The 144,179-nt window shown below is 40.0% G+C and overlaps 1 protein-coding gene across 1 annotated transcript; it reads left to right on the top strand.

Moving 5' to 3' along the window:
* The first annotated feature begins 44,592 nt into the window (after positions 1-44,592).
* Positions 44,593-129,728, top strand: vstm2a (V-set and transmembrane domain containing 2A). Its single transcript, XM_084340194.1, has 5 exons — positions 44,593-45,108; positions 46,335-46,501; positions 105,240-105,290; positions 109,428-109,764; positions 126,270-129,728. Exons 1-5 carry the CDS (start codon positions 45,030-45,032, stop codon positions 126,344-126,346), a joined length of 711 nt encoding a protein of 236 aa, XP_084196320.1. The 5' UTR covers positions 44,593-45,029; the 3' UTR covers positions 126,347-129,728.
* The last annotated feature ends 14,451 nt before the right edge of the window (positions 129,729-144,179 follow it).

Below are 144,179 nucleotides of genomic sequence, written 5' to 3'. Positions count from 1 at the left end.
ATTAACCTCATGCTGTATATGATGTCAACACTATAATGACCCACTCACACGCAAAAAGGACTTGACGTACTAATTCACTTTTAGGGGAGTATTTTTGCCTGATATACAGTAGGTGTTTGATGAAATGACATGTATGAGCACTGATTAGCCTGAAATTGACATACGTACCATACGTTGACTGATCACAAGAGAATAACTCCTTTTAAAAAGCACTCTTCTAGCTTTATCAACGCTCAGGAAATATTCACAGAAAAAGTGTCTCAAACATGTCAAATATTAGCAGCACTTTCGGTCAATGGGACAGAAACTAATTGTGTCACCACTTTTTCAGATTTCCCTGTCCTGCCCTTACATTCATTAGAATTACTAACTATTGCTAAAAACTTGTTTTCTCTGCCCCCAAGTGGCCAAAAATCAGTCAGTGCTGGTTTGAATTTACTTCACTACCTTTGCTTAAATCCCCCAAAAATACCAAGAACCTCTATGATCTCAAAGAGTCCAGCCGACAGAATAAAACGTTGGTATTTTATGTTTCTGCAAACCATCAATTTTGGATGTGGATGAATTTGTACATTTCATATGTATCATTTTCAAATTATATGTATTTGAGCTGACTTTCACGTTGAGAGAAGGTGGTGTGGTTCAGTATTTGTCAGCATGAGACCACTGGATTTGGACATCGTTTTTGTATTTTAGATACATGGGTCAGGAGGGTCTGGCACAGCGTAGGGCAGGTCCTCTTTTTGCATTCTACAGACAGTATATGATGGGAATAGTCTCGCCTGCTCGAAGGTGTAGAGCAGGATCCCTCAACAATCAGGAGGGGAGTCTCCTCCTCCTTCTTATGCTCAGACTTTGGGACAGTGTCATTATCCAGGTTTTGGTTTTATTGATGAATGAGATTTCTCAAACTTCACCAGGTTGTCCAACCATACATAGATCATACTCATCACGGCATCCATGTCCAGAAGAGTAACTGTGCATCGTACTGCTTAAAGCCATCATCACCGACTTCAATCTGAGCTTGGGGCTTGAAGAAGTCGTCCTGATATACCCAGCATGTTCTCACTCCCAACTTGTCAGATACAACAACTTGGTCAGTGGCCTTAAGCTTCAAACTATGATGGTTGACAGGTCACATAATACATTATAACTTTTGGATGGTTATAAACGTTGTCAGAAGGTTATGGTTTGGTTAGGTTAAGGCACAAAAACAACTTGGTGGGTTAAAAAATCTTCCTGCAGTCATGTAACCTCCGTACTACACAACTTACACAAGTTATGTACGTTAACTTACGTAAAGTAACGTAATGTTAAGTAACGTAACGTGACTTAAAACAAAATCACTCTTGACCTTTGGTCACAAACGGGATGTGAACCCCATCTACCCCCTAACTGAATTGGTCTTGCTGTTTATACTACTGCACTAAAGGAGCCACTTCAAGAAGTGACACTATTGGCATAACTGACCAGGCTGCTGTATTTGATGCTTTTGGAGAAACAACAGACTAGATGTACCACACAGCAGTTGGGCAGGTTCTTGATCAGTTTGTCAGTGAGACTGGTTTTCCATGCATTTTCCAGCTGTGTTAGTAGCAACGAAACCTGATATTTTTGACAAGATGTTGACACAATTTGCAGCCAAAAACAATGGGCATTTTTAATCCAATAATCAATATTTAATGATGTTAGGACAGCTTCCAGCTGTGTCTGAGGGACATAACCAGGCAGTTGGTTAAAATCTGATACTTTTCTGATCCTATGAAAGTGTTTTTGTGCCTAAACCTAACCAGACCATCAGCACAGCACTGTCGAAACTGTAATTGGAAATTGAATATAAAGAAATGTAAAGTTGCAAACTTTAGCGGTTGCTGTGGCCCTGTGTGTGTTTCTTAGAAACAACATGGATTCCTTTTACAAAAGTTATGAAATTTCTTTTTCAAATTTCGCAAAGAACTTTGCCAGTTATGCAATAATGCAATCACGATTTCAGCATTGGCAGTGAATAAAAGACCATTTTCTTCCTTGAAGTGTTTTGGTGAAATGTTGTCAAATTTCAGACTAATTAACAGCCTGTCATTTCCAGAGTTATCAAACTGTTTTCATCTTTTAGCTGCTGTTTGTAGCAGCTTTGTTCCTTCCAGTATGTGTCGGCGCCATCGATCATTAGAAGAACCAGTGCTGGACATTGCTATCACAGCTGGAGGGTCAGACCTGGGTTCATCCTTGTTAGAGGCTGAAAGATAAACTGGTGGGCGATTATTTTAGGAAGCTTTAAGTCAAATCGGGGAGGACTTGCACCGTTAACTTGAGTACATAACGGCACATTCATCTGCCACAGTATGAGGAACAGACACCTCAGGCCTACCTTATCTGAAAACGACTTTCATAGATCCAGCCTTTTAGCACCAATGGCACATGGCCATCAGGATAACAATGATCAATTCAGCAGCCTAACCCGATGCTGCTGGAGATGGCTTATTGATGTCTTCACATCGTGTGTAGCAGAGATGGTGCTGCTGGTGATTTAATGACAGATTGACTTGCAGGTTGAGGCTGGATCCTTCCAGAATGCTAAGTGGTGCAGTTAACCTTTTCACGGCTGAGTTTGACTTTTTTTTTCTCTTGCATGCACAAAGTTCTTAAAATAAATCTCAAAGTTCCAGCGGTAGAGATTCATCATTAATGAAACAAAGCACTTCCCAGGGAGCATGGCAAAAGGACAGAAGGGCCGCAAATGATTCAGAAGAGACAGTCACTTACAGTAATTGCAGCATGAAGAAATTAACAGACACTGGACAGGAATATCTCATGTAACTTACAGATGGGCAGGTTGTTATTTTCTTAACTGCAATATTCTGTCATTGTCTTCCGCTGTTTTAAGGTGAGTCACTGGCTGGTGTCATGAATCATCCCTGCGTGCCCACACAGAGCACACACACATATGCACTCATCAGCCTTGGATGTTGAAGTTCCAGGGCCAGTTGTTTTAAAGTCAGTGCTGTGCTCTGTGCGCTTATTATCATGCCATCTTAGCAGGCTGTCCTCCCTCTAGTTTTGCCAGCATTCAATCAGAAAGCAAGGTCCCAATCTGCAATCTTGCAGGGCATAATTACCATGGCCGCTGTAACAATCAGTTCCAGATACAGTGGCTGAGAGAATGTCGGACTGTGTCAGTGTGTGGAGGTGTGCGCTGATCAGTAACAAGCAGAGAATGCTGCTTCTTGACTTCACTCCATTTTTAACACACAGTGATTGGTTTATTTTAAAAGTAACGCCACAACTTTTAGAGAACCATACCAGCGTTTTTGCACTTTGTAGCCTATTTATTAATAAGTATTTACTTCACATATTACATACTGTATACTGCTATTATTCACAGTATGTTTTACATTAATAATTGTTTTCCATTACTTTCCAAACAATGCCAATTAACTGGCACAATCTTAGTTTATTTTCTCATGTCGTTCTGTATATTTAATCAGTCACTTGCCTTTTAACGAACCAACTGGAGTAAACAGAAGTCATATGGGCTGACAGATTACTCGTTGACTGGACAGTTGACAGCTATGGACCAATCTGTGGAAATCACAGTAAGTCCTCAGAATTATAAATAAAATGTATTAAAATCAACTTGGTTGGGCTTAGGGATTGATCATAGTTTGTGTTCAAATCAAGTCCCCAATAACAGAGATAAAGGGATCCCTTTCTTGACTACACATGATCAACAGATGGATTACGTAGTTTTGAAGCTTTTGAATTATTTCTAAAATCACATAATCTCAAATCCTGTTAGTCTGTTTGGCTTGCACATGAACGACCTGCTCACACCCACAGAAAAAGTCCACAGTGAAAGAGTGAGATCAGATTTCAAACGATCAATTTGATATTCAGTCTAAATCAAATTTCTAGAGCTGTTTCAGTGTGTTCACTCAGATCGGATGTCAGACTGTCCTGCTGGTTGTGTTTGTGTGAGTACAACAGCGCAGGAAAAGTGACTTCTTGGAGGCCAAATGCTTTTGTTTAGACAGTGTAAATGTGTAAACAGCGCTATGTAAAAGTTTAACGCTACAGGATGTAAAGAAGAACATTTTTTTTTCACAGACGAAGAATAAAGATGAATAATGTGATGAATAAAATGTAGAGCCTAAATGTCTTTGTTTTTCATTTGATCAGAGATAAGCATTATACTGAAGGGCAAATCAACTCAGACGCAATATTTAATATTTCAAGCCTTGTATGAATGGTTTTCAATTATTAAATGTTTCATAAAATGAATTGTATGTTTTTTTGTTAATTTACAGGTTATCCCTGTATTTTTTAAATACAGGACTGCAAAAAATTGAATTTATATGTAAGTTGTTTTTTTAAAAAAAAATAAAGAAAGAAAAACCTGTAACTGTGATAACTGTAAAATGTCCAGTTTTGCTAAGAATATTTTTATTCCACATGATAATACTGTTTTATTTGATTGAAAATGATTAATTCAAGGTTAATACTGTAATTGCATTCCGTATGTAGCGCCCTCTAGACGTCAGATCTATTTTAACGAGGTGCGCTCCCCAAGTTCGTTATGTTATCTTACAACCTCTTTATTAGTTAGCTAATTAATGCAATAGGGAAAGTACACTGTAACACCTTGTTTATTATCAACTGTTATTTATAAGGTTTTAACTGATCAAAATGTTTTTTACCACAGGTTATGTTTCACTTCTATGAATGGTTTTTAATCACTATGGTTCACAAATGAAATTAACCGACTTAACTTACTTCCTAATGTACCCTTTAACTTGTACTTCTCCTTCTGAACACTCTTAAGTCAAAAAACCAGTATAAGCAACAATATGGACACTATGCAAGATGAAAGAAGTAACCACATGTAAGTGTGAACAATTTACTTAGGTTAATATTTCAGCACACACTATTTAAAACATGGAAAAATAAACAAACAATAATTAACTTTCAAGTCCTCCTGTTTAAGGTAAGTTTCAGTCAATAACACAAAACAACAAATAGATCTGACAGTTCAAGGAAACACAAATGTCTCTTCAGTGTCCAAAACTAACAATTCAATATCACAACACAAACACCAGAAATATTACAACTAAAGCCGGCACTCTTACTAATTAAATGAAAATAAAATGGGTACCCTTTAAAGCAGAGGATCGATGCAGGCCTGAGGCGTCGCCTGAGTTCAGGAAAGGCTCACTCCAACATGGCTGCTCCGCGCCTTGCGCAGAAAGAAGACAAAAGGAAAATCCAACGTTGACAATGACCTCACTGAAATGGAGTCGATCTGGTCCGTATGGCCCGACAGCGGGTTGCAGGGACGTGGGCCGTAGACGAATTCCTCCAGCTCCAAATGATGTCTGTGGTCAACAGTCACACACAGTCTCTCCAGCAGGTGTGTTCACATAGCAGGCAAATGTCGGCTTCACTTATGGGATTGCTGCGGTAGCGCCTCGTTCGTGAAGTCAGGCAAGCTAGCATGAGCAATGCTAACTGTAGCTGTAATCTTCGCGGACCTTTATGTCCGAAGTCCGCCTCGTTTCAACTCGACAAGAGGTTAAGTCCAATGAACAGTCACAACGAGACTCTCAGTACGATTATCTCGTGACCTTCCCTAAACCAACGTCTTTCAATGTCTTTTCGGGCCGTAGCTCCGCTCCGCCATGCAACTCCTCGCATTCGTCTCTCCTGCGTCTCTCCTTCCGCATACAGGTGACCTCTCACACCCCCGCGATCTCGCGGGATTACCTCAGATAAATAAAACTTAAACCAATATATTATTTCACATTAAACTATTATTCTTACACTCTTCTTAAACCAAAATATGCACAAAATATACAGAAAATAAGAAACCAAACAATAAATTAAAAAAATACATAAAATGAGTGCTTTTTATTCTATTGTCTATTTATTTACAGGGTTACACGTACATTAACCACACCAGTGTGTCAATTCATACAGCACGCCGGCGCTGCAGAACCAAAAGAGGCGCAACATGATGACGTTGAGATCCGTGTGTTTTTTTCAACACCTGTTAATCTAAACATGTACCCTCTGACTGTTTATAATCATATGGATGCAGTTATAATGTGTTGTGATTGAGATCCTAACCCACCAAACATCATGGAGAGTGACAAAGTTATGTTTTTTGCTCTAAATGACATAATACATAATCACCATCAGTAAACAGCGGTCTGGCTCTCACTCTCTGGGAGGGATGCTGTTTTCTGGGGTAAAGTTCAGGAGGGCTGACAGTCGAATTGATTTTTCTCAATACGAGTTGCCAGAGACAGTAACTACAACAACACAATAGTGATCACCGCCATTCCGTTGCGGGAGCCGTCTGGCTCTGCTGCCGGGGACAGAGGCTGTTTTTCAGGCAGAAATGTGACGAAGAGTTGTAGGACAGACATATGACACATCCACATTACTGTTGTTTGGTCCTGTAACGTTGCTTTGTGGGTTGAAGTGTGGGACATTTCTCTTTTATTGAAGTGAAGGATCTGTTTAGCTGTCAGACTGTGAACACCATCAGACCTACACACTCCTGTTCCACGCTGCCGGCTTTTCAATTCACACAGACGCTGTCTCGCCTCTGCAGCTCTGATACTACCTACACTGGAGGATCAGAGCCAGAGCAAAACTGTCCCCCCATTCAGCTCTGTAACTTTCACACAGGCTGCTAGGTGGAGAATCGGCGCATGAATCCCACATTGAAAGGGCAGTGTGAATGGGGCTAAAGATGTAGTTAGTCTTAATGTGCCAGTTCAAAATGACTTGCAACTGCTCATAAAACAGTCCTCCTCAAACTAAATCTCTCAAATCAAGGTCGCAAAATGGTTTTCAATCACTGTACATTTAATAGTTCACTATTATGTAAAAGGGAATTTACTGAAGTTATGAAAAACCTTATTGGACTGTACCAATATGAAAGATAGATAGATAGAGAGAGAGAGAGAGAGAGAGAGAAAGGCACTTTAAAATGGATTGAAGAGGGTGAGAAAAATTATCAGATTATAGAAAAACAAACAGGAATTTGATATCAAAATTAAAGATAGAAAACTGTGTAACAGAGGATTACACTGTGATTTCAAAGTCAATTATTTTCTACTGTTTCATTCTGTGATATATATATATATATATATTTTTACAGCAGTTTTAAAAAATAGAAAACTACCTTTAACATGTACAGTTTTTTTAGATGTGGAATTAATTGTATTAAGCGAAAACAAAAATAACTTTATATATTATTCAATATATTTTTCTTCAAGACCATGATGATCCTGGCACAGATACAGATACATACATACATACATACAGAAAGGAAACACATTTGCTGCCAGTGTTTTGCATAAACATTTGCTTGGAGGTTAGAATGATTTTTGAACAGGCACACTTGCAGTAGCCTACTCTGACTGAAAAGACTGCATGTGCAGAACGGATCTGGCAGCCGTCACGCATCTGGTACTGGTACATGCCCCTTCTGTAGAAGAGAACATGTTAATTGGGAGCCTGTAATGGGACATTAACTGGTCTTTTACTTCTACAGTCCACCACCTCCACACCCACTTTCCACCTCACTACACAAGGAATAAGCCCTTCTATGTGATACAGCGTATGGTGCAGTTTTTGAAAAGGGGCCAGTCATGTAGTCATGGAGGATCTGGTACTTGGTTTATGGTGTTTTGCTGTATTGTATAACTGTTTTTATTGCTGGGTCTACATTTTCTTGTGTGCTTGTATTGTCTCTTGTGTATTTGTTGTTGAGTTTTGTGGATTTTAAAGGCTCATCTAGGGACGGGCATAGCAAATTAGTTTAGGCTATAAATGCTGTGTTGTGTGGCATCAGTTTATGCAACATACTTGTCCCTACACAAATAACATTTAATAAAAGCATGTAATTAATGTGTTTAAAAATGTGCTACTTTGGCTATGATGCACCATCCTCTCTCTGTCTGTCATGAGCACTCTGTGGTCTTCCTCAATGTCTCGCCCACAACACTCTGATTGGTTTGATGTCACGAGTAATAGACTATCAACTCTTAACAATGTGAGTCTGCAAGGTAATGAATAACTGAAGTTATCAAATAAATGTAGATTAGTAGAAATATTACATAGCAGAAAATGGTAATGCTCAACTTAAGTACCTCATAATTGTACTTAAGTACAATACTTTAGTAAATTGTACTTAAGATACATTCCATCTCTGATTATTCCTTTTTTTTTTTTTTACCACTAACATGTTCATTTACAAATTGGTCTCCTTGATTACTAATAATCCTTATCATATCGATATCAGTCCAGAAAAGAACGTTGTACGTTTATATGTATATGTGATTGTCATGTAAATAGAAATGTTCATGATCAAGGATGAAGTCCTTTAAGTCCTGACTCGAAGAATTCCTCCTACTGACATTCTCAGACCAGAGCTTGCTGTGAGAAAAAGTGTGAATTTCTGATATCTGAGTTAGTAATGATGGGGAGTGTCCTTTCTACTGACTGTGAAGGCTTTTACATTAAAAGGAATCTCGCCTGCAGTGCATCTTTAACTTTTTTGCCTGAGCCACTGAATCCTTAGCTTTAATGGACAGCAGGGGAGACACTGAGCCCAGCCTGTACTGCCGACAGTCCTTCATCTGTTTATCTGAAGCTGTGATAGATGGGCTGTGGAAATTTCCTCCCCCTTGTGTAGCTGCAATCAGTCTACCCATCACTACTGATAACGCAGTGTGCCAAAAACACAGCCTCACAATGGCAGCAGGTCCTCACAACAAACTGGGTTAATGATGCAGGAGGACTGCCTGTCACCCTCTGGACTCACACAGGTCCAGCCTTGTGCTTGTCTGTCTATCACTTGATTTCGGTTCTCTGCCCTGCTACTCTGCAGCTGGCCTGATAGAATCAAACATTCAAGCCTGGTTACAATAGAGGAACTCTGCTAACTCGTTCCAGGGGCATGGACACATCTGCTTTTTTGGGTTTAAAGTTACAAACCAGTACTCGAAATAGTATAAAGGACTTGAAGAGCAGAACTTCCATACAGGCTGCTGATTGGTTTTGATATACGATATATACCATAGTTTTCACAGTCACTAGATGTAAACTTAACTTAACACCCATGAGAGACTTTGGAGCAACATGTTAGACAGTGCACTCCACCACAGTCATCAAAACACTAAATGAAGGAATCTTTTGACAGGACGGTGTTGGACAGGTCCATCCACATGTGCAATTATGTAAGTTGTAAGTGATTCTTAAAAAACATTTACTAAGACTTTATGAATCTGTTATAAGCACTTAATGAGACAAGGCTATGAAAAATCCCTCTGTCTGGTGTTTATTCTCCTCCAGCAGGACATGTGCGTTTTCTTTTGTTCATCAGGACGTTGCCTTCATTTGACATATTTGACCTCAGACCTTCAGTAAGAGAGCTGTAGGGCATGTGGACCAAAATGAATTTAGTCAGAACTTATTAACATTTACAACTGCAGACTTAATGAATATTTATAAGAACTCTTTATTGATGACAGTTTCTGTTGGCCTTTAGATGTGAGAAACCTGAAAGCATTCAGGAATGACTTCCTACTCTTTACAACTGCAGACTTTAAGTTCCCATGAGGTCAGAATCAATGTTTAAATGTCTTATCACACAGTATTTTTCATTAATGTTAAAAGTGTTTAATTACATATGTCTTGCTCTTTGTATATCTCACCTATATGCCACTATCAGGCCCAACAGTGTTGCTGTTTGTTTGTTTGTTTGTTTTGGGGTTGTTTTTTTACCTCTATTTAGCATTTTCAAATAACAATCAACCATTTTCATTGTTAAATATGCCCCATAGTGTTTATAAGTAACATTCGTAAACAAGAAAATACAACTATGTAACAAAAAAAAAAAAAAAAACAACAGTAAAAAAGTTGATTATGTTAAATGTATTTAAAGAAGGGACAATGCACATTAATTAACATGAGCACCAGAGTGGTGTAAATGTGCCAGATTTAGCCATACAGGCTTATTTTCAACTGCAGTCCCTAGCAGGTTTATGGCATTAAGAAAAACAAATAAAAACACAACACATAAGCACAAACAAGTAAAATTACACAACCACCAGTACAGACCATGACAGCAATCCCTGGCAGGTTGATTACATATGATAACACAACACATCGAGAACAATTTATCAAATAGCATGTAAGCACAAACAAAGCACATGAGCACATTAAAACAAAAACATTTGAATACAGACAAGAGCACCAGGAGCATGCCAAGAAAAATCTTATACATAAGAAAAATATCTGAATTTGATCATGTTTTCCCAATTTAAAAGTCATATTTAGTTAAAATTTTACGAATTTGACTTTCTATCCAATGTTTTCCGGGTTTTGTTTAAAAGTGCAATACTGATCTTAATGTGGTCCTACCTGTCTGTGTCCAGCTGGTAAAGAGAATAGTTCATGTGTGAAAGAATCATGGCTTTGATGTACAACTTTGAGGCCTCTGTAATTAAGTTATTCCTGATGTGTCTGAAATTTGCCAAATCGAATTTGATTCTGTTCACAACTTTTCTTAATTTGTGTTTTGAATGTGAATTGTGCATCTATTATTATTCCCAAATATTTAAACTTGTGCACCACTGAGAGTCTTCTCCCTTCTACTTTAACATCTGGGTCTGGATTTCTATTTGTAGACCTGGAGAAAAAACATACATACTGTTTTATTAACACTGAGGTGCAGACACGAGTTTGTTAACTAATTTGAGATACTGACCATTGAAGCTGATAGCTCTTCTACGACTTGCCTCTTGTTTTTCATGTGTAGATATATGACAGTGTCATCAGCATACATCTGACAGGTAACAATAGACGGGCAGACTTCAGGTATGTCATCACTATACAAACTAAATAACAGGACCCACAAGTTAACCTTGAAGTACTATCTGTTAGGTATCCATTTAATAACATCAAAAAAATTAAACTTTGATGAAGTGGTAATTAAAGCCTCATGATTAACCAAATCAGAAGCTTTCTTTAAATCAAGAAAAACTGCCCCAACCACTCCTCCCTTATCCAATTTAGCCTTAATATTTTCCAAATGAAAACAATTAGCAATTTCCGTGGAATGATGTTTTCAAAACCCGAATTGCATAGGATGCAATGAGAAGGACGTGGCATTCAAATGAGCTGTTATCTATTCAGAGATCCGTTTTTCTGCTATTTTTGATACTGCTGGAAGAATACTGATGGGTCTATAGTTACTAATGGCCGTGTGGTAACCCGATTTGAACACTGGTGTGATTATAGTTGTTCTGGCCTGAGGAAAGAAGGGTTTTCAGTTCATTTTTGCAGCCACTAGGTGGTGCTATTTCTGTTTCTTTATTATGACCTCATTGTTTACCTTTAGTGTCCTGTAGGCGGCCATCTTGTTTTTCCCTGACACTGATAGAGAGCACATTGTGGAGTCAGGTAGCAGAAGGATCTACATCCATCCTCTGTGTGGAATTACTTTAAGAAGCATCGTCTGTGAGTACAGTATGATTAGGATGCCTACGTTGCTCTGTTTCTTGCATTATGTTTGTGTTATGTGTAGATGACTCTGTTAGGCCACATTTTGTTCATGTGGTTTCATTGCCAAGCTAACTTGATACACTAACGGCTTCTAGCTAGCTGAATTGTTAGCCATGTATGTAGAGACAGATTTATGAAGCGTATTGTGCTCATCATTGTTTTTATTTTCTTTCATCATTTTCAGTTTTACCCCATTCAAATGCTGTCAATAAGCAGTGGTGCTCAATAAACCAATTGAACATTGACCACAGTGTGAGAAAGGAGTTATCCGTCTGTCTAGCCAGGAAGGGGACTCTTGACGAGGGCAGATCAGTAAAAAGACGATCTCAACAGTGATTTCATCTTCGGTGGATATATATCAAGCCTGCTCAGCTTCTCCATCCACGTCAACCAAGATGTCAGCTGCAGAGGGGGACGGTCATGAGTATAGATCAGTGCACTCAGGCTCGTCGAAATCGTCAAAGTCGTCAAAACGCTCCAGTATGTCAGCTGCTAGTTTGGCTGCAGTAGAAGCTCGCGCCAAGGCGGAAGCGGCACGTGCCAGAGCCCCCTACGCACAAAAGGAGATCGACGTCAAAGTAAAACAGGCTCAGCTTAAGGTAGAAGAGACGTTTCTTGAAGCGACACTAGAGGCCATACAGCAGGAGAAAGAGGCGGATGCTGCTTTAGCTGAAGCTACTGTCCTTGAAGCAGCCATGGAGACAGGAGACATCGTGAGGCTCCCCGGGGTTTGTGACGCCGACCAAAACTCAGCTCGTGCATCCGTTGAGAGAACTGAAAGGTATGTTCAAGATCAGTATACCTATATGAATGCTAATCAGCCAGTAGCATACAGCGACAACCTACAGACTGAGACTGAGGCCACACCACCCCAAGCTGAGGTCAAAGTTGACCCAGCAGCCATTAACACTAAGCCACGTGATGACTCTGCCCCAGAGCACAAACCTGATCATCAAGGTGACACGCAGCAGTTATTTCCACACGGCCCAACTCGTACTGAAGCAACTTCTAGCCAGAGACACCCGCCTGTCCGTTTCACACCTAGAAAAGAAAGCGGACAGAAACCCCCACAGTTTAAGAGCTCATGGTCACCCAGAGACAATACAAGAGATAAGGACCAGCCACTTAGAGGTGGATACCATGTGTCTGGTGGATCCCGTTCTGATGCCTCAGATTTGGGAAGGTTCTTGGCTCGCCGCGACCTACTTTCAGCTGGACTCACGAAATTCAATGACAGGCCAGAAGATTACTGGGCCTGGAGGTCCACATTCTCCAACGCCATTGAAGATCTCGATTTGAAACCCAGTGAGGAACTCGACCTGCTAATTAAGTGGCTCGGACCAGAATCCGTTGAGCATGTGAGAAGAGTGAGGTCAGTTCACATCAGACATCCTGCTGAGGCTCTCAGTATGGTCTGGGGTAGGCTAGAGGAGTGCTACGGGTCTGCAGAGGCAATGGAGACCGCTCTCTTTACAAAGCTTGATCGTTTCCCCAAGGTCTCATATAGAGAACCTCAACGTTTGCGGGAGTTAGGTGACCTTCTCCTTGAACTGGAGTGTGCCCAAGAGGAAGGTTACTTACCAGGCCTTTCTTACCTGGACACCGCACGTGGTATTAACCCTATTTTGGAGAAATTGCCCTTCAGTCTTCAGGAGAAATGGATGGTGAGTGGGACAAAATACAAACAACAAAACAATGTCAGCTTCCCACCCTTCTCCGTCTTCTCCAGTTTCATTCGTGAGGAGGCAAGGATGAGGAACGACCCGAGCTTTGTTGCTGCAACCTCCAACATTGCGCCACCTAAGGGAGAGAGATTTTCAATTAAATCACCAAGAACCCCCATAACAGTGCACAGAACGGAGGTGGACAGTACTCAACAGAAGTATGAGGCCCGGGGTTTGGACAGCCCTAAGAAGCAGTGTCCTATTCACAAAAAACCGCACCCACTCCATAGATGTAGAGCCTTCAGGGAGAAGTCCCTGGAGGAACGAAAGACCTTCCTTAGAGAAAACGGTATATGTTTCCGTTGCTGTTCTGCTACCTCACACCAAGCGAAGGACTGCAAGGCTGTCATTGAGTGCTCTGAGTGCAACAGCGATAGGCACATTGCAGCCCTTCACGCTGGGCCAGCACCTTGGTCAGCAAAACCAGCTATCAGCCCCTCTGAAAAGGATGGCGGGGAGGAAAAGGAATTTTCCTCTTCTCCCATCACCACCTCAACGTGCACAGAGGTCTGCGGGAACAGCGCCACAGGGAAATCGTGTGCAAAAATCTGCCTCGTCTATGTGTATCCTGAAGGTCAGCCAGAGAAGAAAGCGAGGGCGTATGCCATTTTAGATGACCAAAGTAACAGGTCATTGGCCAGGTCAACTTTCTTTGAGATGTTTGATATCGCCGATGACACCTCCCCTTACACACTCAGGACATGTGCAGGTGTGTCAGAGATGGCAGGCCGGAGAGCAAGGGGGTTTGTTGTAGAATCGGCTGACGAGAAGACCTGTCTAGCCCTCCCTACACTTATTGAGTGTGACCAGCTACCTGATAATAGGGCGGAGATCCCTACGCCAGCAGCTGCGATGTACCATCCACACCTCAAGTTTCTAGCCACAAAGATACCACCACTTGACCCCAAGGCTAAGATCTTGCTTCTTTTAGGAAGAGACATCATCCAGGCACACAAGGTCTTAGAGCAGCGCAATGGACCCCTGCGAGCTCCCTTCGCGCAACGACTAACCCTCGGCTGGGTGATAGTGGGAGAGGTCTGCCTCGAAGGCGCACACAAATCCTTACCTGTGAACACCTTCAGAACCAACATACTCGACAATGGACGCCCCAGCCTCCTGAGTCCTTGCCCCAACAAGTTCGATATTAAGGAGAGCTTCAGCCACACCTACCAGCCACAAAATTCTCCTGCCTCGAATCAACAACAGCGAGCCACGCCAAATGACAAAACAAGTCTCATGGGAGAGTATGTTTTTAGCTACACAAAGGACGACGACAAAACAGCTCCTTCAATGGAAGATCTCGCCTTCCTGAGGATCATGGAAAGGGAATTCCATCAGGATGATTCGAATAGCTGGGTTGCTCCGCTCCCTTTCCGTAGCCCACGACAACGCCTTCCCAATAACTACGAACAGGCAAGGAGTCGTCTCACCGCACTCACCCGTACGCTCAAGAAACACCCAGAGAAGAGGGACCATTTCGTTGAGTTCATGAACAAGATCTTTGAGAATGGACATGCTGAGGTAGCCCCACCCTTACAACCGGATGAGGAATGCTGGTACTTACCTCACTTCGGGGTGTATCATCCTCAAAAACCGGGACAAATAAGGGTGGTATTCGACTCCAGTGCCCAACATCATGGAGTGTCCCTCATGATGTCCTCCTCACTGGCCCTAACATGAACAACAGCCTGCTCGGGGTATTGCTGCGGTTTAGGAAGGAGCCGGTGGCTGTGACGACCGACATACAGCAAATGTTCCACTGCTTTGTGGTACGTGAGGACCATCGGAACTTCCTGCGTTTCCTCTGGTACCGCAACAATGACCTCGATGACGTTGTCGTGGAGTATCGGATGCGGGTTCACACCTTTGGGAATAGTCCGTCACCATCTGTGGCCATTTTCGGGCTCAGGAGAGCTGCCATAGAAGGAGAGGGAGAGTATGGAGCAGAGGCAAAGCAGTTTGTTGAGAGGAACTTTTATGTCGATGACGGGCTGGTGTCACTCCCAACAGAGGAGGAAGCTATCACTCTTCTTCAGAACACTCAAGTCATGTTAGCCCTCTCAAACCTGCGGCTTCATAAAATATTGTCCAATAGGGCAGCCGTTATGAAAGCCTTCTCCCCAGAAGACCTAGCAAAGGGGCTGAAAGACTTAGATCTCAACACTGAGCTCCCTCCCATACAGAGAAGTCTAGGAGTGAGCTGGGACGTCTTAGAAGATGTGTTCACCTTCCAAGTGTCAATGGCAGAGAAGCCCTACACAAGGCGCGGAGTGCTATCTACTATCAATAGCCTGTTTGACCCACTGGGATTTGCTGCCCCTGTAAGCATTCAGGGAAGGTTTTTACTCAGGGAGTTCACCACAGAGGCCGGTGACTGGGATGCCCCTCTCCCAGAAGAGAAGTACAAAGAATGGAAACTGTGGAGAGATGCATTGAAAGAGCTTGAACAGGTCAAGATACCACGCCAATACACCTACATTTCATTCTGCCATGCGCAAACAAAGGAGCTGTGTGTTTTCTGCGATGCATCCACAATCGCCATTGCGGCCGTTGCCTATGTGCGGACAACCGATGTGAGTGGTAACACAGATGTTGGCTTCATATTTGGCAAGGCCAAGCTTGCTCCACGCCCTGAAACAACTGTTCCACGGCTTGAACTGTGCGCTGCCGTTTTGGCTGTAGAAATAGCAGAAGCAATCCAGGATGAGATGGACACGACATTTGACGCTGTGACATTCTATTCTGATAGTAGAGTGGTCCTAGGTTACATTCACAATGAATATAGATGATTTTATGTGTATGTAAACAACAGAGTGCAACGCATAAGGAGGTCAACCAGCCCAGAACAGTGGAGGTACGTCCCTACCAAGGTGAACCCAGCCGACCTTGGCTCAAGATCAGTTCCAGCAGGCAGCCTGACCCACACCATATGGTTGTCAGGACCAGCATTCCTGTTGAAGTCGGCCGAGTATGAAACTTCTCCCACTCCCTGTGACTTGGTTGATCCAAGTTCTGATGTTGACATCCGGCCGCAGGTTACTTGTCATGCCACCAGTGTCACTAGCGACAGATTAGACCCCAGGCGATTTGAGAGATTCTCAAGCTGGCGATCACTCACTCGTGCAGTTGCAAGGCTTGTGCACGTTGCCCGAGCCTTCAAAGGAGGTAGGGGCTGCAAGGGATGGCACGTCCATGAAAACCCCAGTCCCAAGGAAGATTTGGACCAAGCAAGGAACATCATAATCCATAGTTTGCAACAAGATGCTTTCGCGGAGGAATTAGAATGCATCAGGAAAGGGACAGCTATTCCAAAACAAGGCCCACTCTACAGACTGTGCCCTTACATTGATACTTCTGGCCTTCTCAGGACTGGAGGACGCCTGTCCCAAGCAAATCTGGGCAGAGATGAGATCAATCCTCTAATCCTCCCTGGGAAAAGTCACATCACTACTCTACTCATCCGACATTATCATGAGCAGGTCCAGCATCAGGGGCGTCATATCACAGAGGGCGCCTTGAGAGTAGCAGGTCTGTGGATCGTTGGTGGGAAACGACGAGTTAGCAGCACTCTTCATCACTGCGTCAAATGCCGAAGACTGCGCAGGGGAATGGAGACTCAGAAGATGTCTGACCTACCTGTCGACCGCCTCAGTACCGACCCACCTTTCTCCTTTGTAGGGTTGGATGTCTTCGGGCCTTGGATGGTCACGGCACGGCGTACTAGAGGAGGGTTAGCAAGCAGCAAACGGTGGGCAGTGCTTTTTACATGTATGAGTACCAGGGCCATACATATCGAAGTCATCGAGTCGATGGACTCCTCAAGCTTCATAAATGCTCTGCGGCGGTTCTTCGCTATCAGAGGACCAGCCAAACAGATACGGTCTGATTGTGGCACAAATTTTGTGGGGGCCTGTAGAGAGCTGCAGATAGAATCTCTGAGCAGCGATAAAGCAGTACAGGGATATCTGAGCGGCAGTGGATGTAAATGGATCTTCAACCCACCGCACTCATCACATATGGGAGGCAGTTGGGAGCGTCTGATAGGACTGACGAGGCGCATCCTTGATTCCATGCTGATGAAGGTTGGGCCAACAAAGCTTACCCATGAAGTCTTGACCACATTCATGGCGGAAATCTCAGCGATATTGAATGCTCGCCCACTGGTTCCTGTGTCGACAGATGCAGACTTCCCGCTTATCCTAACACCGGCAACACTCCTGACACAGAAGATCGGTGCACTTCCTCCTCCTCAAGGTGAATTTGATGAGAAGGATCTCTACGGCAAGCAGTGGAGGCAGGTACAGAGTCTCGCAGACACCTTTTGGCATCGCTGGAGGACGGAATACCTTCCTACTCTGCAGAGGCGCAGAAAATGGCTTAAGGAAGAACGGAATCTTCGCGAGGGGGACATTGTCATTCTGAAAGACAGCCAGGTTGAAAGAAACAAATGGCCTATGGGCATCATAGTCAAGACATTCCCTGGCACAGAAGGGAGAGTTAGGAAGGTGGAGATCAAGACAGCAAGGGATGGTCCATGCAAGACCTTTCTACGGCCCGTCTCAGAGACTGTCCTACTTCTCTCCCCAGAAACTGGTTAAAGTTTAGGCCCTTCCTACAGTGTATTATTTGTGGTGGCATCCTTTCAGATGCCAGGCGGGGAGTGTTCTGGCCTGAGGAAAGAAGGGTTTTCAGTTCATTTTTGCAGCCACTAGGTGGTGCTATTTCTGTTTCTTTATTATGACCTCATTGTTTACCTTTAGTGTCCTGTAGGCGGCCATCTTGTTTTTCCCTGACACTGATAGAGAGCACATTGTGGAGTCAGGTAGCAGAAGGATCTACATCCATCCTCTGTGTGGAATTACTTTAAGAAGCATCGTCTGTGAGTACAGTATGATTAGGATGCCTACGTTGCTCTGTTTCTTGCATTATGTTTGTGTTATGTGTAGATGACTCTGTTAGGCCACATTTTGTTCATGTGGTTTCATTGCCAAGCTAACTTGATACGCTAACGGCTTCTAGCTAGCTGAATTGTTAGCCATGTATGTAGAGACAGATTTATGAAGCGTATTGTGCTCATCATTGTTTTTATTTTCTTTCATCATTTTCAGTTTTACCCCATTCAAATGCTGTCAATAAGCAGTGGTGCTCAATAAACCAATTGAACATTGACCACAGTGTGAGAAAGGAGTTATCCGTCTGTCTAGCCAGGAAGGGGACTCTTGACGAGGGCAGATCAATAGTATAGTTTATAGTTACATAGTTTTCCAGGAACTTCGCAACTTTCGCAAGAATTCAGCCTCTTTGTTTGTCACAAAAACACTAAACTTTAACATATGATATACAAAAACTCTAAGGTATTTTAGAGTTTGTGACTTCCTGGAAAAGTATCAAACAATGTTATTGTCTCATCCTGCACTCTGGGACATGTAATAAAATTGTTTCTTAGTTTTTATGATGCCGCTGTTGATGATTAAGAAAAGAATGTTGTCAGAGTTTATGGATAACATGCATCACAGATTACTGTACAAAAACATTTTATGGAGAAAATAAAATATAAGCAGTACTACACAGCCTCCAATAATGATATAGGCCAGTTCCAGCACCGAGGTGATTTATGTGGGTTCCTGATGGACATACCCTTAGCTTTGTTGCTAAAGTGATCGCTTACTGCTGCTAAATGTAGCTGTTGCTAACTAGTAAGCTTGATTAGCAGTCCTATTGCTGACTCAGCCATGGGTACCAGGAGCCAAACTCTACAAGAAAACCACCTCGGTACTCACTCGAATATTCAGTGCTATTGGCTACTGTAATCCCCATTTAGTATCCACAGCAAGTCTCTCCCCAGCTTCCAGTTTTAACAGGTAACTATGCCGAAACAAATAGCACTCAGTGTGACAGGGGATAGAGCGGGTCGTCCAGTAATCGAAAGATCGCTGGTTCGATTCCCCGGCTGCATGTCGAAGTATCCTTGAGCAAGATACTGAACCCCATTTTGCATGCCAGCCTCTGCCATCAGTGTATGAATGTATGTGTGTGTGTGAATGGGTGATTGTGATAGTTGCTGTAAAACGCTTTGAGCTGTCAGTAGAAAAGAGAAGTCCATTTCCTAGCCGTTTCAATGGAACGTTAATGGTTTGTTAGGAAATTAAAAAACTCATGGGCCTTTAATGACTTTAATGACCATCACCAGCCTGACAGAATTATTCTGTAATCCAAAAGTTGTTTTCGTTAATGGATTATGATCTATAAAACATTAGTAAATGATTTATTAATCATGAATAAAGTCATGAGTTACACTTTATATAGCAAACCATTTATAACAGGCACCTTATTAAAGATGCATAAAGATGTGTAAGAAGTGGCCACCTGTGAAATTTTATTTGCAAACCAAATATGGGGGCAGCATATCACTAGTGTAATTGCTAAATGCTGCTAATTGTGGCTGCCGTTAGCAAGTTAGCTCAGCTCCATATTATTTCATTGAACACACAGAGTGCTGCCGTGTGCCACAGGCTTTGGGTTTACAGCATGAAATTGTCAAAAATACAGTGGGCCTGCTGAATCAACCATGGTGAGGAAGGTAATTAGCATTAACGAAGAAATTGTGTCATGATTTTCATGCTGCTATTAATTACCTCATCACATGCGTTGGCTGGGAGAAACATAATGCTCGAACGTGTCCCCCGAACTTTGCTGAAGAGATTATTTGTCATCATGGGTTGTAATTATACCTGGGGCTCAGCACATTCAAATGGATTTGCTGCGGAGCTGATAGCATAAATGTTTGATGAGATGTTTTCATTGATGTGTGACTGGCTTTGCATTATAGTCAGAGAGAGGCTTCCAGGTCTCACTCATCACTGATAGTGTTTGCCTCAATCATTGTTGATAAGATAAAGGACTGGGGGAAAAGGCTTTTCACAATATACTGATTCCACACGAATATCTCATTTGTCAAAGGTCAGCTGTGTGAGAGGAGCTGAGAGCAATTACCGTCTAAAACCCTGCATTCAATCAAACGGGCCTCATTAATGTGCAGCCCTATGACAGAAAACAGTGTGTCCCTCTGTGTCCTCAGATTTGTCTCAAGTCAGTGTCATTCATACAGGACTGATCACAAATTTCCTTTTGTGCGACACACAACACTCTTTATACTTAGGGTCTTTATTTGGATAAGACCAAGTCAAAGTATTTTAATATTAATATATAGTGAAAACTCAGGAAGCAGAACAGAGAACCAATCCCTCTTCAAGAATAAAGAGACATGAAGTGTGGTATATCCAGAGTCAACAGCAGAAGTTAATCTACAATATAGGACGTTGGGACAAATGTAAGAACCACTCGTGTAGATTTTTGAGTTGCTCATACATACGGCCTTCACTGATTTTCTTGTATTTATTCTCTTATTAATTCTCTCATAGACACGAGTGAAAGTCATGAGTGGTCGAGTAGTCTGAGCAAAACACTTCAGTTTAACCCTTGTGTTTTGTGATGAGGTCAAAGTCATAATATAATAAGCTGATTAAACAATGTTAAGTCTGTTGTTATGCCACAAGTCCTCATACCTAATTAGCTGAATGAGTTGATTGCCAGTGACTCCCAAAATGACCATTGCAGCGAATCAGTGACAGGCGCACTAGACCTTCATTGTACACTTGTTGTTTGGTAAGGTTTAGGGTAGTATCATGGTTTGGCTAAAAATAACTACCTGACTTCTGTAACTGAAGTCACTAACATACCTGGGTTACCTACGTAATTTCAGCTATGATATTTATGCATCGATAATTACTGTAACTACGTTAGTGCATAAAAATTACTCACTGTTGACTTTCGCTCTCACACTAGACATGAACAGTTGTCTTCTTGGTAAAACTCCTGTCCTTTACCCAAGTGTCCATCCCTGATGTCCTCCCTATGCAGACTTTGCACTCTTCATACTACTTTGCCTGACTTCCTCCTTTGCAGCCATAATTATTACTACAGCCACTAGCGGTCGCCACCCAACAAGAAACAGAAATAAATAGATGAATGGGTTAATAATCTGCTAATAAGCACAACCTCTATGGTAATTTTTCTGATGAGGACCAAACCAGAGAATAAGGGTTCAGAATTAAAATAGCTCACCCTGAGTGAATTTGGATTAAAAGAAATGTACCAAAATCAACTAAAATAAACATAAAAGTACATTTTAAAAACAAAACTATATTTAAAATTCATATTCTGATCACCAAATCTGTGTGATGTGCACCATAGCTTGCCAATATACTGTTTAACAATTTATTTGATTTTCTTCTAATTATTATTATTATTATTAAGTGATGCAAGACAAAACAAATGAAAGACCTGAGAGACATACCAAAGACAGTATGTGGAACCAAAAACACAGGACATGACAAATAAACAAACAAGCAGATACTAATAGCACATTGCATTGTATGTTGAGTGTGTTGAAGGGCAGCCGTGTGTGTGTGTGTGTGTGTGTGTGTGTGTGTGTGTGTAACGCAAGACAGAGAACAACAAGCACATTAAAGCACAAAAGACAAATATACAAAGAAAAAATGCAGAGGAGTGTGTTCACAGCATTGATCACGGAACAAACACTAGTGAATACGGTGAGACACGGGCGCAATGAAGCGTCCTTTAAAGTAAAGTACAGGTCTTGATTGTTGTGTCCTCAGAGAAATTGAGAGAGGGAGAAAGAAGAGATAAGTAGACTGTTTGTTTGTGTGTGTGTGTGTGTGTGTGTGTGTGTGTGTGTGCATCTGATGTGATGACAGAGGGAGAGAGAGAGAACAAGAGTGCATTTAGAGAGAGGGAAGGGGAGAGGGAGTTGAGAAGAGCCAGGGGTTACGTCCTTGTTTCTGTTCAACTGTCCATCTATGCATTATTTGTCCACAGAGATTACTGCTTTTATTCCTTCTTGCGTCATTTGTTTCCCGATTGGGTGAAGCTGTCTAAGTCTTTGCATAATTTCTTTTGGGTATTGATCACTGAGTCCAACATCCATTCTTCTAAGCTGCCTGCCTCGTCGTTGAACCTCGTCTTTCTGTTTGAAAAGCCTGAACTTGGTGATGATTGGATGTTGACGGGTGTTGTTGTTTCAGTGCCAAACGGTGTGCATGGTGGAAAGTGATGATGTTCGTGGTTGTGTCCAAAGAGCTTGTTTTCGATGGAAATGAGGATATCACTTACCTCTGTACAACATGGTGGTTTCGGAGATGTGGATAGTGAAGGGATTCCCGAACTGGAGAGCAAATCCGGTCGGGGTGTCTTGTTGCTCGGAGTGAAGTTGGTTTTGCCCGTTTAAGTCCTAGTTCATGATGCAGTGTCTGTTGAAGCACTCGTTGATATATTGTTCCAGATGGTCCAGGTAGCTTTGTATTGTTGTCCAGTTTCGGAGTGAGAGGGGGAAATCAACATCACTTATAATGGAACAAATTCTCTCATTTATCTCTGTGACTATTCTCTTGACCATCTATGTCATGGACCAGCTGTAGTAACATCGGGTCCCTTCATACCACTACTGACTGCTAGATTTGCTCAGTCAAAGTCCAGCAGGACTGAAAGCTCTGCAAGGTCAAGTTGTTCTGGTTACTCATTGGTGACCCTCCTCCAAATGCAAATAGAAAGCTTTTAAAGCAAGCAGGAGTTATTGAGCCGATGATCACGTTTTCTTGCCTAAAGCCCATTATGAGGTAAAGAAAGTGGAAACATACATGAAGAATGCGGATCAGAGCAAAGGTCAAGCAACTTCTAGGGGTCAAAACCTCCCCTGTAGAATGAAATCCTGGAAGAACATGCACATCATAGAGAATCGACTCACATATACTCTTAACACAGAGGGAGCAGTTGGAGCAAACAGAGAGTCTTCCATTTATATTTGCTATTATAACATCGCGCTCAACAAGGTCACTGTTGAGAGATGGGAAAATATTGACAATGGAACAAAAGGGAAAAGACATACAGGAGGTAAATAAGAGAAAACAACAGTCTAGCCGTATTATCTCAACCACTTTACTTGGAGGTTAAAGGTTAAGTTCACCTGAAAATGAAAAACATTATTATGATTTTCATTATCTCCTCTCTCCATGCTGATGGAAAGTCAGGTAAAGTTTCGTAGTCCACAAAACATTTCTGGAGCTTCACAGCAAAACAACGTTGCAGCATTCTCCTAAACAACTGAAGTAGCTGGGAAGTTATTGAGTTCAACACTTGGTTGCACCTCCAAGTTGCTTTACCTCTTCTCTGTTCCTGATTCTTTATGTGTGTTTCCACTTTGTTAACAAAATAATGGGTGCTAATGCAAAACCAACCTGTTCTCACTCCCAGCCTGTCAAATACAGCAACCTGTCAGTGGTCCTGTACTTCTAAATCTGACGCTGTGGGTACCCATCTAGCATCATTACTTAAAGGATAACTACCGTTTTTTACAACCTGGACCTTATTTCTAGCAAACTATATGGTCATTTACTCACCCAGATAACTTTGGTGTCATTTGAAGTCGTTCGGACGAAATAAGATCCAGCGTAGCGCCGATATATCCATATAATGCGAGTAACGGGGCATCAACACACAGCCTCTATAACGCATTATCTGCCACGAAACTAGTTCATTTCACCAATATTTTGTTACGATATGCTAGTGCTATTCCCCTCTGAGTCCGGGCCCGTCCGTTATCAACATCCGGGGTCAAACTAGCAGTAGCAGCTACAGGTAAACAAGCTGGGCTGTCGCGGGTGCGCGCGCAGCTCAGAGACGACATCTTCCAGGTCAGAGGTAGTAGGGCAACCTACAGACCCCGGATGTTGACAACAGACGAGCCCGGACTCAGAGGGGAATAGCACTAGCATATCGTAACAAAATATTGGTGAAATGAACTAGTTTCGTGGTAGATAATGCGTTATATAGAGGCTGTGTGTCGATGCCCCGTTACTCGCATTATATGGATATATCGGCGCTACACTGGATCTAATTTCGTCCGAACGACGCCGAATGACACCAAAGTTATCTGGGTGAGTACATGACCATATATTTTGCTGGAAATAAGGTCCAGATTGTAAAAAACGGTAGTTATCCTTTAAAGCACCATTCTAGTGCAATAGTATAAAGACCAAGAAAAGTCTGTGGTGGGGGTGGATGAAGGTCGGGTGGGGTCATTAGAAGGACTTTCCCTCTGGAGACCAGAGTTTGAGTTCTGTCTGTTTTGACCAATAGTCAAGAGAAATTTGTTTTTGATTTATGCAACATAAGTAAGTTAACGTATGTAACTGATGTTAGTTATGTTACGTGAGTGAAGTCACGTTACTTACATTATGAGACTGAATGTAGAATGTTATTTTAAAAAACAAAACAGATCAGTTCCTAAACCTAACTAAGTAATTTTGGTGCCTAAACCTAACCTAAGTAAGAATTTTTTTCATTGTTATGGATGTTTCCAATCAACAAGTCAGGTAATACATTTACTGTTAGTCTTTGCTAGTCTGACAGAAAAACAGAGTTTTTGACTCAGTTTTTTGGTCAGTCTGACTTGGTACTGGTAGGAATGAGTGTCCAAACTACAAAAGAACAGAAAAATAAGCTAGAATTATCCATTTTCACTCATAATCATCCTTTGAAACTTTGAGCAGCAAGAGGAATGGAACCCGCAGTGAGAGGAGAAGTAGGGTTTTAGCAGTTCTTTGGGACATTATCACCGAAAGCCAAAATATTAAACGGAGTGAGACATGATATTTCAGGATTACAGAACACGTCTTAGTAGGCCTATGAATTTTTCATGAAATGTTCTGGGGTCCTTCTTTACCTAAACACATTGCTCAGAGCGCACATGTCTTCTTCCCTTAATAATGATGATGACCCCCATGATCATTTGTCAGTGACTGCTGTGCAGCAGAGCCATAGATCTGAGGACACATTCTACATGTAATAAAAACCTCATGCTGCTAAGGTCGTCCCACTCTGCTACCATACTGATTGCTTGAGTGATCTGAGTTGTTATGCAAAGCCATGCGAACATGCTGAGGAGGGATGCACTTGGCAGGAAAGATATGTGTGAGCATTTCTTATTTAAATTTAGACAAAAGTGTTTCTGGCACTACAGCCTTCAACTTTTTAATCCGTCTTAGTATGAAAGCAACTGTGAGTCAGTGCCCTTGTTGTATGAAATGACAGGTGTGGAGTCGCTCAGTTAATATATGGGTGAGCTAATCCAGGATTCTATCCATGAATGTAGAAATTGTGGCGCTGTGGTTGAATTTAAATCAAAACTGAGCTTTACAATTTTGATTCCATTTATTTTCCTCTTCGTTGACAGAGTGCACCAGTTACCATTTCAACCATGAATTTTGATGCTGTCTTTTTTATTAATATCTCCAAAATGCTGTGCGAGCATTCCATTGTAATTTTGCCAAACAAATCTCTGTCAGTGCTTTTTAACATTGCTTGCTGAGGTATAAAGTGGTATTACAAGCAGGGCCACTTCTACCGTTTCTAAGGGTTAGAGGGCACTTTTGGGCTCTCTCATGATCCAGGCCCTGAGACATCTTACTTGGGGTCCCCCTCGTCGTTGGCCTCTATTATGAGACAGAACAGGTCAGGGCTGGCTGGTTAGCATGCTAACTTCAGTAGACAACTCTGCAACACAGTACATAGACACCTCTGATTATCAGATCTGGTATCTGCATTTTCTTTATTATAGAAATCATTTTCTTGAATCTTTTTTTTTTTCTTATCAGATAGCCGAGAATACATTCTTATTTTGAGAATACACTACTTTGGCTCTGATGCAGCATGCAATCTGCAAAGTAACTTGTAGCTTAAGGTATCAAATAAATGTAGTGGAGTAAAAAGTACAATGTTAGCTTCCAAAATCTAGTGGAGTGGTAGTATAAAGTAGCAGAAAGTGGAATTGGAAAGTAAAAGTACCTCAACATTGTACTTAAAGCTCTGGTCTACGATCTGAGAAAGGTTTGAAAAAAGCACCCCCCCCACACACAAACCCATCCCCTCTGTGCTCCTTAATCTTTCCCCTCCAGCTCGTATCGCTCTCACCTCGGAGCCTCCCGCGACACGCCCCCTCCGCAACGATGTAACGGAGTAACGATGTCGGATTCACAGGTAAAGTTATTACAATGCACGTTGAAACTCACGTAGATCTTGTAAGTCATTACAATGTCCACAGCTAAGCTCCACAGCCAAGCTAGCGTAACGTCATTAGCATGTTACAGCTATGTTACGTTACAGCTACGTAATAAGTTACTATTTATCAACAGCTAAGTTAGCCACTTCTAAAAGTTATTGAGGGCCAAGAGACTAACAGATGCTGCCGTCAGCTTTCATCACAACGATCGCTTCCACATTGTGGCTGAAAAATAAACCTTCAGCTGTGTCCCAGCTGTTGTCTGAGTAGCACCAGACCGCGACACAAACGTGCCCGTAAACCGTAATCTCTTGTTTATGACAGATAAGACACACAAATACACACATCGTAACGCCTATATGATAATCCATCATATTGACTTCGTTGAAAACAAACGGACCAGGAGGAGGGTTAGCAAAACAGTTGAGTAGTGACCGGGCGAGAGGTTGTTATGGAGAAATAAATCCGGACAAATAAAACAAAAATCCGGAAATAAATCCGAAACCCCATCCATTCATTCATCTTACTTGCATTACTTGCTGCTTCATTTAGCTGCCACGGGCAAATAAATAGGCTGATTTGGTGTAAGCATGATAGCAATGTTAGCTTGTTGTTAGCTCACAATGCTAGCATAGAGGCTAACGTCTCCGTTGAACAAGTAAACAAGTGTTGACAATACTGCAGAGACAGAAATTGTCTGGAAACCGTCTAATAACAGAAACAAACTAACGGCAACTTTCACAGTCATAAGCGGGCCGGATGGCTGCTATTGGTCAATTTCTTTGCAGTTTTGCAGGCGCTAGAGAGAATGGATTTATTTGGTTCCTTTTACTCTTCACATTGTGTAGGTCGTACTATTGGACCATAACCACCATCTAAATGATGTTAATAATAATGATAAATCTTTCACATCGTAGACCGTAGCTTTAAGTACAGTAGACCTACTTAATTAAATGACCTTAGTTACATTCCATCACTGGGAATGTATTTATTCCTTCTCACCACTCGGGCAGCAGCAGTAGCTGTTTTCACTGAAAAAGCTCTTATAAACTTACTGTACACTACCTGCTCAGCACCAAACAGCAGGCAAACTCAGTCAGAGACCATCAGGTAAAAACGCGTAACATCTTAGCTGTTAAAAAGACAGATATTTTTCTCAGGAATTGGTGGAGACCAAAACAGAACTAAGTTGATCAGCACTGAACTTCATCAGGTGGACACAAACCTGGCTTCAAATGAATGAGTGTTGTTCTTTGTCTGCTGGATGTGTAAATAACAAATTATAAATTATTATATATAAGCTGATAATGATCTATCAACATTTTTATTTTCCTTATTATGATAATGTGATTTCAGCTTTTTCTGCTGCCCCCAAGTGGCCAAAAAACAAAACTGGTTATATGCTGCTTTAATTATTGCTCCAGCCTGAGTTGCTACTTTCTGCAAATGCTTTGCAAAGAGTGTATCATTTATTAATTATAGACACAGCAGTTTAAAATATTCATGTTCTCAGATCTGATCAGACTTTGGCTTGTTTTTAGCAGCTAACTTTGTTTTTCTACTACTTTACCATCATGCCACCTGATGTGAAGATACCCACTGAGGGCAGCAGGGTTGTGTAGTGAGTAGAGCAATTGAAGTGGTGGAGTCATATGGTGCCCGCAAGCACTGACTGTGTCCAAAGGAACCCTACCAACATGCAGTTTGCACGAGAGACCGGCACTGACTAGTCAAGCAAGTTAAGATTTGTTATCACTGGAGCCCCACAGTTTTGAGATCAATAGTCATACAGTAAGCACCAGCAGACAGATAGTGCTGGTTTTGGACTAAAAAGTACAATATTAGCTTCCAAAATCTAGTGGAGTGGTAGTATAAAGCAGCAGAAAATAGAAATGCTCAAGTAAAGTAAAAGTACCTCAACATTGTACCTAAGTACAGTACTTAATTAAATGACCTTAGTTATATTCCATCACTGGATAAGAGCTCACACATTTAATGTATGTATTCATTCTCAGCAGCAGCAGCTGTTTTCAATGAAAAAGCTCTTATTAGAGCTTATTATTCTTGTTAGAGAATTTTCTTCTATCTTGAGTATCAAACACACTAGTCATCCCTAAAGGCATGAAAGGTGGTTCTAAAAATCTTGTATCACTGTTTATTGCCATGAATCTACCAGCATGTCAGAGTATGTTTAGGTCAAAAAGCAACTAAAAGCACTGCCTGAGAGTGATAAAAGAAATCTGTGTCTCCTATTATGTGCAGAAGGTTTAAACCCGAGTGATGTCAGGGACTGGTTTACACCCTTGTACTGCAGAAATGATCAAAGTAACTTTGAGCATAGGTTGTAATGGTCTGTTTTAGGCAGGTAGAGCAGCAGGACTGTAGGAACACAAAAGGTAAATCCCTTTTCCAATATTTATGCATAGCCCTCGTTTTCCAGTGCCCTCTTGCCCCTCAGAACAGAGTCACAAGGTGTAGTGGTTGAAATACTTAAAAATGCAGGACTGTCATGCACAAATCAGCAATAACAGTGTAACTTTAGCTAGCTAGTTAGTTAGCATCTTAAAATGAGTAGTCATTTGTTTGTGCTTGTTATAAAGAAAAGGACAAAAATACACTGAAAAAACAGAGTTTGCATAACCCTGAGTTTGAAGTGTGCCACTGAAAAACCTCAGTTTCGAGGGTCATCTAGCCCGAACACTTCACCATACCCCTCTTTCTGTTCTTCTTTTTTTAAAATCCCATTAAAAGATTCAAATCAGCAATACATGTACTGTTTAAACAAGTCTTAGTGTCATTATGGATAGAATGAAAGATGAAGTTGACCAACAACTAGAGACCAACAAGTCGGATTTAGGAGAGATCGAGCTTGTGTCGACCAGATTGCCACCCTTCATATTATCATACAGCAATTCTCATTGTATGTCAACTTTGTCGACCTAAAAAGCCTTTGACTGCGTGGACGGAGAGACCCTCCGGAAGCTGTTGATACATTATGGAGTGCCCACTAAGCTGGTGAAACTCATTGAGAATAGCTACTCTGCTATGACCTGTCCTTCACGTGCTACGACCAACCAGTTCGAGATAAAGACCGGGGTCAGACAGGGTTGTCTGTCATCTCCATTCTTGTTTCTACTGGCTATTGCCTGGGTCAGGAGAACAACTACCAAACACAATTAAGTACAGACTCCAGTGGAATTTGTTCAAACAGTTAGATGATCTAGACTGATCAGACAACCTGGCATTACTGTCTAGATTCAGAACAAAACAACGAACACTTGCAGATACTGACTGAAGATTCATAAACAGAAGGCAAAAATCAATGTGATTGGTTAAATTCAGGATGAATATAACCAATCACAGGATAAATATAACCAATCACATTTGAGAACTTCACCTATTCATTGACCATCAGGGAGGTACGGATGGAGCGGTCAAAGCAAGAAAAGACAAGGACAGCCTTATTTTACAGCTCATTAACATCTGATGTTCCGGAGGGGTACAGTAACAAACAATTATAAGAATCTTCTACTCCAACGTAAAATCAGTGGTGCTTAATGGCACCGCGACCTGTAGAATGACAAAGACCACAATCAATAAAGTGCAAGCCATCATCAACAACTGACCCAGAAGAATATTTAATATCCACTGGACAGACAGACTCAGCAATAACGTCACCATCACCAGCAGCAAGAGAAATTTGGAAGAAGAAGATGCCAGTGGATCAGACAAACACTACAAAAACCAGTGTCAAACACAACTAGATGAATGTTGACATGGAACCCTCAAGGGAAGAAGAAAAGAGGTCGGCCAAAGGACACATTGTGGCGGGATCTCCAGGCAGACATCAAAAGGCTGGGTTACAACTGGCATCACATACAGTATCTTCTATCTGATATATCTTATTCTTCTGTGCTTCAGTGCTCCAGTCTTGTCCAACAGCTATTAAAAACACATTGATTAGCCACAAAGTTGAACCAGATGACATTTTCTTTCACACTCATAAACACACGCAATGAAGTTCATTTTTCATTTAATCCCACATTTACCATCCCGCTAACCCAAACACTCTGCTGAAAATAGTCCCCAACAAATGCATCATCTCCCGTTTGAGTGGCGTTTGTTGAAAATTGCAATAACCAGCTGTTTTATGAAATTACTGAAAAAAAAACAACTAACAAACAATATATTTGTGAGATGTTTTTAAAGATTTCATCTTCAGAATATTTTCTTCTGTGCTGTGTTGTTTGATTGACAGGTGTCAGCCTATTACTGTCAGCATCCCACTCAGACTTCCTGCCTTTGCAAACCTGTGGGTGACATCCTGTGAAACCATAGACATAGTTTTTTACAGTCTAAGGTTGCACATATGTTGACTGAAGCCAACCACAAGTCGAATCCCGTGGGCCTCAACGGTGGCATTTTGCATCTGACCCTGACCTCTGACCTACCTGTAACACTGATCAAGAAAAACAACAGTCAGTCTCCAAAGACACCACATACAACATTCCATTAGCAGTTCATTGGCTCTTATCTTTCATTGTGCACACAGAAACTCAGCTCAAGTATTTCTTTCATAAATGACATTCTCCCAGCATCAAAGGTAAAAAGACACTACAGGCTCATCTCATACACCTCTCACACTGCTCAAACACCAAAGCTGCATCACCCTGACATCAGGCTGCTTTAGGAATGATGTGACACTGCGCTGGGAGGTTGATGATGATAAGAAGAACTGAAAACCATCCACCTTTAAAAGAAATCATAGAGCAGTGTAGCACAAAATAAGCAGTTTAGGTGAATTCAGATGAACTACATATACATTTTTACATTTTAAAGAAATACCTTCCTTACATTAGTACTGTAGATATTGCTCACTGTACACTACTAGGCTGGCTACTTGGGGCTTTGGCTCTTATTGATATGCTAGCTGTTCTGCACAACCAGATATTATAAGCATGAAACCTTGGGAAGCTAGATAACGAGAGATGAGACAGTTTAGTAGAAAGTATTATTATTGTGGCAGTTACATTAATGAGTATTACTGAATGCAAAGGCAATTAATTACTGCTTGCATCATCACCCTGGAAAAAGTGTTTAATTATTTTTTGATGCACTCTGTTGCACTCTGCGAGCCTGGTGGAGTGTGCTCAGGCTGACAAAATGGATGCTGGCAGGGAACCAGCTAAACTGTGGTTTCACTGCCTAATGGCTATTGTACTGGCAGGGCAGATGGTATTTCTTGACAGTGGAGATGCACTGAGGTCTGCTGCAGCAGAGGTGACACGGCTGCGTTTAAAAGGTTTTTCTTTGTGTCCTAGTGATCAATGTCTGCAGCAGCTGAGCACCAACACAGCAACATATAGCATACTACTATATGGATGGTCTTAAACGTATTACAGGCTGATGCAAAAACAAACAAACGAAAGAGTTCAGTAGATACGATTTTAGAAATACTGAGGTCCGCTGTCCAAGTCCCCTCTGTTTCCTGGAAGACACAAAAATTTAGGCCTGCAAAATGCTTTATTTATTCATCTAATCAGTCACTTATATTGTCTGTAACAATCACCATCAAGGTCGACAAGGTCAAGGCCTTCTATACACTGACAGGAAAAAAGAAATCTGGTGGCCTAAAAATAGCCAAAATTCAATATATTCAATTCCAAACTAGATCAAAATATGTCATTTATTTCACTTCACATCCGAATCTCCAATCTGGTCAAATTACATTGGGGGTCATGTAGGGAGGGAGGTTTTGACAATCAAGAATAATGTAAAGAAGACAGCATTAATTTAGGTCTTTTTTGTTTTGTATTGTTTGGTTGTTAAACTGACCATCATGAGTCCAATGATGCTAATTTGCTAGAGTACTCTTTTTTATGGGTGTGGATTACCAACCCTCAGGGGCAATGAACAGGTTTGCTTTTTGGCAGATTGTAGTTAATTTGATGAAATGCTAATATGATTAGAAATACTGATAGAAAAAAAAAGTTTCAGAAGTACCTGCATTATAACCTAGTCTACAGGCATCACAGTTTAGAGGTGCCACAAGATAAAACCTAGTTTTATGGCCTTTATTATTCCATTTCATATTGTGCATATTCCTAACTCTTTGATGCATGAATTATTAAATCTCAAAGAAATATTTTTTTCATGTTTGTTTTTACATTTAAACAAGTGAAAAAAAATGCCAATAACTTGGATAAAAAGCCATTCTTGAATAACTGTTTTGCTTTTTACTGTGACTGAAAATCTATTTATTCACTACAGTTGACGTCAAGCACGGAGGGGTATATTCTGCCTAATGGGCCTATATTTGGGGAAAAAAAAAAACATCTGAAAACTATTTAATATTGATGTTTAATTAAGCTATTCAAGTGGAAATTACATCACAATTATGAATAAAACATACAAAATAAGGCGGAATCTCATTAGGCAGAATATACCCTTTGGCGCATAACGTCCACTGGAGTGGACAGATACATTTTTAGTCACAACAAAAAAAAAACATTTACAGGATAAATGTTATTGAAAATCCAATAAAATTATTTCTATCATATTGTTTAGTTGATTTTTTTTCTTTTTTTACCTGTCTGCTTTTTCTCAAAATAAGAGGGACTAAGAAATATCCAAGAGGTACTTGGTTGGTCTATCCTTTTCCCATTTTGGATTTATGATGTCATGTCATCAAGAGACACAAATATAATACTCAAATGGAATTATAAACAGAGCCTTGAAGAACCACCACCTGGTGGTTGGGACATGGTACTCCAGCTCAAATGGTTAAAAATGGCTTCCAAACATCTGTCCACTGTTGTGGACACAATGCATGGAAGAGCTTGATACATTTGTGCTTACAATAAAATACTGTCATTAGTATTCAACATACAGCAGTGTTTCCCACAGTTGTTTGTAGCAGAGGTGGGCTGGCTTTAGGCAGGGTAGAGTACCACCTGTGGTCAGCCAAACAAGCCTTGCGGTCCCGTTTGGTGCTGTTTCTGTACCACGTCTCTCGATGGTGCAGGAGCAGAGATTCTCAGTATTTTAGGGGATAGTCTGCGTTTCCTTGAATGTCTGAGGTGTCTGGCCTCTCTCCCCACTGAGTCAGTATGCATCCCGCAGGCCAGGCCCTTAGTGATGTAGGCACAAGGTACTTGAAGCTGTCCATCCTCTCCACTGATGTCTTGCTGCAGTTCAGGTGTAGGTTGTTGTCCTGACACTAGAGGGTCACTTCCTCTCCATCTTTCACGTAGTCCTCTTTATTGTTTGCTGTAATCAGTGATTGTGTTGGAGTTGAAAGTTGTGTATGTACAGGGAGTACAGCAGAGGGCCCAAAATGTAGCTCTAAGGTGCTCCGGTGTTGCGGTGCGTCTACCCACTCTCACCACCCAGGCTCTGGAAGTCAAGGATTCACATGTACAGCAGGGTGTTTAATCGCAGGTCCTTGAGCTTTGTGATGAGCCTGGAGGGAAATATGGTGTGAAACACTGAGCTGTAGACAAAGGACAGCCATCTCACATAGCTCCCTTTTTTGTCTTTGGTTCAAGGTTATCTATTTGTCACATACACAGAGCACACAACACAATGTACAGTGAAAAGTGCTTTAGGCTCTCCAGAAATGAGATAGCGTGGTGTGTTATGGTGTCTTCTGCTGATCAGTTTGGACTTAAGGCAAACTGTAGTGGGTCCAATGTGCTGGATAGGGAGGAGCGGATGTAATTCTTGACCAGCTGTTCAAATCACTTCATCACTACAGAGGTGAATGCCACTGGATAGTTGTCCTTTAGGCAGGCTGGTCTTGTTTTCTCAGACTCAGGAATGATGATGGGCTTCTTGAAGCATGTGGATATGACAAACTGAGCCAGGGGCATGCTAAATGTGTTATCTTGACCACGGTGGCTCTGGTGTGATGGTTTGTTTGCTCATAACCCAACACTGAGTCAATCCTTTAATCAAACGTCATGCTGTGTTAGAGTACTGGAATACAAATTCTGATTTCATGTGACGTCTAGGAGAGGCTCTCTTGTTTTCACAGCGGGGCTCACAGATTCTTATCTGTCAAGCAATTCTTAGATCGTTGTTAGATCGTGACATGTTTTTATTTTGTATCATAGTCAGTGATTTTCCTAGAGGAGACTGACAGCTAAAAAAAGTCACACTGTGTACCAAGGGGTGCAAAGACTGATATAAAAACTTTTAAATGGATTTTAATATGTAAGAATTTCAAAAACATTATGCAAAAAATCAACAAAATATTGCAGCTACTTATTACAATACAACACTTTTTGCAATGCACACCTTTTTTGGTGTAAAATGTGATATCAGTGTTAACAAACCTTCAAATATTACATGCCACTCTCTTTAAAGTTTTTTTTTTTTATATTTTGTGTCTGAACTTTTCAAACTTTTTCTCATCCCCATTACAACAAAGCAAATTCCATTTACTGATTAGTGTCTTGACATCAGCTTTCTCTCATTATATGAAGAAGAATGTATTATTTGGTGTAGGACTACTGCAACAGTCTGACACAAACTGATTAATTGCACACTTTAAGAATCAAACATTCAGTTTTATGTTGAATTTGTTATGTGATCCACATTTCCCAAAATCTTTGTTGAATCTACTGTGAGTCACTAAATTCATAATATTTATTGACATGAACAGCAGAGCTATAACTCGTCTCCAAGCACAATTCTTTAAAGACAAATAAATCTGTTGAAACTCTGTTACTTTTCTTTTCGAAATAGCTGTTAAAAGAAAAATGTGTGAAAAACAAAATCAGCTACATTATCGATGAGTCACATAATTATAGGGAAGTGCATGAATATTATGTGCTATGCTGTTTCTTTGTTGCAAATTTTAGATGTTCATTACAGACTTCATCTTGGACATGTACAGTGCATTTTCTGCCTGTAAAATGAGTGGTCACCTGATTCCAAGGTGACTCTCAAAGTGCCTTCATGACATTGTAATATACCAGGCCTCTGAGCAGGAGGAACCACTGGCTGTCAGACGTCAACATCTGGTTTCACTGCTCAGATCACTTTGACATGACAAGAAGCACAAGCTGACCACAGCGTGGCTTCACTTACACAAACAGCTCATGACCTGACTGAGATTTTCAGGGGAAAATAAACTGAAAAACTCACGTTGTGATATATTGTTATGTTTTGTTTTAATGGATGATCTGCTGGGTTTAAGAGGTTTTCTACATGTAAAAAACTGAGCATATACAAATAATTTATTCCTTTAAAGGGTTTAACATTTTCAGTGAAGGTGAACATTTAGAAACTGATACTGTGTAATGGCATTTGGCCTAATCCCTTCATGACATCTTTAAATTATAATTAATTTATTACCAATTATATTTGTAACTAATGTGTATTAATGTGTAATGAGTACCAGTATATTCTTCTCTGGTTCAATGCTCTGATAGAAAATAACAGTCACTGTGGAATATGTTCATTTGCAATTAGAAGATTCCATTGCAGGACTTTCTCTTTTAGATTGTTGAATTCTAAAATTGAATCTGAACCAAATTGGAAATAACACTCATTGTCTTCATTTGGAATAGGATCTATATATATGCTATCCTATTTCCATGTTGTAGGAAGAAGTAATTTGAGATAGATTACTCCATTCTGAGTTAGAAAGGTCTATTGGATAACAAATTATTTTGATTGGAGTGTTGCATGTTGTCTGAGGACAAATGTTTTTTGTTTTTTTGTTCCACAGTGAAAATGCTATTTTTAAAAGGTTGAACACCAACAAGCAGAATATTTAATTAGGTAAAAACATGTTGTGGATTTTGGATTTTATTACATTGATCCTTTTTCAATATAATTTGACTTTTGGACTTTTCAAGTGCTCTGAAATTATTAGAAATGTTCGGATTACACGAGTCAAAAGGAATCCTACCCAAAACAAAACAAAGACAAAAATATTTGCTAATTTTTTCCATATTTTGGCAAATGTTGAAGGCACATTAGAGCACACATTTGGTGAAGTGATGATGATATCTAGTCCCTGTTGAGTCCAGCTTGAATGCTCCAGAGATCGTGGGATTTCCCAAACTGAATAAATACTGCACATATAAACACACTAGCTAGCTCGAGGTTATTATAACTAAAATACCTGCTGAAGAATGCTATTTTCCACAGACAGATTTAGGTAGGCCACTATATATCTGCAAACTTCATGTGAAGTAACTTCATAGTGTTAAAAATTCAAAGCTGAAATGTATGGAAAAAATATTGATGCAATCATTTCCAAAATCCACAACATGTTTTTAACTACCATGCCCAGCCACTGCAGGAGACTCAGACACACAGCCAAACATATACAGAAAATAACATGGATTCCATAACCATGACAGACCTCATGGCATGGTAGATAATCTTTAAGTATGTTCGGTCCGTGATCATATTTGTATTTTAAGTATTTGGTTTGAATATTTCACTGGGTGTGGGTGGTTACAAGCACATGAACTATTATGCTCAGGTGAAACATTGAAATTGAAATTCCTCACGCAGTGGCGATGATAAAAGACATGTAATATGTTTATAAAAGTGTGTTCACAAACATCCTCTGCGTATCTTGAGAGGTGACAGAGCCAAACACATCATTAGCATTACATTGCATCTCTTTGTTATCATTCAATGGACATCCCAACAGGTCAAAATAGACAATTTTGTCCCGCATTTTGTCAGCGTGCATCCACAGACACAAATAGCACAAACAGATACCGAGAGCGAGAACCGCTGCTCGCTCTCTAAACTCCGATCAAACTGTATAAACCTGGCTGTGTGGATAACACGTAAAGCAAGAATGTGTTACTACATTGCCTATTCATCCCTTTACATGCTATAAAGGAACATTTTCCATGTAGTATTCAGCTAAAATAGAGAAAGCTCATGAACCGGAAGCCCCCGCCATTTTGTTTATGTACTATGAAAACGAAGGCTACAAAATTCTGATGAAACTGTAAAACAAATCGGTGGAGAGAAATGTTTCACTGCTCTTCGTGGAGCAGCTTGGGAGAGGATGGGAGGCAGGGTGATGACACACAGCAAGAGACCACGGGTTAGGCTCGAACCCCGGGCCTCTGTAGAGTGTCTGTTTATGGGTCACACACTCTACCAACTGAGTTACTGAAGTGTGTCAGAAAACGACATTTTAATCAGAAGAGAAAGATCTTTATTGACTGAATTCATGTGCTTAAACACACTAAATGACTGAATTAACAAGTGGTCCAATTCAGAATAATCTACGTATAGCATATTGATGTAATGGGGTAGAAGAATATGGTTTAGGTTTAAAGGGTATCTATGCTGTATTTTTTGGTGACACCCTGCAATTGAATGAATGTGCGTGTTTACAGTGGAATCTAGGCAAACCCCCAGGAGGAGGGGGGACTCTGTCCGAAAGGCAGTCCGGTGGGAGGGGAAAATCGAGACGACTGTAACTGTAGCCGCTCCGGATAAGAGTTCTGGAGCTTCCCGCAACCAGGGCTTAAAAGCCAGCTTCATCTCAAATCTAGCAATGGCCTTTTGCTAGATCTGCAACACAGAGACACCAGGAACAAAACAGACAAAACAGACACCTACGATACAGCACTTAGACATTTTATATCAACAAAGTAAGAAATATTCATAACATTAAAAAAATTCAATATTTGTGATTAAAATAGTCGGTTGTTGGTAATGTATTAGTGACCCGCACAGATGTGTGATTTTACTACTTTCATGGGAGCTCAAACCCTATCTTATAAGAGCTCAGCTCCCATTGGCTCCCATGTAACTCGAACCTTGTTGTATTTTGTATTAGAATCTACATATTCATTGTTATTTAGAAATTCTAAAATTGATTTTCCATTAGAAACAGAATGCCTCATTGCTATCAAACATGTCAACACTGCAAACGTCGTATGACTGAATCAATGAATAGACACATAAATGAGCTTAAACAACAAAATCGTGTCTATTTTCATCACTGAGTGTTAACATAAAGTGCAATAGGAATAAAGAATATCATGATTACATTGTTCACAAGGCACAAATTTAAATTCAAGTTAGCTATATTCAAGCTTTTTCAGGACTTTTTGTAAACTCTCTATGTCTTCAACACATTTGTTTTTGTTTATTAAAATAAAAAACAGCACTTAGTGCAGCACATTCCAGAAAAGTGGGTCAGACGACGTTATCTGAAGCACCGCTTCTAGCCCCTGATCTTCTACCACTGAGAGTGGCCAACAGTCCACTGCAATCCACTTTGCCAGTGCGTTTGTTTATTTGTCAGTCGTGGACTTGCTCATTTTGGCTCTGAACCCTGTCATCTTGTCGAGTGTGGATTGGCGACACTGCCTGCTCAAACTAGGAGCGTTTTTCTGTGCTAGATGCAATATGTTTGGCATTGAGGCGGTAGCGGAGGCTGGAAGTGCTCCAGTGATAGGCAAATTCTTTCTTGCACAGTTTGCACACAACTGTGCTTTTATCCAGGTTTCCACCCGGGAGTTTTTTAAAACAAAAATTTCCACCCACCGAACCCAGCAACGACTTCTCATTGGTTTCCATTTCTCGTGTTCTGTCCTGTGCATCAGTATTACGGGTTTGCCGTGAACTCGTGCAACGAGCAACGTTCCGCACTGTTTGGAGTGGAAAAAATAATTGCGATTAAATGTGTTATTTTTTTCTGTAATTAATTAATCGTAATTAACGTGATAAAGTCCCAGCCCTAATAGAAATTAATCTTGATTTCCCCCCTAAAAAAACATTCTGCTCTAGAATGTTGTATTTTGGAATACTGTTTGGAATACTGTGCAATAAACTGTCATGAGCATTTTTAATGGACTTTGGAATTCATGTATTTTTAAGGGATTATTAATACCCCTCATATGAGTTTTTTTTAAAATAATTCATAATAATATATTCCAAGTTGATGTGTAAATGAAGGGAAAAGTCACATTCTTTACTGCTTACAGCATTCTTAAAAGCACCTATTTGTAAGAGAAAATTATTTATGAGTCTCCCTCCCAATTCGTCACAAACCAATGTTTTGAGATGGTGGCCGACCCATCATACAATCCAAAAGCTTCAGTTTTTGTTGAGTTGGGATACCCAGAGCATCATTATTTGACGAGTAGGGAATGAGACTCAAATCAACATTTCTTAGCAACAGAACCTCTAAGGTGTTTCCAGTTATTCCTTTTTAACTTTTCAATTCAGTTGCCATGTTAACTGTGATCTATTGCTTTTTTGTGTTTTCAGGGATAAGTAATGGAATAATTGATTCATGAAAATGCTGAATAAAATGAATATATTATCCTGTTCTATAAAAATAGTTGTTGAGGGGTTTTCACATTTCCTTTGGTTACAGTAAACAATCAGTGCCTATGGTAAACATGGTTTATGGTTTTGGATGTTTATTGTCTCACACCTGTGCACCAAATGTAGAGCAATGTTTGGAAAAGCCTCAGTGTTTGTGTCACTGCTTCTGGAGGTGACAACTCCAACACCCCCACAAAACAGGTCTGCTGCAACACAGATGGGAGGAAACACTGTTCAGCCAAACACGTGCGGCAAACCTACATACAGCCTCCAGGTGTGGTTGGCAAAGGGAGCTCGCTAATCAAGTGTTCCATATCAAAGGTGTGCTGTTGTGATGATTTATTTTTTAGAGGCTACCATGGAAATTCCTTCATCACATGGTCCTACTACGTATATTTCCTCCAAATTTGTGCATCATGGTCAGGATATTTGTTTATTTGAAGGATCCCCTTAGCTGGTGCCATGGCAATCAGCCAATCATACCGGGGACACTCATACATATCACATACAGTACATGATGAACATTAGTTCAATAAATATACATACAATTTCATTAATACAGGTACATTAATATAAAAAATCAAAACTTACATCAATGTGAAAAATAATACAGCCATATACAATTCAAAGCCGGTAAATGAAAAATCAGCGTATTGATGATGTTTTAAAGGAAACAGAATTTTACATTTAATATGAAGTGACACACAATTATTGAAAACTAGCACAATTATACATCCTACTACTCTTTAGTCTGTTATCCAAATGCCAATGAATACCTTTTTAATTAGACTGCTGTTAAAGGGTTATCATCAATTTTACACACTAAAGTATGTCTTGAGGAGTACTACTGCATATGTGAAAAAAAGGTAGTACGAGTCCTTTAGTGGCTCCAGAGGAAGCTGCATGTAATCTCATAAACTGCCTCCTGTGATGTCACTCAGTGGCTAAGTTGCCTTCTGGGTAATGTAGGCAGCAGGTTTTGAAAAGTAAGAAAAATTTGTGGAATAAAAAAGGTGATATCTCAGGTTCTACTGTATTTACTTAATAACTAATTACTATAACTACTAAGTGACTTCACTGGAGACAATTGATGAGATTACATGCAGCTTCCTCATGGAGCCACAAAAGGCATGACTATATTTTTAATTTAATGCACTGGTACTCCCCATTCTGCAAGACACATTTTAATGTCTAAAATTGTTGTTTGAAAATTGAGTTACTGTTTAGGTGGTAAATTATTCCAGTTTGTTGTGGCTCTGTAAACAAGAGTTTTCAATTTTAACAAATTAATAAATATGTTTAAGTTAATTAAAAAGGTGTGTGTACGTTGATGTTGAAATGTGTTATTGGTACAGTTGGCAACAGCTTAGAAAGTAAAGAATGTATCAGTATTAACAATATATGATATATATTTATATGATATTTATCTTTGTATTTATATGATCATAATTCTCAGGTTGAGCTTAGTATTCTGAAGTGTTAGACACTAGTTACATCAATTTCTTGTCTATTAAGTGTTGGAAGGGTGTGACATCAAGTTTCCTGATTTTCAAAGCATTTAAACCCTTGATAAATAACACCAAGGGACGTTTTCTCCCCAAACTTTAACAGTGATTGTTGTGCATATAGCTGTAAATTATGTTATTGAAAAACATTATTTCAAACCACATTTTCAGGGGCTTTTCAAAAGTCAGTCAAAGTTGGACATCAGAATTCCGATGCCAGAAGTAAAACGAAAATCCTCCTCGCACATGTAAACACAAAAGAGCAAGAGAAACAACACATGACACAGGTAACAGGCTCCATTAAACATTTTATTTTACAGCACCTTTATACTTTGAAACATTTCTGAATATTCCACTTATTAGCCTAATACAAATACTGCATTCTACATCCTATGTCCTTCTCATCAGCGCTGCCGTTGTTGTGGGGCATCAGACAACTGCTCCCTCATGAGGGCAGGGATGGATCTGCCCTGATTTTACAAGTAGGAATTATGACTTTGAGTGGTGTTCCAGTGTACTCCAGGTCTCCAGCAGACTTAGGCTGCGATCAGTAGTCGTTAGTCTTTGTTGCCTCAGAAGGTTCCTAACTGAGTGAAATGACCCGGAAGTATCTAAGTGGCAGCCATGATGAGAGCTGTTTGGATTCTCTAAATGCTAAGAGAATGTGCCTCAATGCTTCCTTTCTTATTGCCTTTAAGATACACAGGACCATCCTTTATGAAAGGAGCATAAATAATTCCTTGCAGCCTTAGTTTAAGTGCAATCAGATAGCACTGCAGCTGTGTTTCTTCACTCCTTTTGAATTCTCCTTCACATCTCTCCTCTGCCTCAAAACGTTTTCCATCGAGGTCAAGCAAAAGTGTTTAGGGAAAGGCCACAGCCGAACACTTAATTACTGAATCAGCTTTGTTTTTCTGCCATATAGCTGGAAGGTCAAACTACTGATTGACGAAAATTAAAGGATAGATTTACATTTTGTCAAGTGCATCTTACAATAATATTGACATGCACATAAATACATTTTTAGGGTTATTGGTTGCTGTAATTGATCTTCCTGTCCACACTGGCCACAATGACAGCCCTTCCTATCATGATTGAAATATTAATGAGCCACAAAATACACATTCCCTCATATTTCAGGTAAACAATACATGGTTGTGGTGAAGCTAATGCGGTGCCTCTTTGTGACTAATCCTCCATGTCAGGCCGGCAAGAAAACACTTTCAAAGGAAGCACAAAGAGCGAATTTCATACTAACAAGACCATAACTTGATGTGTCTAACTCAAACTGTGGAAGCATCATGTGATCTTCAGCTGAACTTCAGAGTAAAAGTGTTGATGTTTTATGTCAGCAGCATCATGACTATACTGCAAACAAAAGTGGTAAATCAAATACTTTAATACGGACACTGTTACAGTATGTCTGTAAATATGAACACACATGTCGTATAATTTTAAGCCTGTCACTTGGATGGATCAACTTTAAAGAGTTTGATTGCTATCAAACTATCTTCCGCTAACATGTTAATGGAAATTCCTATAATGTGTTAGCATTGAGCTAATGGACTAAGTGCTACACTGTAAAAAAAAAAAAAAATACAAAAAATAATAAACAGTTATATTCTGGCAGCAGGGGGGCGCCAAAAATACTGTAAAATAACATAACTTTTTTTGTAAAAAACAAGCAATTGTCTGTATAGAATACAGCTTTTTACTTTAATTTGACATGATGATCTTGTTTTGTTTCTTTTAATGTTTAAATAAGGGTATGTGTGTATATATACAATGGAAATACTTTTGAATACAATCAAACACTGACATATTCCAAATAACCACACTTACAATGACAGAACAGTGCTGATTTTAATTGGATTTTAATAAATAATTTAATATGAATAAGCATATCATTTAATCAAAATAAAATCTACTAATTAAAATGATTTATCTGTTATTTGGAACTGCATTAATGCTTGACTAACTTCGCAGTCATCTGTATTATCCAGCAGAGCACACTGGCACTATAAGTAGCAGTATAAGTGTGTCAATTGGAGAAGAACTTATCACTTTGAATTTAACCTATGTAATAAAAAAGCCCTACAAAAGCATTTTAGTGAGTACATTTTCTGTAAAATCTTGGAAATGTTATGGTTATTCACAATTACAGATTTGTCCTGTTATTTTACACTCAGAATGTAAATTCACAGTCTATTTTATTGAGATCTTGTGTGTTTCAAAAATACAGGGGAAATCTGCCTCTGTATCCGAAACAATTCAAGAAGTAAATAATCAATTCAGGAATTTTAATAATTATGTGATGTACCCCACCTCTAATCAGCCTGTTAGTACAGGTTTTGGCAGCACATTATAGATAAATGATACATTTATAGTTAATTAAACTTTACTTGATAGTCTTTTGACTGTTAAAAATGATGAACTGCTTTATAAACCATTTATAAAGAAATTGTAAAGCTTTATAAACATTGGTTGCTACATTATCCAAATAATGTAATTATGTAATTATTTAACAATTTACAAATTATTATAACGCTCTGTTACAACTTGTGATGGTGAAATAACAATGAACTTAGGTTTGATGAACTATAAATGTATTAATGATGTTTTTTTTTATAAAATGTTACTCGAGTATTACGTGGTGAGTGTGCTGTGAACCAGCAGACAGCAGGGACCAGTGATTATCCAGATGACTTTGGACCAGTCCCCTTAATGCCTCTGCCCACAGACACTTGAGTTGATGGAAGAGAAAAGTGCTCATCCCAAAAGGCTGATCCCTGATCGGCCTCTGAATCAATTAAGAGCAAATATTAGGAGTGGCACAATTTGTGCCCATTGCAACAAAGGGCAAAGTGTTCTCAGTCCGCCCAGGAGACTAATAATATTCCAGCAGGATCTCTTCTATCTTAATGACTCGGGACATGCTGTGCTCGCCCTGCACTTGCCGGGTCGCTGGTCCACCCGCACCACACCACACCACACCACACCACACCCCCACCCCCATCTCCATCTCTGTTTGCTCCATCTGATGCTACAGTATTGTTTAATAGCCTCTGAGACGGGCTGTCAGAGTGTCTCCTGACTGCATTAGTATCAAGATGTTGGACACACCCACACTAAATACGCACACTTATTCATTACTGTAAAACATAATGGCTCTGAGGTGGCAACTTTCCTATCCTTCTTTAAACAGCTCTGGTGGGAGGCCTTTAAAACATCTGTCATAAAAAAGTACGGCATCAGAAACAAACTCCACATCATCTGGCGCTCAGTATACACACATTTCAGAATAAAGATCTCCCACAAAACATGCGCTTATTTGCTTTGGACGCAGAAATGCGCGGCGCATTTTCAAATCAAGCGGTCAAGGTGACAGTAAGGGACCGGATGAGGACTAGATTTGCAGAGGTGTGGAGTGTGTGGATGCCACAGTGATCCACTAGACTGACGTCTCTCCGGTAGCGCACACACGAAGACCGCAGCCCGGTTATTCTACAGACTTCAGTACAGCCAAGCAGTCGACAGTGTCTCCTGCAGAGAGACGGAGAAGGGGAATAAAAGAACTTCAGCAGCGACAAGCTGTAGTTTTTTTTTTTTTTCGCAGCATGTTACACCTTCGGCAATCTCCGTTTCAACACACTCGCCCAGCAACTGTTTGATTTTGCTGGTGTGTAGGCTCTTCTCTCTTTGTGGACAGATTCGTCTTTTTCCCCCCTTCGGCTGATGTAAAAAAATCGACCTCTCTATATTGGAATGATGTGGACCTCTCATGATACTGTTGGATTTGTTTTCTTAGCCGGATTTTGTGTGCAATTGGGATTCTCCTTCGAAGGTAAGAATCGCATTTTATTTATTTTTTTTGTCTTAACAAAGAGTCGTTCTCAGTGCATCGTGTCGGGCTCAGTGCCCTGCGCGGCGGAGGCTGCTCGGTCGGAGAAAGTGTTAAAAGTGCGCAGCCTTTTTCTGGAAAAGAGAAGGAGGCTGTTGGAAGGGGAAAGACGAGGTGTTTAAGTGTAACGAAGCAATGAAGGGGGACACGCAGGCAGGCGATGAGGATGAAGAAGGTTGTGTTTTTAACCCCGTGATGACACAATAAAAATGCAACTGGTGATTGTTTGGTGTGCGGAGGAGAGCGGGCGCTTTTTTTTCCCTCCTCCAGTTTGATTTCATGCCAGAAAATGTAGAAATGTGTCTGTGAAGGAGATGTAACTTCTTTTGAAAAGTGACCGAGCAGCTGCAGGTTTTCAGCACCGCGGACAGCTGCTGCTGCTGCATGCGGCTGTCCGCGGTGCTGAAACGCTGTGCCTGCCCTGCTCCGTCCTCCATCCAGCCTGAGCTCAACACTTTCAAACTGCCTCTGTGCTCCTCGTCCTCCCCCCTCACGGATGCGTCCCCCCCCCCAAATTACGGAGGAACGAGCCCCGACAATCAGTGTGGACACGGCTGTAGTTTCTTATCCGGATTGGAAAATGATCAAAGTTTGAATATTCTCACTCTAGTTCCTTCTACCGCCGTCGCCACTCTCCTCCAGGCTGCGTTCCCTTTTTAGCCTCTCTTTCAAACCAAACTCATTTATTATTGCGTGTGCTTTCTCTGCGCTTGCCCTCGTTCTGGCGCAGTCAAGTTTATTTAGTATTTAATCGCGGTCACAAAGAGTCCGACGAGGGGCCACAGAACGGCACACACAATGGGATGAGAGAAAGAAAAAACCTGCGATTAAAGATAAAATAAGTGACTAATGCAGCCCTGGTGCGTTATGTAAATTCCCAATGAAGACGCGTCAGGATCTGTGACGGGGAGAGAGACGGGGGGTTGGTGGTGGTGTGGGGGGGTGGGGGGTGGGGGGGGCTTCTCCTTCAATTAAAACAAGAACGCACCTTTATCAAGCGCATGCTTTCACCAACACAGCTGCCGTCCCCACAAGCACACACCGTGCGGAGTGATTAATTCACGGGCATTTCTTTGCGTGCAGAAATCACATAACTGTCTCCATCATATCCCCCCCCCCCCCTCCTCCCTCCTCCTCCTCCTCCACTTCCTCCCATCTCTCATCTGCAGGTCGCTTCACGGATCTGCCCTCCAACATGACGGTTAAAGAGGGACAAAACATAGAAATGGCGTGCGCGTTCCAGAGCGGAACCGCGTCCGTCTACTTGGAGATCCAGTGGTGGTTCGTGAAAGCGCCGGAACCCACTGACAGCGAGGAGGACGTCGATGCCGAAGAGGTACAAGGGACCCCTTTTTTCTCCCTTTCTTTCTTTTTTTTCCCCTTCTCCCCCATTAAAAAAGCTGTGGGAGTTATGTTCTAAGCACACCCACTCCAACAAGTACCCGCGTTATTACGCACAAGCTCCTTTGTGCCAATGAGCGTCGTGCCTGTGTGGCAGCTCTGGAGACATTACGGGCTCTCACGGTAGAACTTTACACTGACCCTGTTTCCTTTCAAGGTGCGATGACCTTCAAAATCTCCAGCTGCTGCCTCGAAGTGATCCAAAACTCGACGCGCTGTTAGCTGCGTTAAACTAAAGAATCCCCTCATTCATCAGGACCCACCGTCAGATTTCCATCCGCAGTGAGGGAGACTCATTTTAGTGACAAAATATTATTGAAAAATGTTTTTAATAAATATTTGAGACACTTTATAATAACCATCATTAATAAATGATACATTTATAGTCAATCAAACTTTATTAATAGTTATTTGGCTGTTAACAAACGAGGTACTTCTTTATGAATCATTCATTTAACAATTGTTTATAGTGAAGTTGCAACTGATGTTTATAGCACTTGTAAATGGTTAATCGGTTGTGTGTAGTTCAGCAGTATAACCATTATTAGGATGGAAATTAGGAAAAAACTTCTCAAAGACCTTGAAGAAAATTATCCTTTTTTTAATTTTTTTACTGTGAACTCATTAAAGCTCAGTAAATGTAGTTTTTTTTTTATTATCAAAAAATATATTCTTGGATGTTTTAGACCTCCGTACGAATTATTGTCTCCATCTGACCTTTCCTAAGCAAGATGCAGCCATTGTTATGACGTGTTTTGCAGTGAACAACAGGTGCAATCCTTTATTGTGTGAGAGTAAATAGAAAGGGTATTCAGTCATAACAGAGGAGACTGAAGCAAAAGGAATGTTAAGCAGAGAAATATATTCTCCATTGAACATGCACAACAAAAGTAGTTTGGCTACGACCATCGCCTGTCGGCCCAGAGAAAAAAACTCTTTCTTGATGAATCACATGATGGCATAATCGTGTTCACTACGGAGCAACTGAATGCCCAATAATGTGTGTGACCATTGAAAAGCTGAGATACTCAAACTCAATTGGTTCACAGGTTCATAAAGCTTTTCATAGTTTGTTAACGACAAAATAACTTCTAACTAAAGTTTAAAGGTGCACTGTGTAGTTTTGAGAAAGAAATCAATAGAAACTTCAAGGTCCCCAGGACGTTTGACGCATGAAAGATGGCCACAGTACTTAGATGGTCCAGTAAGTGAGACGGTGGGACATTGTGCACTCCTCTGAGGACGGTTTGTTCTTTTAGTTCATTCAATTATAAAAAATCAGTCAGTGAAGATTTTTCTTTTCTTCCCCCAAACTACATACTGCCCCTTTAATTAACCATACATTTCCCTTGAATTATCGGTGGTTTTAACTTTTCATCCACACGGACAGGCAGCATCCTTTTTGATAAGAATCTTTCAATATCCATCACATCTCTCTGGTGTTGTTTTCATGGTTGACTTGATAATTGTCACTCCGATGTCCCTTCTGCCCCTCGAACAGTTAAAACAATCCATCCACACTCTGAGCAGAGAGCAGGCCCATCAAGACAAAACACAAACATTAATCAGGGCCCACTGTTGGAAAAAAAAGAGCGAGCTCGTTCTGGATATTAATTGCATAATAAATGAGGTAAATGAGCCTGACTATTCATGAAAGGATAAAATGTGGCTGAATCAATACAGCCATATTCTTGTATAGTGCCTAATTAAACAGTGCATTGGAAGCGCTGTGGCATTTTGTTATGTATTGCTGTTGCATTACCGCCGGCTATGACAGCTTCCCTCGCCCGAATAATGACTGGCTTCTTAGTGGAGGAGAGCGTCTGGATGTATTTATCGCGTTCAAATGGCATAAAATGACTTGCTTACATATTGTATGGCAGGTAGCTGCTTGTCAAGATGTGGAAGGGTTGGTGTATTGTCATGACAGACATCAAACGGTGCTCTTTCTATTTCTGTGACAAAGAGGAAGAGATATGAATGTGTGTGTGTGTGTGTGTGTGTGTGTGTGTGTGTGTGTGTGAGTGACAGGGGGTGGCTGGATATCCATGTGGCTTTAATTATTGTTCCATTGTTGCCCGGCTCTCATCGTGGCGTCGGCCAGGCTTTGATGTGGGTTTGATCCCACGTGACTCTTGGATGTTGGGCTGAAGTGGCCTATTGATGCAGACATCACATTGTTACCCACATTTCTTATCAGGGAGGGCTGTTTGAAAAAATGAAAGCCGCTGTGTATGTGTGTGTGTGTGTGTGTTTGTCCTGCAGTTTGAATGGGAACAGAGTCAAGACTGTGCGAGAGACGCTGCTTGGGAAGCAGCTGGTCTCCTGGAAATTTAGAGGAAATGAGCGCGATGTCTTCGAATGCAAATACGTATGCAAATACGAGCTGGATGCATGAGAAGTAAGAGTCGTCGGATCTTTGAAACGATGACATGAAAAGGCGAACGTGGAGAAAACAGACAGCAGTTTCACGTAGAAACAGTGCAGCAGAAGGGAAGGAGTGCCGGGCGGATGGGTGGGTGGATTCTTCAGCTCCCGTCAACCCTGGATCACTTCTCAACTTTACAAATGAATTTTCTATAATGAGACAGTGTTAATTTTATTAAAAGCTTTTCAGTCATATCACAAAGAAAAACACAAAAAAGCCACATACCTAGATATCATGTATATCATGTCATTTTCTTGTCTGTTGGATGTCTCCACAGACCCCAACATGACAGAATTCATGGGTCACTTGTTTCCCCGGAGTAGAAAGCAGATCGGACAGTAAAGCAAAACTGACCGTGCAGACAAATCTAATATGCACCCATACATTAATACTAAACAGTCTACTCACTTCTTCTCATGAAAGAAACATAAATGAGGCCTATTGATCACTCAGGTCTTTTGAAGTTCGCTCTGGTTTGCTCAAGTAGCTGAGAAATAGATGTCTAAAAAAAACTGTTTGATTTTCCCGCTACATCTTGTCTAATCTTTTCCACATGCTGTTTAATTCAGTCACCTGCTGTTTAAGATGTGCAAAGGAGTAGTCGGAGTAGAGTAGTAGAAGAAAAGGAAAATGAATTATTGCTTAGCTCAAACCAATAGGAAGATACAGTTAACCTGAATGTGTGGGTTTGAAACACTGAAACACCATCTTTTGTGGTTCGAGTCAAACTCAAAGCTGGAGATCTAACAAGACCTTCAGCTGTACGTTTCTGCTAACCAACACGGATATATCGAAACTTTACACTTCTTTGTGTTTAAACTCGACCTTTCTATGGGTTCAGTTTCTTTTTTATGTTACGCTTTGATTATGCTCTGGTTAGGTTTAGGCACAAAACCCACAAAAAACATCATGTGTTGGCTTAAAGCACCTACTTCGGTCGTCAAAAACCCAGCCGGAAATTGTCCTGATGTCTCCATGAAAAAATATCCAGCAGTTCCATGCTTATAATTGTTGAAACACTCGAACATGTTCTCTCATTTGGCAGCAGTCTCACCCATCTGTTCTGCCATGTGACGAATGTAATATGATTTGTGTTGTGCTGATATGATAAATATGAAACTCACATTTTTAAATGGTGGTTTGCAGAAACGTTAAATGCCAACATTTTATACTAGCAACTGGGCTGAAAATATACACAGTCTAATACATTCAGTGTAAAATTGTTACAGTAAGATAATTAGATATGGAGCGAATGTTGGTTTTTATGTTGAATGTAAACTCTACCAACACCAAGACACCAACGTACACAGAGGACATGACCTGTCATTTCCTTCATTTCACACCAGCAGTTGCTAGTAACACTATAAGCACACCAGCATCTCAAATCTGGCCGAGTTGCATTGTGGATAATGTAGGCACCAGTTTTTGACAACAAAAAAATCAATGGAATATAAAGGTGATCAGTCTGGTTCTCTGGTTGAAATGCAGCGTTGAACTGTGCTCACTGTCTTGGCAGCCTGTAGCTCCATAACCACCCCCTCCACCGCCTGATGTGGAGGTCAGGTCATAAACATGACATATGAACATATGATATGATATGACACATATTGTAGAAATGCCAATATGATCCGAATGTGAACGTATCAGTGGTTCACAGAAACGTTAATTGCCCACATTTTATCCTGGCAACTGAACCGCACATAAAGCAGTTTTATCTGATTATAATGAAGTCAGTAAATCACCTTTTATTAGATTATCTTGAATTTACACTTGGCTGATGGGCCAGATTCGTCTGAAAACAAATCTGCAAACCAGGTTTATAAATTATAAGTCGGGGACATTAATGTTACTGTAATTCTAATAGCAAAAAAAGTGGCCGGCTGTTAAAGTTGAATTTATATCGGAGCCGAGTGAATGTGGTGAAGATGTTATTATTAAATAAATCGTCCGTAGTTACAGTCCCTCTTCTCCTCCATTATAAGATAGCAATGAACTTTAAAAGATTGAATTCCTCTAAGGGGCGTAAAGGTTAAAAAATCATCTTTTTCCCACTTTGTCTGACAGTATCACATACATATTCTGTTAAACAGTCGCAACAACGTCAACACTGAATATCTTTTGGATGGATTGAAAAACATTTACATATTGTATCCATATACACACTTAAACACACACTCTCACACCTATATGTCAATGCAGACAGGCATGTATAACACACACACACACACACACACAGAGATGCACATGTACACATCTGAATCTGTTGTCTATTTGATGGTTTGAACCACGATAACACCCTGAGGTAAAGGCCTTTATACATTACATTTGTTGCATTGCTTCTTGTTATGGAGCGATGTTGATCTGTAATGTATGGCTGCACGATTTAATCAAAAATAAACTTTACAGGTGTCTTGCGCATCATTTTATAAACATTTCATTGAGAAGCCTAACCCTAACCCTACCATTAACAAAGATTAAGACACATTTATCTGACAGTCTGTAAATGCGTCAGTGTCAGAGAGCTGGAAAATTGCAGTCACTGAAATGAAACGACAAATGGAATTACCTTCCAGACAACATATGTGTTCTCTAAACTGATGCTCCTCAGGGTAAAGTGACATCATTTGCAATCACAGAACTAAACTGGCTGCATTCATGTCACGACTTGGTTATGGTTTGTGAAACATTGGCCTTGGGTTGAAAGAAACCAATTCTGACCGCCAGAATAAAACAGGAAGCAAAGAGGGTGCTGTAGTTTTTAGCCAACTTGGCAACAGGAGAAAATGTGCATTTGTTAGGGACTGTTTTAAGCTGTGGATTAATCCACATTTGCTGCAGCACATTTGCTGCTCAATTGAATTGAGAATTCAGTTCAATTCAATTCAATTCAATTCAATTCAATTCAATTCAATTCAATTCAATTCAGTAGGCTTTATTGGCATGGCACTGGCCGAAGCACAATTACAATTATGAAACAAGGGAGGAAATTAACAAAAAAAAGTGTGAATAACAGTATTAGTTAATAGAATAAAACAGACAATGGAGCAGATAATGGGCAAAATAACACACGTACTGTATATAATATATCACATATATCTCATTTCAGAATGTGCTCAGATGACAATACTGAAACATGTCGCTTTTTGACGTGATGACAAATATTAGAACATTGTTGATGCTTCACTGAGTCAAATTTGTTTTGGGGGAAAATGATGTTGTAACGTTTACGTTGCAGTTGTTTGTGCTCATTTAATGAAACTCCATGAGACTGGACCGGACATGGATTAGAGAAAGAAAGCAACAAAACAAACATGTCAATAGAGAAAAGCTGCTGTTTTGGCTCCAGCTTCCACAAGTGGTGAATGATCCTCCTCTCAGATTATAAATGACACGCTGCCAAGTCATAATTATGCACAAATACAGAGAGGCAGAAACAAAATATTCACACCTCCATGACAAAGAGGATTCACGCTGCTGACGGGATTTGCTGCACTTGTGATGTTGTTGATTCAAGTCAAAGAGTAAAGATACACAGAGAGGCGGAGAGTGGTGGTGGAGCCCGGGTGTGAGCTAAACATTTGCTGTTACAGAACATGAGCAGATTGCTGTGGCAGCGATGGGTCATCACTCTGTATGACATTTTGGCTGCAGACTTTTTACAGCAAATTGTGGAAATGTGGGGCGTGATTACACATGATTGTGTCGGGTTGTTTGATTTTCCTTTGCATGCTCTAGGACTGCTTTTGGTAATTTATGATTGTAATCCGCGGAGGCTGAAAGGCTCTCAAAAGATACGCAGAACATAATTTTGTGGGAGAATAAAATGTTAAATTATGAGCCGGGGAGCTAGTTTTTTTTATATATATACCACTTCTCTTATTTTAAAAGCACAGCAAGTATCCGTGATGCTTTTTTATATTCAAAGAGTAACAGCAAAGCCATCTTTGTTCCATTTTTACATGCAGGTTTCATTTTTAGATTCAACTGTCGAAGATGACAGTAATGAGATGGATGAGGACTGTAGTCAGAGGTGCAGCGTGCCACACTGATCAAGCAGAGGAGCTTACTGTCTCTGCTGATCCCCTGTGCAGTCCACTTCTTTTGGATGCTCTAGGTCTGCAACCCCACCAAAGACAGAGATCCAGGTTCAGTCAAGAGCTAAAGCATGTCAGACCACTTCCGTTCAGTAACTCTGCCTTCATCAGCCTGAGGTTGTTTCTGCTTTCCCTGTATGCTCCATTAGTCAAGTCATCCGACCTGTCATTCACAACTCTTTTCCTTTTTGTTCGACCTTTTGAAAGTGAAACAGTGTGTACTTACGACCCCAATCCAAGAAATCACAGTTGTCTACTATTAACATGTTTAGGCGACTATGTTTAACACAATGGAAGCACTGGCACAAATGTTTTTCGATCAAGGAAGTGTGACATCCTTGTACTGGCTGGGGAGGAGGCACGAAAAGCAGGACTCTGACACCTCAGATCAGGGTGCGGATCATGTCCTGGAGTAGCTGGATTGAGAAAAAGATCCTGAATATGCATATTTTTTTGGGAAACAAAAGAAACATGCTGTTATACACCTTAGGTTAGTTAGGTAAGATCATGATGACCATTTTGTGAGTTATATGTAAAACAACAACATTTAGGTGGCGTTGTGTTAGCATCATGTTGCTGCTGCACATTCAATGAATAGACTTTATCTCTGGGAGACGGAGCTGGACACCCTCATGACTTCACCCTCTCATCTCTTTCTTTAAGTGTTAAGTGTAGATAAACTGACCTGTACTTAAATAAATGAACACAAATTTATATAACGATATTTTAATTCTCTCCTGATCCCATTATACATATATTGAGTTACAAATCACCACAGACGCAGTTAGGTCAGTTAAACTGTCAAGAATGAGGAAGTGATACCAAAGTCACACTTCACAACAAACAACTCCATGACAAAGGTTTTAGGAATTTATGTATCAAAATCACTTTGCGAGATGCAAAAGTGATATAAATTTAATTTTCCGATGACTTGACCACATTTCTTCCCAGTTGCATCCATCTTATTATTGGCTATCCTTCATCTTCAGTGTTTGATTGGCTGTCATGTGAGTGCAATACTTTTTAGCAGCCGACTTGAAGCCTACAATGATAAACTGAACAGTTCTGAACAACAAAATTATGAATCATCTACATCCATATCAAAACCATGGATTCAGCTGAACCTGGGGCCACTGCCCATCTAACCACGTATCTGTCACGTCTGTGGTTACTCTTTTGATGTCATAAATAAAAGTCAGGGGTGAAAGCACGGTGGAGGTAATAAATACGCCAACACTAAATAACTACACCCTGAGGCTGTGAGTTCCTGCTTTGCTGCTTTGACCTCCATCATAGAGTCAGAAAGCATAGACAGCAGAACACAGCCTCCTGGGTAATGGTATTAGCTGAAGGCTGTGTCACACATGGTGGACAAAGAGCCTCATTTCCATGTATTTCAATTTAAAAATACACTAGCCAATTCCCCTTTTGGTTTTAAACCCTAAATCCCTCTCATTCTGAAGAGGTGGATTCGATTCTTCTTGGGGTTTGATCTCTCTTTTTTATCCAGCTAATCCAGCCGCTATTGTTTGCTATAAGATCAATTTATTGAGTAAACCTTTACAACCCTGCCCACTGGTAATTCTATTTGGTGTGGGATTAGGTTTGGATATAAGGAAAAAAGGGAGGAAATCTGAGTTATATCTGTGAAGGTAACTCTTCTGATCCTTTCAGCCAGTGCTCTGTGTGCTTGCAGTGGTGTATTTATATTCCTACTCAGGTTTGGAATAAATACATGAAAAATAAAAACAGCTTAGAATCAATTTAATGCTGTCTGCGAGGGGGGGGGGGGAGATATCGCTGCATATCTGGAATATCAGAAAAGCTACACCTTGACAGTGTGATTTTGGAAGCTGGATCAAGCGAAGGCACAAAGAGTCGAAGAGATGATGCTGGAGACTCGACGCAGATGTGTGCTGTTTAAAAATTCATACTGCATTTCGTTCCTCAAATACCGCCCCGAGTGCATGAGTGGCTAGACTGCTGCTGGATTCAGACCTGGATTTATCTGACCTGGGATATGTTAAAAGGCGGCATGATGCGTCTGATGTGAGATGAATTAAAAAAAAAAAAAAAAAAGGCGAGCGGACATGATGTGAGGCTGCCCTCGCCCAGGCCCGCCAGCGAAAATAGGGATCAGCTGCGTCCTGCGGTCAGAATACAAATGCCCATTACATAAAACATCCACTGGTGCTCTTTGACCAAAAAGCACTCGAGCCACAGCGAGCTTTACCTCTCTTAACAAGTGAGTTTATAAATCCAGTGGGTGTAACAGCAAGGAAGCATAAAATCCATCGTCTGCTGTACTCTCTGAGTGACCTTACTGTCTTCCTCCCCGCCCCTCCATCACCGCTTGACTGCAGCCTCCTCCAACACTCGTGCTGTGATAACTGCACCGGGAGTCAATATGATGCACCAGGCGGAGCCCCACTAACTGCTCTCATCAGCCCTGACGCCTGCCTATGCACACACACGTCGGTAATGATTGTAATGGTTTCCAAATGGTGTGAGATGAATATGAGTTCTTCATGGGAGGTTGTGTGTGAACATGTACCGACACATGAAAGAGCCTGCTGCTTTCATTTTCGACTAGTGGACTGTGGACCGCTCGCTGTCAGGCTCCACCACAGTCATCAGTCATAGGAGGAAGGCTTCTTTTAAAATTCACTAAAAGCTGCTGCATCACTGCGTCGTGCTGCTGCAAACCTGGCCTTGTGTCGGACTTCACTGGAGTCACGTTCTCCCGATTTCCATCAAAAAATATCATATCTAATGTTTAAGATAAATGCACATGAATACACATTTGTTTCCTTCAGTTTTACACTTCCAGCCGAGCCAATTAGTACCCTTTGAACCCTTTGAACTCACAATAGAAATGGTTCATCTGTGCCTACATTGGTACTTTTGCTTACTGTGATGTCATTTCTTGGAGTATCTTCAAATGCTTCATATCGCTGAAATCTGTACAACCTAAGTTAAGAGGTTATGTAATTCAATAAACAATAATACATGAAAAAAATAATGAAATTATGTCAGAAACTAAAAAAAAATGCTTTTTTCATCAAATAGTACTGTATAAAGGCACAAAACATATTGATCCAAAATATTTAGAAATATAGAAAAATGAACAAAATAACTTATTTGAACTACTTACATATTTTAGTTTTTGTGAAATGCTCATTTTAATGACCAGAGTACAAATAGTGTCATCTGCAATTTAAATATTTCCCCAGTGCCTACATTGGTATGTTTGCTTATAATGATGCTACTGTACGACCATCATCAAACGATCAATATGCTCACAACTACAAAAAACTTAAAAGTAAATGTAATCACATTTTGCAGTACATATTTGGAAATAAATGATATGTATTTGTATGTATATATATATATATATGTGTGTATATATATATATATATATGCAAGACCAATGTTATTCTTTATTTATTTGTAAGTAGTGATTAAATAAGGAAGCCTATGCTGAATTATTAGCTAAAGATTAATGAAGAGGATTAGATAAATTCACACTTCTTCCCACTCCTTTTGGAACATGTCATTAGATTTGCACTACACTTTTGTTGTTTTGTTTACATGTTCAAAATAAGGATTTCAATCAATCAATCAATCACTTTGTTTAAAACTACAAAATATACGTTTTGATTGAAAACTGCACATTGTCACGTTTTGCATCATTCAAACGTTTTTCCATTGCAAAAACAAAGAATGCTCTAGCTATTAGTGTTTTGAGTCTTTTCTTAATTATTTGATATCAATTTAAACCGGATCATATAAACAATGGTTTCCTGCAGCCAGGTGAGGGCCTCGATGGGAGGTCCAACTTGATAAATACAACTGTTTGACAATGTAAAAACTGTTTTTACATAATTGTGGATGAGCTTACATTACTCTTCATTAATCATTATATCATCAAAATTGCATGAAGAAACAGAAATGGTTGAAGCCTCAAGCCCATTTGTTCCTGCTGAAGAAATATAAATAAAAACAGCCAACTGAAACCAAATTAGTCTTCAAATGCCATGTCAGAGTGCCTTCTAAATTATTTAGCATTTTTTATTATTATTTAAGGGAAGAAAAATGTCCTGAAATGGGAGATGAATCAGAAATGTTCCATTAGCCTACCAACCTCTGAGTAGGCGTACATGTTTGATTAAAGGCTGACAAGGACGTGGAGAGACACTGTAGCGAGCAAGCACGCCAAAGACAGACCGTGTTTTATTAGCAGCAGTGCTGGAGAAGAACACACAACTGACCTTACCTGGTATTTATGTATTTAGTATTAAGTACTTATCCTTTTCTAGGTGTTACATCTGACTACCTAAATACAGCTGAAAATACTCTTATTTCACTGGCTACATGAAAAAGAAGCTCTTATGTATGAGGAACAGGCAGGATCCCGGTTCATGGATGGACATAGCGCTGTTATGAAACTAACTATAACTATTCTATAAATGAACAATTCCCCTTTTAGTAGTGAGCACCGGACATGCAATTTAAGGGGCAGATCTGTATGCTGTAGCATGAGAACATACAAGGAAAAAGAAAATAACTGGTTAAAAAAGACAGACTTTAAAAACATCTCTAGTGCACTTGTTAGGGACTATTTTCAGCAGCGGATTAATCCATACTTTGTTCTCTAGCAAGTTTTTCAATTGAACTGCAGTGGGGTTTTTAATGAAACAGGATGGCTCAGTGATGTGCTTTTAATAGTTTTTGGAGAATCAGACACACAAAAAACATTCCTCGTTGGTTTGTGTCTTTTTGGTGAACAAGTGAAAAAAAATAAAATAAAGTGTATTACCAGACAAACATGAATCAGTTGTGAAAATGCCCATTTCGCATGAGTCGTTATTTTACTTTCACATGTTAAAAATGCACTTCACATACAAAAATGATCAATCACATGAAAATATTCAATTCACGTGAAATTGTGAAAAGGCGAGTTTTACATGTGACATTTTCTTACATTTTAGATGAGACATAATTTCAATATTCACATGTTAAGAGAATAAGGAATTCACATAACCCTTTCATGTGCCACGTTTTGTTTCACATGTGGAAATTTCTAATCAACATGTGAAAAAAGCCAATCACCTGTGAATGTATGCAATTCACATGAAGCTTCATTTTCAGGAAAAACATGTGAAATTGTGATTGTCGCACTTTTTGTCGGGGTTGTGAATAATGGACAAAGGCAGCATTGGATAAAGGTTATGCCAACGTTTTCTAGTCACAGGGCATTTATCCTCTCATCATGTCACTGGATTGAGTGTTTTGGACTGTGATTGACTGTTGTGCTTTCAGAGAGAATGACAGACGGGGCTCTGTCAGCCGACTCTGCAATGCTATACTTCTCCATAATGATAAATCTGATTCAGATGCCTGTCTGCTTTTCTGTTCTTTGAAAATCAAAGCAGTGGAATGACTCATCGGACTGTCACGCAACACAAACATAATGCATTTTGAAATTTGAAGGTCACAGAGAAGATTTGTTTTACTCTTTTGAGGATTTTATTGTGCTTGGATTTGCACATTTTTAATTTGGTCTGCCTTTTATGGTATTAAGACACTCCATTTGCAGCCTTGCAAGTTCTGTGCTGTTTGGTCTGCAACATGGCCTGATTTTAAAGGAAGATGTGATTTTCAGTCGGTTAATCAACTAAAACGTATTTAGAAAAGCACGTGTCAGTAAATAAGGTTAATAGATAATGCTGCTATTTCTGCAAACCAACCCAATCCTTCTTTCTGAACTCTGTTTGTAACCTGCCAAGAAAACCCTGATGTGGAACTTTAAATGGCTCTGTTGTTAGATCCAGGGCAGCTTCAGCTTCATGCGCCGCAGAGGAATGAGATGATGGAGGCAGGGATGAAGGGACAGGCAGATGGAAAAAACATATGGGAGGTGTGATGCAATAAGGATACAGGATGCCTCTGGGGAAATATCTGGAAGAGATTCATACATGCATGCAAAAACCAATCCTCATTTACTGTCCCACGTGGATCTGCACAGCTCTGTATCCTGGCCAGACTGTCTGACAAGAACACAGAAGACTCACAAAGCAGGGACTTTGTTTCACCGAAGCAAGCTGTCCATGCTCCTTATTCCTGATGAGCGAGAGAGCAGGAGCTAGTTAGTTAGTGACTCAATCAGACTAGTTTTCAGAGCTCATATGAATGCGCACTAGTCTGTGTACTGGCAATATTCTATAACAGCAGTATAGTCTAAAAGCCTGCGGGGGTTTTTATGCCTTGCACAGAGATGAGAGTTATTGGACCATATGATTGTAGTGTTCTTCTGTTTCAATGTCGAGAACATACTGTTTCCTCCGTTATTCATTTTAATTCCAATGCATTTGCACACTGAACTATGCAATAAGAGATAATGTGGTTTAGCTGGCATAGCACTGCTCTTTACACTTCAGCTGTGAACATTCAGCTCCCTTTGATCAACAGTGACTGGACTGTCAACGCATTGCACTCAATGTCTGGTCCAAACGGACGTTTTAGTCTGCAATTACATCATGATACTTGTCCAAATGCCAAGACTTAATTTATCTTCTGCTATCCTACAGTTAAAGCCACACATTTCAAATATTTTCAGTTATAAAAGCTTGTCAAAACATTTTTTTTTTGGTTGAGATGAACTGTTCCGAATTAAAGCAGCAGCAGACAGGTGCAACCCAATCACCAGAACAAATGTTTACTATGTATGTTTCTGTTCAAACAATACATTTAATTATACTTTACATTTCTTTAGGTTTAATTTTCTATTTTATGTTGTGACAATGTTGTGTTTATGGTCTGCTTAGGTTAAGGTACAGTAACCTCTTTGGTTAGGGTTAGGAAAATCATATTTTGGCTTAAAATACCTGTTTTTGTCAACATGACCGGAGACATCCAGCCTTCCCGCCAAAAATAACTGGTTTTGTCGCCACAAATGAAGTGTCATGCTTACAAATGTTGAAACGCAGTCTGAACTGCGGTAACTGGCTTGCTGACCTTGTCATCCCCTCCACCTCCAGACATCAAAGTCAGGTCATAAACATGTCACGTAATGTCAATATGACACGTAATGTAGAAATGTAAATATGGTGCGTATGGCACGTACAAATACGAATGTATCAGTGGTTTGCAGAAACATTAACTGCCAACATTTTATTCGGGTGACTGCACTGGAAGATGTATTTGACATCCACAAAATCAAAGTAAATGTTATCCTCAAGTGGTTCTGCTCTTGGCCCAGTCTCATGTATTCAGTGCTGAGGGACGGGTCTACTGGGAGAAATGTTCCCTGAAGTAAGTAATTAAGTAAGTAAGCACTTTTCAAAACATGGATTACAAAGTTACAGAAAACAGATCAAAGCATTTGAATGAATAAAAACATCAAACACAAATCTGGGCGAGAGAGCATCGACAGAAAAGGCCTTTGAAAAGAGTTTGCTGATCAGACTGTTCCATGAATGAAGAGTCAGGACAGAAGATGCTCTGTCAACATGAGTCGTGAAATCCGAGAACCAGGAGCACTTATTCTGATGACCTAAGAGGCCCTGTGGCCCTGTAAGGGTTTTTTTTGTGTTGTGCCTTGAAAAAAATTTGAAGGAACAAAGTCATTCTTAAATGTAACAGGAAGCCAGCACCAAGGAAACAAGAAAACACTGTGGACTCTTTTTTTATCATGCAGCACAATTTGGAACTAATTGTAGCCGTGCTATGGCGTCTTATCTTTAAAGAAGAATACAGTGCATTCATTAGATGAGTCAAGACACAGAAAGACAAAACAAACCAATCAAAAGAGATGATTGGAAAGGCAAGAGGGGACAGAGTTTGGCAGTGTTTCTTAAATGAACATAACATGACTCAATAATGACTCCATGCATTTCTACTGGGAGTCCTGAATGACCCCTCAGTTTTTGGAAACCAACTACCCTCAGTGCTGTTAAGAAATGACAGATGTTTGTTGTAAAGACCAGAACCTCAATTGCAGGAAACTGACCTGCAATCAGTTTACCACATCAAATGTAAACGCTATCATGAGTGACAAAAGCAGCATGGACAGAATGTCAAAAATGCTAATAACTGTAACCCCATTTAAAGCAACTGATTACCACACACGATCAGTTCTAAAAAATCATACAAAAGCCTATAGAGTGCACATCAATCACTGCTGCTCTCGCCCGTCTATATATTGACTGCAGCCGATATATTTACCAACAGTTTTTCCATAATCCGCCATATTCCTTTTGGTGCTTTAATCAGCTGCAGATAATGACCAGTGATGGCAGAAAAAGGGCTTATATACATCACAGTGGGGCAGGAAATTAAGCATGGATTAGGGAGATGGTTTATCCTTGCTGTTTGATAGCAGAGGCAGATTATAATACATGCGTAATGATGGAGGTGTTAAGGTTGGCCGTGACTTTAACACCATGCAAATCAGCTTGCATACACTGACTGTTTTCTTCAGATTGGTCTGAATGCACAAGCTCTGTTTTATATCTTTTATTGCCGATATGGCCCTGAGGATTACATTGAGAACAGGAGCTGCTGCTGCTGCCTGATGTGATGCCTATTCATTCAAAATATCAGCGCTTTACTTTTACAGTGGCCGACGGTTTATCAATTGTTGTCTCAACCTCCATGTTGGCTCAAAAGCAATCCTTGAACCTCCATTGTATTCATTATTAGAGACGCATTTTAAAATGATTTTTCCTTCCTGCCGCTGGGAAATTTGAACGTGCCAAACAACACAGACTCCAATTGGAAAGGAAGCATGGCATTATATTTGTTCTCCTCGTACACGGGGGTTGAGAGTCCACTGTCAGAGATACATGGTCGTAAACAGCAAAGTCACTTTATTGCTTTTGATGTCAGCCTCGGTAACTGCCGTGCAGCCGATACAGCTGGAGACAAGAGGGGGGCTGGATCTCATATCTGCCACTGCAGATAATTCAATCAATGGATCCTTTGCTGTCACTGTTCTTCTTGACCCCTCTGTTACACTATCACCGAAAGGAAACTGAATCCATTTGGTGTCACAAAAGCACTTGTCAGACTCAGAGTAGTACTTTTCAAATTGAATCAGAGGCTTCTTCAAATGCCTACAGATGACGCCTTTGATTTCTCTGTTGGAATACTCCATTGTTGGAAACATGGCCAAGTTGCTGCCATTTGCTCGCTCTTTCCCTCTGTGCTGTGGCGTGCTACACAGGGATATATTTTTGTTTATATGAACAATCTTTGTTGACAATGTTTTGCTCTTGTACATACGTTTCTTTATTTGCACACATATATGATGTGTAGTAATTACAAATGCATGTAAATACAACTAACATTTTGTGACCTGAAATATACATTTATTACAATAAATAAAAAGAAAAATATAAAATAATAAAATAAATAAAAGTATTAAAAATGACATGGGAGAATAGAAAAAGTATTTATGCATAGAAGGAATAATTAGACATAATATGGTGACAATTTCTTCATTCCTTCTAAAGATGATGAGCAAAGAACAATGTGTCCTTTAGCATTTGACATAGTGGTCAATTTGACCCTGAACAGAAGAGGTTTGTCGTCTCTATTTATCAGCATTACCTCATGAAAAAAAAAAATATATATGAATAAGATAGGATTTAAATGTTATGGAAAACTCATGCATTTTATATCTAGGTTGTTCCAATGTACATAAAAAAGTTTGAACATGTATTTTCTTATGACAACGAGTGGAACCCTGATCTGTAGAAGGTGACGAACACCATTGCACTAAATATTGATTTATTTTTAGTAATGGTGTTTGTAATGAGGTAAAAGTACAAACCCTTTTTATTTGGATATTTAGGACAATTACACATGCACTCAGTCACTTTTGCCCATGAATCTTTCTGCTGTTCCTGATAAAAATGAACAGAACAGTCACGTAAAAGATGTCGTCATCCCGAAACATGGATTATGCCCTCAGCTGCATTGCCAAGAGGGCGATCAATGTCTATTGAAAACAAAAACTCCAATAGATTCTGTAAGGATACAGTGTTTTGATGGTTTCTTATGGGGTGTCCATCATCCTCTCTTAGTCGATTCAATACATGCATTCATGCTCTAACATAAATTTGACATAAAAAGCTGATTGGACATGATTTGATTATGTTTTAACACTGATTTTGCCTTTTTGATAGGCTTTAAAATATTTACATGTTCATAAAGTGTATGAGGTCAGTATACATAAATCAAAGATGTCCCCCCAACGTACTGTCACCAGTAAGCATGGTTGTTAATATATGAAGAAACATTTTAGTCTTCAATGAGGCTGAGTTGTTTTTGTTTTTTATTTTTTTTTTCACCTTGGCTCAGGGGGTCAATGTCATCTGTCAAATTAAATATTTTAATACTACATTGGTAAATAAATCAACTTATGGCATCAATAACTGCCTTCATCCTGGAAGACTTCTGGCCAAGTGTGCTTTGGTCGTAGCATTAGCTGCTAAAGTTAGCCTTGGGTAACTACCGTCAAGCACGACTGCGTCATCTTTTGCAGACTGTGAATGCAGTGTTTTCAGGCAGAATTGAAAGGGTTGAGTCTAATATTTCCTTCTGTGTTGAAATGTTTTCAGGGAGCAGATTGCTTGAAGAAGGTATGTGATTGCAGGTCACGCTGCACCCAGACAGAGAAAAAAGAATTACTTGGAAAGATTGTTTATGTATTTATTTTTGACAGCCTTATGAGTTTGCCTCAAATTTCACACAGAATTTGGACATGTGTATCTGCATAGGTGTCTGTTTGAATGTTTGATAAATTTTCAGGTACGACACCCAACACCACCACTTTTCTTCCCTAGCTTCACTTTGAGTTATTGTATGAATGCCTGGTACAGCTTCAATGTAAAATACAAAAGAAGCAGATTGCAAGCAGAGACACGTTATCAACTCACAGCATCCAGCGTCACTCTCAAGTTTTTAATTCAGCAAATCAAACTGTATGTTAGCTCCTTTAGTTGAAGTTATTTTGTCTGTTGTTCCAGCAACCCATTAGTATTCATTCCATTCATTCTTATCTTGAAAGGTCGTCTTTTAGATGTGCGGCTCCATCTTCATTGAATCATATCCAGCAGGTCTTGCAGCGCCCTCATTAAGAGCATGATTAATCTTAGCTGCGCATGTTGTAGCGGTGATGCTCTTAATTAATATATTGCTTGAAATGAATGAAGATGAGATCACACAATTCTGAGCTGGAAGCTGCACCACATTCCTTGGAATGGTACATAAGGTGGGGTCTGGTTTCTTTACATACAATTATGTGATGTGACACCCCATAATTGTGTTGATTTATAATACAGCCTGTTGTAATTGTAAGCAGATTTACAAACATTAACATTACAAACACAATTGTTAATTGACAGGTTTTATCAAACAATATAACTTCTTCTATGAAGATATATTTACTGTGTATTGTTACAACCGTGATTTATTACATTGCCATTCATCATCTGTTTATACACCAGCTTCTACTTCTGTATGTTTGACATGTGGAGTTACAGTGTTGAAAAATACATTGCTATCAAATGTCTTCATTGTATATTTGCTTACAACTACATTATAGTGTGTTTTAACTTCTATTATTAAATGTGTATATACTAATGCAAGGCATTATATAATAAGATAATTTGAATGTTAAATTATTTCTATCTCGTATTGTAAACAATTGAATATCAAAATATGAGTTCCATGGCTACATGTCACGACCATACCTTTCTTATATATTCTGTTGAGTTGTATATTTACAGTATCCTATTGTTTCCCAAAATGTTCAAACCAGAGAAATCCACAAATTCCCTCAAGATAACGGTGCGTTTCATTTGGTCGCCTGCTGCTACTTCCGGGAAAGGGGAGTTGGCAAACGAGACCAAAGAGCCAGATTACTTTACTGTACATGCACTGTAGCCCTAAACTAGTGAGCAATGGTAGCTCTGAGGGTGTTTTTCCCATTTTCCCTTCTGTTCCAGTCAGCAGTCAACATTACAGAACATAAACACGGATCACTGCTGCAGTCAGGTTGATAAACAGGAGTGAAGATAAATCCACTTTTGAATCCCCAAATTTAAAAAGTAATCTCTGAGTTCTCCCTGTGTCTGTAAACATCTTGGGATCAGCAGAATCCAACGCTTCACAGGCCCTCCCCATAAAACACTTGTCATATGTCTTTTTTGTTTTGTTTTGATACAGTCTTGTGGCATAAATCATATATTGTGTTCAATTTCTCCACTTACTGTCAGTAAAAGCAGCAACTCAAGAGTAAACCAAATTTCCACATGCTTTGACTTTTGTCCAACATCTTATGGCTCTCTTCTGTATATGAAGACAAATAATTAACAAACCTACCAGACAGGGTTCATTTAAAAATGATTACATCGCAGAATGAGGTGCAAATTGAAATAACAACTTGATGAATTTCTCCTGTGTAACACGACAGAGATCTTTTGTTCTTGAGGTTATGAAACTCCAACAGTAAGTTGGAGGGCAGGACGACCTAACTATAAATATGGAGGCAGTATTTCTTTGAGTTTTACTCGAGATCATAATGGTAGCCGGCTATAGCCAGAGGAAGAGTGGAGGATGATTTGTTTCAGCTTACAGGACTCATGGCCCATAATGCTTTCCCTGAGGAGCTTAGATCTAATGTAGTGGACTTTTATTGGCTATCATGATTAATTTCTCTAATTGCTTCCAGTCCCCTTATTCACCTATCTTCACTGAGATATAGATAATTACATGCCCACTGCCAGATTTTAAATATGTACTGTATTGTTTCCTATTAGCAGGAAGAATTAGTTTTAACCCTTTCCACTCATCCAGCCTGAAATGATAAACCTAAAATAAAATGTTGCTGAGTCACAGTAAATGGAGGCATAAAGCTCAGCAGACAGCTCAATGTTAAAGGTTTCTGGGTTAAGATTTTAAATCTTTGCCCAACCCGAATAAATGTCATAGTCTACATAATTATCTTTAGCTTTGTCAGTTGGAGACACAGTGGAGCCACAGACACAATATCCAACAATATGTGGAGAGAAACAGACAGTGTGAGCTCTGTCTTCTTCCACAAATATGTCTAAATGACACATTGGAACCTTCAGAGAGTCCCAGATGTTGGTGATGAAGTCATCAGAAATCATTACCAGTAGGAGGGCTGCATTAACCCCCTAAGGGAGCTGGGGAAAAGAAATGAAGGGTCAGCTCCTCCTGAGGGTCCAGTTTCTTCTCTCTGTGCATTATGAGTGTAACTGAATACAAGTGCCTTAATCAGATATGAAGACATAATTGATGCAATGTTAAAATCAGCACAACTCAAGGTCTCCTGTGAATTAAGAATGTCATGCAATGTCAATCAGGAATAAACGTCCATCAGTCTGCTTGGAAAAACAATTCTCAAAACATCAGAGTTTGCCTGATCCTCAGATTTTGTGTTTTTATCGACTGGTGGTGCAGATTTGTCCAGATAAAAAAAAATAAAAACATAATCCATTACATTTAACCTTCACCTAGGTTCATCCTTTACAGTACTTTCCACTCACTGTAACTGTATTGTTTGTGCAGAGGAGAATGAAACTTGACCGTATTTTTTATATTATTATATTTACCTCATAGTTAGGTATTGAAGCCTGATGGCCTGATGAGCAGAAGTTTCTGCAAACCACGGCTTTGTTGCAACATTCCATTTCATTAGGTTCAATTTTCACCAATTGTATGCTGTGGCTACACAGTGCTGATGATCTGGTTAGGTTTAGGCACAAAAACCACCTGGTTAGGAAAAAATCATGCCTGGAGATTTTCCAAAGCCTTGTTAAAAATGCAGTGGTATCGCTCTTATAAATGTTAAAATGGAATCTTGAACTGCGGTCACTGGTACGTAACCTATGTCACATAAACATGTGGATTTATCAGCTGTTTGCAGAAATGTTAACTGCCAACATTTTATCTTGGCGACATGGCTGAAATATATTTGTCAGTCTTATATGCTCATACATATAGATTATCATAACGTCAGTGTGACTGTATACAATATTATCAACGTTAAGCAGGACATGACTGGAGTCCAACGCAGGGCTCCTTCCAGATACATGTCTGGTAACAACACTTTTACTGTATGTGTGGTAAAGCAGGCAGGCTGCAGGACCTGCTGCACTTCATTAAGGCAACATATTGACAGTGAAGTGACAAAAAAACACATAGGGACTCTGCAGGAAGTGTGACTTCCTCAGGCAGCGTCCTCATCAGTCAGCCCTGTCTGTCTGCTGGCATTAAGCTTACTAACCACCATGATGCTGACAGGCTGTTTACACAAAGCAGAACAGGTGAGCGGGACAAATGTATCAGCTGTGTATTCCTTTAGACTGAAATTTCACATTAGTTTTCCTTTTTTGTGTGTGCATATTTGAAATTTCTAGTGTCTCATTGAGATGATCACTGTATGTTTATTCAGTGGATGTAGTCAGAGTGGGTTTTCCTTTCATTTAAATGAATGCATAGCAAAGAACTAAAAGTGGATTTGTAGGGATTTTCTTATATCATTCATGTAAAATACCTCATAAAATAGATATGACAGAAGATATTAAAGACTCAGTGAAGACTTAGCATGTCAAATGTGGCCAGTTCTACAAGATAATCAGGCACCATTGGACCACCGTTGAGCATCTGTGGCTGATTGCTGCTTTCTGCTTTGGCAGTGTATTTGGCATTGTGTGTTGGCTGTGGTGGGCCCTTGTCAGTGGTTATTTAGGCAACTCTTCATGTTGAATCAGTATCAGAGTCAGTCTGTGAGAGACAGCTGTCTGACTGGCTGTTCAGACGGTGACACAGTCAAAGAGCAAACTTAATAAATGAGAGGAGAAACACAAAGAAGGTAGAAGGTAGACAAAGAGCCTGCTGGATGGTGTTATAAATATGAAAAACATGTGGATAGCCCTTCAACAGATGTGTTTGCCAGCTCTCTTCAAACATCATCAGAACACCAGATGAGGGAGTTCCACACACTCTTAAAACCAGTGTCAAAAAGCGCTGGAGCTGTTTTTGGAGGCTCGTAGAAACAACATCTTCAACCAATTTATGTTGGTGATTCGTTTAATTTGTCATCCATCTGTTCACCCATTCTGTGTCTTTTTTTTTTTTTTTTTTTTTACCTATCTATCACCAGCACATTTTCAGTTTGTTCCCCATATGCAAAACATTGTCAGTGAGAAGAATATTAAATACAGGATGTCTTAATAACAAACAGAACAAAATTAAAAACAAAAGTAAAAAAAGAAATATATATATATGTATATATATATATATATATATATATAGAGAGAGAGAGAGAATATTATGGTGGTATGGCAGCAGATACTTCTGTATCTGTTGTCAGATGGCAGCAGGGTGAACAGACCAGATCAGAGATGGGGACTCAAGTTGGTGAGTCGCACTTAAGTTGCACACTCAGTGACTTGAGACTTGACTTAAGACTCAAGATTTGGGACTTGTGAACAATCTTTATTTTATTGTTTTTGGCACCAAATGCAACGTTTGTGGAATGAATATATGAATATAAACTTTATCACGCACCTGATAACACGCCTGGATAGGTCAGTCACTTGGTAATGTGAAAGTTAACCTCAGCGCCTATGGCCGCTTAGCACAGCATTGGCTATCTAATGTTAACATTAGTTTGCTGCTAGCTTTGTAGCCGAGGGAGGTTCACTTGACTACATTTGTGTTTGCGGAATATTTTGATAAGATGAGTGTTTGTTTGCTGCCACACTTGTTCTCAGAGCGCTGCTTTGCCATGACTATAAAAATGGCCGGTCACTTAATCCTCCACATTCCGCTGCCACCATAGCAAGCTAACGTTAAACCGAGAGAAAGACCATGTTAGTTATCAACATCAGCTACAGGCAGGTTACAAGTTTATTGGTGACCACGTACGTTACATAATGTTACAGGCTTATTAGGTTACCACCACACTGGGTTTGAGAAGCTAGTCATTAGTTGGAGACCCAGTGTAATTAATACGGGTGTACTCTGTTATTGAAAAATAGGTTACCGTTATTATTGCATGCCCAATAATGTAAGCAATATTTTCCTGTTACCATGAGTAACATTCTATAGCCACTTTTTAGCCCCCCTGTCTATATTCACAAACTAAGATTGATATAGTCTGCAGTCTGTGCTAATAGATAAAGCAGTGATGATGATACAGTACATGCTTTGAATTCTGTAGATATTGCTATGCAGTGATGTAAGCAGCCTGGGTGGCATGCAGCCGATGATGGAACATTTATTACAACCATAAGAGACTTGAGACTTGACTTGGACTTGCAAAAAATGACCTAAGAGCATCTCTGCTTTTTGCAAATTCTTTTTTTCGTAGATGACACATAAATTCAACAGGAAACAATAAAATCAAGCTGATTTTGTGGCTGGTGCTTACTCGCGCCACATGCATGTAGGACACAGTGGGATACAGGTGCAGAACAAACGTCCATGTTGGCAGTTACTGGCCACCGGCTGCATTGTGTTGCCTTTAAATGCAAATTTGTATTTCATGTTGAATCCTCAACAGTTTGGAGTGGCCAAACAATACTGGTTCATCATACTGTCTGTCAACAAGAATAAACTACCAAAACATTTCAAAAGATTGCTCATATGTCTAGCAACAAAAACACAGTATGACACTGCTTTGTGAGACCCTGGCTGCAGGGAAAGAATGGGCAAACCTCATTGATGTATCACAGCCTCTCTATGGTGAATACGAGTTGTTACCATCAGGTTGGAGGTAGGGTATCACTGTTGTTGACATCACATGCCCAGAGAGCCTTTGTATCGTCCTCTGCCTTACTCACCAAATAATGGTACAATATTAATTTCAAGAAGTTTCCAGGTATATTAGTTTAGAAATGTATTGCCCTCTAGAATAAAGCAGTACTGTGGAACAATATTTACTTTACCAACATGAAGGTCTAAATGCCAGGAGTAGACGTACACTTCAGGGGAAATAATATGGAATTCTGTTACAAGAATACTGGGTCAAAATTACTAAAGTTTTGAATTCAGGGTTAGCTACTTCCTTGGTTGGTTGGCTTGGTGTATACTTGGCAGAATGTACTTTTGAGAGATTTCTTTCATATAATTTTAGGCTTACTGTAGCTTCAGTGGCCAATGAAGCAAAGTATTATGTGTCAAAATGAACAAATGCAGGCAAAAATCATTTACACCTGTGGTACCTTCGAGGACTAGAAGCACCTGAGCACATTAAAGAGTGCGATTAGATGAAAGTGCTGTCAGTGCTGATGTGCAGCTGACAGTGATGGGGTGGATTTCAGCGGTAAAAGACTGATGCTGACAGACAGGGAGACAGAACGAGGAGAGGCAGGTAATGAAGGAAAAAGTAAGAAAATACCAGGAGGGATTATTTCAGACTCAAAGACGGTAAGAATGTTCTTGGAAAAAAAAGCGAAGGAAAATGGCTGAAAATGTGAAAGGTCGGTGTATTATGTGTGTGATAGTGAGGCGGTGTATCTACTCCACTGCAGATAGTTAGAGACGGATGAGAGAGAACGTGTGTGTGTGTGTGTGTGTGTGTGTGTGTGTGTGTGTGTGTGTGTGTGTGTGCATGTGCTCACCAGGCAACAGGAAGCAAGAGCAGGCGAGAAATGGGACTCCACTAGGCCTTCTATATCCAGGGATAATAGAGCTGTCACAGTGTTTTGACTCAGGGCATTGATTCTGCCTTTAATTGCTTTAGGCCTCCGCCTGCTGGATAGCAGTCCAAGGATATTAAATGTAATGTATTGTTGCACTAGAACAGTTATGACACTGATCACACACTGATATGTACTCATGTGTTGTCAGTGCCAATAATCCTTTTATCGATTGGGGCCACCTCCAAACAATTACGGCAATTGTTTAGGGGCATAACTCAGACAGAGCCGCGCTCCGTCTCCATCAGGCATGGATATTTTATTGAGCCAAACTAATGATTTCCTGCAGCCCTGTCCTCCTCTGTTTTCAAAATGATTCCTTGTCCAAAAAGATTTCTCAAAGGAAAAGGACTAACATTTATCTTAAGTCATAAGTCATGCTCAAATGCCTGTGGTGCATGAACCCTGGGTCCTTCCCATTTGACCAAAAAGCCTTTCTATTTTCTTTCATTTCCACTTTATTTTCTCTCAGTCAGCTCTGCAATGACTCTGTTTACCAAGAAACCACTAGTAGATGTACTAAAACCATCTAAAAGCTAGGTCATGATTGAAACAAACCAATTCCGTCTAAAGGGTGAAAAAGGTTATAGCTGGTCCGAATGGCGAAGGTGGGGTGAAAATCTTTTCGTCACAGTGAGGTGCACACTTTTGGACCGTCCCTCCTCAGGTATTCATGGTGTTTCACCTGGTTGTACATGTGAAAAGTGACAGAATTTATCTGTGCACAGAATGGAAAAAAAGAGCAATTGTCAGTAGATGGAATTGACAGACATGGCAGAGTGAGTGTAGATTGTCCACTATAGATAATCAATCATGGATGCTGTCGTTCTTTTTCTAGTATTTGCTTACAAGGCTGCATACGAACATTGACAGCGACACAGAGGTGGTAAATTAAAGCCAGGCTGTAGAAATTAAACACGAGAGGCGTTATTTTACACTGAATGATGCATCTCACTTTTAATTTCACTTCATATCAAACGTTAAACCAGCAGTTTTACTTGTGTACTGTACATTTCCGTATTTGTGCTTGTAGTGAAGTGTAATAATTATTCCTTAAGCACCTTTCAGCGCTGTCTCACCATCACATTCCCTCCCCTGGAGCGCAGCGGAGAAGGCCGGACTGTTTGGTAACGACCTGATCCAGTTATCATAATCGATGGTTGAAATCCAAGATTAAATCAAACAGCATTAAGGAATGAATATTGTATTGAATACACGACTGTGCTGTCAGCCTCCAGTTCAGTCTCCACACACACTCTGCCTCCTCCAGTCAGCTCACCTGGTACATCCTCACCACCTGAACATATGGTCTGTATGATTTATGAAAGCCTGTAAATAAAGTTGTGACACACAATCGTTCCACTACATATCCTCATTGTGAGTCCTGATCATGATGCAGGCCGAGTTCACCATAACTACTTCAATTTTCAGATGGTATCCCAGGCTGAGGGATGCCACTGATTGTCACACATAATTTGGGCACGAGAAGCAGTCAGTGTGATCGCTGTGAACATAGAAATACTGCGGTGGCACTGGTACGTAATGCTGATGGCTACGTGGACTTTCACTGTCCTCGTGTTGCTAAAGGACAACGTGAATGGAAGAATTAATAACAAGTGTTTTCAACCCCCATCTCAGACACAACAACTTGTTTTCTGTGCCAGAAACATGCACTGTCTTCGTATCCTCTCGGTTGGAGCGATTCACCGTTCACTGTATACTCCCACCGATGAGAAGACTGATAATACACAGTATTCCACCTGTGACACTAACATATTGTGTTTAGAGTGCAGAGAGAAATGAAATCTCCCCAAGAGGAACATGGATGCTTTTCATCTTATTCAGGACACGAGTAGTCATGCACCTCAGCCTCTTGTGGTCAAAATGAGTATTGCAAAAGCGAACGCTAAAAAAAATTAGCCTTACTTTCCTCTTTAAATTTTTATTTCACTTGGTTTCACACATGAAAAACATTTTTCTACTGGATGGAGAAAGAAATAAAAGTTGAATTTAACTGCATGTTGTCTCTAACTAGCTGGGATGCTAACAAGATAGCAAGAGTCATCCCAAGAAAAACAACACACTCAGTCAAACTGTTCAAATGTCGAAATATGACCCAGGTTTATGTTTAACTAAGTAGCTAGACCTCTAGCTATCATGTGAATTATCAAACTTGTCTGGCAGTAGGAAAAAAATATAACATTAATTTGAGTCATTTTCATGATACGTGATTTGTAACAGTCTGGAAGGCACATACAAACAATGTTAACCTGTTGAAAATCATTTTTAAAGGCAATGTGCATAATGCATTTTGTTGGTAAGTCTGAGGACTTGTTAAGATTGCTTTTTATCCAACAGTCACATTAGTTCTAAACTTGGCAACCTGGAAATAAAGAATAAGATTTGCCAATAAATAGCTCTTAACCCTTACAACTGCTAAAGATTCAATTTTATACAAATATCAATAACTATGTGAGGCGTAAAAAACAGTTGTAGTGATGTTTGAGGACATATTTTTTCCTTATTCGATGCAGTTTCCCCCTGGTTTCAGGCTCGGTGCAAAGCTAACTAAACATCTGAGTGCTGAATGCATGATGATGAAAATCATATTGATCTTCCCATCCGACTCTGGGTAAGACAGCAATCAATGTGAATTTCCCAAAATGTCAGCCTGTTTATTTTAAAGCTGCACTAGGCCATGTCTCACTTTAGCAGCCCCAATTGACAGCTGGAGATAGCAGCTGGTGTTTTAAAAATTTGATGGATTTTATTACTCAGAGCTGTGAGGTTATTATATGGCCTCCTCTCACATTGTGCGCAGTGCCAAAACGCAGCATCACAGTTTATTTTACAGAACCAGAGTGGATCCACTGTGTGCTCAGTAGTGGTTTTAGACACTTAATTGTCGCAGGACCACTTTATGATTTACATTGGTTTTTGTTTAGTCACAGAAAAATGCAGTCCTGATAGCAATTTTAATGTCTAGTGGTTATAGCTAACATGCAAGCAAATAATTGGCTTATTCAACACATGGCAACACGACCCCATTGGCTTCTTAAAACATGATGCTGTCATGGTAACATCCACTTGTACTGAAGGTTTGTGACAAAAACACTTTTAGTGGACGTACCTTTGACAGTCCGACTTGCCCCAAATGATTACATTGCAGCTGTGCCGTGGCTTCCAGCTTGGGTGATCTACTGGACCACAATTTACACACCAAAACATGTAATTATAGGGCCCATGTTTAAAAATGCTGGAATTTAATGACCTGTTACAGCTGTTTGTCTAAAACCAAGGTTAGACTGTGTGAACGGAGACCTCTGCAGTGACTTTAGTTGTGTTTCATTAGCCTTGAACTCATAAAATATGTGCAAGGACATAGATCTGTTCTGCCACCATATGGCTATTGGCACATATACACATATACCTGTGTGTGTGTGTGTGTGTGTGTGTGTGTGTGTGTGTGTGTGTGTGTGTGTGATTGTTAGCTGTATTTTTAATTGCTCATTCCTTTACTTAACTGTCTGGTACTGCTTTCATCATTCTGTAATGGATATTGTGGAGGTCATAATTGCTCCATACTGTTACAGGCTAATTGTTGACTGTAGTTAGCTAAGGTTAATGTAGCTTTCTAAATGAAGCTTCATATTGGTTGTTGCACATTGCTTACAGTGACAGTGCCTTTTTAAGACAGGGAGGCATGGATGAGCTGAGGGGGGCAGAGTGTTAGCAGTGGAAAACTGTCAAGGCTGAGTTGAGGATGAGGGCTGAAATATGATTTTTGGGGCCGCAAGAAAGAGATTTTGCAAATGTAATTTGAAAGGTGTCAGTAAAACTTTGACAACAATCTGAGACAAAGAGGTATTGGACTACATATCGTATCAACCAATCAGCTTGTTTGTCATACAGGGATGCATGACACATTGTGTCATGCATCCCTGTATGACCCTGTATTCTAGACTTTAAATTCATGGTAGCAGCTTTTCCTTCAAGCACAAAGGTGACACAGGTGTCTCCTACTGGTGGTGTGCAATGCAAAGTGAACTGGACATAACAAAAATGACACTAAAAGACTCAAAAAGAGAAAGAATGATGAAGCTATTGTTTGGAAAAATGACTTATGTTCATTTTAAAATGCTTAGTGGCAGTGTCGTTTTCTTAACAAGTGACTAGATCTACGTTAATCTTGCATCAACAGATTTGGTTACTTGAGGGCAAACAACATGGAACTGATAGCACCTTAGCTGATTCAACGAACGTCTCTGACTCTGTCTATAGAGTAGTGTACAGGGTTTTGAGAGCAATGAGCATGAACCAAATCAGTAAAGTTGTTGGTCTTTAAAGCAAAACAATGAGCTGGAAGAAGTGTAGGAACCCATAGGTACAAATAAAGGTTTCCAATGTACATTTCTGCAAACCACGGCTGTGGTTTCTTTGCGTTGCAACTTGACATTCCTTTATGTTCACTTTTCAGTGTCATGTTGTGACAATACTGCGCCTAGGGTCTGGTTAGGTTTTGGCACAAAAACCACTTGGGGGTTATAGCAAAATATCATGTTTTGGCTTACCTGGTCCTGTCGTCACAAATGTGACTGGAAATCAACTCGACATATTGTCTTCCTGTGCCCAGAGATCCTTTATACCTTCTAGTATAGCTCTGCTTAACGAAACCTTGTGATATGAGGTGAGTGTCACTTGAACTCCTGTATATTCAAATTTATATTCTTCATTGTTGGTTGTTGATGACTGTAACTGTTGTAATGTTGTGGTTGTTAGTTTCATATATTATCCTTTCAGAAATTCTTTTCATGTCTCTGTCAACAAAAACAAAGTAATTTGATCCATTGTTAAAATTAAAATATTGATTAATGCAGCTTTAAGTGATTTTAAGCACATAAAAGCACATAATTATGCGCGTGTGAGGGAACAGGCCCAGACTCTAGGCCTGATGTCCACCTTATGTTCACTGTTGACTGATTTATTTTAGCACATTTTTGGAACTGACTCAAATCCCTTCTGTGCATGTCTGTGCATGACCCTCTATACAGTATTCATGGGCCACAAACCCCAAACATTCAGCCGAAATTGGCTAAAAGCTGCATAGAGCTGCAGAGTTGGCTGTTATTTCCCAGTGGGTTAGCAGCCGGAGCAGGCCTTTCATATTACAGCCCTTTGATTTAATGTTAATATCAAAAATATCCCTTAAAGGCGTTTTAATATGATGTGAATGAACCCTGACTCGGTGGGTCAAGGTCAGCTCAAACACAGCCTGACACACACCTCTTTTTTTATATCGCTGTAGTCATTATGTTTGCTTTTCCATTTCAGCGAGCCAGGATGAGCTCATTTAAACGCTGCCTCATCCTGTGACACTGCTTCATCACCTGAGTCCTCACATCCTCTCCACTCTGCCTCCTCATACCTAATTCAAATGACCACTTAAATCTTAACTCGTCCTGCGGGTTTTTGTTTGAATTTCTTTCATGTCTGATTATTTTTCCCCTTTCATTCTCTCTATTCTACCTCTGTCTGGAGCAATCATGTTACCATAGCAAATGGAGTGACTGTCGAGGAAAACAGAGGGAGAAAACCAAACGAGGAGGATTGCTGTTGGTGTGGAGAGGAAGAGGAGTTGTCGCAAGCTCGTACAACAGTTGCATTAACGTTTAGGCAATTTTCCACAGGGTGCTTGAGGTGATGAAGCACCAGCACTTTTGCATTCAGGGCCTGACATTATTCTCCCAGCGGCGCTTTATTTAAGTATTATCTGTGGTCTCCACTTGCATAACCCCAGATGAGATGCCACATCACTGACACGTGTGCTGTCAAGGTGCTGCTGTGGTGCAGGAATGTGCCTGTAAATTACAGTGACCACATGACATTGCTTTCTGTGTCAAGGCAGAGAAAATTGAGGGAATAATTCAACACAATATGATAAGATCATACCACCATGTCCTCCAGACCTTGTTTATCTAAACCACAATTGTGGCGAAATGAGTCGTGGCTGGCTTATAGAAATTGAATACTCCCACAGTGCAGGGCCCTATCAGTCTCAGGTCAATGATAGTCTGAAGGCCAACATAAACTTTGAAGGAGGAGAGGAAGAAATTCTTTACATCACAAAGTGCATGTTTGTGCATGTGTGTGCGTGCATGTGTGCGTGCGTGCATGTGTGTGTATGTGTGTGTGTGTGTGTGTGTGTGTGTGTGTGTGTGTGTGTGTGTGTGTGTGTGTGTGTGTGTGTGTGTGTGCGTGTGTGTGTGTGGGGGGGGGGGCAGGAATGACTGATTCAATATCCTCAGGTGGAAGCAGACAGAAAGCACTTTAGGTGAGTAAAGAAAGTCATTTCAAGCTGTCAATCAAAGAAAATCGCTGACATCTGCTCGAAGATGGAGGCATCAATCACCCAGAGTGCAGTGGGTTTGTACTGGTAATGCACTGACATTATACCCAAACTGAGGACTGGTTACAGGCGATCACTCCGTCGATGAGGGAATTACTATCTGTCTATCTGCAGTCAGCCTATTGATTGTATTCAGCTAAGTTGTTCCCGCTTTCTATTATTTATATCATTATCTATACCATCATTTTTGTCCTCGTTTGATTCAACAACATATAACTGAAGTATCCTCATCAAAACATCTTACATATAATTATGGGAAACACTACATTATTCTTTGCTCCAGCCAGTTTCTCAACAGAGATTCATGTTTCAGTGCTTTTACTAGCATCTTACATGACTATTGTTTTCTTGAACATCAAACTTCTAGACAGTGAATACGAGACGTCTGCAGCTGAGCTAACAGCGCTGTGAAGCTGTACTAGGCACAGCATTTCTTTGAGCTTAATGCTAAACTCAGCATGCAAACATAATGTAGCCCAGTCTCATACCACACACGTAATAGCCAATCCATTAGAGCTCAGCAGGTGAGTGTGATGATTTGCCTCACGTAGCTGTGAAAAATGCACACATTTATTAAGGCACATTAGCAGCAGGGGGGCAACAATGAGGAGACCAAAGGACAAACAGTCAGAAATTCTGTGACGGGAGGAGGTTGGGTCGGTTGTGTGTTTCATTCATAGTAATTTTCTCAGGCGAGCTTTGTTGGAGTTCCTCGTGAAGCCAATAAAATGTTCATTTATTAAGGGAGAAGTTATTGGAGGCTAAACTTTTTTTTTTTTAAACCAAAACAAAGTAGTTTTAGCCTTTTATTTTGGAAGCATAACTTTGCATGTGTTTTACTGCTAACTTGACCACAGAATGAGACTGTGTTGTTAAAATCTCTTCAAAAGCACTTCATAAATGACCAGACTGAGGGACAAAATCAAATATCAAAATACATTTTGTAGTTAAATACCAAATACCTCAATACAGATATTGCAGCAATATTGTAGGGAAGACAGTTGGCACTTTCACAAAATGCTAAAAGAAATGAGATTTTGGATAAATAATCATCATTTGTTTGGATTTAATGAAGAACTGTGATAAGACAAGTATTAGAACAAGTAGAACAGTCTGGTAAGTTCATAAAAAAAACAAGAAAAGACACTCATGTCGTATCACCATATAACAATATCTGATATCTAATATATATATAGTTTGATATTATGATAACTATGTAATATCAATATATCGCCCAGCCCTTGCAAAATGTTTGCACAGTCCACCATCGTATTTTAGCATGTTTAAATGCTAACATGTGCTAATTAGCACAAAGCACAAACTACAGCTGAAGCTGATGGGAATGTCATCCTTTTCTGCAGGTATTTGAGTCATAAACCCAAGTACTGGACACATAAAATTATCACCTGATCATAGTGCTAGGCAAAAACCAAAGTGACTTCAATTCACTTATCGGGAAACGCAAATGTCTGTAGAATATCTCATGGCAATCCATGTTGTTCAGAGATTCCATTCAAAACCACAAATATCAACCTCATGGTGGCACAATCTGAGAAACACTGATGTTCGTACAAAATGTCATGGCAGTCTGTCCAAGAGTTGTGAAGACATTTCACTAAAAGTGGCAAATATCACCAGGGCAAACTACTGACCCCAGTGATATTGTAAAGATCATACAAAGCTGACAGTAATTAAACTCCCAAAAAGCATTTGACAGGTAGAGAACCTGGGGCTTTTGGCTTTGCCTGGGTGGCAATCGATTCTAATTCCTGATCTCCTATCAGGAACACAATCCCAAGGCCCAGCTCAGCCTCCATCTTGATTGGCTCCCTGGCTGACATGTGTTGTCAGTTGGACTATTACACTGGACGACATTGAGAGGTGCCAGGTACTTCTCTGGTCCGGAGTAATTTAGTCAATCTCACATGCACTCAGTGCCAGAGTGGCAGAAACAAGGGCAACCATCCCTCATTTCCTTCTTTCTATCACAGGTTTTAGTTAAGTAGTTAGGTAGGAGACAAGATTTAAAATTAAACTCTTGTATTTGAGAATGAATTGTATCTTGAATGATTGCTATAGCATCCTCTTATCCTCTGTTGGTCTGTGATTGACATAACCAAAAAAAAAGTCACATGGTCCAGCTCACAACAAAAGATTCAAGTAAATGCACCCTGATGAAATTAAAACACATTAAAAAACAGCCCAAATGTTGTATTCAATTGTAAAACACACATATGAGAACATAAAAGCTTATAAAACACCTATGATGAGTGTTATAATTTGAATATAATACCCATATACAACTCAGTGCAATTAAAGAGCTCCACCAGTACTGTGGTGCCAAAAGCCCACAATTTACCTCATTATTTTCTATTTTTCAGCATTTGTTAAATGTTTCTGTGCAACACGTGAGCAGTTCAAACTGTAACAAACTGTGCTTGTCACTAGTAGAAGTGTTGTTATTAGGCGGATAATTATGTGTGAGGCCAAAGAAATGGTCAACACAAATGGAAAGGTTGGATTGTTGGAGGTTGAAGATGTCAGTAACCAACCTGTTACCTTAGATTGCAGTCCTTTTCTGAACAGATGTTAATATTGCAGCAAATATAGACATTGCTTTGTATTCAAAAAGACACCATCAAAGATTCTATTTTTGGTCCATTGTGTCATTCTGATTGAACACTATTTTAAATTTATGAGTTCTTTTTATGCCTGTAAAACCAGAAATAGTATTTTTCTAAGGGACAGCCATGAGATAGTCTGAAATGGACAGAGCAGCTTCAAAATTTAACAGAGCAAGGACAGAGTTCAGCAAGGAAGAATCAAATCAAACATGTCAAAACAAAATCAAGCTATTTATTATGATGGAGTAAACAAACAGGAACAGCTGGGAGATACAAAAGTGCACCAAAGTCTTTTTTTTACCTTTTGAAGGGAGTGTTAGTTAATAAGGCTGTTTCCTGTTGATGGACAGTCTTGAGATTAAGGTTCAGTTTTGTTAAGATAAGGGCAGAGCATCGGATGGCTGCTGACAAAATCACTGTGCTGTTTCCCAGGAACAACAACCACAATGCAATTCAACAGGGCTTTTTTCATCCCTGACGCCGACAACAAATTTAATTTTTTTATAACACCATGGTCAAACATAGGCAGTTATTTTGCCATGTTATCCCTATTTAATCCAGTAGAGGTGAAGAGTACAGAAGGTTATCAGCCAACAGTAAATAGAGTGAAGCTTTAATTCCCAGGTAGCATCCAACAATGTTCCATGACAACACCACGACTTAGGGCTCAGTGGAACCGAGCACAGCCAGTGCTATGACAGTTACCACGTCAAGTTTCCAAATTACACTAGTGTAAGTTGAATATTCGGCCAGGAATAAAAAAAAGCCTCAGTGTTAAACTTTTGCCAAATCCCTGTCAAGAATTGCATTGTGACCAGCCATCACTGGTTCATCCTCTGGGGAGCGTGAGTGTACGTTTTATGGCATTCTTTTGGTTAGATTTAAAGTTTGTTCATGCACAAGATGAAATGTTTAGCCTCATGTTGGCAATAGAGGAAAAATTCACTAAAAACATGAGACAGATTGAAGATTGATCCCTGCCAACATTTTATTCTGGCGACTGGGCTGTCAGGCAAGTCCCCATAGTCATTTAGACTCACCCTCAAGGGAGCATTGAAATTCACAGAAAAATAAATGGAGAACTGGCCAGCAGTTGTTGGGATGTCTTGCTCTGGACCGAGCCGCCAGATGGACAGGCTGCTGCCACATAAAAAATTCTCCCTTCAAAATTCAAAGGCAAGCACTCAGTCAGCACCACTGTGCCACTACAATTAATCAATACTTTCACCATCATATCATTAAAGTTAAACCTTTCCTGTCATAACTTAAAACATCTGCAATTCAGTTCACTTTCTAACAATCTATTTCTCTCCATCTGCTTCCCCAACGGCCCACGCCTCCGACGTCTCCGCTGACTGCTGTGATCGCTCGCCTCGTAAAATTGATTAAGACACTAATGCCTGCCCGTGAGAGAGTTGAAGAAGTTGTCCAAGGTTGCTCCTCAGATTAAAACACTATCCATTATCCAGCAGCAACATGTAATTAAACTTTACAGATAGATGGCTGTCAGGTTGATGGGTTCATACTGAAGAGGATCCTCCCCTCCGTTAGCCGAGCTGAGTGAAAGCTTTAATGCCAGCAGTATAAGAGTACATGCGCTGATTTATGAAAATGTTTTACAAATAATGTTTTAATGATGTAATACAATCCTGATATACTTTATCCAGGGAGCTAATTCTTGTGTGAGAAATCAAGCTCAGTTTTAGCAGCTTCACAATCTTTTTTAACAGAAGGTGACATCTAAGTGCAATTTCTCCCCTTCCACGCTTTCATTTCTCCCTTTTAACTTTGGGAAATTTTGTGATAACTATTTCATTACCTTCTGAAGTCAGGCATCAGAACTTCAAAGCTGATATGGATTCCTGGCAAAGTATTCTGAAGAGACTCTGTGTGTGTGTGTGTCTCTGTCTCTCTCTCTCACTGTCTGTCTCTCGCAAACTTTTTTATCTGCTTAAAGAGGACTGTTGCTTATAGAATCAAAGCACCGCTGGAGCACAGCCTCTCAATAATGCAGCACACACACCTTCCCCGGCTACGGTTCGCTGGAGGAAAAGTGAAAAGGTTCGACTCCAAGCCCCATAGCATTTGTTAAATAGCATTCATCTGAAGCAGCTGTGGTATCATTGCATTCATTTCCACAGCAATGACAAAAACAGTGCTGTTTTTCCACACCTCTGACACATCACCTCTATCTCCATAAGTTCAAGCTTGTCAAGATATTAATATGTGACTCCGCCTGTCACCCTGTATTAATCTTGAGATAAAATTCACTCTGTTTTGAATCATAATTAAACCTGCGATTGAATAAAGTATCCATTAATACTCCTGACAAGGAAATGACAAGAATGGAGCCCCTGAATGCATGATTGATGTGCCAATTAATTTCCACCAAATAAGATAGGATCTTACACTGTTATTATACTGTGCATAAGTAATAGCTATCTCATAATTATAGCAATTATTCAGCATGGATGTGAAGAAATACAAGACCCTAGACACTACATTAGTGAAGAAGTGCGGGCTAATCTAAGTGTGCTTCTCAAATTTCAGAGTAATTTTAAAGATTAAGGCTCAATCCCATTTCCATTTTTACCCCTACACCTCAGAACAGAGTTGTATTGGTTGAAATCTTCCCCTATGAAATGGGACACGCCTTCAAGGCCCTTATAAGTCATCTTTCCGAAGAAAACCCAGGACAATTTCCAGCCTTGTTTGTGGCGCCCAAAAGAGGTATTCTGAGCCGAAACAAGATCTTCTCCTACAGTGGTTGTTGTGCCTTAACCTAACCAGAGCATAAGCACAGTGTTGCCACAACAAATTAAATTGAGCCTAAATAAATGTAAAATTTCAACATATCAACCATTTGAGGAAATGTACATTTACTCAGGTAATTGCGTTGTCCATTATTGATTTCGTTTTGGAAGAGGGATTACATGGGACAGATTATGGAGACGAACTTTGTCACAAATTGAATGTCTGTTTTTTGTTGTTTGGAATTAAATCACCAAAGGCCTATTATTATTATAGTTTCATTTTTGGTGAGTATTATTTGTTGTTGTTGTAAAATACTCATATATTGTTACATAGCAAGAGATGGACAGCAGAACATCCTTCTTTCCAGTCCTGAAGCAGTGCTGACAGCCACAGTTAGCATCCCTGGTCTAAAGCTAAGCAGCCCACCACCTGGACCCCAAAATCAGCTCTAGGTGCCAGCAGGTGGTCCAGAAAGCCCACACGAGTGTGACTTAAGTCAAAAACCAAATAATAGGCCATGGTTTTCTGAATTATCATATTTGAGGCTGGTCTATTGTGTATCAAAATCCAGACTGTGACACAACCAGCCTCTGAACTACGACCAGTGTCTTTTCTGCAGGATACACAACACATATCCATCCTAGCATGTACAGAAACAGGTTTAGCATTTTAGTACCATTAGGTTTGACCCTTCGACCAAATGAAAATGATGAAACACAGGCACAATGAGTTACCTTATGAGATTGGACCATTTGTGGCTGATCCATGGTCAGTTTCCTGTAATGCATTTTTTAATGAAATTGTTCATGTCAGATGAAATTAGAAAGTCAAAAAATTTGGCATATGCTAATTTTACTCCTAATAAGCTCCATGAACCCTTGCCTCATTGAGTATTCTATATAATCTCACTCTGTTTTGCTGCAGTCATGCCACCTGCCTTTAGTTGTTGTGCACCAGTGTTGTCATACGTCAACATACTGTGTACCTGACACTGCCATGGCAGTACATTAATAATGATGACCATTGACTGTCTGTTGACATGGTCTACACTGCACCAACGAATAGTGCACACACCGACCTCACTTGTGCTACTCTTGATCAAAGCCAATCTGTAGTTATATTTTTGAACAGTGGCTTTAAAGAAATGGTTGGATGCAGATGCAGTAGATAATTCTGCATCAGAAGAGTGTTTGTAATCACATTATTTCTCTAATGGTGGTGTGGTAATGCCGTGGAAGAATTAGTCTGAGATTGCCTCATGGCTATACAATAAATCATCAACAGTTGTGTCCTTCATTCACACACCAACCGCTCCCCATATGCAATTGGATGCATGAATCTTTCTCTTTCATTGGTCTGACCTTTAAATTGGAAAAACACAGCAGCTGTACTAAATTTTTCAAATTCTTCTCATCAAAGTCTGTCTCTAAATAAATTGGAGGCTAAAAATAGGTCATGCAGCTGCTGAATCATGCTTGATCAGGCCTGTCAAGGCAAGGCCACTCCAATCAGCCCTGCATAGATGACAATGCATAAAGCACTAAAAAGCAATGCTAAGAGTGAATGGAAATGCACTTACAGCACCTAGAAACCATGTTAGAGTAACCTCATAGGGCTCTTTGCTGTGTTTGGCAATTTGGTGAAAAACAAGTTTATTAAGAGATTTTTACTGTGTAATGACACAAACACAACAAATATGAAATCTTTGAAACCTCAGAGAGTCTAGGTATAGCTTGCAAAGATGGGCAAATTAGGTCCAAGATTTGGACCTAATTCAAAACAGACTCCGGAAGGAAAGCAAGAAAATAAAAAACAGAGACCTGAACAAAAAGAGCCCTCTGCAATCAGAACTGATCCTGCAGAAAATAAGACCCAATTCAAGGTAGTGCTGATAAGAAACCATTCAGATTTCTGCGTCAGAACAACATAACACTACCCAATCTGATTGGACTCAACATAATTCGATCTGGCTTGACACTGCTCCTGGGCTGAGCGGACTTAAAACACTTCATCTTTAAAAACTCATCCAACTTTCAGTGAATGAAATAAAACTCTCCTATCAAAAAAGGGGAGTGATGCCCTGTCACCAAGATGAAGTGTTTGCAGTTAAAGTGTCTGAAAACCACTGATGAAAAATGTATACTGTATTTTCTGACAAGAAACTAGCACATCTCTAGCTGTGTTTGTTGCAACCAAAACATGTATATTAAGTCAAAACATGATATTTCCTAACCCTTACCAAGTGTTTTTGTCCCTAAACCTAACCAGATCATCAGCACAATGTTGTCACAACATAAAATAAAACTGAACCTAAAGAAATGTATTCCGGCAACTAGGTTGGTGACGTATTGATTAAGTATACTAAATTGCATTCAAGCACCACCCCCCTTTTCAGCGGATACACCATCCATCCCCACCCTTATTTTATTGAATCCCCTGTAAGAAAAGGTTTTGTGTTCTGATCCAGGAGAATCTGCCAAACCACTGGCCACAGATCCTGTAAATACTGAACACCCATCAGTGATGCATGACACCCCTAACATGAGAAATGGGCCACAATAAAACACGAGACCTGGTTTTGTCCACACAAACTCACGTTTTCGGAAATGACACCTGCCAGGAAACCCTCCTCAGAGAACATGAAGGAACACATTTTATGAGTAGAACAGAAAAACACGACGTATGAAGCTACCTCAGAGGCGGATATTTTCAGTTTTTGCAGGAAAATGATAGATGATTTGCCCCTCTCTCTTACTTTTAGTATCTTTTTGCTATGAAGCGCCACACATCAACCTGGTTGGTAAACATGAGCTTGCTGTGTACGGCAGACTGCAGATTAAAGTGATCAATAGTTAAAAAATCCCCCTGTTTGGGTGTTGAAACTACATCTTGCAACTCAAACTGTCGAGCTGGAAGGCAATATACCATGTGAGCTCGTGGCGAAAGCTAAAAGAGACAAAAAGACTGTGATGAAAATATGCCAAGCATTTCATCCTCACTTCTCTCCAGTGACCGTCAGATATCAGATGTTGTATCAGGGATGCTGCGATAGGTAAGGCTACAGGACCCTGGAGGCACACTACTACTACTTCTGTGAATGGTGGCTTTAAAGGGCTGTTGGAGTTTTTTTTCTGAGACCAAATGGTTTTGTTATACCTTACAAAGTTAACACAGGAAATTAAGTTTGAAGACATCAGAAAATCCTCACTAACTTTCATTGTCTTATTAAAGTGATGTGCCTTAGCAGTTTTTATAGATGTTAAAGCAACATCAGTTAAGTATTGAACTTAATCAGCTGTGATCTACACTCGATTGTGAACTTAACCACACTAACCAACACAGAAACTCTTCTTCCATCTCCTCTATCTTTGTCTTGACATTTTATCACCTTTTAGTGAAACTTTAAACAATTATTCTATTTTCTTTAGACGTCAATTATACCATTCTGTTCTGCTAATGTAATGTGAAGCAGTTTTTGCACTGAACTAATTTGGCATATTAAGCATTAAATGATGTCACAGTATATAAGAGAAACGATTGGACATGTTAGAAAGTGAGAAATAGAATTGTGCAGATTAAATAAAGCCATGATGACAATGATGGATCAGTCTAACAACATCATACAGCCAGCTGGAAATGAATACAAGATACTCAAAGTACCACGTCTCTCTCAGGGTTCTGCACCCAACAGTCGAATCTAAAGAAGATATTTACGCAGATTTTAAAGGTGTTATTGAAAACATTCAGCCAATGAATAGATATTCCATCCCTCCCTTCCATTGCACTCATGTCACACATCACGCTGTTGTGAGAATCATCTGCTCCCTCAAGTGGTTTCCAGTTTGTTGCACTAGCTAATGTTGCTAACGCTAGCTAGCAAATGTTAACATTGCTAACTCTAGCTGACATAACTGTTGCTATTGCTAGCTGGACGCATACTGTAGAACCACAAACTGGCAACAACCAAGACTGTTGACAAATACCTGGTGATTCCAACTGAGTTATTCTATTGGTGGAACCACCTGTCAGAATTCTTATAAGTATGTAAAATTCACAATTATAATAATGTTATTCTTCTGTATCAATCTAACCTTATTTTTTTTGTTTGTACATGCAGTCTTAGTTGAATGTCTTCAAAGCCAGTGTATTGACTTTAGGGACATGAGCTGTAGTTATTAGCAATCCCTCCAGGATTTTATGGGCTTTTCTTGGCATTGATTTTACATCAACCTTTCTGAGAAATGGGATAACGTTTTTTTTTTAATTGAATTGCGGGAGAAGAAGTGAAAGTGGTGCAAAAACTGCTTAACCCTGCTTTTGTGCAGAACATCAGGGGGCTGCCTTAGTCTTTAGCAGTAATTTTCATTGGTAAATGTGAAATGTTTGTTGTCTGCATCCGAACGACCAGAAAGGGTCAATTGACTCTGCAGTAGACACAGGTTTTTATCACCTCTGCTCGGCCCGGGTGAACACGCAAAAGTCTGCCGCGCAAAGTGTTGACGCTTTATCAGCATCCGGTGGTGGCACATAATTGAGGGATGAATTTAGGATGTGGTCTAATAAGGACATTATATTACTGGACACAGTGTTGGAGGTGGAGCCCTGTTCATTTCTATGAAAGCTGCTCAGTGGTGTTTTGAAGCCAAAAATATGAAATATGGAAAGCTGACTTCCCAGCAATGAGAATACCTCATCAGTGACGTACAAATAAACGCTTCAGCCTTGCCTGCGAGAAGTGGGAATGGGGTCAATAGGCGATTTTTTGCACATTGACCCACATTTAAAAAATCTGTGTAGACCCGCTAACTCTGGTGGAAAAGCGGTACTGGTTAAGCTTACATCCAAGTCCACCCTGTTAAATAACATATAGTCCTGTTCACCTGTTCAACTGTACCCTTCATACTCTGCTGGTGTAGTTCCGCTCTTTTGTTAGGTTATTAAAGAAAACTGGCTTTGTATTGTTTTTGATGAACACCACTTTAATTATTGAACAGTTAAGTATATTGCTAAAACATGGATGCCTTCTCTAGAACAACATTTGTGCTTGTTGTCCTTTTGGCCTTACACTGCCTGCACTGTGGGTTGGAGACTTCATTGGCTTTGTCTGACCACTCCTTATCAGTAAAACTAAAAAATCTACTGCTCAATTGTGGCACAATGTTTGATGTTATTTTGTAATGTTATTTTAATGTTCTTTCGAGTCATGGCCATTTCTTCAGTTCCAGTACATACAGTATCTATAATAAAAACACCCAAAAGGTTTTAACGTCCTATAAATATTATGCATTTTTCAGGTTTGTAATACTATTTTGGGCGTGGACTAAAAAAATGTTGACGTGCTTTAGTGTTCAAAAACAACATCATGTTTCTCATACTGTCCATTGCTGCAGCACCTCTATTCACCCTCTTTATGAACTCTGCATTTTAGCTCCTGTCTCTTTAAGACCCTCCTCCTGAAAATCGAAGTCTGCTCAGATTGGTCAGCTCTCACAGGCCCGAGTAGGCACAATAGACGTTGCAATTCTCTGTGGATTGAGCGTATTTATATAGCATAAAGACTTACTCGATAATTAAAAAAAGACATGGAAAACATATTTTCTACAATATGGGACCTTTAAAGGATAAAAGGGCAACTCCACCAATGTTGCACATTAAAGTGTTTTTACCCACTATGCAACTTAACCACTGAGTGACGTCATTGCTGCAAAGTATCAAATTACATTCAGCTTCCTCTGAAGCCAAAAAAGGCTTTATACTACTTTTTCCACATATACAGTAGTACTCCATAAGACCTGTAAACACACTTTAATGTTTAAAATTGGTACCCTTTAAGAAAACTTTTTTGTGTTTGGTGTTTTGGTTTTGAGACCAGTTATCTCACAATTTGGGACAATTTGTCATCTAGATAACTATCCAGCCAACACATTCTGCACATTATAAAAGTATCGACTGCCAAACTTCTTGTATACTTCCTCCGTGCTGACACATATACTGCTAATTGTCATTCATCCTGATACAACTCGCTTGTGCGGCTGCATTTGTAATTGTGATCTAGTTATTTCAAAGACCTTTTTCATGTGCTGTTCCCATTATAGTACCACCCCTGTGGGTCTTTTTCTTTCTTTTTTTTAACAGTCTTGCACCATTACTGTACGCAGACTGCAGCCGTCTGTTTTGAAAAGAGACTATTCTTCGAGCAAAGTCTTGTGGGGTAAGCTTTGGAGTTTTTTGTGAACTCATTAGGAATCTCTCCTTTGCACCTCAGTGTGTTTGGACCATATTATGCTAAGATCGTCAGTAATTTGGTCTGGAAAATAATGTGATTTCATTAGTTTTTTGATCATGTAAGACTGCTGACATACTCTAATATATCTAAAGCAAACAGAAGAGCTGATTGGATTCCTCACAAAAAGAGCAGGAATATTAGGAAGTTGCTGGACATAAAGCTGTAATAGGCAAAACATTGATGTCAAAGTGACCTGCCTAAATCACAAAGTGGGCCTGGGAGAGAAAAGAGCTTCCCAATAATTGAGCTGCCTTTGTCCAAATGAAATGCTATTCTCTGAGTTGTCACTGATGGAAAAGTCTGTCGACAGGAAGTGATAAATCCACCCTGAATGGTCTAAAGGTTTCTCCTACATAACAGTGAGCAATGCGGGGTCCAGATAATACTCGACAGACCACTGGCAATGTCATCTTTGAGGATTTCTGGACATTTCAGTTCAGGTTTTTTCAAACAGTTGTCAGCAGAAGCTGTCAATGTGCAAAATAGCCTGGTTGAGCTTTAAAAACTGGACTAAAGCTGTCACAATTCAGTGTTCCTCTCAAATGTCACCTCTCGGCTCTCATTAGGCATTCCCGTTGCGAGTAGCGAGTACTTTGTCATTCTGCTAGCCGTCGCCTTGAATTGACATTTCACTCAGTGTCCCTCATTTCATTCAGTATTCTTCAGAGACTGCCTTCGCTTCTGTCCCCCCATTTCCAGCCATGCCATTTCACCTTTTTGTCTCCTGGAAATGGATAAGCCAGCCAGGACAAAAAATTAAACTGCCAAATCAATTAAGGCTCTAGAAAGGTGCAGATTCATTTTCATGCCTGTTCATCATGCCCTTTTCTACGCCTGTCTGTTTCCATCCTCGGATTATTGGTTGCTCTTTTGCTCTGCGTCTACAAAGGTAGACATTTAAAAGGAGATGCTGAATATGAAGTCACTATTCAAGTTAGCTAAACCACGGTCTGGTTTACAACAAGCAAATGTAGCTAATTTGCAAACCACTCATGAAAAACCATTGTTCCACTTTTTTTTGTGTCATACAAAAAAAAAGATGCCTCTATTCTCATAATTTGAAAACATTATCACATCTGTGTGTCTTTTACTTTCCATTCTACTGAGACAAGGATGGAGTGGATGGATAACAACAAAGCATGTGACTTGGATAAGAGAGACTGGTGTTCCTTTACATTGAATTCTCCTGACCATTACAGCGATATTTACATAACCTTGACCAAGTTTTAGTGCCCAAACCAAACCTTAAAGTTAAAATCATCAAATGTTTTGCCATGCTATGGTCTGTCAGTCCAGAAAATGCTCCAATCAAATTGTGAATAAATGTTGGCAATTTCATGTCTTTAGGTTCAATTTCACGTTTTTGTGTGCAACAATGCAACAACGCTCTGCTAATGGTCTGGTTAGGTTAAGACATGAAAACTTAGTTCTGGTTAGGGAAATGTCATGTTTAGGCTTGAAATACCTGTTCTGGTAACCACAAACACGCAGTTGCATATCTCCACTTCCATCTGCTCCATCTCCCTGAGCCTGAGTCTGAAAATGAAAGCAACTTATTACTTTTATTATTTACATTTGCTGTTAAGCTTTGACCTCTCACGACTGTAGTAATTGTTACAGCAGAAAAGGAAGCGGGGAGGAAAAGTTGAAAGAGTGAAAAGTCTGTATATGGAGGAGGTTGGGGACAGATGGTTGGGTTAAACAAACACAAGAGTTTAATCAGGAGGCCACTGTTCATGTCCAGTCATTACATCACTGAAGTAACGTAGCATTAGTCACCTATAATGTAGGTATGTTTGAACTTTGTTTAAAACAAAGTTCTGGTAAACCTTAACCTCAAAGTTTTCTTGCCCAAATCTAACCACAGTGCGACTGGCCGAAGAAGTTCTGGTACTGCGCTGTCACACTGCAATGGTCATGTCGGTCATGTTGGTCATGGCATTTCAAAATGGCTGTGTATGGTGTCATTTTGTTTTTTTACTTTTCATTACAGTAAATTACTTCTATTGTTTATTTTTTTCATTAAGTCTATCTTTCCAACACTGGATCCAAGTTGTGAACAATGTGTGTTCTGTTGAAGATCTGTTTGTTTTGTTTGACCGAGCTGTACTCAGATCCACCTGTTGCTCCTCTTTTATTGCATCTCTAACAGTGTAGCTGCTCAAGACTGCTGCTGTGGCAAAGGCAGAAATATGGTGATGGGTGGGCCTTGTACATAAATCGGTGTCACGAGTATAAATTACCACTCTGGGCCTGCGATAAGCATCAGAGAGGTATGTCCTCCAGTTAAATCATCTTACTATTATGGCTTCATGGTGCAAGACATCAAGGCTTGGTCTTCAAGGACACAAAAATGTCATCATTGTGATCTCTCTTTGAAATGGAAGTATTGATATACAGAAGAGGACTTGTCAATATAGATGTCCTTTATGTGTTCATCCTATTCATGGTGGAGCACAGGGTTCAGCCTTCTCCTCCTCCTTTCTTATGTGATGCATGCAAATAGTCAGTTCAGACGATGCATTGAACAGCAGGAGCTGGTCTACAGGGCTATCACCTGGACCGGATCCATCTTCAGATGCAAATGCATTGGGGACATATGAGACGAGCCGGGCTCAGCATGCTGTGAGTGGTTCCCGAGGGAGGCATCTTCCACTGTGTAGCCTGCTTGACAGTGTGGAGTCTGGGAACTGGTTGACTGGTTTTATTAGAAAGTTTTATCAGAAACAATCCTCCATAAGCTTGACTCAGAGAGACCTGTTGTTATCTGCTATGGCTGGGAAAATACCCTACAGCAAGAAGGTCATGGAGAAATGAAGGTAGTAAGGTTTGAAGGGCAGGATGTTTCTCTGTGCAGTTTACATGTTCTCACTGTATTTGTGTGAGTTTCTTTTGGCTCATCTGCTCTCCCCACCATCAAAAAGCTGAGCATTAGGCTATTTCTCCAGTCAGTGCCCGTCCCTGAGGCACTGGCCCACAGCCGGAGGTGGTCCACAGGCAACGAAACAATGGATGCCCACTGCTTCTCAGAAATGGCTTAAATGCAGAGTTCAAATTTCACTTCATTGTACTGAGTGTGATTGAATGTTACAAATAGATTCTTGTTCTCCGTCTCTCCTCCTGCGTCTTCTTTCGCCTTCTTTTTCTCCACCTACTTCTTTATTTTCTACTTTTTATATTTTTCTTCTTCTCCATCCCCTGGTCCCCCTTTTCTTCTTCTTCTTCTCTTCTTTTTCGTCCTCCTTTATTTTCTGCTTCTTCTATTTTCCAATATTTTTCCAATTTTATATTTTTGCAATACAAAGTATACAACCATTGCAATCAGACAGAAAAAAGGGTGCATCTGTCGGTTCATTCCCATTCTGGTTGCCCTCTGACTGGCCGATGAATCATTTCTTTTCAGTGCAGAAGAAGTTCTTTTCTGTTTGCTGGGGTTGTTGTGTGGGCATATTTTTCAGACTATTTTAAAGCAGGACACATTATCGTTGATATATCTCACACACGCTTGGAGGCTGCTTTGACTTTGCTGATTTCACTGTCTCAACAATTGAAAATGTGCACAGTATCTGGCAACTGTCACTCATGTAAAATGGAAAATCAAAACAAAAGCTTCTGCAAAATACAACTCTTATCACAAGATGCTGATTAAGATTTCAAGCTGGAGACAAAAGACGAACACACAAAAAAACTCTGCTTAATTACAGTACTGAGTAATTACAGCTGCAGGCAACAACACAGTGACCAGGGTCCAGTTTTTTACAAGAGGGGTGTGTGTGGATTCTCATGTTTAGTAAGACTGTTTTCATTTTAAAGAACAAAGGGATACAGTACTTCTTTTTGTACTTCATGGTGAGTTCATGTACAGGCTTGTACATATACAGGGTGATTTTGATGCTGTCCTGTGACTCTGGGCCACTCATTGTGATTTATATTGAGGCGTTATTCTATATATTCTATATACAAAATGTTGTACTATAACTGTATATTTGATTGACTCCAGATGTGTATGTACGGTATGTGAGGCTCATGAATATTAATGGGTTTGATAGTGTATATTTCTATTCCTTTCATGTTTTATAGGGACATCTGACTTTGAATACAGAGATGCCTCCCCTTAGAGTCAGCCATTTTGAATTATGATGGCTGCTGGCTTGATGTTGTGCTTTTGCACTGTGAGGAGCTTATATTATGAGTATAAATGTTTTTGTGGATGGAAATGTTTTCATATATGGATTGGATGTTTCACCGGTGCCATCCTGTGACCATTTGTAATAAAGATTGTGACTCTGTACAGACAAGTGAGTCTGAGTAAGTATGTTTTGGCTCAAAATACCTTACTTTGTTGCACACAAATATGCTTGAAAATCGGCCAGCGGTCTCCTGAAAAAAAATTCAGTGGTCTCTCACTTAAGAGGAGATGAAACACTCATGGTCATCACTGGCTTGTAAGCCTTCTGGCATGTACTGTAACCCCCCCACCATCGTCCCTACATTCTGATATGAAAGACATAAAGCATTTGTAATGTTAACATGATGTGACGCTTTTTGTGTAAATGCCCAAATGGTACATACAGAAACGTTAAATGCCGACATTTTATCCTTGTGACTGGGCTGGAAACGTCCTTTATTGCACAAATATTCTAAATTTTCTAAAGAGTAGACTTTTAGAGAAGCTGCTCATGAAATTCTGATTCATGCATAAAACGGGAGAATTATTTGTCTAAGTGCAGCAGTTTTGATGAAACTTGAAGAGATGATTGAAGAGTTGAAAGCACTCGAGCAGCCCTTTGGGCCCGGGCAACTAATTGTAATTCGTTGAAGCTAACGCTGTGGGATTCTGACGCACCGACACAAAGACAGTCAAGTGTGTCTGAGGATGTCTGCACATCTATTTGCAAGAAGAGTAGCTGAAAAGAGGACAAACCTCTGATTTTTGACCTCAGTGTGCACAATGGGACTGCTGTGTCCTCATTCCAACGCTAATGTAGCTGCCAATGCTTGTATGGGAGTCTATCGGTGGGCTGAGATGATAATTGCGATGCAGTGCATGTGACTTTATGGCGTTTTTAGTGTCCCTTTATAGGACTATCTTGCACCTTTTCTTTCAGCTGTGCTTTGGGACCATCTCTGTTTAATAAGAGCGCTACTTTGGTATTTAATTCCTGTAACATTGGCTTGTCAAAGGATCATTTCCCCCTCACTGGATAAAGTAATGGAGTAATTGTACACAATTCAAGCTCTTTCGTGTTTTCTACACGCACAATTGCAGGCTTTACATGTAATTAACATAGCTCTTGTCATAAACCAATGGGCTGTGAAGGGGATTAGTGTTTGCATGTGAATAGGACCCATGTCAGCTGTGGGATGTAATTAGGGTTAACAACTACGCTTAGACCCAAAACATCTTCAAGCGGGAGTCAGAGTGTATTGTAATTAGGAGGCATTTTACACGGCGCACTACTGTGCTTTATGTGCTCTAACTTTACACCCACTATGGCCTCACTTTGTTCTTAAAGAGGGGGCATGCTGTCACTGAGGGCCTCAGCTGAAGACAGATTGAATCTGAAATGAATCAACATTCATAGCTCATTATCGGATATGATTAAGTTGTCCTGGCTGTAATGGATGTCGATGGCGATGAACACCAAACACATCCATCATAATTGGAGACGTGTCACTGAGTATCAATACGCAGTCAATTTGTATGTGCCATACACGTGGTGTTTGCTCCTCTGTTTCATTTCCCTGGAGGTTTGTTGATGTGTATTATATAATATGGATGATCTTGGATTAAACAAAGCATTGAGTAGATCATAAGAGTTTAAGGAGTGTCACTGTGGTTTTGAGTTAAGGAAAGAGCACATCAAATCCAACTTTATACAGCTCACAGGATTTTATACGGAAGATTTCCCAGTTATTTTGAGAAGGTAAGAGAAGATCAGTGCCAGAACAAGTGTAACAAACTTAAACCTTTACAGATTTAGGAGCAGAAATTCTGAGGTTCTTTAAGCTATACTTCTGGAATGACATGGAAGAAGAAACCTATTGAACTGTTTCCTTGAGTTTTTCAAGGCTGTCTTAATACAAGATTAGTATGAATTAGCGAGTAATACGAGTATGAACCTTATTGTGATACTTCAACATTTGTATGTGTCATATGTAACCTATTGACATTTCTAAAATGCGTGTGATATGACATCTCCAGCCGTGTTTGTGGCCACCAAAATGGGTATTTTAAGCAAGCAAGCAGCAAAATTTGGCAATTTTAACAACTTAAAGAAACAATGTTTTAACTTGAATTTTGCATAAAAGTGCTTTGCAAATGTTTGTTCTGGTGATTGGATTGCGTCTAACCCACTGGTTTTTGAAGCAGTGTCCAGAAAATTCTGTCAGAGGAAGCATTTGATGTTTTGCACAGTGTCTTCACAATATCTTATGCAGTTGATAAATTATGCTTTCACAGGCAGACAGGTATTCTCTTTAAGATGATGACATGTATTTCATTACAAGTTGGAGATTGTATATTCTAAAAGATGATGTAAGGATCTGTGACAATACTTTGTGTTAAGTTTTTGTTCTGTATCTCTTGTTGGCTTGTCAAGTCAGATGCTTGTCTTAAGTTGGTCACATATCTTTAAAGCTACAATAGACGGAAGAGGAATATTCTATTTTCTTTAGGGTGGCTGTCTTTTTACAATGTTTGTCATATAAAATCAAACTAGTTCCTTGATCCGACTTCCGCCTTTTGCAGATGTTTTCTTTCAAAGCATGAACACCAACAGAAGAGGGGAAAAAAACCTCAACAGATACTCTTACATTTTTAAACAGCGTCAATTTATGATGTACGATGTGCCAGAGGTTGCCTCATCCACCTCGACTTCAGCTTATGGTGTCCTACATCCCTCGCCAACTTCCCTCAGTGAAAGGCCATGAACTCGCTCAATCAAAGTGGGTGTACGCACATATAATTGGATCCAAAGTGGGAACACAGTTGTTTGCTACATTTGTCTTACGCAAAACATATCATCATATTGCCACATCAGATGCTAGTCTATTTTCTGCTGCTGTGGGTGTTTTCTCAGCCTCTTCCATGATGGATTTCTCCTGGTATCATTAGTGAGCATCAGTGTAAATGGCGGCTCTACAAAGAAATCCTCACTCTTTGATTATGAGAGACTGACACCAAGACATGGTTTTTCAGATCTCCGAGACATTTTCTGCTATCAAACCCCATTGATGCTGCACTGGAAATATCCTGACACTGTGTCACATTGTGCAGATTTTTGCCAGTCATAGGACAAGAGGGAGAGATACTCCAGCTAATACAAAAATGGACCCAGATGTACGGGGACACAGCCAACAGCTATTAAAAAGGGTGTTTAAGTATTTAGGTGCTTTTCACCTACAAATGATGAAACAGTCTTGAACTGTGGTCACTGGCTTGGCATCCTTCTCGCCTGTAACTCCGCCACCGTCCCCTCCAGCTCCCGATATGAAAGTCAAGTCATAAACATGTAATGTGAACGTGATATGGCATTCATTGTAAAAATGTGACCGTTTAGTGGTTTATAGAAATGTAAACTGGCAACATTGTATTCTAGTTATTTGACTGGTTCGGCCTCAATTCATGCTCAAGTCACAAACCCAGATTTAGCAATGTACATTTCTGCAAACCACATATACTGAAATGTTACATATAATATGTTGATACTTTACGTTCCTTAAGCTTCAATTTATAACTTCATGCTGTGACAACTCTGTACTCATGGTCTGGTTAGGTTTAGGCACAAACATCACTTGGTTGGGGTTAGGAAAAGATCCGGTTTGGCCTAAAATACCTGTTTTGGTTGTGACAAACATGGCTCGAAATGTCCTAACATCTAGTCAAAAATATCCTGTGGTTTCATACTTGTAAAATGTGAAAACACTGTCTTAAACTGCGATGGCTTGGAAGCTGTTTTGCCTAGCTGTATTGCCACTGCCATCTCCTCCATTAAAGGAAATTAAATCCCAACAATTTATTGGCTCTGACTACTTTAGACTTGAGAAACAAGTGCAGAACATCAGACTGACAAACTATTTCTTCAGATTAACATTAACACTTTTATCTAAAGACTCTGCTTTGGTCGAGGAAAAATCAGAAGTACAAATGATTCTTTCTATTGTTTGAGGTAGCTGAACCCTTAATCGCCTGAAAAGGACAATTCTACTGAGCCATTTCATCATGTCAACCCAACAGTTTGTTTTTGCTCAAGGCTGATAGGTAATCAATATGCTATATCTGAGGGTTGAGTCTGGACTGACAGTTGATGCCATGTCCATCAAAAAACAGACGTGTGAATGACAAACCAAGGTCTGCATTTGTCTGTGTGAGAGGCAACGACAGAGAGTCACGTATTAATGAAACAAGGCAAACGAGCTGTTTAATGTCACACATTAGCTCAAAAATGCAGGTGTTGTGTAGGTATGAAGACAGTATCACTGCCAGTTCACTATTGGTTTGGAAGAAACTCAATCTTCATTATATTGTTTTCATGCTGCACACAAATCACCTTTTTCTTTGTCACTTGGATTAAGCTTGAAAGTTCTATGTTGAATAATCAGCCATAATTATGTGTTTCACCTGTAACAGTCCATGCATGTTCTAACACTTCACAGAAGTCTGGAAGCCCTTGGCTGTCAACTCTAACAAGCCAAAATAACTGCCAAATCACAAAAAATGTAAAGGTTTTTTCTGGTTGATGAAACACTCAAAATCCAATGTACACCCTAGAAAATAAAAAACAAATTAATCAATCATCAATTGGTGGTATTTTGTAAGAGCTGATGGATGGCAACTGACACTACTGGCTCATCCCATGCCGACTCACCCAAATTCAGATTTATTCCCAGTTCATGTTATGAAAATAACAATAACTCAATATCTGAAACTTTTGCTAAATTCACAAGACCTTGCAAAATCCTATAGCTGTACTCCAACTTTTTAATTCATGAATTTCTGAAGTTTGGCCCTTAGGGCAAAATTTCCGCTTCTTTGTGATTCTTTGCATTCTCAGCCTCACTAATCACTTATTTTTCACTGGTTTGGGTTGAAATTTTTCTTGAACATCTAAGGACCCTAAATAGTTGTTGCTGAATGGTTACAATAATCACATTAATAACAGGGAGTCATTTTTTACCAGAACAAGGAATGTCTCATATATCTCATCTCAGAATATTCATATCTCCACTAGTTTTTCAACTTACTTGAAACCAAATGTTGGTTCTGTGTAGTATTAATGTAGTTAAGAAGTTATTTGGTCCTGAGTAAATAACTGAGTGCCACAGATCTTATAAATAAGCTTCAAAGCTGAAAAACCCAAGTTTAAGGTTATTTTGACTGTAGATTTCCCCAAGAAGGATTATTTTAATTCCCTTGAAAATGCTATAGTGCTACTATTTGATGATGTCAGAAATCAGTTCAGAGAGTTTGACATTATAAAAAAGAGTGTATGTGTGTATTGTGGTAAGAAAATGAGATTAATATTTCTTCCTATTTTATCATCTAGTATGCAACAAACCGAACGATTAAGCGCTATAACTTGTTGCTATTTCCAGAACCCAATGAAAAACAGGCTCAATAGGTATCACACAGATAGAAAACCTAACCTAAAGATCTATTTGTACAAAAGTACGAAAAATTATCTAATTACATATTTAAATATAACATCTTTGAATTGTTGATGTATATGCAATGAATATTGCATATATGAACACTTTCACATTATTAAGTTTCAGGGAAATTAAGATAATCCTTGTCGGGAAAATACAGTCAGAATAACCCATAAAATTGGCTTTCCAGCTCTGAAGCTATATTCATAAGATCTGTGGCACTCAGTTTTTTAATGCAGGATCAAATAACTTCTGGATGTGATAGATCTACATTAATACTACACAAAACCAACATTTGCTCACAATGAAGTGGAAACTAGTGGAGATAAGAATTTTTGAAAATGAAAGCTATTTATTTAAATAAAAACATCTCCTGGATGTTCAGGACAAATATCAAGTTTAGAATCACAAAAACAACGACAAAAGTCATAACACAATAACATGCTTTTCTTTGAGAGTCTAAAGTTTTTATCTCATTCTGAAATGAATTCTATAGGTTTCCTCTGTGTGCACTTTCAGTGTCCGTACAAAGTGAGATACATTTAAATCCATTTGTCTTCAGACTGATTTCGATGCACATCAAATCACAGAGTCATTAAATATCATCGCTTGCTGTGATATTTAAAGGACAATTCAGAGGTCTTTTTAATGTGTATTTCAATAGCACTGCTAAGCTGGCGTCATATTATGCACACTAGTGATGATAAGCCTTTCACTGCAGTATACAATGACACATTTCCTGTGCTACCATAGCTTAAGATTACAGGGTTTAACGTGTCATATGAAGTCCATGACCTGAGTTTAACCTCCGCTGAGTGTTTGTGTTTGTAAAAACGATGACTGCCAGATAAACTCATTCAGATATTAATGTGCTCTCATTGGTCGTTCATGTCCATCATGCAGGGTCAGAGCTCTCACATGAGATCCCGTCACAGTAAAGAGCTGCAATACAATCACAGCAACGCAGGGTGGTCCCGTTCGCACTTCACTTTAAACGATGACCATTTTTCCCTCATGTGATGTTAATTTAGTCTCAGCAACTCAATAAAGCTTTTTTTGATGCACAATAATTGCGGAGCACATTTTACAAGAAGTCAATTTGAGATTTGCATGAAGAATGGTGTGTCATGGTGGAGGGGTTTTGCAATAAAGAGACAAGCGATTGAAATTGAGATACTTGCGAGCGGCCGCAGCTTTGGCTCAGAGGGCACTCATGCGATAGAAATGAAATATAAATGGGGAAATAATGGAGGTTTATTCCGACAGTGTCACTGAAAAACCTTTACATTGCTGTCACAGGCTGGAAACGTACTTCTTGGAACAGGTACACATTTAGACAAGAACGAGTTGTTCTTGACGAGTTGAAACATGTGCGAGAGTGATTGTTCTGTATTAAAGGTTTCATACTTTAACATTCTAATCTGTCCTTTTAAGGACACACAGCAGCCTCATCTTCGTGGCAGATAAATGCCTTTTACAGCGGATAATAAATGCCGGTTTTCTGAATTGATATTGGACATTCATTATGTCACAATTACCTTAATTGCATTTGTACAGTGCCGGGTGACTAATGGGTTCACACTCATAAAATACTGCCTCGCTTTTTTTTTTCTGTTTTAGTGGCTGCAAATTCACAGAGTCAATTTAGATAAAATATTTGAAAATGTTTGAAAGGTAGAGGTGAAGCCAGACATGAATTTATTCTCGATATGGGAACGGGGCGAGCTCAGGCAGCTGACCTGGAGCCACGGCAGAGAGAAACTGTTCCCAAAACAAAAAAAAAAAAGGATTCATATTTTAGTTCCTTTTATCCTCCCCCACTGCACACACAAACTCACAGCTGTTGGCTCTGTAAAATACTGCATGTGATGAGTCTGTGCATGCAGTTCTATAACTCTGATGAATAGCTCTGTTTTTGTTAGTTAGACAAATTCACGTGTGTTATGTTAAGGCTCTGCATGTCATCTGAAAGTATGTTGATTCTTACAACGCTGCACCTTTTGCAACCTGTGTTTCTGCAAACCACAGATATGTTGCAACTTTACGTTTCTTTAGGTTTAATTGACAATTTTATCTTGTGACGACACTGTGCTTACGATCTGGTTAGGCTCAGGCACAATACCCACTTGGTCAGGGTTTAGAAAAAGATAGTGTTTTGGCTTAAAATACCTGTTTTGTTCGCTACAAACACGGCTGAACATTTTCTTGAGGTCTCCTTAAAAAATATCAGGTGGTTTCACACTTACAAATGTTGAAATGCATTCTCGAACTGCAGTCACTGGCTTGGCAGCCTTCTTGCCTGTAACTCCACCTGATCTGGTCTCTCTGTGATCAAAACTGCAAACTATGTGTGTTTTCATGCGCCATCTGCATAAGGCAACTACAGTATGGCTGAGGAAACTATCTGAGACACTTCAGTGATGTAATCATTAAATAAGGTTAACTCTTGCTAGTGTGAACTTGAGCTGGTTGTACTGAAGGCAGATGTTTAGTTACCCATTCATCATGCGGACTCACACACTGTACCCTCCTTCTCACTGCTACACCTGAGCACCAGTACTATAAGGCTGATCTTACAGATTTACTTTGCGTTCAGGAACCCTGCGGCGCAGCACAGATCTCAGTGCTCCCTGCACAATTAGTGGGGGGTTGCCAAGTGCATTTTTGGTATTCTGGTGGCCAGGTACCCTTGGTACACTTGGATCAAAAAGAATGCATTATCATGTGTTATAGGTGGTCGTATTACAGACTGTGACTATGATAAACAGAATATATATAAACAGGTCTGTCCCTGCCATGTCTCCCTGTCAACAGTTTGGGAAACCTGTGAGTTTTTTTAAAGGAATGTTTGTCTATTACAGTTAAATCAGTGTTTCAGCACATGTTGAAGATCCTACTATCATTGTGATTTTTTGTGTGTAACAGTGTGGGATTGTATTCGTCATCACTACGATCCATCTGCAGTTAAATTCCACCGTATCGTCACAATGAGACTAATCAAATATGATCAAATATGCCGTCCAGGTATCAGTTGGCCAGACGCTGGGGGGAGGACTGGCATTAGGGGATGATCCTGACCGAGTTAAAAGCAGAGATAGAAGTTGTAATTGAATTTTTCATAGATGGTGTGATTTGTTTTAAATGTGTCGTCGATAGGTAGCAGAAATATGTTAAGAAACATGTTAAGTAAGAACAGCGGTTCGGGGTTATTTTGCAACAGCCATGAGTATGTTCATGGCCAAAGAACTGAAAGGGCCCGAAGACTGTGCGTCACTCAGTGTAGCTGATTTACTGTAGGCCTGTAACTCTTTGCGGTCAAGAAATAGCATGAAAACTGAGCACTAACATCGATGGATGAGCTGCAATCAACCAAAGGACCTATATGGCACAAAGTAGGACTTAGAGGCGCTGTAATATACTCAATAAGTGCAAAATACTGGCAAATAATGTCACAAAGAACACAAAGAGGGTTGAGCTGGCAGCTACTTTGGATTATATTCTCTGTTAGCTTCAACAGAGTTTGCAGCAAAAAGAGAAATCAAAGGTGGAGTAAGAGGATGTTCAGTACTTCTTAATCTGTAGTTAAAGAAGGTATCACAGCAGGCCTTTGATCAGCCACAACGCTATAGAGCAAACGAAGGCTTACTTATTGTCAAGGTGTATTAAGTGTATTTTCATCCTCAACCTCTTATCAGGCTCATATGGAGGGCTGTGAATTAAAGACAACACAGAAATAAATAGGAGGGAAATGCAAAGGGAAGATAACACAGAAATAAATACCAAATTAAATAACTACTTCTTAATGAATGGAGAAGTAAATAAATGTCGAATTCATACAAAGGTTCAACATAAATACCAATTAATGTCACATTTACAACCTAATTAATGTCTGATAGTGGGTTTGTTGACTTGACACAGCAGCTTTTAAACATGATGGAGGCAGATGACTAAACGCTGCCGACTGAATGGAAAAGTCCAGTTTCTTCCTGTCTATCAGTTAACATGCCATCGCAAACCCAGAATGGGCTGTGGTTAATAGTCACACGTAATCTATTACTACTGCTGTTTTACCACAATCAAGTAACTGTAACCTGTACTGTACATTTACTGCCACCTGACAACTTCTCTGCTAGACTCTTCCTCTGCTCCGATCATTTTTTTTTAAGCTCTAAGTTTTTTGAGTAAAATTAAGAAATATGTCGAAAAATATTGTGAACAGTGTGACTCATCAACGTTGTCAGGAAATGACTCAGAAGAAACACGCTGGAGTAGGGCTATAAAAAACACCCAGATGGAACTGTTGACAGGAGCAGCCCTTTCTGTAGTTTATGCAGCAAGGAATGTTGGTACCATCGAGTACTTCAAGCCTGAAATATCACCTCATTTTAAAGTTTTAATGTGTGTCTATTCATTGATTCACTCATCTGCCAAAATACATTTACATTGAAATCTTTTTAAATGCTTCTAATATTGGTATGTGTGATTCATTTCAATTAATTACTCACACAGCTTGTCAGAAACAATAAAAATGGATTTCCACCAAACATGAAAGGATGATGGGTGTCGACCAAGAATAGACCATATTAACTTTAGGTGTGGCGCCGCATTGACCCAATCCAGGAAGGTTTTCTCACTTTTCTTGTTAATTTGTCAGGGAAGAATGCATGGATCTTTGTGAAAAACAATCAGGGGTATATACAGTAGGTGGCTGGTATCTAGAAGTGAGGACAAAAGAGGACTGTTGGGCCTTGGTGGACGTATGCGCTCTACTGAGTGCCATTTTATTTTTGATTTTGGTAGTTTGAGTCGTCGAAAGGGTTAATGTCCAACAACATTCTGCACCCCATAATGTCTTCTCTTTAGACCCCACCTGCCTGGTAAACCCCTGCCGACTGTCAAACTCCTTTCCCCAAAAAGGGTTAGTCTCCAAACACAAGTCGAGATAACCCCGCTGACATCATCAGGTTCTGTGACTTGACGAAGCTCATCCAGCCACAGAAGACATTATAGAACTGTTTCAACAGGCCGAGTACAATTCAGAGTGTAACAGGTACACACGTGAAGATCCACTTTAACTGATTTCGGGTTCTCTTTATATTCCCCCGATCATTAATAAATGGTAAATTCATAATTAATTCAACTTTAGTTAATAGTCATTTCTCTGATAACAAACAATAAAATGCTTGATAAACCGTGGTTATTATAAAGTGTTACCAAACATGGTGCTAATTGATTAGACACTAGGCACAGGGAAAATTAAATCCGAGCCAGTTTAATAGCCCCATAGGATTTTCTATAATGAAATGTTTGAGAAGCAATTAAACCGTTTTCCTGCATCTTATTTGTCACTGTGACCATGTTTTCCTGAACGCAGCAGCCACTGTGTGCAGACCGGAGCAGAGCATCCGTCCTCTGGTGGAACTCTAAGTTTATCCTCCTCAGGTGACATATATAGACTTGCACATCCAGCCCATATAACCGCTGTGAAGTTTGTAAAAGGGAAGGCTGAAATTGATGACTTGAAATAGTCCGACGCCAAGACTGAGGACAATTAATCCTGCCTCACTGTTAAAGACGTCTCCCTGATACAATGGAGGATGCCAGGTCCATCTGTGGAGGGGAGATGTAAGAGTCATGCATACATGCAGACAGTGAAAGCTATGGCTCCTAATTCTGCTCATTAATCACCTGTCTGCTGAACATCCTCCAGAGAAAAGTGCCCGGTTCCTCCGAGGTAATTACAGCACTTGAAGGAATGCTCTCTGCTGCAAATGCTCATAAGTAGCCATCTTATCCCTCTCCTGCCCTTCTTTTTTTTTGGTCTATAGATTCCACGTCCTCTGGAGGAACTGCCTCCTCCTCCTCCTCTTGAGTCTTTTCTGCTGCAGCGCTCTTGCTCCTCTTCAGCTTTGTAGTCAGCAGACTTTTTTTCCCGGGCACACATCCATTTGGCATCCGATGTGGGATAAATAAATTATAGCCTCTAAAATCAATGCCCTGTCCATGATGTAGGCTGTAGGCTCAGTGCTTTGCCACCATGCTAGAATTATGTCACCGGGGCTCAAACAGGGGCATTTCTTGAGCCCCAGAGCTACGCTGCTGTTCAGTGTTTTGGGGTTTTGAATTATTTTTTTACTGAAAATCTATTCCGGGCCTTCTGACATTTATTATTTGTCATAAGTTTTCATGGGTAATATTACTTTTACGGCGGAGACTGATGGAGGTTCTGAGGCACAATTTGTCTCAGAAGGCTGTTAGTTTGTCACACAGTATCCTGGTCTCCAACCACTTTTTCACCTTGATTCGCTGCGACGTCTGGAAGCTGTCTCTAATTTGTCTACAGAGCCACTCAGAGAGCCTAAAAATAAATCAAAAACTTGCAAAAAATGACATCTTTGTGCATTTATTTTTAAAGGCAGAACAGTAGCGATGCAGTCACTCAGTCTGTGAGTAAACTGTGGGTTGATGTCGGAATGAAAGATTTATAACCATCGGCAGATAGATGGTGCTTTTTTTAAAGTTGTTGTAGTAATTTCATAACAGGTTTTAGGGGGCCTGAGACTAGACGTGCCGAAAATACATCTTTGACTGTATCCTCAGAGTAACTCTGAGAGCTCCGCAGTACACAGCAGGCTGCTTTCACTTTGCTAATGCTTCCTTTCTCTTTCCGTTGCTTTCTGTGTTCCCAGATGGAGATGATACCAGAGCCTGATCCTGACGATGAGGGGACGAAAATAAGTGTAAGTTGAAGAGCACGTCACGCATCCCTGCATGGTCATAGTCCCCGGCTTCTCAAATACACACCGTCACCCGAGGTTGGCAGCATTTCATTCAGAGCAAACACAACAGCAGCTGATTTCCCTGAATAATACACCTTCAAGCAGAGAAAGGAGCTAATCAGTGAAATCAGTGGCACTGTATTATTACTGTCAAAGTGGTTCCCTTCCTGCGCTCATGCCCCAGCAACTGCTCCACCCCCTTTTTCTTGCCACAGTGTATGTGCTTTGTGTGCATGCAGAATGGATCATAATGACCTCACTGGAGTCCTTACATAATCAAAGAGTCAAGTGACGTAAATGTCACATCATGTTATTTAAAGTGGCAGGTCCAGGATCAAGGTTATCCATAGCTAAATCTGTTTTAGTATAAATTAGGTCTTCATTTCTCTGGGTGATGATAACATAAAGTAACAGCATTGATTGAGGAACATGCGTCTCTTAACCTGTCTCACTTCTTCTTTAGCAATGCAGCTTCATTCCAGGATGGATGTAATGAATTAAGTACATAAGGCAGGGCAAGATAAATCAAAATGTATATCTTTGTATTTTCAGGCTGGCAATACACAGCATATACAGTAGCGAAATGGTCAGTGTTAAGATCAAAACAAATACAAATAAAATCTAAAAATCTAAATTAAATGCAAAGACAGGGTTCTCTTGCCAGCTCGAATAATTACAGCCACAAAACACGCTAAAATTAAAATAAATAATAATAATGATATTTTTTTAAAAACACAGCAGCTGTGTGTACGGTCCATGAACTTGGCAGCCAACGGATTTTTATTTTGAAATGAGAAAACCAAAATCGGGAAACAAGCTGTTTCCCTACGACCCTTTAGAAATCGGAGAACGAAAAAACGACTCATTATCGGATTTTCTTTGATGTGCTTATAAACAGGAATTTAAAAACGTGTGTGTAAATCTTCTGTCTCGCATTATTATGGAACCCACCTACGTTCTCGCAAAGACATGCCCCTCTGTTGCATTCAAGCGCTAGGATTGGCCGGTCACCCATATAACAAAGGTAGAGACTAGTACTTTAGCAATTATGCTACCCAATTTAGATTGTTTTAGACAGCTGTCTGTTAGGGGTCAGGTAGCCAAGCTGCTGGACTCTTAAATGTTATTTTACTGAAACTATCTTGTCAAAATGCACAATGCATATATGTCCAGTCGCATTTCAAACTTATAAAGTCTCGAGGTCATATTTTGAAAGTTCATTAACATCCAATCGAGCATACAAACAACAAAAAGTAGTGGACAAAAACAAGAACTAGTGAGGGAGGGAAAGAAAAAGAACTGCCCCTCACCTGTTGTGTATGTCTCTTCATGTCTGTGACAAATTCTACAGATGCAGACGTTACAACTGTAGTGAAACACTGCTATGATGTCCACATGACTGTCTACAGGTTGTTTTCAGCTGTATTTTTGCCGAGAACCACACGCCTGTCGCGGTAGAAATAGGCGAGACTGAATCTCAACATGAAGCGCTGCTGCAGCCTCGCTCAACATGTGTGTGAGCCGCGCGACTCATGCAGCCAGCGTGTCCGCTCTAAGCTGTTAACATGGACGCCAGAGTGAAAAGCAAGATGTTACACCACACACAGGTGCTGCTCAGGCAGTCAGTGTGGCCAGCCTGTTAGAATGACTGACGAGGCTGCTGTATTTGACCTATTGGGAGTGAGAATGGTGTTTTTTTGTTCGGTTGTGTTTTTCTGCACATGGCACTGGTGCTGCGGAGGTTAAAAGCTCTGCAGCACAGGCCACACAACTCACATCACACTTCATCGACATAAACAGCACCGTCTCAAACTACATCTCATCTGAAAAGTCCATATGCTGCTCAGCCGTATTAGTTCAGTGTTACAGTACATTATTACCAGTTGGAATGATGGACTAAACTTGAGGACTCAGGCTGTGTGAAACCATAGCTTTCCTTTAAGAACATCATCAACCACGCAGACAGACCCATGTTAAAAATATATTCAAAGGTTCTACTCAGTGTCACAGTGCACAGCAAGCAGGTCGGCAGGTATCCCATTCCCTAAACCAACCACTGAGGTCTCTTATACAATACACAGAAGGGCCGTTACTCTTTGAATTGTTGTGTCCCTGTAACAGAAGTGAAAGGTTTGCAGTTGTGGGGGTCTACACAAGGCTGTCCTGGGACACATTTGGCATTGCAGAGCTCGGGACTGTACTGATGTTACTTGCATATGAATCCCTCTGTCCCAAAATGACTCCAAACTTTGCTTAAGCAAATACTGTATGTTTCCAGAGAGACATAACGCCACCAAAGTTAGGTTTTTATCAGCATAACAAGGAAGTTTTATCATTAAAAATCTATCTGCAACATCATCATATCCAACACATCTGCACATGGTTAAAGTTAAAAGAGTTAAAAGTGGAGTGAAGCACAAAGCAAGATTATTTTAATATCGGATCAAATAGAAACTTTGCCTTCATTTTTTTGTTGTTGTTTCTGTCTACACTTAAGCACATGTGGGACTCAGGATGCAAACCCCAGTCTCCAGTGCCAAAGCCCTGTGCTTTGTTTGCCTGCTGCTTACCCCAACCTTCCTACGACCTCTGTGGACAACAACAACGTAGCACTCTGTGGAGCAGGGGAAAAAACATTGCCAGTGAACAGGATTCAGGTCTACAGTTTATTATGTTTCCTTCAAGGGAATTTGGTTAAACAACAAAGAAGTTGTGTATAGATGTGAATTCTAGGAGACAGGTTTGGCATATGTCAGCAAAGATCTGCCATGTACCACTAAGTATTTGCATATTTATCGGTCCCACCAGCACATCCAGTTGAGCTGTCCAGATTAACATGGATAGACAACTAAGAATGTTGCACTGCTTTCAAGGCTGTACAGGCCACCGTGGGGATCTCATGATGTCTTCACACCTTTACATGAATAAACTAACAAACAAAAACAAAATACCAAGATTAAATATCCTTTCATTTGACACCACCACAGTTAGGTGATAGGATCATATGTCAATATAGAAATGTGTCAACTCAAAGATTGTTCTTTACCATATCCCACGAGGTATTAAATTCCTCATGTATTGGGCTATAGGCAACATAATAAGCGGGACTGCTTTATGGAGGTATTGGATTTTGATATTGCAGAGTTTTTGTTATGAAACAGCTTGAATTGAATAGTGCTCCCCATAAGCAAACAAGACCATCAGTCAGAGGACTGGCTATTTCTATATAATTATTATGGCTATTCTTAATGTCTGTAACCAGGTCAGATTCTGACTTATCTGGGTTGTATACATCATCAAAATTAAAGCTATTTTCACAGTGCACTATTGAAGGTATATTGAGGTTTGAGTAGGTAAAAGAGTGAGGGAAGAAGCTGCAAACAAACAAAGTTCACGTTGTTTCACGATCATCTTATCACAGTTTTTCACAGTTTCACAGTTTCCAACTTCATAATATCACTCATAAATAACAACGCGTAACACTAAAACACAAACAGAACAATTGGGCATGATGATAAAAAACAGATAACATACCAGGCATGACTCTCCTCTCAATACAACAATACATTCAACATGTGAACAGGAAATAAGCTAAATGTAATGTAATGATAAAAAAACATTTATACAAAATAATAACTTAAAAATGGCAAGTAGTCAGGCTTTCTTGTAGCCAGCACATTTTATTACTGTTTGTAATTTGAAGATTTTATGAAATTCTTAAATACATAGATCCTCAAGGGTTCAAACTGTGAGTGAGACCTTGAAAAACTTGGCTTCATGAATGTGAAATTTCCCCAGTAAAATTAATAAGTTATTAATCTTACATAGCCACACCTAAAAGGAAAACCTTTCTGTGCTTATATGTGTGTGTGTGTGTATATGTATATATATATATATATATATATATATATATAGTACCTGTAAATATCAACATTTCCATATATCAGTCCAAATCTGATGTGTCAGTGTCACAGTGTAACAGTCATGTACTGTAGCAGGTTGTAGAATAAAGTGGCATGATGTGCAATGAAACCCTGATGTATCCCATCATACTGTCCACTGTTATGACACTGTGGTCTCTTTTAATTACTCTAACAGACTGTGAAGGTCCAGGGCAACGACATCTCACACAAGCTGCAGATCTCCAGAGTCGGCAAGAATGACGAAGGACTGTACGAGTGCCGGGTGACACGAGCTAACTACGGAGAGATTGTAGAGTACAAAGCCCAAGCCTGGCTGAAGGTCAATGCCACAGCAAGGCCACGAAGACCACTGCCGCCCCCCAAGAAAAGCTCCCCGCTGCACCTGACAGACAAGAAGCCGAGAAAGTCCAGCTCATCTCTTGGCCAGGATAACATGAGTTCAGACCAGAGGTTGGCCTCCACCTCCACCTCTCACACATCCTCAGACACAGCTAAACACAACCCCGGCTCAGGTAAGGCCCCTCGGGAGTGTTACATAATAAAGGCACTGTGGAACAGAAAAAAGACTCATGTAGCCAGAGCCAGAATGGTCTGTAACCTTCCTGATATGTTAGACGTGTTCATGAGTCACCGACTGCGGTTAAAAAAGGTTGTTTGGTTGAGATTCAAAGAAACAAAGTCAAATGTAAAATGGCACTTTTAGAAAACAGACCCTAGAAGACCTTCACCTTAAAAAGGTTTCCATGGTTCATAGAGGCTGATTATCTATGCACTGGATCCAGTGAGAGTGGAACCTTAAGTATCTTTTGTGTCTGAAGAACTAAAAAGACTTTGTGACAAGTATCTGGTCTCACTGATATACATATAAAGTGTCACAGAACAAGGATACAAGCAGGCTTTTCATACCTCTTCCATGCTTAAATCTTTCTGCCAAGACAATGTGGTTTTAAGGTGGCAGCAGACGTGCCTGGGATCTTGGAAACCTAGAATACTTTAAGCTTTTTCTTAACATCAAAGTCAGCTGTCATCTGACTGGTTGCACATTAAAAAGGTTACAACAAATGTCAAAGGTCAAAAGGCGAATATGATTTACCTTTGAGTGCAGCTGTGAGGCATCAAATCACAGCAGCCAGGAGGTCAAAGTCCCATCCATACATTCATAAGTCTGTTCTTTCAGTAGTGCTGAGTTAACAAGCACATGCCAAGGGCTGTCCAAACTCAGCAAGCCTATAGGGGGCCTCAAGCTGACTTTCTGCCAACACATCCTCGTACCTAAATGGCTGGATAGGTGGATTGCCAGAATGCCAAAGCAACATTATCACTGTTTCCAAAACAACATGATCGTTGCAGGTGTGCAGGTGTACTTCGTACGATCACAGTATGGTTAGGTTTAGGAAAACATTGTAAATTGGGTCGAAACAACTGTTACTTACGTTATTTATCAACGCACTTACGTCACTTACATAGCTTTAGTGACGTATTGTCTTTGGCATATGTGACCATTGACTTTGACTTCCACACTGGACAACAGCAGTCTCCTGAGTGAAAGATCTGTGCTTGTTTGACCTTACCGTCCATCACCGACTTCCTCCCAATGCAGACTTTGTTGCTCAGTATACTTCTTCACCTGACTTCCTCCTTTGATGCTGTAATCATTACTATGGCCACTCGAGGTCACCACCGAATGTAAATATGGGTTGTAAAAAGCTGCTTTCACAGTTGACTCGTGGTGGTTTTTCTGATGAGGACGAGCTGCTTGAGATACAGACTGAACCGTATTTCACGTAGGACATGATCCACGTAATTCCAGCCATGAAACAAAGGTTCAAGGTTCTTCATTTGCTACATAACCAGAACATTCAACACAATGTAAAATAAAAAGAAATAAATATAAAAGACACTATACACCTACAGAATATGGAAAGGGTAAATGACTTCTGATTTTGTCTGGTAAAGCTATAAAGCAGCAGACTTTTCTGGAAGCTTGTCAGTTGTTTTTTTTTTCACATTTTCAAATAAGATCCCACCTACTTCAGTTACAGAGTGAGTAGGATTATGCAGAGTTGTTTCCTGTAGCTCAGGATTATTGCCAAAATGTGTTGTTTTTTGTCCAGTTACCACAGATATCGGAGAAGTCGGTTGTTATATTTTAGCTTTTCTCGGAATGTTTCACTTCCTTTTTATGCAAGTCAGTCGCCTGCCTCCAGCAAACCCAAAATGTTGCTGCTCACCTCTTAACTAATTCCAGGAGAAGAGAAGACATTCCGCCCTTTCTTGCGTCTCTTCTCTGGCTTCCCTGGAGTTTTAAAATTGATTTTAAGCCTTTACTGGTAATGTTTAAAGAACTACTACATGGCCATGCTCCCGGCTGTATTTTAGAAATTTCCTTCCCCCATGAGAGGCTCTTTGGCTCCTCAGGCAGGCTTCCTCTGGTGCTTCTCAAAACTCACCTTATTACCGAGGGTCTTCTTGCAGCAGGCTTCTCAGCTCTGGAACTTCCTGTCTGAGAAGGCTAGTCCAAAGTACTAGCACCAATTATTTAGTTCAAATATCACTGCTTCTTAATTATTGTCCACATTTACTTAAGACCTTGCTGTGGCTACAATGTGAACATTTCTGAACGTCTGCCCTTAAGAAGTCACCGAGGGACAGTGAGAATAAAGGGAAGAAAGCAACCTCATTTTCAAATAATGTCTCATTTTCGGACACAGAACAACACAGTAAGAATGACAGATCCTTAATCACATAGACACACTACACGTACTGACTTTATGTCATTATTATATTTATTGAACTTGAACAAATGTGATTACTGCTATTTACTGCAGTATGTCTCTTTTCTAACGCCCAGTCTGTAATTACACTCAGAAGATTGCAAAGCATATCGATGTGACGCAGTCCTTTCAAAGATGTGTGCAGTGTAGTACCGATTGAGTTGTCCTGGCTAGAGCAAACATCATGAGCCTTGGCAAGAAATGGAAAACGTGCAGACCGAGCTCGTGGAGGATGATTTAACCCTTTCATTACTGTTGAGGTCAGCAGTGTTCCTCCTGGATGAACAAACTTCACCTCTTCATACACAGCAACCAATCTGACCAATACAGTCATCCTTCTTATTGTAATGCTTTCACTGTCTCATAGAAAATATGATAATTAAGGTGAAGTCATTTCTACAATATGATTTACATTTTTAAAATGCTAGGGGGGGGGGTTAATAACACACATATATGCAATTTGTTTGTGACCTTGACTGAAAGAGAAGACAAGATGAGTTTATTTTGTAATGATTCAAAACAGTTTTCTGTTTTGGTTTAAGCAACTCGCAGTTCACTTCATATTAGAATTCTCTAATTAAGTTAACACAATCTTTCAGTTTCTTGCAGCTTTCGATGAGAGGAGCAGTGATATGCTGCTTCCCTGCCTGTTGTTACGTCGTCTCTTCTGTTATCTATAATGACTTTTTCAGGGATCATTTTAGCTGCTGTTTGTTAGTCTATATGAAAAGATGCAGACCATATGGATTCTGGTATATGGATATGGATATCCATATGGATTTTTTTATCATTCTGTACACTCCATGAGTGACCCCATGCAAGATTTCATACCTTCATTTGTTTTCCATTAACCTTCATAAGCAACCCATACGATCATTTTGTGGCCCATTGTGGTCGGGCAGAGAATATAAATCAGGCATGTTGGTAAAATCAGTGATGTCATTTTTCTGGTGAGGACCATCCGAAACAAACAGTAAAATCCTGAGCACTGAGGATGAGAAGTCAAAACTTTATATAAAGGTACTCCTAATAAGTATTAATGGATAGGAAATAAGGCCTTCATAATTATTTAACTAATTAATTACACATTTAGTGACTTAAACTTACCTATAATGTCATTTTTTTTACATCACAAAACTTTTTCATGACTAAATTAAGATTAAAGCATACTTTATTATGTATGTATTAACAGTTAAGTATACCTTTTACAGCTACCATATTGTTATTAAGGTTATTAGGGAGTCTATAAAATGTTATCAAGTTCTCATGGTGCTTATAAATGTCTTATGATCTCACAATAAACATGTTTCAGATGATATTATTAACACGTAGACAATTATAACTAGTTGACATGTATGTGAGCTATTCTTGTGTGTTAGTATGTGCGTGGAGTTGACTTTAATATCTGTGAAAAACCTTTGCACTGCACTTACCTCGTACCTTTTTCCACATCCAGATACTTAAGCTGACAGAGGACATCAGCTTTGCATCTTCATGGTGTTCCACTTGTTTAACAACATTGTAGAAGCCTAAGCAGCAATGTAATTCTTTCCCTTCGGAGGCTCAATTTGAATATTCTCTCATTAACTCTGCATTATTTTTAATTCTCTGACTGTCAAATTATGATATAATTGTACGCCTCCTCCCCATCTATAAATGCCAGATCATTTGCTACCTGGTCACACGGTCCAAATACGAGTCGGCCTCGCTCTGGGCTCAGATAGCCCTCTGCACCCAGAAGCAAACATAGAAAGATATTACTTGCCACTGAAAAGAGGTAAAAAGTTGAATAATCCCCGGGGCTGCAGAGTCGGAGATTATGAGGCAGCCAAATTATGCTGACAACTGTGTTGCAGTGAGTCCTCTGTGCGGTGTGTCTGACACTGATAAATGCCTCTCCGTGGCTGCTCAGGCAGCCTTAGCCACCTTCTCTGAGCGGCAGAGAGGTGTTACGGCTGAGGGCGACAGAGTTCTATTACTGCCACGCTCAGGTTGGAGGCAGATGAGCAACAATAGGTAAATGGGCTGAGATGAAATTAAACCTGGGAGAGTGCAGATATTTTCCTTTTCCGCATTGCTGCATCTGTAAACAATGAGGCAGTTTCCAGATGGGGGAATGTGACTGTGGCTGGTGGAGCGGCTGCAGCAGCAGCAGCAGCAGCAGCGGCAGCAGCAGCAGAGTGGTTTGTTCACAGCTACTCCCCACCAGTGTGTCAGCTGTTGTTAGATCACAGCTCGGCCTCCATCGTTCCTGGCAGTGTTGTTCTCTCAAAGCTCAGAGGTGACCACCACTGAATGCAGAAAAAAAAAAAAGCAAAGAAAATGTCCCCTAAGCCAGACTTGTCCCCCCACCCCTGAGGCCAGCCTGGTTCCCGCATGAAAGAAAAACAAATATGGACTCAGCTTGATTGCATAAGCACTCATCCGAACGAAAAATCACTGACCTTGTTTTTAAGAAGCACCATATTTTTTTAAACTGCCTCGACTGCATATGTCTAAGGAAAGAAAACCAATGAGTCATCGCTCCAGTAGGGGCTTGGAAACCGCAAGACTGCCGTTCATGGCTGCATTCATATTGCTCAAGCGGTCGCACGCAGTGTCAGTGTGTCATTTCAGGTTCATGTGGAGGCTGCTGAGGGTCCTCACACTCTTTTCTTTTGGGTCCATGTCAATCTGGCTAACGTCTGTGAGTGCCCAGTGGAGGAAAAGCCCACTTCCAACATCCACATGGCATTAGATGTGACTCAATGTCTTCATGTCAAATGAGACTGAATCAGTGGCAGGCAGTGTCCTACTGACTCAGGCATCACTGCGTCTGTTACTGTACAAAGAAGACAACACAGCGGCTTTAATATGGAGTCACGCAGTAGTACCAATGATTTCTATCAGCAACACTGTACGTGTCCAAAACTGACCTGAAAAACTATAAATTGACCGACCACGAATAACTTTTATGTGATTTCACATGTCAACCTGTGGTCAGTTATACCAATGTTGTGGTAACCTGTAGCCCTTTTACAGATAAACACAGAGCCACTTCATGTGTGAGAGCATTTTAGATTACCTGTTTCCAGCTCATAAAACTTTAGTCATCAAAATACTGAGGAGCACCAAAGGTTTCAGGGGTTTTCTTTATTCATTTTTGATTAATTGTGTACATTATTTAGTAATTTGTTTCCCGCTGTGCCATGAGCTGAGTAGATGTAACAGGTTACTTCCACACCTGGATGTCAATTACCATTAACACTTAAAGGGTATAATACATTCAAAAAATAAAAGTAGTATTAAGTCTTCTGTGGCTCCAGAGGAAGCTGCATGTAATCTGATAAATTATGTCCAGTGATGTAACTCAGTGGCTTTGTTGCATTGTGGGTAATGTAGGCGCCAGATTTTGAATAGCAGTCCGCTGGATTAGACTCAAAATTGATGAAGCAGAAGCAGAGACGCCACCTTTTAATTCAAACTAATTAAATCCTCCTCTATTTTACTGTTGAGATCGGAAATGTCTTGTATGATGTGTGTAGCCGGGGAGGGTAATGTTGGTAGCACTCATCCATCGACCATTTTGTATCTGTCACCTCATCCCTGCGTGCAGAGTTTTGAAAATAAAATGTCCCCATCCAGGTCATAATGATACTAATCTCTCCTTTAAATCTCGATTATGCTCATTTTTAAAGTCTTAAACTGAAAAAAAAATACTTCTACTAAATCATCGTAAAATAAAAACAATAATAGCAGAGAGGCTTCTGTCTTCCTCCATATCACATCGTATGCACATCATCATCGTCATTATATTAAGTGAAGTGCGACGCAAAATGTGACGACAATGTGCAGTGGAGCAGCAGGTTAATAGCTGTCGGAGAGAGATTGAGTCTTCAATTTTAAGCATATTGTATATAATGTAGTTGAGAGCACACTGAGCCTTTGAATATAGCCCACTGCAGAAAGTCACATCACAATAAGCAAAGACACCAATGCAGGTGCTGGCAGACCATTTCTATTGCAGCTTTGAATTAACTGAAACTAAAACTCTCAATGGTGTGAAAAGCACAAATCCCTCAATGTAGTGGAGTACAAGTAGAGAAGTGTCAAGTAAAACCCTTTTTTTTGAGGAAAGAAACAGTGATACTGAGAGAGGAAAGATAAATAAAACTGTCTGTGGTGGGCTCAAGTATGAAGCACTAATCAGCTGCGTGTCCCTCGTGTCAGATATGGCTTTACGGCTTGACACAGTTTGTAAAATGGCTGCAGTAATGTCGGCTAAGACACACATAACTGCGAGTGTGATCCCTTCAAATGTGGCGGATGGTATATTTGGAGCATTACACGCCGGACTGTGTTATCGCATTTGCCCTCATGCACAGATGAACAGTGAAGCTGCAAGGTAATGACATCCAGTTGTGTTTAACCAGTCAGTCAGCCAACAATCCAGCCATGGCTCAGGCGGCCGCACTGTCAGTTAGAGAGTGTATCAGTCGACAAGCAAACCAGACAGCCAGTTTTATAACAGAGCCACCAGGCAAGTAGGCAAGCGAGTCAAAGAGACAGTCAGCTAGCCAGTCAGCCGGCCAGGGATCAGCAGGAATAGATGGAACTGGCACTAAGCCAGTTTGAGCTCCCCGTGGAGGTGCTGTGGTGATTCACCTCCCTGCCTCGCTGAACCTGACTGCCTCGCTGGCCTGGAATTGATATTCCACATTGCCGTTTCACTGAGCCAAAAACATTTTGGCAAAAACGTGGAGTGTTGTGTTAGGTTAAGTAGGACAAAATGAAGAGTATTCATTGTGGGTCTATTCTATCCCAGCATGCACCAAGAAAGCCTGAAAACGTCTCTACTAGCTCAGACAGATATTCTTACTCATTATGCCTGGAGATAAGTCAGTCTGTACTCCCTCGTAATGTGGAGGAAAGCCAGGAGAACGCATGCAAACTCACAGAGGCAGTTCTAAACCCTGAGACATCGTGGAACGTCAGGCATCTCCAATTCATGGAGCCTTTTCACCTATAGCCTTCATTTGTCTTTGAGCTGAACAACCACAGAAGAAATCAGCTGTGAATTAATCTAAAATGACTCGTAAAGACATCCATGAAAAGGTCTCGTCAAGGAAACTGTGACAGGATGTTGGTGGAGACGCTTTTAGACACAGTGATGGATTAATGAAAAGATACACCCATGGTCCTTATGAAATGTATTTTTTTAGGCTGTGTTTTAAGCTCTGTTGCCAGACTTTTTTTTTTTCGTTGCTCAGCAATTAAAATGCATGGTCGTGTACAAAAACCACAATAATTCACAAATGTTCCTCCTTTGTTGTTTTCTAAAAATAGCACAGGAGCACAGCAGGTACCTGTACCTTTATTATGCTCGCTGGCAAGGTTAGTTTCAAAGTGGAAAACAGCCCACACAAAAAAATATAATTCAATAGATGTGATTTATATATGCATTTTCAGTGCCAAGAATATAACAACTACAACAAATATAACATATGCGTGCTCAAAGGTAGTACGATGCAAAATAGTCTCACTCAATATGGCTGGCATTGAGGGAAAGCCTCCAAATGGCTCTGCAGGAGACAACTCCTGTTTATTACAGCTTGAATCTTATCTACGTATTTATACGATTCAGAAGAGTTCCAGCAGTGAGGTATGTCTCCCCAGGAGGCTGCAGGACAGTGTAGAGGCATGAGGCAGAGATATAGAAACCATCACAGAATATATGTCGGCAATGTACCTATATGCAAATATATACCATATATGCAAGTATATGTTGAAACTTAACATTTCTTTATGTTGTAACTTGCATTTATTTTTTTGAAAGATGATATTTTGGCTTGAAATATCTGGTTTCGTTGCCACAAACACACCTGAAAATTGTCCCAAGGTCTTCTTAAAAAACAACCAGTGGTGACACGCTTACAAATGTTGAAACACAGTCTCGAACTCTGTCACTGGCTTGGCAGCCTTCCACCATCGCCTCCACCTCCTCATACAGAAGTCAGGTCATAAACATGTAAATTGAATATGATAAGACACGTATTGTAGAAAAGTCAGTTTGGTAGACTGTTCGTGAGACGTACAAATGTGAACGTATCAGTGGTTTGCATAAACGTTGTCTGCCAGCATTTCATCCTGGCGACTGGGCTGCGCAGGAGAGCGAAGAGGGGTAGTGACAGAGGCAGATATATTGTGCGAGATGAAGGCAGAGGTGCATGTAGGTTTTCTAAACTTAACAGTAGGTTACTGTAGTTTTACTCGCTCACAAACACGGTCAGCAGTCGAAGCAGCCGTTGCTGTGACACACAGCTCATGGAGGCAATTAAGGTACTTGAAAACACGTAGCGCCTCATTGTCAGTTTGTAGCAACAATTGTGCTCCTTGTCTGAATTACACTGAGTTTTACAGGCATGATACAGTGTTTTAGATTCAAAGTGAATGACAGGGATATCATTATCTCCAAAGTTCGACACAAATAAATACCACATACATATCATAAATAAATGATGCTCATTATAACTCCGGAACTTTTTATTTTATATAACTCAGTGATAGCTGCCTGTACTGCAGACCACCTGCTAACTTATTCAGCATATTTTTAATGGTGTCAATTTGCCAAAAATGCAAACACATATAGGAGCACAGTTGTCTCACTCGTGCAGACTCAAAGCTGTGACAGTGATAGACTGCTAATGGGACCTGGTGTTGCAGCTGAGCAGAGATTTTAAAGGCTCTCAGCAGTTCTACAGTGGAAAAGCCCAACTCTGCAGCTACAAGCTACAGGCAGAGCCCAAAACATTTCAAAGGTAGAGGATCACTCCAGAACTCCACTGGTTGCATGTGCGTTGCGGAACCACTCCACTGCAGTTTTGCTCCGTGCTCCCTCGTCCATCAAAACACCCACCGGGTCCGTTTTGAGTGCAGCGTGGCGCAGCGCTGCTGGACAGCTGGAGGGGCGATACTGAGGAGTTCCTGCATGTAAGTGTTATAAACACAACAACGAACAGACAAAAGGTCAGTGTTCCCAACCAAAGGATTGGGGGGACTTTCTTGGATTTGTCCTTTTTTGTGCTGGCGTCAACATCGAGTGTTTGATTCTGAAAATTAACCGGATGTTTAGATTTTGTTTCTGTGTCTGACTTTCTGTCTGCTCTGTGCTGAATTCGTCCGTGGCAGACCCAATTCGGATCTGGTGGAATCTGTGGGTCAGTTCTCCTCCTGCCCGACTCATTCCTCTTGGTCATAAAAACTTACACTGGCTTACTGTGAAGTTAAAATGAAGGTGCACAGTAGAAACATAAACCATTAATAACAGGTTACACAGAATTCCTGCTTCAACTCACCTAACATACTTACATAGTTTACACATACATAGTTTTCATACAGTTACTGTACAAACAGTCATTTCAAGAGCCCTCAGCCTGATTTACTTCCAAATTGTGGTTCCAAACCTCCTCAAAAGGAGACAAGAAGCAGACAAAAATATTTCTCTTACACGGAATTATATTAAATTTTCTCTAACATTACTCATAGACATATGATATATATCATATATGAAACCTGTGATGACGGATCATATATAGAAACTTAGCTAAAATAGGTACAACCCAAAAGGTTGGGAGCCAGTCGTGTCAACGCTCCAAACAGACTGCTGGCTTGTTCGCAAGCTATCTGATTATCTGTCCACTCATCCTTCCCTTGTTCATCATTGTGGCAGTCTTGTTTTGCTCTCAGATCTTTGCTATTACTTTGGCTTAGATTCCTAATTCTGTTTGTTGACAACAGCAATCTAATATCTTAAAAAGAAATATCAGAAAATAAAATGTCAGACTGTGTCGGAGATAGAAGGATAAAGTCTTGGCTTATCATCGCTGTCCCTGGTGTTTTCACAGTCCAACATCCAAGAGCAAAACAGGCAGTCCACATATGACCAAACATTAAAGAGTATAGGCTTTAACCTTTGACCTGAAGGTAGGAGGGTTTCATCACACCTTAGATAAGAAACATATGTTGTTGTAAAGGATAGAAATGATGACTTCCTCCAGAGGTTAATTAACTAAGATGCTGTTTTGCTAAATACACAGTGAACAAGCCATATTTTATCTATTCTTAAATGTTGCCCCTGATGTAGTGTCAATATTTACGATAGCAATCAAATGTGGTATCCAATATCAATATTATTTGGGGTATTATATTGTGGATTGTAAGTTAGAAATTACAGTGTGTTGACAACACTACCACAGACGCCCTGAATAGATTGTTGGTTCTGAATGCATTTTTCTTACCTGATAAAATCATATCTACATTCACCTTCTCTCACCGTTTGTGTTTTCTCAGACAACCAAACTGAAAAATTGCTTTCCAAAGCAATAGAAACCACTGCAACAGCAAATCAATAATGTATGAATAACAATCTCCCTGCTGTTCTGTACAAGTGTGGCTTGATCACCAAATTCTAGAGGGAGTCTAGACTATTTAGAGTTGCTTCGATGGATTTTAAAAGTACATCTGGGAGATGTCAGAACTGACACCAAAGAAATGACCCAGCACAGCTGTGCCTCATGCGGTGTGTGACCCATTATACTTGTTTTTACTCAGAAGGAGGTCATTATGGTAGCTCTGTATCTGTCCTTGTACGGCTGCTGTAATAAGTTGCAACTCCAGAAAAAACAAATGGTTGATGATTTGTTTTTCTTTCATTTCAATTTAAGTAAGATCAACTAAAAATGTTTCAGGACAGGTTTCAGGTCCAGAGGTTATCCAGCACTACTCAGAGCCCTGGACTAGGTGTATGTCCAGCTGGTCCTCCTGCCTTATCAATTAATATGATGACATAACTTTACTTTACTCAGATGAAAGAGCGAGAAAGCAGGAAGTGGAAAAAGAGGGAGAGAGAGAAAGAAAAAGAGTGCACAGAAAAGAAACCGTCCCTCACCTGCTGTGTGTGTTCTCTTCATGTCTGTGGCATATTCTACACATACAGACATTAAAAATGTAGTGAAATGCTGGTATGACGTCCATATGACTGTCTGCAGGTCGTTTCCAGGTTGGTTTTTGCCGAGGACCGCACACGCGTGTCGTGATATAAATAGGCAAGACTCCGACTCACGCATCCAGTGTGTCCAGCCTGTTACTGTCAGCCCTGCTGTTGCAAAGACAGCATTAGCAACATGGCTTCCACTAGCAGCCTGGCTACTGTCCAAAACAAAGAATCCCAATTTGACCTCAAAACCCTGATTTTGTTACTTACTGATCTAGTAGAAAGAATACAATTTTTTAACTTTCTCAAGTACTGGTAGTGAGAGGAAACACACCAACGGGGGAACAGACTTTGACACCGGGGCACTCTCCATCCAGTGAAGGTCCGTCTGTCACTCTTGTTTTAACTCGGTTTCTTTCACTCTCCCTCAACTCACATGTATTTTGTGGTGAATACTGTCACAGAGGGCCAGCATCATTCTATTTAAGCAAATCCCTGAAACACACCAAATCCAATCTGTTAGTCTCCATCTTAATACATAACTAATTATTAATAATTTGTCGTTCTAGACAGTATTTGTGGCATCAGGACAGTGTACTGTATGTGGGATCGAGTCAAAATAAACTACAGTGTGTGTGTTCATGGTAATGAAGGAACACGTTACCCAGTGCAACACTTTGGTTTGATGTGTTTGAATAGTTTTGGACAACAATGGAGCTCTGTGGCACAGGGAAAGACCATTCACAGACCACAATTAAATATAATATCAATGTACTGCATAACAACAATTACACAACATGACAATATCTTATTCTGAAGCATGGTGTCAGTATGGCTCCCATTATGTTTCATACATTGCAATTCCCACTACAGTACATTAAAAAGAGTAGAGCTGGAAGTGCTCCATATATTGCATCAATTAAACCTGATGTTACCAAGAGCCGTTCTTACAGCCCAGCTGTGCAGGTGTTGCAGATTTCTGGCCCCTCACCAGATGGCTATGAGTGTACATTAACTGTCCACCTGAACACAGTGTTGCACTGAACTGCTTAAATCATGAATCATGCTCAACAAACTAGAGAGAACATATTTTGAATATTTTGCTATGCAATAAAAACACACAACAGACTCAGAGGAAACATTTGCTCATCTGCAGTTTAGTAAGTAAATGATGTGATGAAATCTGCTATGGTGCTGGGATGTGTTTGCCTCCAGTCCATTAGAAAAGCTGCCCTGATGCAATCTGCAAACACAGTGACCCACACAGTAACTCAATGAATGTAGCTGGAGCACAACAAAGCAATAAAAATTACATAAAAGTACATTCCCTGATTGGGTAATAGCAATGTAGTTTTGCCTGTAGTACAACAACACTGTTGTCCTTCCAGTTCATACAGTAAGTTCAATATATAAAATATTAATTTAATAAAAAATTCATTCGTTTGGTCACAATGTCACAATCTTGCAGGAGACTCAGGCCTTGTTTTCACATAGCTCTGTGTTTACCTGAACTCTACTCATTCCAGTGGGAACCTCTGTCATCTCCTCACTTTTTGCAGCCTATTTTTGATAAACCGTGTCCCCTGCCTGCCACAGGAAGTTAGCGCAAAAATAAATTAGCTAACTGATTAATGAATGCAATACAGCTCTATGTATACATTTTTTCAAAGTGAAAAATTCAACCAGATGTTTAGCTAATAGATGCACAGAGCCCAATGAACACTTAAACACAACAACCCCCCAGCCACAGTCTGTTCACCCTGCTGCCATCTGACAACAGATACAGAAGTATCTGCTGCCGTACCACCAGACAACAGAGCAGCTTCACTCCCCAGGCTGTGAGACTCCTGAACTCATCATCAACACTCCAACATAATTAGTTTGGAAACTGAATCCCAACACAGTATTGTATTGGATAATGCTGTGTAACATATGAAAGGTATAGGTTTCACTCTAGTCTACAGTATGTGTGTTCTTCCACTGCCTCCACTGCGTTGCGCATCTACTCCGTTGTAGCTCCGGCAGTTCAGACCCTTCCATAGCAGATACGGAATGCTTCTAGTGCTGCAGGATGCTGGAGCATGGCACAACAATTCAGCCGAATTCAGCACAGAGCTGACCGGAAGTCACACACCAAAGCAACAACATAACATCCGGTTCATTTTCAGAATAAAACACTCTCAAAAAAAAAAAAAATCTCAAAAAAGAGACAAATCCAAATTCTTCTTCTAATCCTTCGGTTGACAACACTAACCTTTTGTCTGTTTGTTGTGTTTATACTGTAACACATAGGTGTGATTCTGTAATTATCGCAGGAACTCCTCGGTCTCGCAACTCCAGCTGTCCGGCAGTGCTGCGCCGTGCTGCACTCAAAACACAGCTGGTGGGGGTTGACGGACGACGGAGCATGGAGCAAAACCATAGCGGAGTACATGCAAACAGTGGAATTGCCCAGTTACCCTTTTTAAGAAGGAATGCCCTGGTTAACAAAGCAAATTGATAACCGCCATCATCACCATCATTAATAAATGACACATTTATAGTAAATTAAACTTAATGACAATGAAATGCTTTATTTACCATTTATTAAGCAACTGTAAAGCTTTCTAAACATCAGGTGCTATTTTGTCTATTAAAGACCATCCATATAATGTTTACTGATGAACTGCATAATATTTATTAACCATTTCTGAGGTATTATCAACATCAGCTGCAACTTTACAATGGATGTGTGTGTACTGTGAATATGAACTGTGGTTCAACTGTCACAGAGAAGATTATTGTACAAAGCTGGATATTAGAGAATTAGTGCATGTTTTTCCCATGTACATCTGTATGTCTCTCTGCGCCTGTGTCTTGCTCAGACTGCTAGCTGGAGGCTGATTAATTATTCTCTGTGTGAAGGGTGTTTTGGCCCAGAGTGATTGCTGCTCCTCTGTGGCACTCCTGTTCTCTAGATCACCTCAAGCCACCACCATTCCTTCCCTTCATCCCCCAATCCCCAGCAGCCCAGACAATCCAGAGCTGAGCTGCAAGGAACAAAGTGTCCCCCTGGAAGATTTCCTTCTTAGAAGGTTGTCTGACACATGAATATAGTCAATGTCAACAGGATTTAGTGAAAATTGTATTTCTATTTCCCAAGTCCGCCCTTGTTTTTACAGAATTCAAACTTAGTACTTCTTGTATTGCTCACTTCTCCCTCATTTTAAGCCCTGTCTTTCTCGCAGCCTTGCTTTCTCTGTTTCTGTTTTTGGACACAGAATTCTGCTGCGAAGGATTGTATTGGTGTCATCTGTTACTCTCATCAGTTCAGGTTCAATGTTCCTGAGACTCAGGTGAATGTGTTCTAGTTTGCAGTTGTTAGTCATGTCAGACGCTCAGTAAACAGTCTGAGCTGCCTGCCGTGGTGAAGGCAGTTTGTCAGGGCCAAGGCGACGGCAGCTGCCCATGTAAATCCTTTTCATAACAGTTCAGAGACTGTTTCCTTTAAGGGGGGGCCACACTTGTAAGTTTCCGTGTCTGTCATGTTTGTCAAAGACAGTGGAGAAGAAATATGTATATTCATTTTCATGGGCAGAAGGTCAATCTTAGACCTTGACATTTTTGTATGAATGCTGCACCATTATCTATCAAATTCTGCAAATATGCTGAGCAGCCTCGACCAGATGAATATGTATCGTAAATCGAAGCTCGATCACTAGCGTTACATTAAGATTCACCTCTTAGCCTTTGTACACCACTTTTGTTACAAATAAGAACCTAAAATAATATTTACAATGTTCAGTTTTGTGACACCAAAAAACCCCAGAAACCGGTTGAGTCACAAGTTGGATGACTGTTACTGATGAATGTTTGACAACCCAGTGGCAGAATAAATGCTGCAAATGTATGTGTCTGCAAACACTTCTTATTTTTTTATGTAGCAACTTCACATTTCCGTAGGTTCGTTTGTCCATTTAGTGTTGTGTGCATATGTGCATATGACCTGATTAGATTGAAGTACCAATACAACTTGGTGAGGGTTAGGAAAAGATCATGTTTTGGCAAACCTGTTTTGGTCACCACAAGCACAGCTGCAGATGTCCCGAGGTCTCCTTAAACAAAACCTGTGTTGTGTTAACAGAAATTTGATGACTGACGAACATTATAACCAAGATGTATGCATATGAAGCACAGGCCTTACAGGTGACTGCAGCCAAATTTAATTCAAACATATGGTGTGAAATTTGAAATGCAGAAGAGGGTAAAACACGACCACAAGTTAAAGGACCAAAAAACAAACAAAACAAAAAACATTTTAGACACATTTTTTACAACCTCATGAGCTATTGTGCATTTAATGTTATGATGTGGAAAGTACGTAAGGATGTGATGGTTGAAACAAATCCTTCAAATTAAAAAACAAAACATGTTGTTTGTCTATTTCCTGTAGAGCTACGACACATCACTGTTTCAAAGGGTCACATTTAATGCAACATGTTCTATCATGTTGAGTCCATGTGCATGAATTAAATCAGTAGTTCTAAACGTTTTTATGTTGCAACCTCCCACAACAATTTGGTTGGTGTTCACAACCCCAACCCCCAACACTGGGTCTTTAAACACAGCGTTTCATGCACACTTACTGACTGACTCTTATAAACACCCTCAATAAAATATATTTTCTGCAAATTATATTTGGTACAGACATTGTAATGTAAACCATTCTTAACCATTCTTAACTCCAGTCTAAAAGCATTTTTTCCCAGCACAACCATGAGCACCCCTGGGGTGGGGATTGGCAACAGCAATGTATTAAATAAGTAGATGTGCAATTTATTACAAGATATGGATTAATGGAAATGCATTACTGTTATGTACAGTGCTTGAATAACAAATACATGTTTATGTAGAAGATCCCCTGAAGTATTTATGATATAACTGAATAAAAACATAACATTTATGTATATGTCTGCATGAATGTTATTTAATCAGAGTTCAGTTATTTAATTTATTCACACTGACTCAACGTGATGGAAAAACTCGCTGTTTTTGACAGCTCTACTCTGTTTTTGACTGGATTGTGATAACCTTGATTAAAAATGGTACAGTTGTATAACATCATCTGATCACATATTGACATGGCGCCATACAACTTTAAATAATTACATTTAAAAAATGTCTATTTCATACAGAGCTGTCAATCTAAAGCTCGGAACATCTGTGCAGTGGTTATATCACAAATGTATGCTTCACTGTACATCTTTTAATCCTCTGTTTCTTCTCTTCTCAGGTACAAGAATATCCTCCAGCTTTGGACTGGCTGTCCTTCTTCTGGCGTGTGGTTTGGTGAGGGATGCCTTGTTATAATTTGAAGAACTGATATGGTTTGCGCCCTGATCTTGCTCTCTCTGTTTGCTCTCAAAGTGAACGAGAAAATTGCCTGATTTATTTCCCCTTCCCCTCCCTCACCATGCGGACTGCACAGTTACCCAGCACATTGTTATTAGCCACTGTAAACACCAGTCACCTTTAAACCGGTTGGATTACCTTTTGTACAGCTGTCGACACCATCCGAGGTGCAACACTCCGGTGTGAAAACGGACTCTGTATCTTGTTGGATAACCCTCATGGAAGAATGACTTTCTTATGGTTTTGCTGTTCCTCTTCATGTGTTCATTGCTCAAAAGTGAACAAGAAAAAACAGAGAATCTACATTTGTGTAATATATATGATTCTAGATATATATCTGTTTTTTTTGAAACACCTAGAATTACTGTATGTGCTGTATACATAGCGCTTCATATTGGCCATGGAACTTCATTGTGAAGAGGCACTCTGGCCCTCTCAAAGAAGCAAAAGAAAGTCAAGTACATGTTAATTTAGACTGTTAACATCAACCATCAGGTTGAAAAAAGGCTACATTTCTCATTTTCCTTCAGCAGTATTAGCCATCCAAATGATCTGATGTGCATAATTTTACATCTTGTTAGTGATACATATACAGGTGTGCATGCTTATTAGTCTGAAGGCTTAAAAGAAGGGAGCAAACGTTATTTGAGCTACGTAAGTCAACAGTCAGTGTTACAGTATGTTGAATTTAGCTTTATTTTTAATGTGCTAGCTTTGGTGTAAAAAAATGTCATTTTAATTTGTATTGCATCCTCAGTAGGAATAAAAAGGATGTGACGATTTATGACTCATTGAAAACCCTGATATGTGACAATTGGATGATTAATTTTAATTGACCTGCACCATTTTTTAAATGGCATACTTCAGTTGCTGTGCACCTCCCTGCTATGTCTCATTACAAAGAGGTAAATGAGTATTCACCCACTCTGGATCATGGCTATTGCTCGTTTATTTTATGTTGATGCCGGCGCACAAGCAAACACACACACACAATCGCAAATTTGCAGATAGATGTTTAAATGGCTGGAAGGTGACATGCGATGCAGTGCAACATTTGCTTATCTATCATAGACATTGTATATGACCCATGTTTGGGAGAAATAAGTTAGTTTTGTTGAAATTTTCTCTCTTATATCTCACAGTAATATATTTTTAGTTTTATTTTCAGATGATATATTATAGAGATTTTTATCCACACAGAGCATTTATAAGCAAAACGCTTTGACAATCCGACACAAACACAGACAAAGGTGTTTTGGTTTCATAGGGCAACAATTTTAGGTCATTACCATGACATAGTTTAACCTGGTAAAATAAATGGGATTCTGTTGTTGTTGTTAACTTTTGAGCTGAAAAGGAAAATGTGCACCATCCATCAGAAATGCAGATGTTCCAACTCAACCTGAAATATTTATGAATAATAGAGTAGTTGATTTATGTCTCAAGAATCATCCTGTACATGAATGTTATCCACCATGAGTATCATGCAGCCACAGTGCAGCAATTGCCCTGCAATGAGATCATCATTTTATTTTTGGTAGACATTGACCTCCAAGCACATACTGTTTTTTGCTCATTTGATGCCCAGAATTTACATCAACTTAAAGGTCCCATATTCCGCTCATTTCAGGTTCATGCTTTTATTCTGGGTGTCTACTAGAAACGTTTTATATGCTTTAGTGTTGAGAAATACACAATTTTTCTCATACTGTCCATTGTTGCAGCACCTCTATTCACCCTCTGTCTCAGTGACTGTCTCTTTAAGGCCCCCCTCCTGAAATGCCCAATTTGCTCTGATTGGTCACCTCTCACATGCCTGAACAGACACCGCCCACCGTGTTTCCGTCCCATCTCTGCCGGTGTTTTAACAACAACAGCCGCACTGGGGGGCGTGGCTGTACTGTTGTGACATCACAACCTTAGCTTGTTTGAAGGCACAGTATCTGAACACAGGCTGTGTCAGTTTTTCTGTGAGCTGAGCGTTTTGATACTTTCACAGTATTTATAGCACCTAGACCTGCTTTATACTCAAAAACACATGCAAATCTACCTTTCTTAATATGGGACCTTTAAGCTAACATGAAGCATGATTATGTAGTTCCTCATGTGCTGTATGGTATAATCTAACATTCATACATGACGTACAGATGTTATTGCCAACGATTACTGTGCTGTGTTTTTCTCAAAAGCAAAATGCTCACCTTCCTTCAAGCTTTTATTCCGCTTTGCAGACAAAGCAAAAACGCCCCCTTGTATAGTTGTACTGCATTCCCAAAGAACTGTGGAGGGAAACTTGTTGATTCAGCACCGAAGTTTAAAGGCTGACAGAGTTTGTCATGCTTTGGGATCAGACCAGAGACATCTCGTAATAAGCAGCTTCCAGCCTGGGTACAGGATGTGTGGGAGACAGAGGGCAGCCCTGTCCGATCCCTCGAGTTCCAAATAGCTTCAGGATGTATTTGGACAGTTAACCTAGCATCAGTCTTATATATTTCACTCTGCTGTGACTGGGAATCAATTGCTGTGTTTTTGAAATGAGACATGTTATATAATATGGTTCAGAATGTTTAGTTTTCAGAAAAAAGTACAGCTTATTTTAATGTATGAAGAATGGGATTTGGATGTGGATACTGTTGGAAATGTGCCACAGCACTTTGGAGAGAGTGTGCACAGTCTGAGTGGACAGTTTGTCCAACCCTCATGTAAAAAGTTAAAGATCTGTACAACTTGTAAATGAAAATAATCAGCATGTTAACATTTTTTAAAAAAATCCATTTAAAAAGGCAGAGGCCAGTGATGTTCTGTACTTGTAACAATGGTGTCATGTACTCATATTCAAGTGTTAACAAGTCCAAAGTGGGTTTTCATCTCTTCAAAATGAACTTGGATAAAATGTATTTGACAAAAAAAAAATATATATCTATATATATTAGAAACATCTCCTTTATAAAGCTTTCACTTTAATCTAGGGGACTCGCTTGGGTCCTTGCAACACATTGAATAACAAAGAAGGAGAGTTTGGAGCGAAGAAACTGTAATCGGAGTGATGAAAAATGATGCTTGTTTGGGTCGTGATGGAGGCTGAATTGCTTACGAGCGACAAGGCCTCCGTTACCAAAGAAGAGAACAGTTCACGATGACGGCTGGAGCAGCGGTTCCTTCATCCAGGGATGCTATTTCAGAAACATCACACAACCATTTTTCTGTTCTGTTTTATATGCCACGCTACTCATTCACTCTAGATGTATTTGTTTCTTCTAATGTATTTCATTTCGATGCGGTCCTGTCTGTTTGTTGAGCTGTCAAAAATTCTGATGAATTATAGTTCTCTTTTCTTTGGTATTGTGTGAGGCTTCTGTACTGGAACATTGCAACAGTTTGTATTATAATGACGATATCAGAATAATATTTAAATAAACCATTTTCACAGATTAAATTCAAACACTGAGGGGTTCCATCTGTGTGGCTGGTACCATACTGAGCTCTATAGCTGAACAAAGTGCTGACAATGCCAAAAACTGGCCCAGTTTCCAACTCAGAGGAGAGTTTCTCCTTTTTTTATGTGTGGGCTAAATCACTTTTAATTTGATAGTACTGTTAAATGTTACTCAAAATCAATCCGCCCTTCACTTGTGACTGTGAGAAATGGGAAAGAACAGAAAGACGGGATGACCGTGTTATCAAACTAGAGAAGCGTTCTCTGGGGTATAGAGGCTATGGTAAGAATGGAGGCTTTAAAACACTCTGATGCACTGCGGTAAGAAGTTTGAATACATTGACTGTAAGGTCCTCCAAAGCCTTGAATATAGTATTTAACTTACTTTAAGTCCTGACTTTAAATATCATCATAATAAAAATTTGATCAATCATTATTACGTACAAAGCCAGAGTGCTGTGTTTTAAATATGGTTAGAGTGAATGGGCTTCGTTCTGCACTCAACACAAATATAAATGCAAAACTCTTGTTTTGCTCCTTATTTTTAACAAGTTGAAGTAGAAGATTTAAGACTTCTTTATACACTCTACAATGTGCAGTTTGATCTTAAAAAGGACATTTGTTAGGCACTGAACCGTAGACACCACATGACAAGCATTACAGATATGTAATTTTTTGGGTCACAGGTTCCCCAAAGAAATAGAAAGGGTTGATGAGGCTGTTGGAACTCTCCTCCTCAGTTGCTGGTTATTGGCAAGAGGTTGAACATGCTGTCGTGCCCGACGATTCAAAGCATCACAAACATGCAACATGTCTGACATGTCTGGTGGGTAGGTAGTATGTAAAGTTACACGGTATCTTTGTGCATTCAAACTGGCAGTGTGTTGACCCTAGCTTATGCCTACGCATAACATATCTGTTTGAACTGCTCGCCGACACGTTGCATGCATGCAACCAGGATTGATCTGTGAAGAGTGCTCCTCTCCAAAGTTGTGCAAAGTGAGCATTCAAGTTGGCTCCAACACCAGGCTGCTGTCAGGTCAAGACCCTGGTGAGGATGAGGGGCCTTACAGATGAGCCTCCCTGAGACACTTTCTGACACTTGTGCACGTATTCTTTGGTTTTGCAAAAAAACAGTTGCATCATCTGTCTGAGTGGCTGGTCTCAGTCAATCATGCAGGTGAAGCTGGATGTGGAGGTCCTGGGCTGATGTGCCAGCCCGTTCTCACTCCCACCACTTGCATCCCATGTGGGACAGAAAGTGAATAGTTTCTAATTTATATTACATAAGTAAGTTAATGTATGTCAATTATGTAAGATATGTTACATGCGTTACAAGACATTATAATGAACATCATTATTTAACCTAAAGTATGATCTTTTCCTAAACCTAACGGCATCCATTTGACCTTACTGACAGTCCAAAAGTCAAAACATGTCAGCTAGCTTTATTTTAAAAGTCTAAGTGGATGTTGTATATTACATATTATTGCTAACTTGACTGCAGAGCCTTTCATGTGAAAAACTGAAACTGGAGGGTAGGTAGTTTGTCATATTTTGAAGCTTAAGGCCACTGATGAGGCTGCTATATTTGAGAACATGCTAACATGTGGTCTGTGTGAGGCCAACTAGATGCACTGCCACATTCTTTGAAACGACATTGGAGATGGTTTATAGTAATGAAAAAAACATTCAATTCCCTGGCAACAGCTCTGGTATCTGGGGAAAGGTTAAACGCTCACTGACACAGATTTGAACAAATTTGTGTTCATACATCACACACGATCTTGTGCAGGTGATCACTCAGCAATAGTGAGCCATTAGAAATGTGAATGTTTGCACACTGGCTGTGACATAAACAAAATAGATGCATTGCATAATAATAACTCATAAATTACAAAATCAAACAATCTAGAAGGTCAAAGCACCGATGCACAAAGAACTTTTGTGCACAACTTGACATGTGTGTTAAAACTGTAGGAGAAGGACATAAAAATACAGGTAAGCAAAGAAAATGTATACATAAAAAAACAGGCACAAAAGCTGGCAGGACTTAATGACTGCCGTTTTACGTCAATAGTTTCCAAAGCAGTCCAAACCCCTCACAAATGATTCCATTGATGTTTGACTCGAGGGGGGAGAAAAGTAGCATTTTGCAGGTGAATCTGCAAATTGGTTTTACTGCAGGTCTCTTGGCTTTGGCAGTCAGCCTTCATCAGTGCAAACCTCAGGAAACAGGAAACTACCTCTCTGTTGGTAGGGACGGGCCTGTCAAATCTCATCATCCATTCATCTGTTTGAAAGACAAGCGAGAGGAATGGAAAATGAAGAGAGGGAAAAAGATCCTCTCTGGAATTGAGGAGTGAATTTGGCAGCAACGGCTCAGCTAATCAGGTTTACTTAATCAGTGGATTCAGAATGCAAAGCAGGCGAAGTAGCAAAAGAGGGCGAAGGCGAGAGAGATAGATGAGCAACAATACAAAATTAACCCCTCTGCCCGTGTTTGTTAATTCAGCGAGCAATGACACAGTTATTCATGTGGAGGCAAAGAGAAGGCAAATCACCAGCCTGCCTCTGGCGCTCTAATCAGGCCACTGGTCCTCTTGCAGCACAGATAAAGAGGGATGGTGGAAATGATTGTATCGTATGACTAAGTCCGTCTAAATGTTGCATATTAAAATATGTTGTGTTGTGGCAGCGCTGATGAATCACAGATAGCCAAGATCTGTAAGTCTTTTTGTATGCTTCATCGAGAGATCAAAATAACACAGCAAGATAACTGAAGTTTACATTTCCAAATGCTCATGAAAAATGCATGCGTACGTTGTAGGGACAGACTCCATGCTGAGTGGAGGAGCCACTGTGACTCCAGCCTTAATGCAAAGCACCCCACTGGTAGCACTGCATGAGGCAGGCAATGTGTTCTCAACTGCTTCCTCACACCTCCAGGATGACATTGTGCATCAGATAAAATGGGGAAGATCTAACCATAACAACACTGTGGGGATGCAGTGGCCTTAAGGTGAGAGAAATGGATGTGACTGCAAGCATCTCGGCAAGAAGAGAACACAAAAAGCGCTGTCTCTCTGAACAACTCTACAAAGGTGCTGTTGAGCAACAGCTTTATCTGCCTTAAAGTCTGAAGCCTTACAAGTAGCCCATAGGGGCTTATTATGCCCCTTGTTCTCACTAACAAGCATGCTCAAGTTTGTGTCGATGGAAATTTTTACTTTAGGAAGGTGATTTATAATTGCCATGAGCAAATGTCAAGGCAACCGGCCTACTGTGATTCAAAATGTCTTAAGTCTAAGTGTTAATTTGAGGCAAGGGATACCAAAATGTCATCTAACAAGTCTTCCAACCTCAAGGACAAAGCTAATCATCTGGCATTGATTTCCAGAGGAGACATCAGCCAGAATAAAATAATTTGGCAGTTAGCATTAATGCAGTCCACTGATACGTTCACATTTGTACATGTCAGAGATAGATTATTGATATTTCTACAAAGGTTGTCATATCATATTCACATCACATGTTTATGACCTGATATCAGGAGGTGAAGGGCATGGTGGTGGAGTTACAGGTGAGAAGGCTGCCAAGCCAGTGACGGCAGTTCGAGACTGTGTTTCAACATTTGTCAGTTTGAAACCACTGGACATTTTCAAGGAGACCTTTTCGTGGTGACATGTCCAGCTGTGACATGATCTTCTCCTAACCCTCGCCCAGAGGTGCTGGGGCCTAAACCTAACCAGATCACAAGCACAGTGTTGGCTCAACATCAGAAAGAACATTTAACCTTAAGAAATGTAAACCTTTAACAAAAAGACATTTCATGTGTTAACATATTCATCCACAAAGGACAAATTCTCGAAGAATGTGAACAGCTTTAATGATTTCTGGTAAGACCGATCCCCCCTAACACATATATGAACACCATAAATCAACAACACCAAAGCTTAAATGGAGGAGGTTAGGGTGGGGGAGGGAATTGTGGGAGCAAATGGTGTCTGTGTAGTATTGTGTCAGCCTGAAACAGCCATGCACATGATCAGACCAGTCATTAGCTAGCTGGTGCAGTAGCCAAAGACATGATGAAAGGACCAGTGATTGTGAAGCATGAATGGCCAACTAATGCCAATCAGCCAATACAACCATGTCTTCAGTGCATTGCCTGGACTGACAGAAATTCACAGATAGACAGGCCTTCAGTTTTTAGATACTGATTAAGGTCAGGGGATGGCAGCCAATGTCATCCTCTGGGTACAAATAATATCTACATCATCTTTCTGCACAGATACCAGGATAAAACGTAGTCAGTTCATGTTTCTGCAAACCATTAATATCCTCACATTTGTATGTGTCATAGGCTACGTTCCATATATTTGGGTCTAAACCTAACCAGATCATGAGCAGAGCGTTGTCACAACACATTGACAATCGGCGCTAAAGAAACATAAAGTTGAAACATAGAGAAGTGTAAAGTTTTAACTTTACTTTACACACTTTGACTTTCTCTCAAGAAGCATGAACAAACATACTCTGTTTCATATAGGGAGGTGGAGGGGAGCGCTGGAGTTAAATGAAAAGGCTACCATGTCAGTACCGGCAGCTCGAGACCACATTTCAACATTTTGAAGTGCAAAACCACAGGACATTTTTAAGGGAACCTCAGGACACTTTCCAGCCGTGTTTGAGGTGACAAAACTTGGAAATTTTCGATGGGAAGTTGGCATGTCTGTGGTGACAAAATTGTGTGTTTTTAAAGAGACGTGACATTTGTGTTTGTGGTGACCAAAGCAGGTCATTTAAGCCAAAACGTGACATTTGAAGTTGCACCATAAAGAAATATAAAGTTTCAACATACCTGTGGCATGCAGATAAGTGCATTGCCAACATTTTTTCTGGAAATTGGGTTAATGTTTATGGGCAACTACCATGTATGAATTAGGGCTGTCGACATAACACAGTCATTTTGATAAATTAACAATAGAGAAAATAACATGTTAAAAATGATAATGCAGATTAATCGCACTCTATGACGCCCCTTGACCTTATGTCACTGAACATGTTCCCTTCACGTTCTACAGCAGCTTCATAAACATAAAGTCCAGAGTTTCTTCCTGTTTACATTGTTTCTCAAACCCAGAATGCTTGTGCTATTATTAGACAGCCGTTATACCATCGCTACCAGACTGCTGTTACAGCATGATTAATATCATTAGCATGGATATTAGCATGGTTACAAGTAGCATGGATATTAACAGGGATAGTGATAGCTGCCACTCAAACATGAGGTCCACTTGTGTATTGAGGAGCTGCAGAGTGTATTCATGGTCAAACTGTAACCTGTACTGTACATTTACTGCCACTAGACAACCTCTCTGTTAAACTTTCCTCAGCTCCGGTCGCTCTGAGCTCAGCCACCAACCTTTGCTCTACACTGACTCTCTACAAACCGGGCTGTTATTAAAGGAGCCACGCCACCACCTAAGAGTCCCTGGGTAAAACATTGTCAGGACATTACTGAAACATCATACAAATACCAAAACACACATGGGCTTCAAATAAATGCCCAGATGAAACTGCTGACCACAGCATTTTATGGAGCAGGGAATTTCGTTGTCGGACTACTTCAAGCTTGAAATACAATTTCCTTTTAAAGTGTATAATGTTTGGTTATTTCTTGATTCACTCAGCTAATAAAATCCATTTACAATGAATAATTTTAAATATCTACATATATTTTTAAATGCTTATGACAAATATTGGTATGTGTGACTAATTGTGATTAATTACACATTATTATGGTGGTTTATTAACATCACAAAGTATGCTATTAATTAGATTAATTTTTTTACAATTGCTTGACAGCCCTAGCATGAATGTGTCTCTCCTTATGATTATGTGGCACATCTTAAGAAGCAAGAACATACCTTCTCTGTAAACAACTTGGTTTAACAACATCTTTGATCTGCCCTTAGCACTGCATGAAAAGTCATAATTTTCCTGCTAATTAGGACATCCAAGCAATGAATAAAAATATCCTGCATGCTTTCACAAATGCTGACCGGTACATCTGCCTTAACGGGATGAAGAGTCCTCTGACATCTCATTGGTGCTACTGGGATCTGGTGGATGGCAGAGCACTAACAAGCAATTCTGCTAAAAGACAATTTAAGAAAGGCAAAGCAATTGAAGGGCATAAACTTTACTAAAGTTTCTGTTGCTTGCCAGTGTGTGTGTGTGAGTGAGTATGTGTGTGAACGGTCCTGCATTATTTATTTGCACTCATTAAAAGTAATCAATTGAAACTGGCATTGATGTAAGGGTCTTTATTGGGCTTTCAGGGATCCGTCACTGTAATGTACCCTGTGACTTTCTAACCCTGCTTGATTGTTTTGTTCCACAAAACGCCCAAAGGAATGGAAATGTGTTTGCGCCGACCCATCAATGCTAAGCATCACTCAGTGCAGTGTGGGATTTAGGAAGCCCAAAGCTTTTTGTAGAAATCATATTGGCATATCAGCCAGAAAATGTACAGCAGCGGGCTCAGGATGGCTGCGAATGACTGAATACCACAACAACGGCCGTGTCAGCTTAAAGTGTGTGAATACAAAGCTCTGAGTTTAACCCAACATTAGAGACAGATGAAGCAGTATGAAGGCTGTTATGAAAATGTGCTGCTTGCTATAAGTGAGTGAGTGGGTGTGTTGATTAAAAGAGAGCGCCCAGGAGAATTGAGTGTTGAACGTGTGTTGACAGGATGTGAAGCCTGCCTCATTAAACTATAGAACTGGGGACTGACACGTTCTGTTCTCCTTACATGTCAACAAACACATTTGTTTCAATTCAATATAAGTCAGAACAGTTAGAAGGCGCGCGTGTGTGTGGGTGGGTGTGTGTTGGGGTCTACTGTACATCCTTGTCTCTTTGTATCCAGCATTCAGAGGCGATGCCATGCTGCGGTTCCAGATCTAAGTGCCATGCAAAATGGAAGACCCCTCCAGCAAAATCCTCCTTTCTCCTTCAAATCGTCACAGGTTGCCACGGGGGCACGGGTGAAGGAAGTGAACTGCATACACAGAGGACGTGAAAGTGACACCCTGCTGTCAAATCAATTCAAGGTTGTTCTGGGGCATCTCAGGTACTGAAAATAAATCAGTGTCATGAATGTGGAAGCAGAAGACAGGTCCCGTACCCCTCTCACTGTGTGGTTGCTTAGTGAACCTAAACACACTGTTACACTCAAGTGAATACAATGACTTTAAGGTTTTATGACAAACATGCACCTTTGTCATTCGAGATGTCGCATAATTTACTGGTTTATCAGGAAAAAAACCTTTTTCAGAGCAGAGATTAATCAAACATCAAACATAAAATAGGTTTAGCCTACCTTAGCAATAAAAAGAGTGGAAGCAGGGGGAAAATTCTAGCCTCCAGTGCTTCTCCTGTCAGTAAGTACCTTTATGAGTGGTGGGGCACATTGATTGTCATTGAAACAGACCAAATAACCCATGTGCCACCAATGACAGACAAGTACTTGTTGTTGGACTCAAGAAAGACATTTAAAAAAAAAAGGATTAAAATAAATGCAGCAGCGCCAGATACACTGCCTATTTTCACCCCAAAACCCCTAAATTTCCCAAAATGCAACTTGACTGGCAACAGTTTGGTCAGAGATCTAAATGTGTTATGCCATGACAGTTCAGTTTTCAGAATAAAATGTTGGCAGTTTCTGCAAACCACTGATGCATTCACATTTGTGCGTATCATAGTGTACCACACTGACATTTCTAGAATTCGAAGTTCAGAGGTGGACGGGATGATGGTAGAGTTACAAGCGAAAAAGGCTGCCAAGGCTACTGCAGTTTGCGACTGCGGTTCAACAACAGTATGAAACCACTGGATATTTGAACGGAGTCCTCATTTTCCAGCCATGTTTGTGATGACAAAAAAACAATATTTTTTGACAAGAAGTCAGGACATCTCCAGCAGTTTGTGGCGGCCAAAAGAAATAAGTATTTTAAACTGAAACATGATCTTTTCCTCGCCCTAACCAAGTGTTTTTTTTGTGCCTTTCAGTTTCTGCATATCCGTGGTTTGCAGGAATGCACATTGCCAACATTAATTCTGGTGATTGGGTTGGAGACATACAAAACATGTTGTCTTCAGACCCGACTGAAACAGACTCAAGTGACACCGCTTAAGAACACATCTCCGTCTGGAGCCACGAACGGCTTCATACAACCTTGTCTCACACATGCAGTCGTACACCCCAACACCTGTAAACAGAGTGATGTGTGAAATCTGTAGTTCTCAGTAATAGAATCTTTAACCAACTTCTTTGCTTGAGCAACTGTGATTTCCCCCTCACCAAATTTGATCAGTTATTGTGGAAAAACATTAAATCAAGGACAATTCCAGAGAGTGTCAGAAAATGGTCTTTCAACTAAAATCAGTTTTTAAGGCCATTTAGTCTCAAACCAAGCATGATTGCTGCCTTTGTGAAATATTAAGCCTCCTTTGATTTCTAATATCTCCCTGTTATGTGGAAGGACTGAGAGTAATGGCGATCCCACTGACAATCAACAAACCATTCTGCAGCCTCTTGCAGCTCTCAGTCGACTCAATGATGAGACAGCTTGTAGTAACAAGACACAGAGAATCAGATATTTATCTCAAGCGTTCATCAAACCAGCGTTAAAACACAATATGTTGAGAGAGCGCATAACCTCCGTTTCAGCCCTCATTGGATCTACTTCTTCAATAATTCAGAATTGATTTTGAGATGTTAATCATCCCGAACACATCAGTCAATAGAGTGAATTTTATTTTCCATTAACTCCTCTTATGCCCTTTCGTCGGCCAGTCCGCCTCATTTCGGCGCCCATTCCTCCTCAAGCATCTTCTGAAGCGACGTCAGTTCCTGATGACGGCTGCAAAGTGGCATCACCTGCCAATGGACATAAACTGTCCTGAAGTCACTATTAGTCTGTGCATATTTTCCTTCATGAGCAGTTTCCCAGAGATTCGCAACAACAATTAAAGATGGATTAAACCATAATACAGTTTGTCAGTTAGTATATTTCACATGCTCACATAGTTTATCCATGATACTCACTCCAGACACCAGCCATTCATCAACACTACTTACATATTTCCAATCGGAGCTCATTAAAGTGTTATTGGCTTTTGTTGGTGCAGCTTATTGCTGCAGGATAAGATGATAATAAAACTCATATTATATGTATAAATGTTTATAGCTTATATGTTTGTGCTGTGATTTCCTTGCAGTTAAATCATTTATTCTTCGCTTGTACATTTATCACGTCTGATCTCATGTATGATGCCCTGTTAAGTAGAAATAATTGAATGACCATTGTCAAAAAAAAAGTGGTGATTATAGCCTGCACAGCCCTGTGCACCGTGATTAATCGGTTCGCACCTGATGATAAGAAATGACAGCAAAATCAAATGTGTTTATTGCTAAAGAAGCAGCCATGACTAAGCAATGAGAAAAGATAATACTCTATAGTCTGCAGGCTAATTAGTTTGATATACAGGTGAGCTTCTGTTATGATAAACGGTTAAAACAAAAATAGCCTAAAATGAAAATTAAACTTCAGCCCAGGGCCAAGAGTAATTTATCACAGATTCTAAGTCTGCGCCTGACTGTGAGCCAAGATGCACGGTGAAGGCAGAACAAGAGATAAGAGAATGAAAAGAAGCTTTTTAGTAAAGAAACATTAGGAGAGGTTGAAAAGGGGGCTTATGGCTCCCTGATTCACCACTGCATTTAGCACTGATCCAATCATTTTAATTAGATGAAGAAGAGAATGTGTTTAAAGAATAGAATGTTACACCTGAGTTGGTGCTGTTGTCTGTTTGTCCAGGCCGGCAGTTTGACTTGACTGCAGTGTTGCTCTGCGGCAGTTTCAATGCAGCCTGACGTGTCAGATCAGCTATAGCATCCAATTTCAGGTTTCTAATGAAAGGGTGGGACGTTTTCCAGTTCCGTATGCGTGCGCACCTCAAACCAAAGTCCATACATTCCTACGGGAACCTCCGATGTGTTTGTGAAACTGTTTTTTGTCCGGAATATTCTGTGAGTACGTAAAAAATTTGCATGCATAATGTAAGTGATTCATGACAATGCTTTACTGGTACTGTTTTTGTCTCAATACTGCTCCCTATGCATATTAAAACAGAAAAAATACTTTTCTCCCATGTTACATTGGTTCATCAATCCATTCATAGAGAAATGCGTTTCCTTCTGTTGAACACTAGGGGATTATGTCTGTAATTACACCACGCTCTCACTCCCAATGCATCAAATACAGCAGCCTGGTTAGTTGCCCTACATTGTAGAGATGGACACTGTAACCCCTCTAGCATCATTTGTTGGACGCTCTCCCTGAACATAGCTGTATAACTAGTGAGAAAAGTCCAAGTAGTGTGGTTGTCAGGGTGGTTGGGTGGGTCATATTCCTGGGGTTGGTGTCCCGTGTGTCACTAAGGGTTGACAGTGATTTGTTTTAAAGTTATGTTGGGTTGTTCAGCACATGTTGCTCGAAACCTAAACAAGAAGTTTTGCTGCTTGAACCTAACCAAATCACAACCATTTGACAATGTTAATACCAGTCCAAAAGTCATAATATGTCATCATATATGAAATCTTTGTCAGCAAGCTTTATTTTGAAAGTGTAGCCAGCGTTGCCAGTAGTTTTTGTGCCTAACTTGACAGTGGAGCCCTTCATGTACAAAACTGACTCTCCAGAGGCCACTGACCGAGCTGATCATTGACAACATGTCAGTAATTACAGACACAAGACAAAACTGTGTGAAATGGAGGTGGAAGTGTCAAATGACATAAATCCCCATTGGATGGTTTTATGTATTCTTATCTCAGTGAAAGACATTTTCAATTTCCCTGCTTCATTGATGTGAAATCTCATGTCAGCATTGGTCGAGCTACAGAGTGAATGAAGAGAGAGAGCGGCAGCATCCCGAAAAAAACAGTTAATTAGAGAAATAAAACATTATTTTCTGATCATGTCACAGCGGTTACATTCTTAAAAAAAATTGAGTAGGAAGCTGCCTCAATGCTGGATTCTGTGCGATTTCTAGCTATATACAGTATATGGTGCATTCATACATTCAGTCAGAAATGGTTGTTCAGTTCCAGTTTTGGAGCGTTCAGAACATCCACTGGAAGATATTTTTAGTCATAACTAAAATTCAAAGTCCAAATAGAAATTTCAGGTAAAATAAATACAGTTAAAAATATTCTTATTGTACTGCACAACTAGGAATAATCAGGTCATAAGAAAACTTAAAAAGTAAGTTCCAAAAACAACATTAAAAGGTAAAATATATTAATGTAAAATGAAGTACAATTTAAAATGCAAGTGCTGACATGGAAACGCTCAATCTGAAAGCATGTGCAAAGAGGAAATTGTTAACGGAAATAAGACAGGGGAAACATGAATTGTGACACTCAGAATGGGAAATGGAAATTTGTTAAATAAATCAAGGTGTAATAATCAGTAGATCTCAGCAATACATATCTATAGACTACAGCTGTCATGATAATGAGCAAGATATATATTTTGAAAAAATCGATGAATGTAGCGGGTGTGTAAAAACCCAACTCATTCCTAAATTGCACTGACAAAGGAATATTTTACTAGTTTCTGTACATTGTGCATTTTATATCCATAAATTCATATCATAAACTCTACCACTGACCACCCTGGGAATAAATGGCCACATTTTCACCCCTTAACCAGACACGGTCCAGCCATATACCCAGTTTCAAGTAAGTAACGCTGAATTTCCTTTTCTCATCCAGCTCATACAGATACTTGGCTCAAGGTAATGTGAGAGAACTGACCAAAAGAAAAGGAAAAAATGAATGAAGATTATGATTGAAAGGGCCATGCTTGCCAAAAGAAAGAAAGAAAATGTGACCTATATATTTCCCACCACTCAGACTCAGATGACTCAGTGTTCCTCTGCTAGTTCTGTCTGTCCATCATGCTAACCTCTGTGTTAGGGTATGAAGAGGTAACCTGGTCTCATGTGCGTCACAGCTATAAGTCTGAACTATTTAAAGCCACAGGTTACCAATAGCTGGTGAAATTGTATGCACATTATTGCACAACGCCTTCTGCCCTGCTGACAGAAATATGATAGATTCATTGTAGCTATGATTTCTTTGTCAGTTCCTTTCTTGGAATCCTTTAATAAGCCAATTTAGAAAATAAATACAGTAAATTAACCAACAGTTGAAGGTGAGTCATTTCCTTCTGTCAGGCGCTGCAGGTAAAAATGACTCATTCGTTTTGTAAGATTCACCGTAGATATAAAAAACATACAAACTGCTTCTTGTTTCTGAACCCCACTAAGAAATAACAATAATGATCATGTATTCAGCTGGATGTAAGTATATCCATGTTTTTTCTTCGGGGTCAGAAAATTCTAAAGCACAGATGGTCCTTACAGTGGTGACAGCAATCTCATTGACCTCACCTACAAAGAAGCCTTACCATAACAATGTCCTGCATCATATCAGTTATCCAAAAAATACATCTAAATCAAATATAGACCCTTTATAAAATCTGATTCTGAGAAAGCTAAAGGAGCAATAATTATTTTTTATTTTTGTTACTGCTATTATTGCATGTCTAATTTATTATATAAAGTTGTGCTTTTGTATAGTAATCCATGAGGCCCAGCCTCAGACACTACGCTCTAATGATATGATGGCTTTTGTTTTACAGATTGACAGTGACATCAAAATTAAGAATGCGTTTATTAGACAAAATATTTGTTAATTTCCCAGAGTGCAGGTTTGATCTGACTTTTGACTCTTAAGCTCTAAAACACCATTAAGAATTACTACAACACAACATATGTGATTAAAAAAAAATGTCAAATGTCCATTCTGACTTGATGGGACCTTGAATTTGAACTTGATGTTAGTTGACCTGTACTTGCACTTCTTTTGATTAGGCATTGACAGTATTTAAATGGCTTTTATTTGAAAGCATTGTTATTCTAATGAGCCATCAGCTGAATCATCTCCACCTGCTGCACCTGAGCTGCTGGACCTGCCCGCTAGCAGAAGTTGCAGTCCAGGAGCTTAGTGTGCAATCATCTGCTTCATCAGTAAATCAGAGCTAATACACTGCACACTGTGGCTGCTAAGTAACTGAGAACTATATTGCATATTTGTGCCAATTCATGAAAGTAAATCTGATCCAGAATTCCTGGAGAGTGATTGGACAGACAGAGGGATCCAAAAAGAATGATAAAAGGATGGCAGAACTACTTTAAAGGATAAGTACCCCAAGCCCACCTCACAGCTACAACAGTGCTGCAGCATTCTCCTAAATAACTGAAGTAGCTGGGGACTTGTTTTAAACTGTAAAAGAGCCAAATACAAGTGTCCAGTGTAATCCAAGTCTCCAGAGGCCCTGAGATCCCAAATTGATTTGAAAAGACGTTGTTTATACTTTTGATGTCAAGCTCGAGCACACACTTTAGACGGGGTGCATGCCAACACTTTTAGCTTAGCAGCTATATAGTGAAGCTTGCTTTAAAAAAGGTGAAGATAACATCTTTTCAAATCAACTTGGGGCTTCTGGAGACTTAAATTACAGTGGATGAGCATATGGAGATTTAATTATTATTATTATTATTATTTTTTTTTTTTCTGCTTTGCTGTGAAACTCCAGTAATGTTTCATGGACTACGAAACTTCAAATGACCGCCATTACTTTAAGTGTTGGCCATTCAGAACAGGTAGAATGATTTGTGTTATAAGAATCTGTTGGAAAACTGCTTCAAACCTGTCCGACTGAATAGAGTGGATTCAAAAAGGCAAAAGTGAACGACTTTCAAATGAAATAAGGGCTGTGTCATAATTAAACTTTACAGATGAATCCAGCGGTGCATGTGAGAGCTATTCAAGATGTATTATATTGTTTGTAATTCTTAATTACAACAGTTTGAGCGGGGTTCATTTTTCCCCACTGCTTTGCTCAGCTGCCTCCTCACACTCGCTGCTGCTAAGATATAATTGGGGCCGTCATTTTGTGGCCGCGCAGCAAATGGCTACTTGAACAACTCCCTCTCACTCTCTGGCCGCCTGTCGAGTACGGCCTATTGCACTCGGTCTTTATTCCTTTTAATCATTGACTTCATTTCAGAGATAGGAAAGCTGACATTGGGAGAACCTTTCACTGGCATTCTGCGAATCTCATTGACTAGTATTGTAATAGATGTCATATGGCAGGATGGAGGACAGGCTGAATAGCTGCGGCTGAAAAGGACAGTAATATGTTTCCGTCC

Source organism: Pagrus pagrus, assembly GCF_965226575.1.
Source record: "Pagrus pagrus genome assembly, chromosome: 20".
Lineage (NCBI taxonomy): Eukaryota > Metazoa > Chordata > Actinopteri > Spariformes > Sparidae > Pagrus > Pagrus pagrus.
This window is presented reverse-complemented; position numbering and strand designations above follow the sequence as displayed.

What these genes read in the sequence shown, in the direction of transcription:
- vstm2a (XM_084340194.1), top strand. Translation starts at nt 45,030, where the DNA reads ATGATGTGGACCTCTCATGATACTGTTGGATTTGTTTTCTTAGCCGGA. An exon ending in AGGACGTCGATGCCGAAGAG is followed by an intron (nt 46,502 to 105,239) that starts GTACAAGGGACC and finishes CTGTGTTCCCAG; the next exon opens with ATGGAGATGATACCAGAGCC. An exon ending in TAAACACAACCCCGGCTCAG is followed by an intron (nt 109,765 to 126,269) that starts GTAAGGCCCCTC and finishes TTCTCTTCTCAG; the next exon opens with GTACAAGAATATCCTCCAGC.